The 144,179-nt window shown below is 35.8% G+C and overlaps 3 protein-coding genes and 1 long non-coding RNA gene across 11 annotated transcripts in view; 1 reads left to right on the top strand and 3 right to left on the bottom strand.

Moving 5' to 3' along the window:
* Positions 1-1,438, bottom strand: part of ABCC13 (ATP binding cassette subfamily C member 13) — an 85,532-nt gene extending 84,094 nt beyond the window's left edge. For both annotated transcript variants that reach the window (XM_005670294.4, XM_084991719.1), the window contains exon 1: positions 1,270-1,438. In XM_005670294.4, the coding sequence (XP_005670351.4) occupies positions 1,270-1,341 (72 nt within the window). In that variant the 5' untranslated portion in view covers positions 1,342-1,438. The remainder of the gene's footprint in view (positions 1-1,269) is intronic.
* A 33,486-nt stretch (positions 1,439-34,924) lies between these two features.
* Positions 34,925-46,460, bottom strand: RBM11 (RNA binding motif protein 11). Its single transcript, XM_084991718.1, is given in 7 exon segments — positions 34,925-37,529; positions 39,242-39,338; positions 40,654-40,726; positions 42,067-42,229; positions 46,165-46,202; positions 46,205-46,294; positions 46,297-46,460. Coding segments are annotated over 7 exon segments (870 nt in total). The 5' UTR covers positions 46,421-46,460; the 3' UTR covers positions 34,925-37,244.
* Positions 43,553-97,954, top strand: LIPI (lipase I). Of its 7 annotated transcripts, none has more exons than XM_084991716.1 (10): positions 43,553-43,688; positions 59,291-59,673; positions 62,689-62,797; positions 64,794-64,895; positions 67,631-67,720; positions 68,956-69,123; positions 71,068-71,172; positions 78,305-78,416; positions 82,412-82,588; positions 97,352-97,954. In XM_084991716.1, the coding sequence occupies exons 2-10, from the start codon at positions 59,365-59,367 to the stop codon at positions 97,437-97,439; spliced, it is 1,260 nt and encodes a 419-aa protein (XP_084847842.1). In that variant the 5' UTR covers positions 43,553-43,688; positions 59,291-59,364; the 3' UTR covers positions 97,440-97,954. The 7 variants fall into 7 exon arrangements, with proteins under 7 accessions (XP_084847842.1, XP_084847839.1, XP_084847840.1 ...); XM_084991713.1 differs by lacking the exon at positions 43,553-43,688 and adding an exon at positions 46,282-46,496; XM_084991714.1 differs by lacking the exon at positions 43,553-43,688 and adding an exon at positions 46,282-46,551.
* Positions 97,955-107,057: 9,103 nt separating this feature from the next.
* Positions 107,058-133,622, bottom strand: LOC146397823 (uncharacterized). Its single transcript, XR_014824989.1, has 3 exons — positions 133,299-133,622; positions 125,660-125,764; positions 107,058-110,030 (listed from the first exon to the last, which is right to left on the bottom strand). It is a non-coding gene; the product is annotated as an uncharacterized LOC146397823 (long non-coding RNA).
* Between the last annotated feature and the right edge of the window lie 10,557 nt (positions 133,623-144,179).

Below are 144,179 nucleotides of genomic sequence, written 5' to 3'. Positions count from 1 at the left end.
AAGTAACAAATAGAAAATGTGATTAAAACAAGTGTGTTCAGTCTTGTATCAATAACTTATTCATTCATAAAGCTATCCAGATTGAGTAATAGTCAAGGAAATAAACACTGCTGGAGTCTTGTTGGAAGAGCCCACTGAAATTTTGGGTGAGGGAATTGTTTGGGTTTAGCAATTTCTTACCCTGTAAATTTGTAATTCATTGCCTTTGGCCACCTCTGCAGTTAGACTAATGATGTTAAACCAATTTCCCTGATTAAGTCTACAGTAAAGTGAAAAGGGGACTTATTCAATACTTATATTTTATAGATTTAAAAAAGTGCTTTACATATTATTTGTTTTACCTTGATAGAAATTTATAGTTTCTTTTTTCAATAAATTATTAATGTATAGTTGATTTCGAATATTGTGTCAATTTCTGCTGTACAACAAAGTGACCCAGTCATACATACACATACATTCTTTTTCTCATATAGTGTCATTTTTATATGTAATCAGAAGAATGGCTGTCATATTTATTTGACGCTTGTACTTATTAACAAAAGCCAGGATTTGAAAGGTTCTGTCCCCTGAATGTGAAATCCTTTTTAAAAATTTTTCTTTTTAGAACTACAGAACCCACATGTGCTAAGGGCTATTTCTAAGATCTATTTCTAAGATCCTGTCTTGCATAGTGGTGAGAAATAAAACAAATTGAGTTTTTATTAGGGAAATCACTCCAGATATGCTACACAACTGCAGGGTTCCTTTCCTTAGCACATGACTTCTATCGTGGAGGAAGCACGTGTTGTGGGAGGAGAGGGGAGTGGCAGATCAAGGTACAGATAAGGTCTGCAGTTTCTGGATTTTCCGGAGGCCTCAGTGTCCCTGTACTCTGTCAGTTGACACACTGTTTATTTATCCCGAATCTCTCCTGGGGTTTTAATGGGCTCTACTGATGGTAAATTTCCATTCTGACCTCTACTCCTTCAGTCAAAGTCAAATCCATTCATTCTTTTCTCAAATGTGTGTTTCTGGTAACAGGGGAGTCACCTAATCCCTTCAAAAATGCCTCTTTGCTTAGGCAGCCACCTCCACTGAGATAGTGAAGGTTTAAGTTTCACACCATCCTCCTGAGCGTGTGTGTGTCTGATTTACTAGGAAAACAAAGATCTAAGACATCAATTCACGTTTCCAGATCTCAACAGTTAGCTCTCCCCACTTTCCTTTTTCCCTCAGACCAGCCAGAAAACCGCCCCGCTTTTTCCCACCCTGCTCCACCCCGAGCTTTACCTGCGTCCAGGAGCCTTGGGGGACCCGCTGGTAGGAGCCGCTAGCGCCCCATCTCCACAGGCTGGAAAACATGGCCCGCGGGGATTCTTGGCGACGGCGACAGCGACGGCTAAGGGAAGCGGAGAGAGGTGCCGCGGCTGTCACCTCTCTTGGCAGGGGACCGTCAGTCCCGCCGGAGCCTGGAAGGTGGAAGGAAGGGAGCACTCAGCCGGGCGTGTCAGCTGTCGCCCTGCCCTCTACCAGCACTTCCTGCCAGCGCCCTGAGCTGCGAGTTGGGGCAGGAAGGGAGGAAGGCGGGGGCTGAGAAGAAATGAGACCTTCGGTGGAGTCCAAAGATCTCTGCTTTTTGAGAAGTTTGCACTTGACTCAGTAGCTCCAGATTTCTCAATTTCCAGGGTTACTTTAGAAAACGTACCCCTTGTCTATAGAAGAGCAAACTCTTTTCCCCTTGGGATGTCATTTATTTATTTGCAAACAGAAGGTAAACAGCTGTCCCCTACAGAAAACTGTTAAGGACAACAAGTGTCAGTAGAATTTTACAGAAATTTTATTGCAAGGGGCTTTAAAATTAGAACGTTAATGGAATGCTTCCCTAAGTATTAGAAAACAGTAACAGTATATAGAATCTAAATTTTACTCTCCAAACTAATCATAAAGCTATGTAATAAGTGGAAACACATTGTAGTAACTAAGAGTAGCAAAGAACTAAATAAAATATGTGCCATACAAAGGGGGGTATGAAAATTAAGGATGACATTTTGCCTTTTAATAAATATTGATGGATCATAGACCTTGTATAAAGAAATGTTGGTGTGTGCAAATAATCATTTTCCATGGGATGTGTCATTGGTCTGATGAAGTACTTTGTTTCAATTGACTTAGAAATTGAAATAACAGAAGGAGGAGTAATTGTAAGAATTCTGTGTAGTGGGGATAAGGATAAGTCAACGTGATGATTTTACAAGGATGGGTATTGTGTTTCAGGACCAAGGAACATTCTGTCTGCTTCTTGAAATCAATGCTAGAGGTAGGCAGAAAAAATTAAATATTTAATACAAGGAAAAGCCAGTATCCTAAAGAAAGGGGCTCAAAGATGGTACTTAGGGGGAGTTTTGGTCTGCCCACAGAACAGGTCAAACTGAGAAATCCAAAAATGTCTACACAGGGATTAAACCAAATGATACCTCATGGAATTAAAATACTGGGGAGTGTTTAGAAACACAATTTATTTGACTCTCTTCAAACCATATTTGTCTGGCCCTATGCAAAAAGGAAGTTGTAGTTTTCATTTTAAAGTAAATAAGACTGAAGAACTGAGGTCATAGTTCAAAACTTAGACATTTTGTCTCACTTCTTCCAGAATTTTTCACAAATTCACAGGCCGAAATAGGGACATGATCAATTCAGCAGCCTCTCTTTGAGGGGCCCTTTCCCCATCTGTATTTTTAAACTCTTCCCTCTGGATTCTACACAGAAAAGACAATGTCATCTTATACATTTAGTTCCTGCTTTTTCACATATAAGGAGAGAAGAAACTTGAACCTGTACCATGTGGGGCGGGGGGGGGGGGGGGGGGAACGAGGACCTAAACATAGCTCAGGCTCCAAACTCAAGGAAGTTTTCCTTCCTCCCTCCCTTTGGTTAGTCTCCTCAGGAAAGGGTGGTTCTAGCAACTGGAAACAGATTTCCAAGAACACCCAGCTCTAAAAAGGTGTCATTACCTCCCTGATTGGTGAAGAAAGAGAAATCCCTAAGGTAATGAAATGGGAGAAGTTAGGGAAGGCTATAGATGTGTTGAGAAACAGGAGTGGGGAGGGGTGGAACCCCTCCCCAAGGGGATTGAGGAAAACGTAGCTGGGGCCCCACAAAATTACAACATAATGTCAAGTTTCTCCTGAAGGAGATACAAGATAAGACTGTGCTAAGGAAAAAGAAGACAAGAAAGACACCTAAGTTGTTGTTTTATTTTGTTTTGAAGTAGTTTTTATTGCTTAGTGCTAAATTAAGGAAAGCTCAGTGAAATATTCAGATTACCTAAGGAACAGAAAATATTAAATGACTCTGACAGAAACAAATCCAAATGACAAAATTAGCATTCTGACTCACTGAATTCCCGTACTGGCTGAATTGTGAAATAGCTATTTCCCTTTCTAGCAAAAAGACAATCACAGAGAGGTAGCATAACAGGACTTAGGGATTTAGTAATGAGTGTGGCATATATCCTGTGACGATATTCAATTTTTTAGGTTGCTGAAAGATTCGTTAAGAAGGGTTCTTATCTTTCCAGGGATTCCGCTCTACTTTACAAGTTCTGCAGGCTCTGCACCTCATCCTTTCTGGCTAGCCTCCAAAGTCAGGGCGAGGACCTCTGAGGTTGACTAAAAGTAAAACTGAAAGAAAGAGCTCCCTGTTTCCTACTTTCCTGTAATTATCTGAGCATATGGATGTCACTGTGGCAGAGAGGGGACAATTCTTTTCTTCAAGGTGATTGCAGATTTTGTCTTGATGGAATAGATGCTATTATTTTCTTAGTTCTTGTTAACCTTAGTATTAAAAATTGAAATAACACTATTTGGTTCATGGCATACTATCATCATTTTATGAAGAACCATTTTTTATTTTATTTTGTTTTATTTATAGTTCACCACTTCCTAATCCATGTTCTCCACCTTAAGTTACTTGTCTGGAGTAACAAGTTTCTTTTCAATCAAACATCTACACATTTATTGAAAGACTTGTTTATCCTTGCAAACTCTATGCTGCTGTTGTATGTGTTTTACACATACGTACAAATGGTATTTTCCTATAAAGTTATTGCAATAGACTTCCCTCTCTCCCCGTGTTTTTTTAATAACTTTATTTGTAGAGCATCTACCCATGTAAGTCTGTGCAATACTTACCCATTGTTTCTGACTGCTGCTTGATGCCTTGTTCTGTGTAAATACTGAAATTTCTCAGAACTCAAGAGTGCGGTTGAGCACACAGACTCTAAGGTAAGATTGCAGGTGAAATTCTGGCACCACCACTATTTACCAGCAAATTATTAACATCTCCTGGTTCATTTTCCCTTCTATAAAATGGAGAAGTAATGCCTTCATCATGGGTTTCTTGTAAGGACTGTGATTCAATCATGTAATAAGTAAATCATTTAGAACAGCAAGGTAACATGATACATATTGTGTAAGTTAAGATGATGATTATTACTTAGCTAGTTACCAAGTCAACAATATGTAGGCTAACTCCAACTCTTTGCCCTTGAAGTCAATTATGTAAAAATCAATATTACATCTTTCTTAGATCTAGGGTTTTTTTGGGTTTTTTTGTTTTGTTTTGTTTTTAAGGGCTGCACCTGTGCTGTATCAGAAGGAAGTTCCTGGGCTAGGGGTCAAATCTGAGCTACAGCTGCCAGCCTATGCCATAGCCATGGCAACACCAGATCCAAGCCACATCTGTGACCTATACTGCAGTTTGCAGCAATGCCATATCCTTAACCCACTGATTGAGGCCAGGAATCTTCATGGATACTAGTCGGGTTCTTAACCTACTGAGCCACAGTGGGAACTCCCAATCAAAAGTTTTCAATTTTTTTGGACTCAAGACTTCTTTACAATCTTGAAAATTATTGAGTACTCACATTGTGTGTGTGTATGTGTGTGTGTGTGTGTGTGTGTGTGTGTGTGTGGAGACAGTAGCTCTATTGATATTTGCCATATTAGAAATTAAAATGTTTAATGTAAAAATATTTATTTCTTTATTTAAAGATAACAATAATAAACCCATTACATATATCATAAATTGTAGAAATAAAAATAAAGATTGAAGGCTTCTCAGGGTATAGTCCAAATCCACCACATCACAGAGGAGGTGACCAGATCAGGAGAAAGACTGATGACTTTCCCAACATTAGAGTCATTAGAATTGGAGAAAAAGCATCAGATTTCTTTGAATCCAGGATTCTTCATTTTTTTTCCACTGTACCAATCCTATACTTTTTCATTTTGCCTCAAATAGCTATTGATTTGTAAACATGAGAGAAAGGCTACAAAGTCTGCTCCTTTGTATGCTGATAAAGGGTCAAACAAGTTATTGGTGATCAATTTTGTTGGTGATCAATTTTGTTGCCACTGCAGAGTTGTATTCACTTGACTTAGCAAAAAAAGAATTTCTAAATATCTTCCTAAAAATTTCATCAGTTATCCACTGCATTTTGCTTAATGCTATTCTTTACTTAATTAATGTATTTAACAAGCATTAATTTATTACCTCTGTATGCTGAGCATTCTGGTAGGTGCTAGAGATATAATGAATCATTCCTATCCTCAGTGAATTGTACATGAGTGGGAGAGACCAAGAAGAAGCAAGTACACACAAGCAAACAAACAAAAACACACACCTACAAAATGTACAATGCAATGAAGAAAATAAATGAGATGCAATATTAGAGAATAATTAATCAGGATAAACAGCTCCTTCCGGATTAGTTGATGAAGGTTCACAGATTTTAACATGATGAATACACTGTAGCAAGCAATATATGTAGCTGCAGGCAAACTATCTTGGATAGAGGAATTCCATGGACAGAAGCCTGAATACTTCTCTGTGTTTGATTTTTCATACTTTTTATGATGTAAATTACTTGGAAAATATAATCTTCCCATGACTAGGTGTTGCCATTCCAGCAGCAGGACTGAAGACTTTATTTCTCCACTGTCCTTTCTCCACCATCATCTGACTCATTGTTTGGTTTCTGAGGTAGATATGGGGTAAAGTCCACACTTACCTCACCTCAAGGTGGTGATTATGACACAAGAATATAGTCATCATCTTCCCATTAACATTAACAAGATGAATTTATGGGATAAGGATGAGCTATAGAAGGAAGACTTTTATTAATTAGGCTTTAAAAATGGCACATCAATGAAGAGAGAGAAATCAGAAAAACTTTAGATTCTTCAAAGAGTATAGAAGTGATCTGCCTTAATTATAGTAAATCCTTATAAAAATTTAGACATGGTTTATCCCTCTGTAGTGATTAATTATTAATTGGGGAAAAAAGTAATCTTTAAAGAGAAAAAAATTGTTTGTATTCAAATTTGGAAAAATGGAAGAGAGTGAATATACATATTATTTATTACGTTAAATTTATCCCTTTGTAATGACCTGAAAGTCTAATTAAAGCTCACACTAATTTTAATTTAAATGTCAAATATACTTATGTATATTTGGAATAATAATTATATTTATGGATATATTAAGCAAATTAACTAAATGTATTCTCTCCCAATTTTATGAACAAACATAAAAAATATTAAAAAAAAAGGGAGACTCCATAATCCCAGGTTGGCAACTCTCTATATGATTTTCTATACCCTAGTTTTATCTGTAAGCACCATTATTGTGTTTAATTGCAATTTTACCAGGGTTACATTTGTGTCCTTCCTTTTGCTCCAATGGTTTCCTTTTACTGCAGTATCTACATAATTACCTTTTTAAAATAATTAACCTAATGTTCTATTGTGCTAATGCAGCAAATTTAATTAATGAAGTAGTCAATTTCTCAAATTTTAGATTATTTTCAAATTTTTACTGTCATACAGAAGCTAGTCATATGCTTCTTTGTGCACAAAGTATTTTTATACACTTCTTTTTGTTACTTCCTTGAAACAAATTATAAGACTTGTTAATTAGTTCAGGAAGTTTAAAATTTTTAATGGCTCTTTGTAACTTTTGCCAACATTGTATAAGAGTACACTACTAACGTATTGTTTCCAGGGTCATGTTTATTTCTATATTTACTTATTTATTTCATCAATTCTGCAACTCTTCTCTAGTTCCGTGGAAAATAATGATTGTAATGATTAAGGAACATTAATAATGATAAACTTAACCTAGTTCAGAACATATCAGGCACATTTCTAAGCACTTGATATAGAACTATAATGGAAAGTTATAAATTCTGTATTTAAATATACTTACATTTGATTACTTATCTTTCACTAATTAGCACAGTGACCTTACCTCTCTGAGATAAGCTTTCCCAGTCATGCTATGTAAATAATATGCAAATAATACTAACAATCTTGCAGGATTTTTGAGAGGATTGCTTTTCTTAAGATTTGAATTTTGTATTTAACCCTTTAATCTGATTGCAATTTATTTCTTGACACGTTAAAGTTTGTGTATCTAATTTTTTCTAAACTGTTAATTTATTATAAACTTGCTTATTAAATATTAGCCCTTTTGCCAATATGTAGTAATATGTACTTTCTTACATTTAAATTATTATATACAATCTTATCTATTTTGAACTTTCTATTCTTTTTCACTGATATATTTTCATACCAACACAGTAATACTTTAGTGATTATTTGCATCCAAATGCATTTCATGCTTTAGTAGCTATACTTTGTTTTCTTAAACTCATGGTTTTTCTTGTTTCGTTTGTTTCAAAATATTAATTCATACTTTTGCAAATGTATTTTTACCAGAAAATTTTAGAATTATTTTGTTGAGTTGCAAAAAGGGGTATTAGTAAATGCATATATGAACTTCAGGAGTACGAATATCTTGTCAATACAATCAAAATCAAGTTGTTTTCATTTTGTGGATAGTTGCTCAATGTAACCAGGTATCACCTCTGTAAATGAGATTGTTGGTGAGAGAAGAACCTTCCGATGCTCTCATTAAAGTCGTTTGGAGTTCCCATCATGGCTCAGTGGTTAACTGATCTGACTAGGAACCATGAGGTTGCAGGTTCGATCCCTGGCCTTGCTCGGTGGGTTAAGGATCTGGTGTTGCCGTGAGCTGTGGTGTAGGTTGCAGACACGGCTCGGATCCTGTGTTGCTGTGGCTCTGGTGTAGGCCCGTGGCTACAGCTCCGATTTGACCCCTAGCCTGGGAACCTCCATATGCAGCAGGAGTGGCCCAAGAAATGGTAAAAAGACAAAAAAAATAAAATAAAATAAAATAAAAAGATAAAGTCATTTGGACTTAAGAGTTCCCTTGTGGTACACTAGGTTAAAAACCAGGTGTTGTCATAGCTGTGGTGCAGGTTCAATACCTGGTCCAGGAACTTTTGCAAGACATGGGTCCACCCAAATGAAAAATGAAAAAAGTAGTCACCTTTAAGAAACTTTTTCACTAGACAAAAACCTGTGTTGATTGTATCTACAGAACTAACTGAAATATATTAAATTGGATACCTTATTTGAAATATATAGGATGTGCATTCTAAAATATTTATTATAGTTAAGTATAAAATGTGCAAATATATTTTAAGTATCAAGAATATAAATGTTGGTATATTGAACCAGAATGTGTCAATCATAAAAAATAATAAGGAAATTAATTTGACTAATGAATTAAATCCTGATTTAATTGAAATACATTTCAATTTAATTACATATACCCCAAGTATGATGCTGTTTAAATGGAAGATAATAATATTGCATTTTATGAAGAAAGTTGATTTGCATGAAATATTTCAATAAGAAAAAAGAGTAAACTTACCTTAAGTGAATAGTCTAAATTATACAGCAAAATTTTAATATATTAGACATCTATTCACAAAATTTAAATTTTTAAAAGATAATTATAATTAATATTATTAGCATTTATTTAGTGTTTCCCACATGACAGGCATGTTCTAAATGCTTTCTTTGTACTCATGTTATCTCAGAGTAAATCTATGAGGAAGAATTACTATTATTATTATTATTATTATTATTATTGCTTTTTAGGGCTGCACCAGTGGCATATGAAGGAAGGTTCCCAGGCTAAGGGTTGAACTGAAGCTGTAGCCACTGGCCTACACCACAGCCACAGCAACATGGGATCAGAGCCACATCTACAACCTACACCACAGCTCACAGCAACGTGGGATCCTTAACCCACTGAGCGATGCCAGGGATCGAACCTGTCTTCATGGATGCTGGTTGGGTTGGTTACCACTGAGCCACAATCAGAACCCCTACGAGGAAGAAATTATGATGATCCTTATTTTAGAGTTGAGGAAATTGAAGCACAGAAAAAAAAAATCTAAGAACCTTGTTCCAAATTATTCAGAGCAAGTGTTTAACTGAGGTTGTTCTCCAGAACCTGTATGTTAAACCGTTTTGCCCCAAACAATTAAATCCTTTATATTGTTTAACTTCACCTTTGCTTTGCAATTGCTTTTGATTATCTATAGATTTAAAAATTTGTAGTTCCTGTCGTGGCTCAGTGGTTAACAAATCCGACTAGGACCCGTGAGGTTGCGGGTTCGATCCCTGGCCTTGCTCAGTGGGTTCAGGATCCGGTGTTGCCATGAGCTGTGGTGTAAGTTGCAGACATGGCTCGGATCCCACGTTGCTGTGGCTGTGGTGTACGCTGGTGGCTACAGCTCCAATTAGACCCCTAGCCTGGGAACCTCCATATGCCATGGGTGCAGCCCTAGAAAATGCAAAAAGACAAAAAAAAAAAAAAAGTCGAAATCCTTTGCAATATTTTGACTATTTATTTCAGCTGATAAGGAATTCCTATAAAAGATCAAACAAAGTTTAACAAGTGTTCTTGTTCAGGATTAAAGGCTAAATGTAGAACAAAACGGTGTGCATAGTATGGATTAAAAATACAGCACAACTTTCAAATATGACTTTTCAATTAAAAGTATGATATATGATTGTAAAGTATTGCCCTTATGCCCATAACACTTTCTGATTTAATTTCAAGAATATTTTATGATTCTATAAAAACTCTCTCAGTAAAGGTCTATAAAAGCTATAAAATACTGGTTTGACCTTTACACTTTCTACACCAAAAGTAAAATAAGCAATTACATTCATCTCCTACATAGAAGCAAGAGGCTAGCAAGAGGCTGTCCAGCCCCTAGCACTGACAATTGCAAATTCACCCTTTACTTTGCTCAGGGGAAGGATGTCTGGCTGGGCGCATCCTCAGCCAATAGGAGCTGCCAAGTCAACTATATATGTTGCTTGAGCACCATCTGCTGGGCACATTAAATAATAACCAGTTTGGGAACACTAAGATACAGAACACCTCAATTCCAGATAGACTTCCCTTTATGACCCTTGTGTAGTAGCTAATCCATTTCCTCTAGCTATTTGGAATTAATCGCCCAGGCAGTTCACTTACCTCCTTCTTTGCCTATTGATTTACTGGCATGAGGAACTCCAACTGGCCAAGTGGTAGGCTCAACTTCCAGTTTAATGAAACCACAATACTGGGTGTCCTGGTAGAAGAATTCCTCCCTGGAGAACCAAGATTACTAGCCAGAAGAACCACAAATCCTGAGGTCCCTAAGGTCTCTGACACAAAAATTCAACTCTGCCATTTTAGTGTTAAAGCAGCCATAGACAATGGTGTGATGGCATTATTACAATAAAAGCTTATTAAACAAATAAACAGCAAATCTAATGCAGCCTGTGGTTCATAGTTTACCAATCCCTGATATTTATATATATATGATTTTTTGGCAGACGGACATGATAGAGAAAGAAATAGATTTCTAGTAATTAGGAGAGTCTACTTGGCTGCTGAGACATTTATCTGCTACCATGAACAAATAACCCTTAAAAGCTCTGTGCCAATCTTTTTCTTAATAACTGTGATGTGTATACATGTCTGTGTATATGTGTGTGTGTGTGTACATTACTCTAAAATCTTCTACAATAACTAAACCCACCCGGCTACTTAAGACTGTGAGACTAATTCAAATCCTAAATCCACGTCTTATGAAATATTCAAGGGGCTCCCCAAGAGTTCTCGGAACACTCGGCATTGGTATAGTCATAGTCATCTTTACTTTCAAACTCTTGCTTCTACTAAATTAGTACAAATAATTTATCGGCACTGCTACAGATCTTATTAACTCGGTGAACTCAGAGTTTTCCTTATTTTCAGCACTCTCTATCGCTCTCTTTTTTCTCTCTCTCTTTACAGAAAGCTTTTGCTGGCATAGCTGACTTTACTGATATTCTAGACAGATGACAGGTGACCTAGGTTGCAAAGAAGTGATAATTTGAAATTGAACACTATCTCATGGTGCTTTCTACCAAGAAAGGGTCCAGGATTGCACTGTTTTAATTGGCTCTCTCCCACACCATCCTACTATGACAAATTTTATTTTGTATTTTATATTGTCTATTCTGTATTTTATGTTTAATTTTATATTGACACACTTCTGACACATTTTCCCAATTTCCCGCCACTCATTGCCCTCTAGTGGCTTCTTGAGGTATTTTTTAAAACAGATTTGGCAGAAAAAGAACTCAGGTGTCAGCTGTTGAGTATAATTAATTTTAAAACATTTCACTTGCAATAGACTAAACATTCTGCACAATTTTTATATAAATTTACTTTATAATTTATTTAAGTGCATGAGGAATACTTAGGAAGACATCATGTATTTTCTACATATTTTGCAAAAACCTGGCTTCTCTGAAAATAAGTGATCTGTCAATGAACAATATCAAATGAAGATATCTTCCAGCAGGGTGATTCACTTGGCCACATTTCACAATACTTCATCTTATTTTGAATAACGGAAGAAATAATGAAAATTAGAAGGTTTAGAGGATCCATACTGAATTTTTTGTTGTTGTTATTGTCTTTTCTAGGGCCGCACCCACGGCATTTGGAGTTTCCCAGACTAAAGGTCGAGTAGAAGCTATAGCCTCCAAGCCTACACCACAGCTCACAGCAACGCTGGATCCTTACCCACTAAGCAAGGTCAGGGATTGAACCCGCATCCTCATGGATGCTACTCAGGTTCATTTCTGTTGAGCCACGTTGAGAAATCCTAAAATACCTTTTGAAAAAAACTGTCCATTGTCACGTTGTCCATTGTCCTAGAGGATCAGGAGGATGCCTTGCCTGAGATGGAATCTGGAGAGGCCTCCTCATTTCTTGGAGCAGAGCTATAACTATAGCTTTTCTCCTGCTGATCTCCAAAACAGACAGCTACATCAAATATCTGCAGCTAAGGAACATTATAGGAGCTTGTGAATAAAAGCTTCATATTCAGGAGTGAGCTCAGAGATGAAATATGTACTCAGCTGTGAATCACAGAGATCATGAATGAGATGCTTTTGACAAAGACCACAGTAAAAGAAGAGCAAAGGGTCAAGGACTTTTACTGATGAGTCCTAAGGGGTCAAAGAGATTTACTGATAAGTCCTAAGATACACTGAGTGCCCTTGACTCTGCACCTTTTACAGAAGCTCAATGTTTTAAACTTCTTGAGCTAAGATTGTCAGAGTGAAGTTTGATTTTGCTTAATATGTAGTTGATTACTTATGCCCTACTGGATTTGATAATTCAGAGCCATCCCCCCCAACCTCAAAAAAGAACAAAAAAAAAAAAAAAAAAAAGAAAGAAAAAGAAAAAGAAAAGAAAAGAAAGATCCTCCACATAGGATTAACTGGATTAGCTACCAAACCTTGTCTTTAAGATTATTTACAAAATCCAAGGGAGTGCCAACTGTTGGAACTCAAGATGAAGAGTGCTAGTCTTTGAAAGTAGTTTTTAGTTTGTCCTTAGGACTAATTTGTTCTTAGGACTGAAATGATTTTCTTAACCCTCCTTTGACATCTGCTGGGAAGGATCAATGATTCTGTATAATGATTCTGTATTCAGGACTGTCATCTGTCTTTTCAGAAAGGTGTACCATCATAATATTACAACTCAGCCACGTGTAAGATGTAATTTTTCTCTTTTTTATTTCTCATTGCAAAAATGAATTTTGTAAGTGATTTTAGATATTGTTATATTCATGGTAGCAAAGGAGGTGCTGACTCATTAATGTTTTCTTTGCATAGAGAAAACAATAGAACAAAGTAACGTGGTCTGGTAAACACTTAAATTACCTAGTCTACTCCCTGCATCATCACTGCACCTCCAGGACATCCACATAATTACCTTAGATTATGCTAAACAGAATTTTCATTTATCATTCTTGCTGTCACATTATAACAGTCTGAACATGCTAGTTAGATAACAAATAAACAATTTAAGGAAACGAGTTATATTTCTCTCCTCTTGATCATGTTTTCTAGGATGAAAAATATTAAAATTCATCCTTGCACAGATAACTAGAATTGGAGAATTCTATTAATTATCCATCTTGATATATAAATAGGTGTAGAAATACGGAAAACTGAACATAGCTATAGCAGATCCTTGTATTAATGTTGAAAGCTATTAAACTGTGCTGCTCTGTTGAGTGTTTTCTTTGTTGTGCAACAGAACTTTGCTTGTTCCTTTAAGGACTGAGGAAATATCAGTCTATTTCCATGAACCCCTTTCGTGATTACAAATGGAACTCCTAAATTAAATGTGGCATATTAGATTTTTTTAAAGTCCAGAGGAAAATAATATGCACTATACATTTAGAAGGTGTCTAGGACATACTTAGTTGCTTTATCCATAGTACATTGAAAAGATCATTGTTTTCCACTTGGCGTATGAATAAACTGAGAATGGAAATGGCACAAAGTTTTATTGGTGCATATTTTTGTATTTGATTTGGATTGGGTAGAGATGTCAGATGTTCAGTTTCTGAAGAAATGTTAAAGAATATGTTCTATAGGGACTTTAGGACAACTAGCAAGCATATGTAATTTATGAAAATGTCCTAGGTAACAATGTAAGCCAATTTAAATGTGTGTGATCCTGTAATAAAATTATTTTTCACACCACCCTGACTTAATTATTAAGAATTAGTAAGTAATGTTATCTTCAGGTGAATGGTATTAAGAATCAATACACGGGAGGCTCAGTGGGATCAGCACTGTCTTTGCAGCACTAGGACACAAGTTCAAAGCCCTGGCCCGGTACAGTGGGTTAAGGATCCTGCGTTGCCGCAGCTGTGGCAAAGGTTGCAACTGTGGCTCAGATCTGATCCTTGGCCTAGAAACTACATATGCTATGGGGCGGAAAGAAAGAAAGAGGGAAGAAAGGAAGGAAGGAAGGAAGAAAGAATATATAGTCCATTTGATTCAAGGGTACTCCTCATTTCCCTCAGAAGCTATGATGAAGGAAGACATGAACTTGCTTTCATGATATGACTGCCATTAAGAAAAATGGGTCACCATGCTGCACAGTAGAAAAAAATTAATAATGTATTTGGGAAGTTATAAAAAAATAAAAAAAGAAAAGAAAAGAAAAATGATCAGGAGTTCCCATCATGGTACCGCAGAAACAAATCTTACTAGGAACCATGAGGTTTCGGGTTCAATCCCTGGCCTCGCTCAGTGGGTTAAGGATCCAGCGTTGCTGTGAGCTGTGGTGTAGGTTGCAGACACGGCTGGGACCCTGCATTACTGTGACTGTGGTGTAGGCAGGCAGCTGTAGCTCTGATTAGCCCCTAGCCTGGGGACCTCCATGTGCCCTAGGTGGGGCCCTAAAAAGCAAAAAAAATAAGTAATGAGGACTAATGTGATTTTTATAAGATGTTCACTCTTTCTTTTTAAATAAATTGTGCCCCTAGCATGTATTTAAATGCTTTTCTTAGTAAAAGATAAAGAAAGCAATAGAAAGTATCAGTAGTTTAAATTTTCTTTCAGGGTAATTGAAAACAATTATCAATCTTTTATACCTATTGTTTCCCCCCTGCTCACTTTGGTTGCCTATTTACATCTCATGAATAAAATGCACCTAGTTAATGATCTTATGTCTTTGGAGAAAATGGCTATAATTAATGTGCCTCACTCAGTTTCTGACTCTGATAACCGATTCTAGAAACAGAAGAAAATCAAAACTCACAACCAGCCATGGTAGTAAACTTAACTGAATCTGGGAAAATTTTCTACAAACTGCCAGGAGGATAGAAATTAGCTCAGCAATGAGAAGCAGGAAGCCATTCTCTCTCCATCCTCTGCCATTTTCTTCCTGTTTCAGAACTTGAAGACCTTTATCAAATAGAAAAATTGACAAGTATTTTTCTACTTCTGAGATGCTATACTTTGTGAGGTCAACATCTACATCTCAGTTCAACTTTTTCTACATCTAATTAGAGACCACAATTTCTGTAATACTAGTGGAATAGAACCCAGGGGCCACCCAAAATCAAGACTAGTGGGTGGCAGCTTACTAGCTTCTGCAAGATGTAATGCACAGAAATAAACCATTTGAACAAGAGAGACTTCCAGTCATGGCACACTGAGGGTTCTATAGATCCGCATGCATCATTGGTTCAGAATGTTAAAAACCTGCATTGTGATTGTAGAAAGGGCTTATCTCACTCCTGCAAGACCCAAATAGACAAAAGCCTTCTAAGTAATGAAAGAGCATATGAACTCAGCATATGATCTTGAAAGAGTGTTCTGGATATAGGCCCACTGAAAGAATGGGACTTGCACCCAAGTTGGCTTAATGGACATAATCTCATTTCTCAGTCTATGTAAGGACACTATGCCTGGGTGTCATGAGACATGTTTCTGCAATATTTTCTTAGCCTCTTTGTTGAAAACTCCATCTTGTCCTGCTTTATGTTACCCCATCTTCCTGCTTGAAAAACAGTCGCAGTGCTGGTAAATGACTTAAGCTTAAGAACAAAGACCTAAAGGCATAAGTTGTTCATAGGGTCAGCTGAATGAGGACATAATGCCTTGGTCTAAGCAGGCTGGACCTGTGCAGATAGGCACACCATTTGCACAGCATGGTATGTCCTCTTAAGAATAAGAGAAAGAGGAATCTCATGGCCCCAAGGGGTTTATGAGGGGTGGTTAGCAGGATATGCATTAGCAAGGAGAACTGAGGTGAAAACCTGGGCATTCCTGGTTGCTGCATATATGCATGCTGTCTGCAGAAGCACAATAGTGATTCTCTAGAATGCTATGTATAGATAGCTGACACCAAGCTTCTTCAAGGCTAGTGATTGTTAGATGCCTAAAGGTCAGAATAAAAGCTTAATCAGCAACCGGCTATGTGACTTTTAAAATAACTTAAAAAAACCTATATCCCTCACCTACAACCCCCTCCTCACTTGAGGTAAATCCTCAAGAGCACAATAAAAGCAGTGTGGCTTCTTGAGGTGGCGCTCTTGGTCCCTGAGACCTTGAGTCCCCCGGTTCCCACCTTTACTTAAGATAAATGTCTCTGTGTCTTGTTTTATGTTAACTTCTTTCCTTAAGTTTCACAGCACCCGTTCTTCAGCCCCAACCTGCTGAGCTGGTCTCGGCACCTGGGAAGAGTTCTCCTTATTCAGGAATGAGTAACATTTGAAAGAGGGAAATTAAAATATATAATAAAGCAACAGAAAAGAAGTCTTGATGAAATCCCAGAGAAATAGGAGACTCCAAAAGTTAATTACTTTAAGAAATGTAATGATGAATATGTTAATTCTCCTCAGGACATAAGCTGTTTCCACACTAATTAAATATGGCAGAGGACCTCAAAGAAAGAACAGGTGGGTGCGAAGGTGAATAAGACACCTGGTAAAAAGGAGATGAGTGGTAAAAAGAGAAAATGTATGTACTCCATAGAAAACAGTTGGAAGAAGAGTATAGCATATTCGAGGTAAAATCAATGAGATTAAATTCACACCTTTAAATATACTGTGAATGAAAAATAATTAACACCTTGAATATACCTTCAAATTAAAGAAAAAAAACCCAGAATGTTAAGGAGAAAAATACTAAAAGTATCAAGGCAGAATAACCAAATTGCTTACAAAGAATTTAAAACAATACTTTTACTGCCTCAGAGTTCGTCTTTGCAACTATGTTCCCCCACGTATTCATTGGCAATTTGCTTTTCTTCTTTTGTGAATTGCTCTTTAACATTATTTGCAATTTTGAGAATTAAAGATTTTAGTTTCATAACTGATTCATAAATGTTTTAAATTTTTAAATCCAAACAATATACATGTATAAAGGAAAGAATAAACCTCTCTCATATCTCTCAGTCTCCACTATTAACTCCTTTGAGTAAGGCTAGCCATTTTCAACTAACGTAGCAGGAGCACTAACAGGGCTCATCCTCCTGAATCTATTAATGCCTGGAAATGAGTGCCATTAAATAAAGTCATTCACCATCAGAGGTTTACACAGAGATGTCTAGCATAGCATTATCTTTGATCATGAAATACTTTTCAAATTCCTAACAGTAGAGTAATAGAGCCAAGTTATGAAATGTGAGCTTCTCTAGCTTTCATTAGCTCAGGGTGGAAAATGTGATCATATGAGCTCTAATCTCTGTCTTGCTCTTGCCCACACATGCCAGTGGAAAGATAGGCATGGGTCTGTGAAGAACAGGATTTTTTTCCCCACTGTACAGCAAGGGGGTCAGGTTATCCTTACATGTATACATTACAATTACAGTTTTTCCCCCAAGAACAGAATTTTGAAATTGAAATATGGGGCATTTGAAATTTTTGGTAATGAGTCAAGATCTAAGATATGACCATGGGAGTGAGTGTACGAGGTAGGGCAGAGTTGAGACCCTTAGACAAGAATTTGAGAAATGAAGGGACCCGGACTTTGGAATGATCTGCTAGGTGTAGATTGAAATCACTGAAAATTTTGGCAGGAACTGCATTGGAGAGACAGTGAGCCAGGAGTGAAGTTCAAAGAAGTGAAATAGGGCACGTTAATGGTGCAATGAGGAGGCATGCCTAGTGATGTATTATTGTGATAGAGGGAAGAAGAGAGGGTGACCTTGAAGGGGCAATGTTGAGCAAAGAGACCACTACTTTTCTCCAGGAAGAGCAGTATGAAGCAGGTCTTCCCAAGTGGGCTGCAAAGGAACTCATGTCTTCAGAGGAGAATTTCGTTTTGGTTAGAGCAGGTAGGTGAAGGAAGAGGTTAAGGAGACAGTGGATTTTCCTATTGAATGATTGAGTTCTAAAAGCACTGCAGAAATTTCCAGGAATTAGAAAGGAGTGGAAGGAGTTCCCGTCGTGGCGCAGTGGTTAACGAATCCGACTAGGAACCATGAGGTTGCGGGTTCGGTCCCTGCCCTTGCTGGGTTAAGGATCTGGTGTTGCCGTGAGCTGTGGCGTAGGTTGCAGATGCGGCTTAGATCCCGCGTTGCTGTGGCTCTGGCATAGGCTGGCAGCTACAGCTCCGATTGGAGCCCTAGCCTGGGAACCTCCATATGCCGCAGGAGCGGCCCAAGAAATGGCAAAAAGACAAAAAAAAAAAAAAAAAAAAAAAAAAAAGAAAGGAGTGGAACACAGGTAAGAGGAGGGAGGTTCATATAACTTCTGGTCTCTGTAGTCTTGGAGAGGAGGGATGACTTATTTTTTTTTTTTTTTTATTTTGGATCAACAGAAAGAGATCCAGAATAACACCATAATAAGATTAATCTTAATGGGCTCGAGGGAAATAGGGATGGGGAAGATGTAAGTACCAGGGTTGGGGTTAGGGAGAGCGAGAGTGATGAGGCTCTCCCAGGACATCACAGAGATATGGAACCCTCTTTTTCTCTCACTGAGGAGACCAGAGGAGGAGGCATCTTGTCAGTACAGAGCTGTCCCATTGGATGGAACCCGCAAATAATCCAGTCTAATCAGTTTAGAACACTGATTTAACCACAAAACAGCTATAGATCCTTTTTACAGAATAGAATAGGTTCTTATTTATAGAATACCTTATATCTATACTTTCTTATACCAAGATTCTTATTTACTAGTTTTAGGAAACACTGAGGAGCCTAATACCACTTAGATGTTTGGAGTTAGGAAGCCTGAGAATGACAAGGTTGGATCTCCATAACAGTCACTGTGAATAAACAGGATGAATTTAGAAAGAAGATGGGAAGAGATTATTTTGTCTCCCTGAATAAAATGTAAAGAAATGAAAGGTGTTTAGTGAGATAAACAGCTTTTGTGATCTTACTTGACCTAAGAAGATTAAACTGGGTATGAAGCTTTCTAGGTTGTGTGGCTCTCTGTTAGCCAGAGTTTAGGTGTGTGTGACAAAGGAAGTCCAAGAGATAGCTAAACATATGGCCAGAGAGGAAACCAAAAGCCAAAAATAAGCATAATATGCAAATTCTTAGAATAATTTTAATGCAAGTTATTTCCCAAGATTTTTTAAGACCAGGTTTTAAAATATCTGTTTATGGATACAGCATATGATTAAATGGAATTTTTATGGTTAAAATTAAATGAACAGTAAAAATTTTACAGATTAACTTTCAGGATTACGGCTCTGTAATTTTACTTACTCTCCAACCATAAGGAGGGAGAGATGCCATGTAGCTCTAAACTTCCCGGTTAACAGATACGTTGCAAAAAGATTAAAGGCAGGTTGACTTGCAGAAATGCATTTAAATTGTTCAGTGAGCATATGGAAAGTTATTTGTGTTGGTTAATGGAACATGACAAAAAAAGTCAGTTCTTTCATTTCCATCTCACTGGTATTTAAAAGCAAATAAAACTAATTTGATTGCATTAAAATTCTGAAAGTTAAGCTTGGCAGAAATACTTTAGAGAGGAATGAGAAAACTTCCCCCCATATCTCTGCCTGAAATTCAAAGATGTGTGAAGACAAAGGAGTGGCAGAGGGAGACCAAAATATAACAGCTTTTTTTAATAAAGCTTGGGGGGAAGATGTAATGGCCTATTAGATGCAAAAGATCCCCAATTCTTGGATTCCGAAATTCAAAAACCTTACTAATCCAGTAAGGGTGGTACTAGTAAAATCGAGGGTATAAAGAACAGAGAATTATTACACCTTGAGGACACCTCGCCCCTAAGAAGATCGAGGAAAAGAACAGTGCTTCTCGTTTCCCATTTTTTGTAATTATAGTTGATTTACAATGTCATGACCTGGTTATACATATATATACATATACATATGTATAAACATGTATATTCCTTTTCTTATATTATCTTGCGTCCTGGTCTATCCCAAGAGACTGGATATAGTATCCTATGCTATACAGTATTATCTCATTGCTTATCCATCCTAAAGATAATGGTTTGTATCTACTAACCCCTAAATCCAAGTTCATCCCTTTCCCTCCCCCCTCCTCCTTGGCAACCACAAGTCTGTTCTCTGTGTCTGTGAATCTGTTTTTGTTTTGTAGATAGGTTCATTTGTGCCATATTTTAGATTCCTCATTTAAGTAATATCATATTGTATTTGCCTTTTTCTGTCTAACTTACCTCACTTAGTATGAGAATCTCTAGTTGCATCCATGTTGCTTCAAATGGTATTACTTCATTTTTTTATAGCTGAGTAGTGTTCCATATATATATATGCCTTTGTGTGTGTTATATATATAATCATATACATATAATCATGTACATAATCCTATCTTCTTAAATTATTCTTCTGTTGGTGGACATTTACATTGTGCCATGTCTTGGCTGTTGTGAATAGGGCTGCAATGAACACAGGTGTGCATGTATCTTTTTGAATTATAGTTTTGTCTGGATATATGCCATTCACACCATGCACAAAAATAAACTCAAAATGAATTAAAGACTTAAACATAAGACATGATACTGTAAAATTCCTAGAAGAGAATATAGGCAAAACATTCTTTGACATAAGCCATACAAATATTTTCCAAGGTCAATCTCCCAAGGCAATAGAAATAAAAACAAAAATTTAAAAATGGGACCTAATTAAACTTACGAGCTTTGGCACAGCAAACGAAACCGTTAAACAAACAAATCAACCAACAAGAATAAAAAGACAACCTATGGAATGGGAGAAAATAGTTACAAATAATGCAACTGACAAGGGCTTAATCTTCAAAATTCTTTTCCATTTTAAAATGATATGAATGCTTTTATTTTTTATATCCCAGCAGCTGTAGACTGAGATATAACATATAAGATTTTGAAATGTTGTTCCAGTTATCTATGGCAGTGAAATAAATTATCCTAAAACTAAGTGGCTGAAAACAAAGTATTTTATTGTATTTCAAGATCCTGTGAGTCAGAAATCCAAACAGGGCTCAGTTGTAAAATTTTCCTGCTCCCCATTGTGTTGACTGGGGTCATTTGGGGGTATTCAGCTGATGGGCCAACTCTAAAGCCCAAAATGGATTTCTTCCAGGCCTGGGCTTTGCAACAACGCTTGCAAGTTTGTATTCGACTGTGTTTTCTTTCTCCATGTAGTCTCAGGACCACTCCACATAGTTCCTCCTGCTGCACTTCTTACATGAAGACCCAAGACTCTGAAGATGTGTACTCCAAAATATAGGAAATGGAAATGTTAGTCTCATAAGACTTGAGCTCAGAATCTGGCACCTATTTGCATGTAAGTCAAAAAAGCCATTCAGATTCAAGAGGGGAAAACCCATATGCCATAAGTCCATGGGAGGTGTGCCAACGAACTTAGATCATCTTTATTGTGTGAGAGTTTGCCTGACCTCTGATCACACGGAAAAAAACACTCGGCCCACGCCCATGACCCCCAAGTTCTCAATGCACTACAGCATCTTGCTCAGGCCAGGTTCTAGCAGTGAGCATCCTAATCAGGTCCAGGCATGTATGAGGCCCTTGGCTCTTGCACCTTGGTTCTTTTCTGTTAAGCTTGGAACTAGAGACAAGTGTTCCTGCCACCACACAATGGTGAGACAAAATAAGAGCAGTAGGAAACACAGTTCAAACAGGGAGAGGATTAGAGGCACTGTGGTGACTGAAATCCAGGGTTGGGGACAGATTTGTTCCTGGAAATGATTCACCTCTGATCTTGGCACTGCCTTCTACCCTTGGTTCTGCTTTTTCGGGTCCTTATCTACATGTAATGATCAACTTTTTTTGCAGTCAAGTGAACTTCTTGGCCTGCTTCCTGCCCATAGTAGGTTTGGGGAAATCAAAAACTTCTTTGCATTTTGTACTTTTAAAATCCATGCCAGAGCTTCTACTGTGGCACTGCAGGTTAAGGATCCAGCATTGTCTCTACTGTGGCTCAGGTCACTGTTGTGGTGCAGATTTTTTTTGTTTTTTTTTGCTTTTTAGGGCTGCACATGCAGCATATGGAAGTTCCCAGGCTAAGGGGCAAAATCAGAGCTACAGCTGCTGGCCTACCACAGCAACAGCAACAGAAACTTGAGGCCAGGGATTGAACCTACATCCTTATGGATACTAGTCTGATTTGTTTCTACACCACAACGGCAATTCCTGAGGTGTAAATTTGATCCTCAGCCTGGTGTGTTGGGTTAAGGAGCCACTGTTGCAACAACTGTGGTGTAGATTAAAGCTGTAGCTTTCATTCAATCCCTGGCCCAATAATTTTCATATGCAGCCAAAAAAGAAAAAAAAAAAATCCATGCCTTTAACATAAACTGTTCACATTTTTTTGTTTTGTTTTGTTTTGTTGTTGTTATTTTTGTTTAATTGAGACAGCCCTTTTCTACCTTGGGCAGGGAGTTAAAATGCTGTGGTGCAGGAGTTAAAACGCTGTGGTGCAGCATGTATAAGATCCTTTAGTGTCCTAGAAGTCATGCTCTTACATTATTTTGAGGTCTCAACAAAGGCATTCATAGCAGTGACACACAATCTTTACTGTGAATTTCTTTGAGTGAACTGGATTTCATAATGGCTAAGCCTATTTCTTTATTTGAGATTCTTTTGGAGGAATAACTAGTGATGAAAAACAACTTTATTTCAAGTCCAACAGTCCCTGGATTCTTTGTACTTCCTCTAAACTCTTAAAATCTAAATGAAAGTAGTATAGTTCCTTCTTTAGCTTCTCCCTTTTCCCATCCTCTCTTTCATTTTGTATTTAGTCGCAGGAGGAAACCTGTTGGAAGTCTCCACTTTCTGTCTATACATTTCTCTAGCCAGATCCACAGGTTCATTGAAGACCTTATTTATTTTCCACATTATAATAATCTTTACAGTGACAACTGTTTTTCAAATCCTCACTGTCTTCTTCGGAAGCCTCTTACGACTTCTACCTGCTGCCTTCTCCCTGACATCCTATCCCAAGGCCAAGGTCAGCTGTTTTAAGTGTTTGTTATGGTAGCACCTCTATTTCAGGTGCCAAATTTTGTAGGAAGAAGAACTCCTATGAGCGATAAGGAATAGGGTTTTATTCCAGGGATTAAACCTTACACAGTCATGGTGTTGCAGTAAGGTGGATCACTTTCAGGGTCCAAGAGTGGGCTCTTGTCTAACATTCAGAAATGAATAGTCTGAAGAGACGCATGTGCTGATAAAGCAAAAGACTTTATTGGGAAGGGGCAGAGAGTAGCAGGGTGAATGAACGCTGGAGAACTGCTCCGCCTTGTAGCTCAAAGTCTCAGATTTTATAGGAATGGAGGTAGTTTCCAGGTTGTCTCTGGCCAATTGCCTTGCTGAGCACATACTTGGTCTGGCTCAGGGTCCTTCTTGGGGGTATGTGCACCTCTCAGCCAAGATGGAGTCCAGCACTAAGGATCCTGGGAGGTTGGTCATCTCCTCCCTCGTTTGGCCCCTCCCCCATTCTCCTGGTGAGTCTTCAGGGCAGCACCATGTTCCTTATGGGGACTCCTGCTTTGAGACAAGTCATAGGAGCTGGCTATTATCATGCCTGGCCAAGATGGGCAGTTTCAGTCAATGGTCCCCTAACAATAGAAACTGTGGGAAAGTCTGGAAGAGTGTTACCTCTGCATCTGGTGGGAAGCTTGAAATTTCTATATCAATATGGCCATAAATGGAGAAAAAACATGGATGTGAAAGTGGGGTGATAAAGGACAATCGGGAATCCACATCTATCTCTCAGTATCCCTATCCTCGATGGTGTGGGTGACTGCAGAAGCAGGTGACACCTTCACTACAGAACAGTACACATATCTGTTCCAGGACTCAGAAAAGCTGAACTAGGAGATCCAGGGTATATGGAGGAGCTGTGGGCTTGAATGCTGCCCTGGGCTGATAATGAGAGCCTGTAAATCAGTAATGGTGTTGCAGAGAGCTGACATCCTACATGCAACTTCAAAGCTTAAGGCTGCTGCTTCCATTTCCTTCCAGATATGTTTCAGATGGGCTTAACTTAGAATTACAGAAACAAGAAGTCTGGTAATTGCAGTTTCAGTTCAGCTAGGTGGACACAGTACAAATTCACTGAAAATAGGTCTAATTCTTTCAAGGTGAGTTAGTTTGCCACCAAGTCTCTGATGTACTCAACTTTTAAAGAGCTCAAGAGTTAACTCGATGCTCACAGACAGCCCAGCATTGACTCAATCCCCAGCAAATTTAGAAAAAAGGCAATTCCTAGCCATGAGGGTTGTAATTCCAGAACTCAATATTTAGGATTGCCAAAGTCTATTGTATGAGACTTAAGTGATAAATGAGTAATGACGGGTAGATGGGAAGATGGGTAGAGTATCCTGGTTTCTGTTCGGACAGAATGCTAGTACTATCCATTTAATACCAGAGAGTCCATGCTCACTGTATAGATACATTAATTGTAAACTTCAACTCATTCCTATAGGAGGATTATTTTGGTATAAGCATTTACCATATTTCTGGGAAAAATCCACAAATACTTTCTCTCTCTCTCTTCATTCTGATGTGGCAGTCAAAACATTACTAAAGCTTACAAAGTGTGGACATTTGTAAATTTGGAAGCCTTTCTTTGCAATCTGGAAATCCTCTTCATTTTCAATTCCTGGCCCTTCATTGCTGCGTTAATGGAGAGCTTTGTCAAGTAATGTGGGCTCCACATGTGGGAAGGTAGGCATTTTTAGCCCTGTTGCTCCCACCTTTTGTTACAGAATTGCTTAGAACTACCAAATCTTCCTGCTTTCACATTTGTTTTAGCTAGAGAAAATTTCCCCCACAGATTTCTCAGTTAAAGCTGCTGTTGATTTCCCTTGTCCATGTTCCTACCAGCCTAGAGAGAACAGGTCACTCTGTCAGTGTCTCTTCCACCTCTGAATTCCATAACTTTCATGTAAGTGTTCATTTAAGACATTGTTGATATTTGCATGTCCACCTGCAATAACTACCCCATTCTGACTTTTTCCAATAACCCTATTACTTCCTGCTCTTGAGCTGGAGGTCAGGTTAAGTGAATTCCTGATTAGCTTCTTCCTGGTTTCTGGATGCTAGGGAGCCATGCCACTGGTGGTCTCTCCATGGGGAAACACTTCTCTAACATTGATATAAATGTTCAAGGACTATCGGATCTTTAGTCTTTCTAAGTATTATGTGTCAGTACCACGGGAACTAGCTTAGACATATTTTTTGTTGTTGTTGTCTTTTTGCCATTTCTTGGGCCGCTCCCGCGGCATATGGAGGTTACCAGGCTAGGGGTCCAATCGGAGCTGTAGCTGCCAGCCTATGCCAGAGCCACAGCAATTCGGGATCCAAGCCGAGTCTGCAACCTACACCACAGCTCACAGCAATGCCGGACCCTTAACCCACTGAGCAAGGCCTGGGATTGAACCCGCAACCTCATGATTCCTAGTCGGATTCGTTAACCACTGAGCCACAATGGGAACTCCAACATATTCTTAAAACTAGAAAAAAATTTTTAGAAAACAGTTGCACATTAAAAGAGCTACCAATTGACCAAAGAAAAAAGAAAAAAGAGCCAAAAACCAAAAGAGATTAGATTGTTCATTTTCCCTTATTATTTCTAATGACACATTCAAAAGAATGTTCAAAAATACTGATTCTATTTTACTCTTTTCACCCTGAAGAGAGACTACTTAAAACTGGAATGATTGATAAAATGTAGATTACATAGACACAAGAGGGCAGTCTTCTCATACAGATTTTTGAAATAAACTGTCAGGACTTCAAATAATTCTATAGATATTTTAGTTCACATGAGAAAAGAAGGAAAAGGAATCCTAAGCAAAATTAATTTTTCCAGGTGATTATTTTGCCAGGTTTCCTATTTAATTATTGGTAATTCTTGAACTTAAACTAGCTCTCATTAATAAAATAAAATAAGCAGAAAAACATATTTTAACTGCAATAAAATTGCACTGATTAAATGTTTTATGGAGATACAAAAGACCGTGGCGATAGTATCTTATATTCTGAAGCTAGAGTAATTACAACAATGTAGTCAATGGGACACATCCAGCTTTACAAAAATAAAAATAAAAAGCACAGAAACACAAACAAGTAAGAATTTATTATATGATAGAGGAGTCATTGTAACTAACCATTTGGAGAATAAATAAGGTTAAATCCTTAACATACCACACAATAATATTGATTCTAGGTAGATTATATATTTAAATGGTAAATATGAAATAAAATACCAGAGGTAAAGTTGGAAAAAGTCATATGATTTAAAAGTGAAAAAGCCTTCCTGAAAATGTCACCCAAGGAGGGCACCACAAAAGAGAAAATGGCAAACAATTCTTGAGTAAAATCTAAGTTCTTCAGCTCAAAGATGCCCAAAGAAAACTGAAAGAAAACGACAAACGGCAAAAGTACATTTGCAACAACAGTAAATGCCAATGATTAATATTCCTTTTATATAAGATCTCATTTAAAAATAATTAAGCAAATCCAGAGTTCCCATTGTGGCACAGCAGAAACAAATCCAACTAGTATCCACGAGGATGTGGGTTTGATCCCTGGCCTCACTTAGTGCGTCAGGCATTGCCGAGAGCTGTGGTGTAGATCTCAGCCATGGCTCAGATCTGGCATTGCTATGGCTGTGGCATAGACCAGCAGCTACAGCTCTGATTCGACCTCTAGCCTGGGAACTTCTAAATGCCACAGGTGAGATCCTAAAAAGCAAATTAATTAATTAATTAATTAAAAATTAAGCAAAATATAATCTCCCACTGGAAAAAAATAAAAAACTTAATTCACACACACCAGGAAATGATCAATAATTAAAATAAAAGGTTCACCTGCTTTTTCTCATAAATTTCATTTATAATAAAGTATATGAACATTTAAATAACAACAAAGTAACCCACTTGGTTTATTAGATTAGAGAGTGGTAATTATAAAAGAAATTAAACATCTAGTGAGAGTAAGGTTGTTGCAAAATGAGTTTTCATGTTATTATGGATGAATGTATGCCTTCCTCCAGAATTCATATGTTATGAAACACTGCCCTTCAATGTGATGATAATAGGAGGTGGAACTTGGGAAGTATGAGGATTAATGAGGTCACGAGAGTGGGACCTTCAGGAATGGGATTAGTGCCCTTATAAGAGTCACGAAAGAGCTTGCTTTACCTCTCTGCTCTCAGTCATGGGAGAAGCAGAAAGGAGCTGGTCACTGCGGGCAGCCTGGAAGAGGTTTTTCACTAGCACTTGACCATGCTGGCACCCTGGATGTCCAGCTTCCAGAACTGTGAGAAATACATTTTACTAGTTTATCAGCTACCTAATTTATGGCCCTTTGTTACAGCAGCCAGAATTGACTAATGGTATTGATAGAATACCATTAGCAGAACCAGAATCCTCGTAAAATTTTCTTTCAAATTTCGATACAGTCAATATGCCTCAGCCTCAGGTTTCTTTAAGTGAGTGAGGTAAAAACAAACCAAGAAAAACCAAAATGTAAAGTTTTTAGAAATTATTAAGAATGTGGCATTTTACTGTCACACATCATCCTAGAATGTGGTTTTCTTGCATTTAAAAATTCTTTTAAATTCTGGGGGTTATTTTGTTGTCTGACTTTTCAATACTGATGACTCTTCTCTTAAACATACATACACACAAACACACACACATTCCTCTAGTCCTTTAAACTTGTCTCATGTTTATATTTCCTAAGTGGTGCACATATTATACGGAGAAAAAAGAATGGAACCTTGAGGAAATATGGGAATGATGTAAGATAATTAGCAGATCAAAGAATGAAGCGCAGTTTTGTCATAAAATGGTTCTCCTGGACAAAATATTTGCAGAAACGTCTCCATTTATCAAAAAAACTTGAATAAGTTTGAAATTTATACTAAGTTAAATATACTTTACACAGAACCTCATTTTTCAGTCACACTGACCATTAGATCCATGTTTATATCTAGGAAAATTGACAATGAAATCAATTCTAGCAAGAGGTAATTATAAGACCTGTTAACAAATTTCCATTTAAAACACCATATGGTTATTTTAGATCCTACGCGTAAATCTTTAGTACCAACGACATGATAATATATTTAGGGCGCTGGAATGAGTCCCATGAGACTTATATTTTAGGTTTCCTCTGCTGAAAAAAGCTGTGAATGTTTGGGCAATTGAACTTCAGCTTCCTGATTTATAGGGTGTTTTTTTCAAGACCAATGTCTGGCACACAGCAGTCTAAGTAATAGTTATTCTGATTATTGACCTCTTAACGACTTCAATCCCTTATTTATTCATTCATTCATTTACCCATTCATTCATTCCTACCCCCCAACCCAAATCAAGTAATGAACATCTACAGTAAACCAAGAAACTTTAATTAATGTTCTTTTCTACCATTGCACAAAGATTTAGTTCTTTGAAGCAGTTCAGTGAATTTTTCTTCAGTGTTCTTCAGGAAAGTACATTACGGTATCCTTCACAATTCTTTCATAAGGTTCCCAATTACTTTGTGAGTACAGTGGACCAGAATGATTGTTTTAGTCCTACTTTAATGGGGGACAAGGAGGGAGGAAGTTGCTGCATGGGCAGCTGGATACTCTGTGGGTAGAAGGTGGAGGTGGTACCAATTTGAGATAAAGACAGACCTGAGATTTTCATCAAAGTAATGGCTTGTAACTGCCTCTCTCCCATTTTCATATATAACCCACAGGCTGATAGTTGGAGTTTCTTATTTGTTGTTTTTTTTTTTTTTTCTGAGTATGAAGTTTAATTAAATCATATTTTATCTTTGTGTACAAATTCTGGGTTAGGGCAAGTTGGGGTGAATGGCAGGTCTAATTTGCCATCTAAAATCAGGTCACATGGCCCTGAGCTTGCTACAATCTGGGGATGATGTTTTAACGTCAGGGGATTTTAACTGAATTTTAAAGCAATATAATCACTAATTGAAGAATCTGCGATTCAAGAAGCTGAATTTTCAGACTAAAGTGTTGCACGAATATTTGAACAATTAAAAATGTTCAGACATGCATCAGAGGAATATGCTAGTTGAACCAAAAATGTCTTAGCTCATAATAAATAGAATTTAAGGGTTACCAAATTTTGGCACTTAAGAAAGACAATTTTTTTTTAAGTGTTGTATCAGTTTTATTACATAAATACAAACAAGCGAGTATATTTGTTATTAAAGGGACCAACCACCCACCAGAATGGTATAATGATTACCTTAAGCTAAAAATATCTGACAAACAGCAGCCTCAGAAAGAAAATTTATCTAAACTTCCCTTTACTGACTTAAGCAAAGCCATAATCCCCATTCTGAAGGAGTTTTCTGTTCAGGAGAAGACTGATTCTTAACACTGGCATGTGAGACTTCAGCTGCCATAACCCTCCTTTAGGGGAGCTTCCAGCCCGGAAGGACACTGCCCACAGCGCCTGAATGAAAAATTGTGTGAACAAGCCAGATAGAACCCTCTGTACCTTCCCATTAAAACTCTAAACCACCCCCACCTCCCTTGTTAACCTGGCATATAAACCATGACCCCTGGTCATGAGGAACCCCTCCTTTAGATTGTTCCCAAAAGCTTGTGGATTCAACTTTTCTCTTATGTGATGGTTAGCTCTATGTGCCAACTTGAATGGGCCACAAGGTGCCCAGATTTTTGGTCATACAGTATTCTGGGTATTTCTGTGAGGTTGTTTTTGGATGAGTGTAATATTTAAATGGGTTGAGTAAAGCAGATTGCCCTCCTTAATCTGGGCTGTCCTCATCCAATCTGTTCTGGTCCTGAAGAGAACAAAACGTTGACTTCTCCCTGAATAAGTGGGAATCCCTCCTGCCTGACTGCTTTCATGCTAGGACACTGGTTTTTTAAGTCCTTCAGACTGGAAGCACACCATTGGCTCTCCTGGTCCCCAGGTATTCAAACTTGGACAGGACATACAAAACTAGCTCTGCCTGGTTGCCCGTTTTCCTACTGAATATCTTGGGACTTGTCCGCCTCCATAATCTTGTGAGGCAATTCCTTACACTCCATCAATCATTCAGTCAACCATTCCTACTGATTCTGTTTCTCTAGAAACCCTAATATATCTTGTTAATCTCTGGAGAACTCTAACATATCTTGTTAATCTGTATGTTGTTAATGAATTCACCGTTCTCCACCCCCTTGGACATAAGTTGGTAGAGGAAAAGTTTGTCCCCCAGAAGATTTGATGATGAGAATGAATTGTCTGTGACTCTGAAGGCTGCAATTAAGATTCTGAAACCTCCCACCAATTAAGTGAAGGCAACTTTCACTTGACTTTTTCAAAAGAGAAATGTCCATAATTTAGAATTATGGGAGAAAGCTTTTCAGCTAAAACTAGTTCTCTGGGTATTGTGATTCTTGGTTTGGATCAGTCCTCCCCAGAGATAGTCATGTCCATCTGTTACTGTCTTTTGTGTTACTGTTCTGTATTGGGCTTTCCAAAAAGTGTTTTCTGTAAGAATGAGGATCATAGGGTAGAATACAGGTGTAGGTTCTAGAAATCTGTGCTGTGTTTGTGGTGGTCTCATAGACCAATGAGTTTGTGATTCTCACTGGACTGCCGCTCACTTGGACAAATGCGGCTGGAAGTCATCTATAAAACTGGATAAGGCTCTCCTCCCATCTTGATTTTGTGTTCGGAGAGCTCGGTTTACATCCAGAGAGAGCATTCTCGCTAATTTTATGTTTGCTGGGGGTACAGATTGTAGCGTCTGTACCTGGAAGAGGCCTATTGTCAGGTCAGTGTTCTGAGACATGAAGTACTATTATCAGCTCTCAGCAGATTGTCTAACCTAAAATCTTTCCTAGCTCATTGCCTTTGTGGTGTTGAGAATTCCCTTCTTATTATTGCCCATCTGGAATCATGGATTAGATGGTTCACGATTGGAGGCATCTCACTTTTGTGGGAGACTGAAGCACCATTCTTATTGCCCGTGGTAAATTATTTTCCTTCTTTCCAGCTATCTTCAGGAGTTACTTTGGATTACAGAGGCTGCATTTTCTGTGTCCTCTTCAGGGGCACCTGTCGTGTACATAGTTAAATTGCATTCTAAACCTGGGAGGTTACCTCTGGGTTTTCCCCTAAAAAGACTTACTGGTTTGTGTTACATTTGAACAGTTTCCCAACTGTCAGCTAGGGGATTTATAGAGACCTCTCATCCTAAACAAATGCCCTCTTGGTACTTCTGGGAGGATCAAATTTAAAGACAAACACAAAAAAGTATCATGTCTAAAAGATTCCTTTAGCAAAATTAAAGAGAAGAAGTCAGATTTAGAGCAGAAATTAAAGTTCCCCATGAATTCTCCTCTGCCTCCCTCCTATACTCTCCTTTACTTCCAACTCCCTATTCCTGCCCTCCTCCCTCAAGATCTTTCAGACCTCTGGGCCCCTGTCCTAAATCCAACTCTTCTGAATCCAGGCCCACATCATCAAACAATTCTTTTAATCCTCCCGAATTCTCAGGATTCCCAAGAAAAATCTCTTGATCACCTAACCACCTGCTTTACAACAATTACAGGAGGCTCTAAAACTGACCTCAAAACATGGGGCAGTCAAGTCATTCATATGATTACTGTCAACCCATAAATAGCTCTAGCTGAAGCCTGCGAAATATAAGGCAAGGGTCATTTCACTGTCCTTTTTTTTTTTCTTTTTTTAAATGATTTTTATTTTTTCCGTTATAGTTGGTTTATAGTGTTATGTCTATTTTCTACTGTACAGCAAAGTGACCCAGTCACACACACACATATACATTCTTTTTCTCACAGTATCTTCCATCATGCTCCATCACAAGTGACTAGATATAGTTCCCAGTGCTATACAGTCACTGTCCTTTTGATCCCACCTACTTTCTGTGACTCTGCGATCAGGCACAAAGCAATCAGACTCAACTAGCCTCAAGCCTTCCATGAAATCCCCATAATGTGTGTACCCTTCACCCCCACCACAAGGAACACATGAATCCCGTACAGTAGCTAACTTTCTAAATTACAAAAGTCCTTTACTTCTGTTTTCTGGAGATCCTACCACATTTAGAGAAGAACTAAAAATATGGGTGGCCATCCGCAACCCCACTTGTAGGGATGCCAGGGAATATCCTTCCCACCTCTGATTATATTAGTCCCGTGACAAGCCAGATAGGCCCCTAGAGAAAATCCTCTTCACTGAATACACAGATGGCCGGACCTTGTCCCAGGTTCTCTTCCACATGATCAAGAAGTGGTCCAACTGGAAGCTAATATTCAGGCCACTAGGGAAGCCTTCCTTCCAAAAGTTAACGGGGCTAAAGTAGAACTACGTGCTTGGAAAGGAGCATATTGAGCATATCCCAAAGCCTTTGTGGAAGGCAATGCACACATATTCCAATGACACAACTGAACTAAGTACAGAGGACTCAGAAGATAGAAATATTTTATGTCTTAATACAAAATCCCTATGATAGAGAGAAGCAAATCCAGAATAATGGAATTGAATGGGCAGGCTAGTCTCCCTCCTCCCAGGATTTATTTTCTAGAGGAATAGAGACTCTCATGCACTCCCACTGCACTGTGTATTTACCTCTACTATATTATTATTCTGAAATCTTATTTTTAATAGTTCACATATGCCAGTAGGCCGGGGGTTCCCTGAATGCTGGGACCATACTCTTTCAGTAATGTAACCTTAGCACCAAAACCTATGTTTACAATAATATCCATTCATTATTGATTGGTTTGCTTAATGAAAATGCCAAGCAGGAAATGAAGAAAACTTGGACAAGGTCACAATGAGGAGCTAATAACCACTCAGACAGAGTGAAGGAAATTGTCTAGAGTAACTTCCAGGGTTTTGATTGGCATGCAGGAGAGCCTGTAATGTATTGCTTGTGATTAACTTGGAGGTGGAACAAAATAACGAAGACACTGTCAGCCTGGGGTGGCTGGGGTGAGGGTTATTTTTCTATCCAGGATATTGCCAGGTTTTTCATATAAAAATAGAAGCAAAATCATTAATTATTAAGATTCAACTAGTGTGTTGGAATGATCAACAGTATCCATGTAAATAATGTTTTCATTTATTAAGTTACCTAAGCAAGGTCAAGTAGCTGAGCCAATTATTGTTAGATCTAGGTTCCTTGAAGATGAGATTATGTAGGCTTTCAGGGATCATTCCGTCCCAGAGTTTATAATACAGAAAAATAAATTAGTATCCTTACATACTGGTTATGTTCTAACTACAATGCAAGGAGTTTGTGTGTTTCTTAATCCACATATATCCTGTTGATGATATATTGGAAGCTCAAACAGAAGTTTTATCAGGAACCAGATAGTAGATAATTTGCCTCTCTTGCTAAGGCAGCTTTTTGCATGTACTGAAGTGTTTTTGCAGGTTGGGCCTGACTGGGAATAAAACGACTTAGCTCACAGTTGGGGCAACGTATGACCTCAAAGACTCATTTTCATCAGGCAGAAAAACATCACCACTAACCATCTCAGCAAGTATCCCTCAGTGCAGACTGGAAAGGTCATGTTCATTGAACTTCCCAGGACTTGAGGTGTAAAAGCAGATATCACCTTTGTTAAAAGAATGCTTTTCTGAGGTTTCTGCAGTTGAATATAATGTTTGTAGAGATTTATATGTAAGTGCTCATTTTCACCCATGTGATTTCACCCAAATCACACCCATGCTATCCATTTATTTTTCTTATGGGAAATAAATTAATGACAGACTCAATTCTGATTTAACTAGCTTTACTAGGATGTATAGAAATAGAAAATAGAGGCAGAATATAGAAAATAGAGGTAGAATATGGTCCTGAGCTTTGACTAGACCTGAGTGGTTGCAGTTGGTGTTCCACCAGTTCCTTAGGATGTTATCCTAGGACCAACTCTACTCGTCCAGCCTTCCTTCACTTCCAAGGAAGAGGGAAGATGGGGGAATCAAACAGCCAAGCCATCCTCTGGGAATTGCTACAGAAGCCACACCTGACAGGAGCCACATCCACCCTGAAGGGGAATGTGTCCAGCCCTTAAAGAAATTTAAATGGAGATGAGGCTGAACATCTATCCTTTCATTTTGCTCATAGTCCTGATAAATGGGCCTATTTACATTTCTCTAAGTGCCTGACATCAAGAGTGCTTCCTTGGGATTTCCTGTTGTGGCTCAGTGAATTACCAAATTGACTAGTACCCATGAGAATGCAGGTTTGATCCCTGTCCTTGCTCAGTGGGTTAAGGATCCAGTGCTGCTGCAAGCTAAGGTATAGACCAGATGTGGCTCAGATCTGGTGTTGCTGTGGCTGTGGCATAGGGCAGCACCTACAACTCCAATTTGACCCCTAGTCTGGGAACTTCCATATTCTGCAAGTGCATCCCTAAAAAGGAAAAAAAAAAAAAAAAAAAAAAAAGAGTGCTTCCTTATCACTGAAGCATGCAGGTGGGCTGAGCAACTGAACAATTCTCTGTCAAGTCACTAAAGCAAGGTCAACAATTGTTGAAACCCTCCAGCAACTGGTCCATAGTGGAATACTGGCCCAAACTGATCAAAGAAGAACATATCTGAAGAGGAAAAAAAAACAAAACAATTAGGGTAAAATCAAAAGTGTTGAATTTTCAATGCTAATGAGACACCCAGCTGGGTATAGTCAGTAGGCACAGGAGAGAAAGGTCTGGGAATGCAGGTTTGGAAGTAGTGGCAAGAGAGAGAAATCTCACTCACTAATCACCCATCAGTTTATTATATTTAGCCATACAAAGGAAGAGGTTGACTACATATCAGTGTACTATGTCCCTGCACCTGGGGAGTGCTAAAGAAAGGGTAATAATTCTTAGCTGTTTCTTTTATTAAGCTTAAACAAGTTACTAAAAGCATTACATTGGCAATTTCATAATAATCATGTTACAATAAATTAGTTATTGTTTATCTTATTATAGCTGCATTAAATGCAAGAGTTCAAAGGTGATGTACTTGTGTTAATAGCTATACATTTGAAACGATAGCTCAGGATGTGGCACTTCAGGAAAGATTTCAAGAGTCTGTTTTGCATTCATCTTGTTGACCAACTTTAAATCTAAGTAATTTTCCTCTTTTTTTTTTTTTAAACTGCCTAATATAGCAACTCAATTAAAAACAAATTAGTGAATATAAGAATAAAAAAAAAAGATTGTTCTCAAATTCCTAGCTTCTAGGGTCTGAAGTACAATGTGTACTTAAATAGAGTTTGAGAGTGGAGAATTCAAATTGGGAAGATAATTTAAACATTTTTAAGGCAAATAATTTAAGTACTTTTAAACTCAATGATATAGCATTGGAAAAATCAATAACTTAAAATCATATAGGATTGTAGATGATATTAACATTTTAAGGAATGTTTTATGTTTTCTAATAACAAAAGACTTTGATGTAAATAGGTAAATTTGCCTTCTGGTTAGTTCAAATTGGTTGACTTGCTAAAGCTGATATTCAGATAATTCTTGCCTGTGATGGAAGAAGTTGCAAGAGTTCTTTTCAGTTCTAATATTTTAGTTCATGTAACAACATTTCAAAATAATTTTCTTAAAAACATGCCACTCTTCCTTGCTAAGATATTTCTTACATATATAGTTCCTATAATGCCAATCACAATGAAATAATTAATTTAGTGCTAAGGAAAACTGTAAGGCATAAGAATTGAAAAGGCTGAGATGAAGTTAATGTGTTTAAATATATATTTATACATTTTCTATTTATGTAGAAGTATTTTCCCTTTGGCATGATTCTAAATTGCAAAAGCGTGAAATTAAAAAGAAAAATATTTTAAATTTGAATATTCAGAAATATGAAGTTATATAGATCAAGCTACATCAAGCAGAATTTGGTTTCTCATGTTGATCAGATGGAAATAGACTAATATTTACATTTAAAATGCTACTGCATTACATATTTAAAACCAGAAGTTAAGTTCACTTATTCATTTTGCTAAAAACACTTTTATTACAAATATCTGTAAAGTGCTATGCAACATGCAAAAGAAATATCAAAATATGGCTTTTCCCACTGAATTGAGTGGTTAACTACCAATGAAGTTGTATGATCCTTTCAATAAGCTTTAATAAATAAATATTTCCATCATTCTAGTTTATGATGAGTTACAAAGCTAACAAAAATATCTGAATAAACCATTCATTTTACATGTAGTGTATTTATCTTCTGAAAATAAATGATCCAGAATAGGAGACTTGATCTGATGATAAACAATACATATTAAACATTAATGAATTATCATTCTATTCATTGTTACTTATCAAGATTTAAATGTGTCAAATACACTCACTCAAACCTAGTTGGCAATAGAAGTGGATAATATATACCAACATAGCCAACTAATTTTCATAAAATACAGTTAAATCATGGGAAGTAAAGAGGCAGGTATTCCTATTTATATACAATCACATGAAAAGGGAAGGAACCAAGAACTAGCCATGTGATAGTCCTCATTCCTTTGGTATCACAGTCGTACATCCTCACTTTATGTAATAAACCTGTATGAGAGTAAGGCTCTGAGATAACACATTCGGACATAAAAAATAAAGTATTAGTAATAAAGGAAATTAACTCTGCTAATTATGTCTTCATTATGGAAAACATGCAAGTCTTAAATATTTGTATCAGTTTCTTTCAGAAAATTCACTACCCACTTCTAATCTCAGCTGGTTTGCAGCTGAGGGCTAGAGGTGGCAATCTCGGAGAGCATGGTGCCTTATCCAGAAGCACTCAGGAAGTGATTTTTGATTAACAGTTTAGTGCAAATTTATCATCAGTACTAAAATATAGCAACTCAAAGTGCATTTCTTGTTAGTAACACCATTATAAACACAAACACATTTTTTTGTCATTCAAGACAAAAACTGAATAGCAAGTCAGATGTCTTATTTTTATATACTTCAGAGAAGACCAGAAAGCCATGAAATCGGTCGCTTAGTAGAATACAGATTCTTTTTCTTTTAAGAGAACTAAGACCAGTGTAGACAAATTTCATTTGAATGTAAATACTAGTATCTTTTTTTCTTACTCTTTGGGAACTTTTGGCTATAGTCATTTCCTCTATTGTTTTCTGTGCTACTATCACTATCACTAGTCTGTTTTTGCCTCTTTCGTTTATTCATCTGGTAAGGGTCAGAGTCACTCGGTTGTTGGTGAGTCCATTCGTAAGAGCTGGGTCCAGTCTCCAGATCTGGAACACAATTCCGTGAGGAAGACAGCGACGTGCTGTTAGGAAGCGGTGCTGTAACCTCATAGTAAGGAAGCTGCAGTGCTGGATTGTAAGCATGCCACTGCTGTGGAAAAAAGCCCACAAACATTCATCTACCAAAACGAGCCCAAGAATTACAAATAATAAAGTTAACAGTTTGCAGCTGTTATACAAATAACTACAAACAAATAAAACCATGTGTCAGTTCAGGAGGACAGTGACATTTCCAAGTAAGGATGTGGTAGTTTCCTTAAATGGTATTAACATAAAGATTCAAGGCAGTATATAGTTTACCACAGAGAGATTAATGCTGTTCTACAAAAATACAAAGCAAACTGCATATGTAGGTTTAAATCTTCTAGTTGCAATATGAAAATAAAAATGAAACAATATGAAAATAAAAATGAAACAAGTGCAATTAAAGAGTGTATGTTATTTATCCCCAAATATCCAAACTACTGTAATTTCAACATAATGTAACCAATATAAAATTTATTAGTGAGATATTTTCCTTTTTTTGTACTAAGTCTTTGATATCTGATGTGTCATACTTACAGCAAATGTCAATTTGGATACTAAATTTTCATTGAAAATACTTCATATTTAGATCACATAAAATTTAGTTGGAAAGTAGATACTTCATATTTAGATCACATAAAATTTAGTTGGAAAGTAGATATGCAAACCTAGGTTCTTTCAAATGTACTTAAAAGTTTTGCAATAAGCGAACCAAGTTTTTGTTTTTAAATTTAAATTTTAATTAAAAGTAAATAAAATAAAAAACTCAGCTCCTCATGGATGGCTAATGGCTAACATATTGTATAGCACAGATGACAATTGTTGAGATAGACACTTCCTTGTTTTAAACTCAAATTTCTAATTATTCAAATTAGATTTAAGATTAATAGAGATAACATGAGCTTGTGTGTATGTGTCTTTCTCACCTCATCAAAGGTGAAAAAATGCCACAAAGAAAATATTGACAGCTTTAGATAAGAACTAGCTGTTTACTAATTATCTCACTGAGAAAAGTTTTTCCAAAAGTTAAATTATCACTTTTGCTTTTGGTTATAAAGTGAAAGTGGTTATATGAAAAATGTGAGGCTTACATATATACTGGAGGTTTGAAAAAAATCACACCCTGTGAATCAGAATACCTGTATTCTGGTCTCAACAACTGTCCCTAATAAGTTATATAATCTTGGGCTTGTTGGTTAATATCCCTGAACCTCAATTTTATTATGTATAAAATGGGTAGTTAGAAGAAAGAAAAAAAATCTCCTATGTTCCCCTTTAACAAGAAAGGTCATTGTTATGATATAAATTCCAGAACCATATTTCTGAGTCTTTGAAAATAATGTAGTTTACTCTACCAAGAGAGAATCTTTGCCTTTAGTTAAGAGAGGAAATTCATTTTTTTAAAAAATCATGTCCAAAAGCAATGAATTTGTAATGGATGATTATATTATATAAAATGCTTCATTAAATGAAATTATTCAATTGTAAAAAATCTTGTAAAACAGTTATTTCAATGAGAACTCTATACTCCCATTCTACCTGGGCCGCAGTGCATCAACATGACCATCTGAGCCCTTTCTGTTGATACGCTGGCTGTGTGCCAAGGAACTAGGTGTGGGATTTCAGATGATGGTGTCAGAGCAGACCACCCCTGGGGCACAGTGCTCAGGGCAGCTTCTGCCTTCGGTCTAGGTCTAGATTTGAGCAACGTGGTTTCTACGAAGTTTTCATATTCTTTGTATCATGTTATATATTGAATCAAAGGCATATGAAACTTACCATATGCTGAAAGAAAAAATATTCTTGAGGTAAAGCTGCACTATTAGTTGGAAATAACTGCATGGGAAAGGAAGATCTGCCCATAACTTCTTCATTTCTTGGGAGAGGTAAAAGAAGTAATACAAAGTTAAAATTCCCAGGCACATATGTCTTTTATTCTTTACAAATAGGATAGCTCTTCATATTTAAAAATAAAAACAGCTTTTCTATGAGAGCTCAATAAGATAAATTTAAACATGCAGTTATTACATATGTTACTGTATGTGTGGTATATACATATTATATATAGCATACATTACATTACACTGATAACGTAGTAACCTAGCAGTATCTCAAGTCTTATTAATGACTACATACTAAAATCTCAGTATTTAGAGTCACCTTTGGCTCTCTGACAGGAAAATATTCATTAATGTTATGGTTGTATAAAGACAAAGAACACAGACATAAAGAAAGCCAAGCAAGTCATATGAATATTAGTGTAATCAGAACCCAGCTAGTATGGTCCTTCTGCCCACTTGTGCCCTATCCTATGTAAGCTAATCTAGCCAGTCTCTTTCTTTTTGGTTTTCACTAGCCAATATCTTTCCTTTTGCTTTTCACTGTTATCTTTTAAATTGGTTTAATAAATGGTATAATTTGAGCATCTTAATTTGGTGTGGGAGACTTTCTGCTCCATGACCTCTGGGGATAGCTGAACTGACAGTGTCCTTGGAGGCACTGTTGTACCAAATCAGCCTACACAAAATTTGAAAATATTTTGAAAGTTACCATAGAGAAATTCTAAAAAAAAAACAAAAAATAAAAAACAACAAACAACAAAGCAGTAAGATAAATAGTAGAGTGGCTTAATGTCAGAAGGCTTAATTTCAAGCCTAGCGACTATCATTTTTTCTCTTAGTAACCTTGGAAATTAGTTCACTTTTGCATCTCTGTATTTATTCAAGTATAAAATATGATATGGATAATAGTATCTCTATGAACCACACAATGAGAATTTAGATGCTTTAAGATTTAACAGTTATGAAAAGTACATATTAAAGAACACTACAAATATAAATCTCTCCCACCTATTGCTGAAAATATCGACTAGATTTTTTTTTTTTTTTTTTTTGCCACACTTGTGGCATACAGAAATTCCCAGGCCAGGGATCAGATCTAAGCCCCATAGCTGCAACCTACACTACAGCTGCAGTGACTCGGGATCCTTAATGTACTATGCCGCAGAGGGAACTCCTGACTGAACTTTAAATGAAAATATTTTCTATCACTTTTCACAGTTCCAGGAAAAAAAAAAATTCCTTAATTTTATGCTATGTCTAAACAGCATGGTTTTACAATAGTTTAAAATACATCAAAAAATGTCCCTGGCATAATTTGTTTTACCTTTATGAAAAAATACCTTTAATTACCTGTAGCTGTGTGAATTTATCTTAACACAGCTTTCAAAACTTTGGTTGGCTGGTTCGCAAGAGCGAGAACTCCCTTCAAAAGAAACAGAATTATTAGGTTACTTCATGGTACCATTTTTTAGAGTTCTAACACTAAATCATTTTCTAAAACTCCATATAAGATACATGAAGATGTCTTTAATATCCCAAGTAAAATTTACAGGTTGTTTATGTAACTATAAATGAGTGAATTATAACTAGACTTTGTCCAAAGCAATGGCTGTAGAGAAGAATTATATTGACATGGGACCATGTAAGATACATGATACTGTTTGGTTCTACACACCTGTAAACTAAAAAAAGTCAGAGACACACCTGAAACTAAAACTGGCAAATAATCAGTATTATTTACCTCCTATGTAGAAGGCATGCATTCTCTAAATTGTACTGACAAAAGTGAATGCAACCTGACAAAGGATGCTCAGCAGCTGGTTTGGGGACATGTCAGAACATGATACGGTCTGTCCCATTTTACCAGACTGTATGCATTAATCGGACAATACTTGAGAGCACCATGCAGCCAATTATCTTTGCAAAGATAAAATAAAATGAACACAAAGTTGCATTTTTCCTTTGCAATAAAGCATTGTTTTCTTATTCTAATTCTTATTTATTTATTAGTAAGAGGAATGAGAACAAAATAAACAAGGGATACATCATTAGGCCTAAATCATTTGGGAAGGGAGGCAACATAAACACTGGAGGCACTGCAACATAAGCATAAGCACTGCCTCTATCAGTCCCTGAAACTATGAAAGGGCTAGAATAATAGTACAAAGTTCTCTGAGCATCTAATCAAAGATGATCAGTTCTTGACATGTATGCAGGAGGAGGCTTTTGAGGTCAATCATGTCAGGAGAGTTTCCTCCATGGTTACTGAGGGCCAGCCTTTGGCCAGCTGCTTTTACAGGGGATCAGATCCAGGGCAATATAAACAGCATGAAAACCTAGAAGAAGGACTAAGGTACCCATCCTATCTTCCAAACAGTAGATATGTGATACCATGCATTAGCATTGACAAGAAGATCAGCAAATAGGCTTGTTGGATAAAAGCTAGAGTTGTGTGTCTCCAGTTCATTTGAATTGGTTTAATTTTTTATAGCCAATAGCAATTACATAGCTATTTGCTGGATGATAATAAGATAGAACATTTTAAATTTTAATATAGAAAAGGGGCTATAGAGTTGGCAACGTAATTGGTAATATTAATCAATTACATAACATTATAATATCTACCTGTGTTCTGAGAAAATTTAAGAGAACACTGGGGCACATTTTTGGTCTTAGGCTACACAGAAAACAAAGTATTTACACCTCTGGAAACACTGCCACCAATAAAACCCACTTGGAAGATTCATCAGTGACAGAACCTACCAAATCGATACTGCACATTAATTGGTCTTCCATATAAACGAATTCCGTTCAGCAAAGCTATGGCATAAGATACCGATTCTGGGTGTTTAAAGCAGACAAATCCAAAAGACTTTGGATTTCCATCTCTGTCTTTGCATATAGTCACTTTGGTTAATGGTCCAGCCTGTAAGAAACTTAAACATTATTTTCTCATAAATCTAGAGATTTTTTTCACTCAAAAAATCAAGTATATTCAACTTCAGACTAAAATAAATCTGTTAGCAATAACAGTGTTATGCAGTTCTGTTAATGATATATTTTCCTAACAATAAATATCATATTTCATTACACTTTCTTGGTATTTTCTAGCTCACAAAAAAACATTTATGATGTTAAGATCGTGAAATTTTAGGAGTTCCTGTCATGGCTCAGCGGAAACGAATTGACTAGCATCTATGAGGATGCTGGTTCAATCCCTGGCCTGGTTCAGTGGGTTAAGGATCCAGTGTTGCTGTGAGCTACGGTATAGGCTGCAGATGTGGCTCGGATCAGGCGTTGTTGTGGCTGTGGTATAAGCCAGTGGCTATAGCTCCAATTTGACCCCTAGCCTGGGAACATCCATATGCTGAGGGTACGCCCTAGAAAGACAAAAAAGAAAAAGAAAAAAAAAAAAAAAAAGGAAATTTTAGGTAATGGTTCCAAACCTTAAAAAGAAAGATGTTACCCTTATGTTAGGCTTAACAAAATAATTTAGACAGCATTTAAATCTAAGATTAAAGTACTACTTTGTCTACATACATATTAACAGTGCACAACTCACAAATAAATTGAAATGACAAACCCACTGTTTGTTATCATAAACTGGTAACATCACATCAAAGCCTATTTTTTTTCTGACAAGATTAAAATTTTTTACATGAGAAACTAAATTTTTGATCTATACAGAAACTGTATTTTGATTTGGTAATTCTATTTGGTCAATATTCCCTAAAGGAACAACTTTTTAAAAATGTTTAAAGCTTTTAAGTAGGTACATGAATGAAAAATTAAATCCAACAATGGGAGAAAATTATTCCATGGTGTAATATTAAAATAGAATAAAATAAATTGAAAATATTCAGATTTTATTGGTAGTAAAACCTATACTTACCAATATAGAGTAAAAAAGCAGAGCCAAATATTATAAAAAAAGTGTTAATTACAATTAAAGAAAGTTACATCTCCACGATGATAATGATAAGAGGAAGTACTCAACAAGACTTATAAACAGCTAAGATTTAATGGCAAATAGCTCATACTTTTTCATTGTGCTTTTCTCTGTTTTGTTTTTTTCTTTTTAGAGCTGTACCTGTGACATATGTAACTCCCGTCTAGGGGTTGAATCAGAGCTGCAGCTGAAGGCCTATGCCACAGCCACAGCAACTTGGGATCCAAGCTGCATCTGCAACCTATCCCTCAGCTTGCAGCAACACCAGATCCTTAACCCACTGAGTGAAGTTAGGGCCACACCCTCAGGGACACTACTGGGTTCTTAAACTGCTGAGCCTCAAAGGGAACTCCCAGGCCAGCAGGTTAAAGGATTCAATGCTGTTGCAGCTGTGCTCAGATTCAATCCCTGGCCCAGGATCTTCCATATGCTTCAGGTATGGCCATTAAAAAAAAAAAAAATGCTTTTAATCTAAAGAAAAATGTTAGTTTTCATCTTTAAAATGATGCTCTATTTTAAGATTCAATCTTTCATTTTTATTCTCTGCTTTGCCAGGGAGTAGCTCATCCTCCCTTCTGGCTTCAAGAATACCTCATCAACAAATCTATTTTTCCCACTCATGCCTCTTTCATGGAGACAGTATCCTAGAGACCTCCATGTGGCTGTACTTCAAACTCAATAGACTGAAACTGAATTCATTATCTTTCCCCTTGAAATCTCTACTTCAGTATTTCTTGGTTAAAAGTACAAAGATATTAAACCTGATTTTCGCTCTTCAAAGGATCATCAGAAATTTGAAAGAAATCAGTAAGAGGATAAATATGCAGTAACAAAACAAGCTGCCTTTAATCAGTACTTTTCTTCTTTTTTTAAATCTTTTTGTTTTTTGGCCACATAGAAGTTCCCAGGCCAGGGACTAAACTCATGCCACAGTAGTGACCCAAGCCACAGCAGTGGCAATGCCAGATACTTAACCTGCTGAGCAACCAGGGAACTCCTCATTACCACTTTTCCACTACTGATATTAAATATGTGAAATGGATAGAATATGCTTATATGCTTTGAATTTTAAAAATTGAAAGATATGCCTGAGCATTTTTAAAGATAAAGTTCAACAAGGATTATTGTCCGTAGCAATAATTGCATCATAATTGTTTAGTCTCTTTAAACCAGAATGAAACACACAAACAGTGTTGTCAGTTGTCTAGATTTGCTAAATTCTGTTGAGTTGAAGCCATTCTAATAGATAACTCGGTTTGGCAAATCCTTCCAGAAAACAAAGAACTTGGGCAAAAATAAAGACATATGTTTGGTTGCCTGATCTGTTAGAAGAGATGAACATTTTGTTTAGGTATAAATTATATATACATATATATATATATATATGTATTAGATCCATAAAACTGCCATAGATCCAGTCCCTACTGAGGAGAAATAATATATGTGCATGTGGAACTTCATGCTTATCCCACTGCCCCCTCACCAGTCCCCACCCCTTTTTTTTTTGGTTTTTGTTGACTCAACATAAAAGAAACTTTCTGGAGAAAAAGAACTGTAAAGTTTTCTTTCTCTCTCCCTTTTTCCCTCCTTCCCTCCCTTCCTTCTTTCTTTCTTTTCTTTCTCTTTTTATTTTTTTTTTAGAGAATTGAGTTTCAAATGGTACTGAGAGAAAAAAATAACTATAGAAAAAGACAAGTATTAGGGTATATTTAAAAGGGCAAGTTTAAAACGATGGCATGTTAGAAGAATAAGCATAAAAGCTTTAAATGTTTTGTGTTTCTGCAGGAAATTCTATCAAACTGTGTGTCTATAATTAATAGACCAGTGCTTTAGTTCAGAGACAAAGATAGAGCCTTTCAAAAACTACATAAAGAAGCCCTTTCACCTCTAGTACTCAAACTTAGCCTCTGAGATATAATTTTGCTATTGTCTCCCTCGGAACTTGCCCTCATTCTGATAATGGGAAGTCACTCTTGATTTCTGTTAGTGTTAGTGTTAGAAGTATTATTAATAGTAATTGTAGTACTTTTAGTAGCAGCTGAAGTAAGTTTCACTTCAGCTTCAGGTTCAGTTCTAACTGGACTAATTTATTCAATCATCACACCACATCATATTGTAGATACTATTACCCTCATTGACTTCTAAGGGAACTGAAGCACTGAGCAATTCCCTTACCTGGCTAAAGTCACATTGCTGACATCAGAGTTCCCACTCTAAACAACCCTGCTATACTATTTGTTCCTCTTTTGTGCAGATTATCTTAAATCATGATAATTAATTTTAAATGTTTCCTTTTAGAAAGACCAAAGGCTATCTCTTAAATTTGTATGCCGAGCACCTGTTTGTCATGTAATTCTGGATCATAAAACGATTAAATGAAAGGCTGGATGAGGATTTCTTTAGCAAGTGAGACTTATGAGCATACAGTAGGTGAGTGCTTATAGGAAACAGGAGGCTTAATCCTGGAGATACCAAGTCTCAAAAAGTTTTCAGAAGTTCATCTTGGTATGAAATACAGGAAATTGGCCAGGGCATCAATCGGTCACAGTCACGACTTGGCTGCCTAAATCGTCTCAAATCTCATTTACTATTCAGGAGTAAAAACACCCTCTGTATAAAAGAGCTTGAGGGAATAAGTAATGTATATGGAAACGTGTTATTAAATCTTTTGCTCTCATTTCCCAATATATAAGGTATGAGGGTTCTTATTACCTCAAGGAAGGCAGTGACAGGGCTGTTTTCTGTTTTGCCTGAGCACACCCAAGGGCCCAGACAGCCTCTGTGAAGCTCTTACTCAGGGCTGGGAGGTTGGGGGGGAACCCAGCCACTGCTCACCGAGGACTCTGCAGTGGCAATGAAATGGGGATGGGGATGCGGAGCACTCTTTGTCACTTCAGCATTCAGCTGCTAACCTGGAGACAGGTGCGCCAAAGCGGAACTAAATTAAAACAGGGGCACAGGATGGGGAGGGAGGGGGCCGGGTTCGGGCGTGCAGGTGCTCCCCGCCCCTCCGGCTGAGCTTCCGGCTCGACATGCCCCGCCCCTCCACCACCCCATCCAGACCGACAGTACCTGAAGGAACAGCTCGTACAGAATCTCTTCCCGCACTCGAGCCTCTAAGTTTCCCACAAACACCGTCCTGTCGGCTTCCTCCTGAGCAGAGAACATCCCTTCGTCTCGGCCCAAGGATGGAGGAGGCCCCGAGACCACGCCCCCTCTCCTTGCCAGCTGGGCCGGCGACCGAGTAAGCGCGCCCCGAGCGGAGCGTGGCTGCGGCGCCACGCCCCCAGCACCCCGCGGTAACCGTCCTCCGCGCCCCCGCCACGCCCCGAATCCGGCTGGGACTTGGGAGAGTGAGTGCGAACGAGATTAGTGTGCAGGGGACCTGTACGTCTTGCCTGTGGAGGGTTCTTCATTTTCCCGGGCACAATATTATTAATTGATTTGGGGCGTATTCAATCAACAGTTTAAATAAAATTACTCTAAGAGATGATTTAAGACGTACTACAACTTACACAACTTCACGGTGAATAGCAGAAGACAATTTGTTCCTAAAGAGTAAATGAATAAATCACTAGGGTTTACAAATTATATTCTTCATAAAATACATTTTGAAAGAATGAATGTATTCATGCATGAATGCGGATTCAGTAGAGCGCTAAAATTAAAGTTCATTTACCCAGGAAGAGCTCCCTAGTTATCCTTGAAAATGGACCCAGAGGTTTTAGGTGGCTTACAGAAGGCTTTTGAACTTGAAAAGACATCCTATACCAAGGAATACTGGAAAAAATATAGCAAATTTTGTTGCTGTAGCCAGAATCCTTGAGGATGGCTGCTGGGTGATTGTAGTAGGATCTGATGTTTGTATTTTGTATCAGTTTAAACTGTGGACCAGGGTGAAGAATTAGTTCTTACTTAAGAAGGATGTAAAAAAAAAAAATACTCAAAACAATAAATGTAATTAAAAGAAAAGAGGAAGAAAATTTAGACTCTCAACACGTTGATAAATTGTCAACTATTAATTTGGCTTTCTTTCTGATACCACAAGTCTATTTTAGAACCGTGAAATCATCCTGTAAATACCATGCAAGCAATCAGGACTGTTTGGCCTTTACTTAGATGTGGTGGTAATCCATTTTGAATTGAAAAGCCATGCTTTTACATGGTTACTGGACCACAGAAATCATCTTTTCTAATGAAAAGGGATGTATCTTTGGAATCCTGGTTTCTAACTGAACTCTGACATTACTTAATTTTATGACTTTAAATCAGTAGTTTCATTTTTTTGGAATTCTTAAGGAATAGATTGGTCTAATATGATTAGTTCAGTTCATAGATATTTTCTGAGTGTCTGGCGCGGTTTCTAATCCTTGGGAAACAAAGGTAAACATAAAGATCTGCTCTCCTAAATCTTAGCGCATAATGGTAGGAACAGACTTTTTCAACATATAAATACAAAACCATGTGCCTGTATCTTCAGTGGCCACCTTCAGTTATATATAATTTGTCTATAAGTCCTGTCTCCATTTTTTTCTCTTTCCTCTGCCATCAACATTGTCATAGTAGGGCAGGAAGGAGTTGAGAAAACTTGCACATTATAGGCATATAATGATCAAATGGTAAATGATAATGATGAAATGATATGATGATTAAATGAATAGATACTTGCAGATCTCTATTATGTGTAGATGTATTGAATTTTTAAAAATTCATTTGCCCCATAAATCTTATTCAAACCAAGATATTTTCTCTTTAACTTTCCCTCAGACACTGTTTATTTGGGAGCTGTAACTTTAGGTTTCACTTTAAAATAGGCAGTGCAAATATGCCATGATCATTTTTTCTTGCTGCACTGAAGTTTGCATCATTCTTTTTCTACAAAGTGTATGATTTTGGTGTTCTTGTCACATTCTCTTTTCTTTTGGTAGTATACAAGTTTATGGTACATGTAAATCTAGAGTAATGTTTTAGTATTGTAAGCTCTGCAAGTCTGCTCATGCAACTGGCTATTTGTTCAGAATTTGATCTCTTGCTCTCTATATATTTTTTCCAATGTAAGCTTAGTGTATTTCCTAATTCAAATTAAGTGAATGCATAGTGATAAACCTAAACATTTTATAAATGAGCCTATACCTAGCTAAAAAAGAGATCACTCTACTCCCGGAATTTCCTGGGCTATTAGTCATGTAAAAGGTTTAACAGGTTAAATGCATGGAAAACTATAAGAAATTAGCCTTTCTACAAACATATCAGTATGTCTTATACCCCTAACTATATGAAGACATCAAAAATGAAAATGTCTCTGTATAGATAGATAGATAGATATAAAACTAGCAGTCCAGAGTTCCTTTCTCTCATTCTTTGCCCAGGTGGCTTATTCTCTTCTGTAATTTAGCCCAGGCAGTATCTTCTGGACAGCTTCCCCAAATTCTGCACTGTAGATTAGCTGGCTGCCCCACCTGTGTGGTTCCATAGTTTCCTAGTTACATCTTTTCCAAACCCTTCTCATTGTGAAGCACTATAAGGGTAAATATTCTTTGGTACTTAGAACAATCCTTGACATTCTTATAGATATATCACTAATAGTTGTTGAATTAATACAGTTTGACTAGATGAAGGTCTCTACTTTGTATGTCCAGCAATTAAGTTATGCGTGGAAATCAGTAGATGTTTAATGAAAGTGCATAAATGAATGAACACATAAATGAATGAATGAATGAAGAAACTTGGGAAATTAATGGTAAGGGAATGTGATGGATACTTTTTAAAAATTGATCTCACTTTTGTCTTCATTTTTTTCCTTACCCTCATTTTGTCTTTATTCTTATTTTCCTATCTGTATGTCTCAAGTATGGGTTGTTTTACTAATATTAGATATTTATTATAAAGAAATGTAATATTTAAAGAGATAACTAAGAGTGTGAAAATCACCAATGAGTCTACCATGTGGAGATAAATATTTTGGAGGAAAACCTTCTTAATTTTGATTTATGCATATATACATAAAAGATATTTTAGGAAAATAAACTTCACTATACATATTTTCTTTTTAGCTTGCCTTTTATCCCCTAAAACCATGTAGTGGAGGTTTTCTACACCAATAAACATTAATTCACAGTATGTATGTAACTAGACAAATCTCCCACTGTTAGACATTTACATTGTTTCCATAGTTGGCTGTTAGGAAAATTCTGAGATGAGTGTCCTTGCTCATATACCTCTGTGCACGTGTTACTATTTCAGTAGAAAAGTATCTTACATTTTTAGTTGCAGAACCAAAGAATAAGATCACTAAACATTTTGACACGTATTGCTTCATTATGCAAAAAGAGTGTGCCAAAATACATTCAGACCAAAAATGACTCCCCCATCTTAATAAACACTACTTAACTATCTACTATAATTACTTGAAGGAGCCTAGAAGCATGCCTAGTACAGAGGCTCCATCAATTTTGTATCTTCATCATCATCATCCTCATTTTCACTTTTCTAATGTGGTTTATACTGTATGCATATCTGTAAAGATTCTTAAAATCATTTTTATATCCATGAACTAAATAGTACCTAAATATTGTCTTGCTAAACTCTAAGCATTTTAGATAATATTTCATCATTCCTCAGTATTTTGCTATTTAATTCAATGAACATTAACAATCTCAACTTTCTCACTATTGACAGTAATTTTAAAATGTGAAAATGAAATATAATTTTATATTTTGAAACGGGCATATATTGCATTGTCTTAAATGCCAGCCTGATATTTTCAATATGAGCTCTTTAGAATGGTAGATTCATATTGCAGTGCCACATCAAAAGCAAAAGGAAAGTTACATATTAAATAGAAAAGACATCTTTTAATTTGATTATAAACTTAAGAATTTCTCTTAAGATGAATGACAATTAAACTACCTTCTTCCTGCATTCTGAAATAATGTGGTTTATGTATATCTTTGTTAGAAAAGTGCAGTTGTTACAGCGAAATGGTGTGAAAGGACCTAGGTTATTTGTTGGTCTCCAGTCAAATTATAGTGGTGGCACCCTTTTAAAACTGAAGTCTCATGTAAAATTTCCAGAGATTAAACAGGTCAAACTAATGATGAGGTCTCATGAGGAGTTAAATTTTTCATGATTTTTAAAGGAATACTGCATTTTGTTTGCAGTTCCTCTGAAACACCTCCTCAGACCTCAGAATAATTTCTATTGATTAATGATGTAAATTAAACATGTCCATGCTTAAAGTATCTCTGGAAATTTACAGAGACTTGATTTTCCCAAAAAACCCAAGTTTAATGTTTAAACATGATGCATGTACATAGGGAATAGAAATTCTCTATTTTCCTCGCCTACTAAAGTCTACTGCTGGGAGGAAAATAAGGGAGAAATTAAATAAACATGTGAAAAGAAATCCTGTAATAATTTTACATTTGTTATATTAAAAACATATATATTATTTTTATTTTCAAGTTGTAGATCTCAAGAGACAGGCTAGCATTTTGAATTTTAAAATAGCCACTAAATTTAGGTTGCAAAATGACAAATATAAAAAGGTCATATTTTATATTTGGCAACTTGATAGATATGGATTTTTATTATTCATTTTAGGGTATAAAAAGGTAACTTAGTTTGTAATCAAAATGAACATATACCACAACTTTTTCTGACTCTTGTCATTTTTAGCATTTTCTAACATCACATTTGCTTTAGGCTTTCAACAAACATATTCTTCCTGACCACTTCTAAAACCCTGAGGTTAAGAGGAATAAAGAAAGATATAATTAGCTTTTCCTTTCCCTTAAATCCAACTGTGTAGCTGAATGTTTTGACTTATTACAGTCTTTAACTTAAAAATCCTTCTCACAACCACAAGTTGAATGGGAGAAAACAGACAACCTCACCTTTTCATAAACAGGGAGGAGCAAAAAAGCCAGGGATATTTTCCATTAAAACCTAGCAGTCTGTGACAATTTTACCAAAGAGAAACCCTAATGAATTTCAGAATTTCTTTTGTTGTGAATCTGAGTGTTTCTTTTACTTTTATCAGATTCCAAATGAGAATATACATTTTTCTCTCTTTGATGTGCTGGGCGGGATCTGGTAAGAACTAATAATTTGATTTATCTTAAAAAATTGTGTATAATCAGTATGGTCTGTATTCTGTAATAAGGAATGCTATGATATGATATAAAAATACTATGACTGGGTACTAACTATATCAGATTATTATAAAGTTTGTGTGTATTGTATTTGTGTGTTTGGTAAATTACATATTCTGTATTTTATTTTACTTTCCAGATGATTAGTAAATAGAAAATCTTTTACAAGGAGATATAAATACAAAACAAATGTAAATATTCAAGATAAAATTAAAATAATTTAGTAATCAAGAAATTAGTTCAGTATTTTAAAATCATGATTTAATAAACATCTTATTTTAATTTCACTTGTTTAAATAACACTACTTCTGAGAAAAATTTTTATGTAGGTAAATTGTCAATTGCAAAACAAAAAATGTGAACGTATACTACGACTTTCTCTTTTTGTGTGTCCTATTATGCTAAAGCGAAAGAAAAGCCAAAACAAGTTTATGTTAATGAAGTAGAACTTTATAATCCTGGTGTACTGGTTTATGGTAATAAAGTTTACTAATTTTAGTAATAAATTTATTACTTTATGGTAATAAAGTAGAACTACTTGTCCTATTTTATGGTAGTAAGAAGAGCAGCAAATTTGAAATTCACAATGAGTAGTTTGCTGTAGAGATTTTGCAAAAGCAGGTCATTTTCTTCATTTTAAATTTCCTTTAAAAAATTTTTGAATATGTACTTGAATAACCTGAAAATATCAGCTAGAAATTCAAATTATTTCTTGTTTCTTTCCAATTGGATATGTGAGCTAAAAATAAATTCTGGAAATGTTTGGGTTTTGAATTAAAATACATAACCTAAATGGTACTAATATACAGTTATCATTTATATTTTACTCACTTGGAATTCTCTTGATAGGCATGTTATTTTTTTTTTTGATGTATAGTATTGGTACCTTAACTCGAAAGTCAAAGAAATCTGAAGTCTAGGGCCCTAATCTTTATGTCATATCATAGTTGACATCATTTTACTTCATTTCAATGTCATAGTTTAGACTATAAATTTATATGGTAGATTTTCTTAGATTATTGTTCTGATTAGTAGTTAGGAAGTTACCTACATTTCAACTGGGAAAAAACTCAGATATAATTGCTAAGTATGCTTCTGACTTTGTTGACCAAATTAAAATATCAGACCTTTAGATATTAATAACAGTAATTATAAAATAAGAAAATTAAAGATTTTGTGAGTATTAAAATCATTCTCACCCCATGCAAACTCTTACATTTTCTCTCATTTTGCACAAATTCCTACCTGCCTGGGATATTTTGTTGAAATTTCAGTAATTTATTTCACACAAGTGTGTCTTATTCAAAGTATATATGCCCTTACTTTCTCCACTACAGGTTCTGAAGTACACCTTTTGGAGGGCAGATCTCGCACTCCTCAACATGAGACTCATTATAATTACATCTGCTTTTGAAAAAGGAAAAATTCTTTGAAAAACTGGGATTACACGGATGGATTCAAAACTTTTTTTTTTTTCTTTTTAGGGTCTCACCCAGGGCATATGGAAGTTCCCAGGCTGGGGATCGAATGCCAGCCACAGCCACAGCAACGTGGGATCCAAGCCACATCTGTGACCTATACCACAGCTCAAGGCAACAATGGATTCTTAACCCACTGAGCAAGGCCAGGGATTGAACCTGTGTCCTCATGAATACTTGCCAGATTTGTTAGCCATGAGCCACAACAGGAACTCCCAAAACTTTTAAATAGGCTCAAATGGGAATGGAGAGCATAATAGGACACACACAAAAATAGAAAGCTGTAGAATATGTTTACGTTTTTTGTCTTGCTTTTTTAAAATGATTTTTATTTTTTCCATCATAGCTGGTTTACAGTGTTCTCTCAGTTTTCTACTATATAGCAAGGTGACCCAGTCACACATACATATATATATTCTTTTTCTCACATTATCATGCTCCATCATAAATGACTAGATATAGTTCCCAGTGCTATACGCAGTCAATGTAAAATTTTCCTCAAAAGTGTTAAACAAATGAAATTGAAATAAGATGTTTACTAAATCATGGTTTAAAAATACTGAACTAATTTCTCTTAAATTATTCTTTTTCTTGAATGTTTGTATTTGTTTTCTATTTATATCACCTTGTAAAATATTTTCTAGTTATTAATCATCTGGAAAGTAAAATAAAATACAGAATACATAATTTACCAAACACACACAACACACACAAATGTTCTTCATAATCATCTGTTTAATATAGTTAGTACCCATAATCATTCAAGTATATATCTATATGCATGTATATTCATTGTATAGATATTCTGCGTACATTTTCAAATTGCATAGATGTTCTGAGTACATTTTCTGATTCCCAGTAACTGCTTTAATGTTAGTGTGGTTTTTACCATTATTATTATAGCAATTGTCAGCAAACATTTCTGTGAAGGGCCTGATAGTCAATATTTTAGGCTTTGAGGGCTTCAAGTCTCTGTTGTGTCCCTTCAGCTCTGCTATCACAGCACTAAAATAGTCAGAGCCAGTTTGTAAAGCAATGTGTGGCTGTGTGTCTAACTAAAATTTGGTAGTGGACACCAAAATTTGGAGTTATTGTAATTTTCACGTCACAGAGTATTTTTTTTTACATCCATTTAAAATGTAAAAACGGGAGTTCCCGTCGTGGCGCAGTGGTTAACGAATCCGACTAGGAACCATGAGGTTGCGGGTTCGGTCCCTGCCCTTGCTCAATGGGTTAACGATCCGGCATTGCTGTGAGCTGTGGTGTAGGTTGCAGACGCGGCTCGGATCCCGCGTTGCTGTGGCTCTGGCATAGGCCAGCAGCTCCAGCTCCAGCTCCAATTCGACCCCTAGCCTGGGAACCTCCATATGCCGCGGGAGCGGCCCAAGAAAAAAAAAGCCGAAAAAAAAAAAAAGTAAAAACCCTGGGAGTTTGGGGTTAGTAGATGCAAACCATTATACTTAGAATGGTTAAGCAATGAGGTCCTGCTGTATAGCACAAGCAACTATATGCAATCATTTGTGATAGAGTATGAGGAAAAATGCTTTAGACTTCAGTCAATTTAAAAATAACAAATATTATCAGCAGAAAGAAAAAGATATTTAGATATTTATTTTTTCTATTATAGTTTATTTACATTGTTCTGTCAATTTCTGCTGTATAGCAAAGTGACCCAGTCATACATATATATATATATATATACGTTCTTATGTCCCATCATAAGTGACTAGATATAGTCTGCTGTGCTATACAGCAGGATCTCATTGCTTATCCACTCCAAATTTAATCCACTCCAAATGTAATAGTTTGCATCTACTAACCCCAAACGCCCAGTGCATCCCACGCCCTCCTCCTCCCCCGACTATACACACACACACACAAACTTTTTATTTTTTTGCATTTTAGGGCTGCACCTGCGGCATATGGAAGTTCCCAGGCTAGGGGTTGAATTGGACCTGTAGCTGCAGGCCTACACCACAGCAATGTAGGTTCCCATCCATATCTGTGACTTACACCACAGCTCACAGCAATGCTGGATCCTTAACCCAGTTAGCAAGGCCAGGGATTGAACCCACATGCTCATGGATACTAGTTGGGTGCATAACCTGCTAAGCCACAACAGGAACTCCCCAAATTTCAATAATACTGATTTTTACATTTGTTCATCATTTGTCTTCAGCAGAAAACTTTATATTTTTCATTTCAACTTGTAGGGCTTCCATTAGTACTTTATATAGAGCAGTGATAGTGATAATGAATGAATGAACTTCAGCTTTTGCTTGTCAGGATGTCTTAATTTTGCTCTCATTTCTGAGGAACAATTCTGCCAGACATAAAATTCTAGGTTAAAGCTTTTCCTCTTTAACCACTCTAACTATATTCTCTTACTGCCATCTGGCCTCCAAAGTTTCTGCTGAGGATCCTGCTGATAATTTTATTGAGGATTCTCATAAGTTTTTTTATGCCTAAAATTTTATTTTTCTTTCTCTTTCTAAAATGTACCAGAGTTGAGTCAGCTTGATATTCTTTAAGAGTTTCACAGTACATTAGTTTAATTTTTTTGTGTCATATGATGTTTTGTTGGTTTTTTTACCTGATATTAATATTGCCAACAAAACTGATTATGATGCCACAATAAAGCTAAATAAAACAAAGCTAAAAACTCAGATCCTCAGTAGCAATTGATATAATGCAGTTATTCATCACATTTATTGAGTTAGGTGGGAATTGGTTAGGCACTGGTCTTTGTTGGGTAAATAGGCACATTTGGCCGTTGACTGGCTGTCAGTCAGTGGGGAGATTAACACAACTTGGCTTTTACACCTGTCTTTCCTTTTCTAGCAGGCCCTATCTGGGATATTCTCATGGTGATTGCAGAAGTGTGGAAGGCCCAGCCATAAAGTGCAAGCCCAGTTCAGCATCTGCTTGCATTGCATCTACCAAGGTCCTATTTTCCAGGTCAAGCTGTAATATTTGTGCCCATATCACAAAGTGGGGCAAATCATTCCCCTTTTAGGGGAGAATACCTCAGAGTTACAAGGCAGATGGCATGGATTCAGGAAAGGGCTCTCACTCAGAGGCACCATTGCAATCTAGTATATCGACCTAGTTTCCTTTCATTTTATCTGTATAGAATATACCTATATCTCCATTTATTTAAAATTTCCAATGTACTACTTTTAACTATTTTATAGCTAAATTTCTTTTTTTAAATGAAAGCTGAATTTTTTTAATAAGCAGACTTTATACAACTATGTAACTGTTTTTGTTTTTTCTCATATAATTTTATCATTTTAGGCTTTCTACTTTGTATATTGACTTTTTCATTTTCTTTATATCTTTTGTTTTATACACTGTTTGCTCTACTTTTATATTTTTTAGTGTGTAGAAAGTTATGTGTACTGTTTTACATAGTGTAGTGGTTAACAGTTAAAGTTTCAATAATCTCTTAAAGCCCATACTTATCTATTTATTCAATTTTTAAAAATTGACATCTTTTGAATCCCCCAGTTAAGGAATTTTGACACAAAACTTACTTTTTTCTATCCTTCTTTTAATCTACATTTCCATCTTAATAGTATATTGGTTTATACTCATATTTAAATATTCTTATTAAATATTTGAACAAGAATAACTTCTGATATTGATTTATGTCTTACTTTTATAATATTTACACTTATATTGGTGTCCAATTTGTTTCTATGCTCACTTTAGATCTTTTTATACTGTGACTTTCTATGGATCAAGTCATCAATAAAATTCTCACTTATTTAACAATGACGATGTCAGGAACTGTACTTAGTTATGAGTGGTGTACTTTAGGAGAATATAAAAATTTTAGGTCACAAACTTTTGCACTTAAAATCTTCATTTGCTACACATTTATCTGTCTGATGTATTGTTTCGGAAGATAAAAATGCAGCCATCCTAACTTCATTGTTCTATTTGTAATCTGAAATTTCTGCCTTGATATTTTTAGAATATTTTTCTCTTTTACTGAAAACCAAACCAGGTTCTGGAAGGTTTTTTTGGTGAGTCTGATTAACTTATTTTATCTGGATCTGGGTGAGCCTTTTTCAGTTTGCATACCCTGGTATGCAGGTATTTCCTTAACTGTTCTAACTGTTGTCCTATCCCTCCCCAGTTCCTCTTCCAACTGCCAGGGGAACATCAGTGATTTTTAATCTGAATCATTATTTCCTGTCCTATATCTCTATTCACCGTCATAATTTCAATCTCTTTCTTCCTTCATTTCTTACTATAAAGTGAGTTTCCATGTTTTAGCATCTATAATGTGAATTTTTATTCTGCAGTTGCATTTTTACTTTTCCTGAATTGGAATAGCTTGTTATTCCATTTTTAACTTTATCCTATTGCTTTTTACCTCAACGAATTTCCTCTAATGGCCTCTTGTTTTTGAAATGTCATTTTTCTTGCATTCCAATGAGGGTGCTAAAGAGTTTTTTTGCAATTATTTTTACATCTGGTAATAGACAACAGATTTTGCTGTTGATTGATTGTTTTAGGTGGTTTATTTCCCTTATTTTATCACAGGGAGTCTATTGTTTATTTCAGGGCCAGGTAAGATATACCTTAGTTTGGAGTGGACAGCAATTTGTATGAATCAGTTGCATTTGGACTTCTCAGAGTTCTAACTCATAGGAAGGTGGATATACACAATTCCCTACACAATTGGTACAATGTAGTAAGTACTGATACTGCACTGAGATTTAATTTCCCCTCCTCTCCACTTCCCCATTCCCTAGTACTTAGGACAAATGAAGTAACAAAGTTTTCCTTCTGTCCAAGTATCTTTCAGCTGTTAACCTGGGAATTGAATACCAGTCTTGCTTCTTCTTTACTGCCTTTCTCCTCTTCTAAATAATTATAACAATATTACATATATATTTAGGGTTAGGGTTAGGGTTAGAATAATTGTAACTAATGCATATATTATGGATTTACCAAATATATACTATATATATGTTGTTTTAATATATATTTGTATGCTAAAACATAAACCTGTGAAATACATATACATGTATTTTACTTAAACATGTCATTATTTGGGGGCATTTAAATCCCTTCTATTTCTCCAGTATTAAAGTAATGTATATTAGTTCATTTTTACATGTTTTTTGGACTATTTTCTTGGGCTAAATTCCTAGAAGTGTAATTACTGGCATAAACTTTACTAATACTTTTGTGAATTCATGATAAATGTTGACAAATTGTTTTCCCAAATCTTATTATCAAGTTAAATTTCCAGAAGCAGTATAAGCATATGCTCTGAAATTATATTCCTCTTTTGAAAAAAAATTATAATTCTTGAAATCTTGAAGAGAAAATAAAAAGCAGCCATGTTTCACTGCCTAGTAATGATTCTTGCTGTTGTTTTGGCTTTGTTATTTCATTTTATGCCCTACTTCCTTCTAGAATGAATGGATGGATAGATATATGTAGGTAGATAGATAGAAAGACAAGATTCACACATTGATGAAATTTGATGATAATTAAGGTATTTTAAGTTTTTGTGTGATCATGTATAAACCTTTAATGCATGAATAAGTATTTACTAATAAAGATTAATATCTTTACATTTAATACAAATTGTTTATTTCATTAATACAAATCCTAGAAAGAAAAGCAGAAAGAGTAAATATTTTTAAAACTATGTGTAGTAGTCACACACATATATGTAAAATTTCAAAAGGATATATCAAATTATGCTCTCAGTATCGACATAGATGAATATTTGTTGTATTTACCATTATGCATATATGTGTTAAAAGGATTTTTATCTTTTAATTTGACAGGAAGAAAATTATTTATTTTTGTTTTGATTTATGTTTGATCATTAGTCAGGTAAAATATGTATTTTATAGTGCTTATTATCCATATCTAAGTATTCTGCAAAATTTTCTTAAGGTTCATAATTTTATGGACTTTTATTGGTGTATGTATATATATATGAGTTTATTAACGATATTAACGATTTTAGTCAAACCATTGCTATTTTGTACAGATAAAAATTAATTCTTATTTTTTAACCAACCACATTGATTTCTATACTTCATCATAGATTTCAAGTATATATACCTCAAAAATCTTTTTAAGGAATTCTCTGGTGGCTCAGTGGATTAAGGATCTGACTTTGTGACACAGGTTCAATCCCTGGCCCATGAACTTTCCTATTCTGTGGGCATCGCTAAAAAAACTAAGCATATTTAAGCAGTCAGAGGATTACTTTAAACATTGTGCTTGCTAAATAAATTATGCTAATGTGATAATAAATACAGTCTTACTCATCCTCCAAGTTCAATAATTTTTTGCAACAACAAGAATCAAATCAAATACTATCCTAGTACTCAGCATAACTGACTTTTTTTTTTTTTTTTTAATTTCAGAGAATAAAGGACCATGCCTTGAATTCTCTCAGCTAAGCGTAAAGGATTCCTTCAGAGATCTGTTTAACCCGCAAATGGAGATATTTCTGATATTGTATACAAGGAAAAACCCGAGCTGTGCTGAGCCCCTGTTTGAGCAGGATAACTCACTTAGTGCTAATTTCAACACAAGCAAGAAAACAGTCTGGCTTATTCATGGATACAGACCAATGGGCTCTACTCCATCATGGCTTCGGAACTTTGTAAGGATTTTGTTGAACCAAGATATGAATATAATTATAGTAGACTGGAACCGAGGTGCTACAACTTTTCTTTACAGTAGAGCAGTAAAAAATACCAGAAAAGTTGCTGTGAGTTTAAGTAGGTATATTCAGAATCTTTTGGTAAGTCTGATATTTTATGTTATATATGTTATATGATATACAGTATGTAATATCATAAAATAAATACTGTTTTCCCATAAGCATTAAGAATTACTGCATTGATATGTTAACATATCGACCATCTTTTCTTTGTGTAAGTGGATAAATCCATACCAAGACATGACCTATTTTTTAAAAAATTATCTTAAAGACCCAGTTACTGTGTTTTATCTTAAAATCATTTAAGATTTCTGTTTTTTGTTTTAACTTTACCTATACTGACTTCAGGATAAGCTAGTGATTCCATGTGCACAGAGGGGATAAACTATAGTCGTTAAATTTCAGAGAAATCTTTTCAAAGGTATGTCTAATATATTTATAATTAGTCAAGTGTGCATTGATAAAACTGAGGGGAAAAACAGCTTGAAAAGTAGCATACTTTTGCCCACCTTGGAGGCAGGTCTCCTTTCCATTTAGGTCCAGGGTTGGTTGAGATGGGTGAAATAAATTCAGGCCAGTTGTAGGTCATTTGTAGTTTGAATGATCTTTGGTTACTAAGTTGATACATATGGAGACCCACGTCTGTTCTAAAGAGAGGTGGTGGTGATGGGCAATGGAGAGTGAAAAGGGTGGGGTCTAATAATGGGGACATTCTTGAGCTTGAAATCTGCCTTTGAGTTGTGTTGTGTTGAACTTCCCAGCCTCTGATGAAATTGAGCAAGCATCACAGATCCAAGAAGCAGTTGCACATAGCGGTTAGAAGTCAGAATGGAGGGCTTCTAAGACCAATCCATCTCTTATCTGTGTGACTTGAAGCAATGGCTTAACCTTTCTGCCTCCTTTACTTGTCTTTACATTTAGAATAACAAAAATTTATAGTAATATTTAAATATTAAATAAAATTAATTCTTGACGAGTGTTTGGCATATAATAATCATGGAATAAAGTCAGCCATAATTATTTATTTTATATCCCCAAATTTGGACAAGATCAAACCTCCCTCTGTGGAGATTGAAGGGGATCTCATTCTCGGGAGTTCCCCTCATGGCTTAGCAGTAACAGAGAGGAAATCGATTCACCTGTTCTTACTGATAGTCTATAAATTGATTTTTCCTTTTAGCAGTGGTATTCTCTCTAATAAATATGTACCTCACATTGTGGAACATATGAATGTTAAGTAGAATAAATGTGTAGTATTCTATAAATTTCTAACAGTGTTTTTACTTGCAGAGGCTTCACATTAAAGAGAAGGGATGAAAAATTCAGTAGCACTAAAGTAGAGAGCAACACTCCCTTGGGGTTCTGGGCATTGGTCTGAAAAATTTGAAGAAAATTATCAGCCTGTGTCTGGAAAACCTGAATCTAGTTTCTCATTAGAATCATTAGAATAAATGTTTCCTATTTTTTTTTTTTTTTTTTTTTTTTTTAGGGCCACACTCACAGCATGTGGAATTTCCCAGGGGTTGAACTGGAGCTGCACCTGCCAGCCTACACCACAGCTCATGGCAATGCTAGATCCTTTAACCTACTGAGTGGGGCCAGGGATCGAACCCACATCCTCATGGATACTAGTTGGGTTTGTTACCACTGAGCCAAAACAAGAACTCCACTTCCTATCTTTCTATAAGCCATCAAATATGTCACTCTGTAGACTGAACCATGAGCTGCTTCCTGAGAGTGTGGTAGAAGAAATTCTCCCTCATTCAAGGTCTCAATGCCACAAACCTTCCTCCCTAGCCTGGGATTCTAAGATGTGTTCAGAACTTGGCCTTGGAAGATCAGACCTCATCACTCTCCAGCTTTAAGTGATCTGGGGGAATCACTTAAAATCTGTGAATCTCATTTTATCATCTCTGACATAAAGATAACTATTCAGGAGTTCCCGTCGTGGCGCAGTGGTTGACGAATCCGACTAGGAACCATGAGGTTGCGGGTTCCGTCCCTGCCCTTGCTCAGTGGGTTAAGGACCCGGCGTTGCTGTGAGCTGTGGTGTAGGCTGCAGACGTGGCTCGGATCCCGCGTTGCTGTGGCTCAGGCATAGGCTGGCGGCTACAGCTCCGATTCGACCCCTAGCCTGGGAACCTACATGTGCCGCGGGAGCGGCCCAAGAAATGGCAGAAAGACAAAAAAAAAAAAAAAAAAAAGATAATTATTCACACTGTTCAGTCTTCCTAAAGTTTTTGACACAGTCTACAGATAAAACAGGGAGTTCAATTAGTTTATATTTTGGAGTTAAACAGATCTTGACCTGAAGACCATCTTTTTCCCATATAGTAATAAGTGTATATGGCTTTGGTTTTGGGCAACTCATTATCAAACCATATTTAATAAGCATTTAATAGGTGCCAGGGAAAGTTTCAGGCAATAGAATAAAAAGATATGTCATAACACTATTGTGAATGTTAACTAAGAGGTTTCTAAAGCACTCATCAAGGTAGATAGCACAAAGTGCCTATATATGTTTAAATATTATTATTATGAAATGCTTTATTCATTATTATTTTGCACATGCTATTTTAGTTAAAAATGATAAAAGTTTTTTTAATATTTAAGTAAAACTTTAATGGTATTAAAATGTGTAAAGAAAAGCCAGATATTTTTATGGGAAAAGTTGAACAAAGATATAGTTGTTTTGAAATTATAAAATCGCATTCTTGGGAGTTCTCCTCGTGGCTTTGTGGTAATGAACCCAACTGATGTTCATGAGGACATGAGTTCTATCCCTTGCCTCTCTCAGTGGGTTAAGGATCTGGTGTTGCCCTGAGCTATGGTGTAGATCACAGACGTGGCTCAGATCCAGTGTTGCTGTGGCTGTGGCATAGGCAAGCAGCTGTAGCTCCAATTCGACCCCTAGGCTGGAACTTCCATGTACTGTGAGTGTGGCCCTTAAAGGAGAAAAAAAAAAAAATCCCATTCCCTGTGTTCCAGGAATAGATTAAATCAGAAAAAAATAATGAATTTTAGAATATTGATTCAACAAGACATAATTTGTGATTTTCTGAAACGAAAATTATAACACTGCATTTTGAATTGCAGAAACATGGAGCATCTCTTGATAGTTTTCATTTCATAGGTGTGAGCTTAGGAGCTCATATTAGTGGATTTGTTGGAAAGATATTTCAAGGTCAAGTTGGAAGAATAACAGGTAAAATATTTTTGACAATATTAAACAGTGTTTTTGTTTTAGTTAGACTCTAAAGTCTTGTTTAGTTCTTAACTGAAGTTTTATATATATAAATATATAAATGGGAGGGGAATGATTAATTTCTGCAGCCTCATGTGAATTTTAAGGACATATTATTATAACAATCCAGAAGAAAGTTTGGCCAATTAAATGTAATTTTTTTTTCATGTATTAACTAAGAATATAACTTACTACCATGTACTTTTACAAATTTTGATTTATTTTAATCATTTTATAAAAATTTTACTTGAACACTAGAAGAGAGAATCAGGAGTTGGTATCCATGTTCTGGACCTGATTCCTCTTATATTTCCTTACCACGGTTACTGCTTCCAGAAAGCTTAGTAACCAAATAATGCTAACATGGATTTTCAGGCTTCTCTCTAGGAATGGTAGTGATTTTAAACTAGGAGGATAGTAGCCCTCCCCAGTTAATTTATCTTTTTAAGAATTATTGAGATCTATTCCCACTGAAGATTTATAATAACTTCAAATGTTAGCACTAGAGTCTTTAGTTAAACAAAGGGGGAGGGGAGAGGTGCATCACTTGTTTAGATATTTAGGATCCTTACAAATCTTACGTATACCTTACCTACTTTGATTAGTTTTAACTTCATCCCCATTATACAGATGTGAAAACTGAGGTTCCGAAATGAATGCAGGAAAATCAATAAGTTAGTAACAGCTAAGGCAGGATTTATACAAAGCTCTAGAATCCAAAGCCCATTCTCTTTCAAGCACCACACTAGCTCAGTTTGATCTAGTGGTAATCCTACCTTATTTTAAAGTGTATTTACTCACATATTAGTCTAGTTCCAATGGCTCCACATGCCAAGTAATTATCAGGGTTTAAAAAGCCAGCAAATTTGGTAGTTCTACATCAGAGAAATTTATAGGGAAAGAGGAGTTTCTGCCTCATTCAGTCATGTGGGCCAAATTAATGAGGGATAACAGAAGGTCCTGAGATGAGCAATATTACATTTTATCTTTTAAAATATCTCTTTAAGGAGTTCCCACTGTGCCTCAGTGGTAACAAACCTGACTAGTATTCATGAGGACGTGGGTTCCATCCCTGGCCTTGCTTAGTGGGTTAAGGATCTGGTGTTGCTATGAGCTGTGGTGTGATGTCTTGTATTCAGCGTTGTTGTGGCTGTGGCGTTGGCCAGCAGCTACAGCTCTGATTCGACCCCTAGCCTGGGAACTTCCACATGCCGTGGGTGCAGCCCTAAAAAGACAAAAGAAAAAAACCTCTTTAGGATGCTTGTTTACCCATTGCATTGATGTTCTCAAGGCATTACATTTCATCTCTTCTGCACCTTTTTACACTCTTCAGGAGGTCATGAGCCTAGAGTTTTTTATTTAGAATTTTCAATAACGCTAGACATAATATCCATACTTTATGAAAATTTTAATATATTTTTCTTTTCTTGTGTATGTGGGAAACTTTTGTGAGGAAGGAATGATGAGCTAATAATAAATATGTTTTATTCCACAGCTCAAATTGCATCTAACGCTTAAAATCATTTTAGACCCACAGATAGATCCAGGATGAGCTAGTACAGCATGAGGTTCAAGACAGGACCGGGATGGTATTTATTATTTTATCCCCTCGGGAGTAGTAGTAATTATATTTTTAATTAAATGTAAAGTTGCAACCAGTATATTCCTAAGTACTTTATAAAAATGCTAAAAAAATCCCACAATATTTTACTGAGGCATCTGTTGTGTGGCTTAACACTACATTGTTGGTAAACTCTGAAGACTGGTAAAAAAAAATTCAAATAAAGATGATACTTGCTATTCATTTAGTTTTATTAATCCTGAGGTTTATTTTTGGACAGGTTTAAGCTAAAACTATATAGGCTTGCTATGTTTATAATGTAATAATGCAAACATATGATCTAATGAACCCTGTGATACAACTTGATTAATAGATAATTTCATTCTTGAATTTCAGGCCTTGACCCTGCTGGACCACAATTCTCTGGAAAACCATCAAATGGCAGATTAGATTACACTGATGCAAATTTTGTGGATGTCATCCATACTGACACCAATGGTAAAAATGTGGGATTTATTCCTTAATTATTTGAAATTGAAAAGGAGACATAGACACTGGGGAAGAGGAGAACATAGGGAAAGAGTAGTGGAGGAAGCATGATAAGACTATAATTATATAATGATTATATTTCCCACAAGCAACATTTCTTGGAGCTAGTGATTTCCTGTGGTGTCAAATGTCACTCTTTGCCTTTAGCTTTCCTCCTTCAGTTTTCAAGAACTGCCATATCCTCCTAAAAAACTGAGATTTTATTAAAATAAAAAAAATATATACTTCATCCTGTTCATGCTATTGACAGTTCTATTGACTTGATCACAATTTCCCCCATGCTTAATTTTCCTGATATATTTAGGTTACCATTCTCTCTACTCATTTTCTCACTTTGTTATGAGAACAGATGGAGATGCTTTTCTTAAAGGCTTTCAATTATTTTCCTAAAATGTCTGACTATTGACAGTTTTGGCCAGAGAGCACCTACTAGACATTTCAGATAATATTTTAGATGCCCTGACCCCCTTCCTTACTTGAAATCCATGATACTATTATTATTTCCTATACATCAGGGACTTTTTCTTTATGTGTATGTTATGTATGTTCATTCAGTGAAATACTATATAGCAATGAATGATTACAAACTAGTAACTACATTTACACTTGACAATGTGGTTTAACATCACAAGCACAAATATACTGGAAATTGAAAGAAGCCAGACACAAAAGCATGCATAAAGTATGAGTCAATTTATGTGTTTTTTTTCCCCAAAATTTGCTAATCTAGAATCTAAAATATATTGTTATGGAGGTATCCTTAGCAGGTAAAGAATAGCAATGGTAAAAATACATATTTAAAAAGAAAACAGTTTTTTTTTAATATAAAAGAGAAAAGCTGGTGATTGGGTTAAGGCACACAGGGAGTTTCTAGGTTCTGTTTCCTGATATGGGTGTGGTAGCTAAGTGGCTATTTGCTTTATATCCTTTAATTAATTTTTAGTTTTATATTTTATATTTTCTGCATGTTATATTTTACAATAAAAAGAAAATTAAAAAGCCATATCTGCTCTCCCCACCCTCCTTGAAACCAAGAGAATGAATGACCTAAACAGACCAAACAAGCTGCCCTGCCCCTTCCATCTGATTAAAGAGAAATGACATGCTTGAATCAAGGGCTGCTTGTAAGTTAATTATAAATATCTTTTGCTTCTTCCTGATTTCTAAGCAGTCTTCTTGGTCTGATTTGATTCTACCTCAGAGGCAGATTGGAGAAAATGTTGGCTAGCATACCCTTACCATACAATCACATCATACATGTGCTTCCCTGGATTGCAGGGAGTTCTAATGAAGTCCTCTAAGTTGTCCTTGGTCTTTCCTTTTATGCTGAAACCCCTCCCCTGTAATGCACATGCTCAGTGCTCTCTTGCCCTGCTAATACCTCACTGTCATGTTCTGATACATAAGAGAACTAATCAAGGAGCTACATTTTTTTTAGAATTATTTTATAGATATTTAATGGATTCACAGCTGCATTTTAATCCTTATTGCCAGAACCAAGTATTTATCTTGTGTTTTACTGAATCTATTGCTGACCTCGCTCAAGAGTTCCTTATGTTGTAGGAAATTTCTTTTATCCCAAACTAAAGTTTGCAGTCTTACTCGGCAGCCGTATTTTATATCTAATCACAGTCCTGGCTATTCTGAGCTTGCTAACCTCTTTCATTCTTAGGGCTTCCCTGAGTTATGGACCCCATATTGGTAATGCACCCAGAATTTGCACCTTCCTCAGTGCCCCAAGGCTCTACAGAATGGCTATCAGTATTTGCAGATGTGGAACTCAATAGTACAGAGAGATGTCTGTAATGTGACATTTTATATAAGCAACTTGGGTACCCTCAGATTTTGGTATCTTTGGAGTTAGGGGTAGGTGTGGCGAGGCCTGGAACCAATACTCTATGGATACCAGTGGACGAGTATGTACTGAAGCTCTTAAGTCATAGCTATGTGTTTCATGTCACTCTGGCCCAACTTGTTCCAGCTGTGATGCAGCATCTTTCAATTTTTCCAGTTAGTGAATTTTAGCATCAAATCCTTCATATTATTATCAAGAAAGAGAATGAATCATCACACTCACCTAAAAGGTCGTAAATGACTTGGTTTCATTTCCTCTAATGCTCTGTCTCACATATTTCACCAACTTCTTTGAATACCCCATGCGCAAGCAGATATCAGCTTGACTTACTACTTCCATCACATTCTTCACTGACCCTTTGCTCTATTCTCAACTCCTCATGGGAGATTTTCCAAACAAGCTAATTAAAACTGCAACCTACCACCCTCACTAGGCATTTGTTGACCTTTATTCTGCTTAATTTTTCTCCGTTGCACTTACTATTATCTTAAATACTGTATTTTTGCTTACTTATTACATCTTTCTCTACTAGGAAATACTTTCCACTACAATAAGAAATTTTGCTCTTTTCCTTTTTCACTTACGTATTCACAGCACAAAGAACTGTGATGGGCCCATAATAAACTGATCATAGGTAAATGTGTTAAATTAATGAAACATAATTTGCATGAGGAATTAAATTGAGGAGTTAAGACTAGAAAAACTCATCTTTTAAAAAATAGCATTTATTTTCTGATTCAAGTTTTTAGTCACTTTCAGTGGATTTTATAGGATATGTGGCTGACCTGATTATATTTACTTTGTGATTCTTGAGTACTTTTCTTCTCAGGTTTAGGCATTAAAGAACCCTTGGGACACATAGATTTTTATCCAAATGGAGGGAAAAAACAACCTGGCTGTCCTAAATCAATCTTTGCAGGTATACCAATAGTATTTTAGAATAAATTGTTCATGACTCAAAATAATGAAAGAAAATCAGTTTACCTTTTCCCTGCTTAATCTGTGGGCAAGATTTTTATCACTCTTGCTCAGGATTCGGGAGTTATTGGTGGAAAATAGTTTAATTTTATCTTTCTCAGTTCATAAGTGTTACCGTAAACATCTCATTTGGTTATGGGTGAAACTGATTATAATACAGTCTCAACAGTTTTAGTTCATCATTTTAAACATTAGGAGAAATTTACAAGTCAAATGAAGTAGCAAATGTAGCCAAAGTATCATATAACACAAGTTTGGTTTCAGGATTTAATTTTTCTGTTGTTATAGTATTGTAAAAACATAGGTTTATGAACTTCTGCACTTGGTTATTCTGTACATACATAGCTGAGCAACTGTTTCAGGTGTGGAATTTGGCTCAAATCAGAGCCATAGTAAGAAATATTCTGAGGTCTGCAGTGGCAGCTGGTCAAGCATCACATCATTAATAGCTGCTACAACTAGAGAAGTTTGGCCAAGAGGATAATGATGTGAGCAGTTGGGAAAGGAAAGGGACATGATAAAGTGTTAATGTCACCAGGTTTCTTAGTCATGTCCAACACTGGATAGAAATGTTAGGGGATAGAGTTCCCATGTGGCTCAGGATCCATGAGGATGTGGGTGTGATCCCTGGCCTCGCTCAATGAGTGAGGACTGGGCGTTGCTATGAGCTGTGGTGTAGGTCATAGATGTGGCTCAGATCTGGCATTGCTATGGCTATGGTGTAGGCTGACAGCTGTAGCTCTGATTGGACCCCTAGCTTGGAAACCTCCATATGCCACAGGCGCGACCCTAAAAAGCAAATAAATAAAAATAAATAAATAAATAAATAAAAATAAAATAGAAATGTTAGTGGTGAGAGTTAAAAGAGAGCTATGTGTACACTAGTTACAAAATATGGTGACACTATGTGTCTAGGGTTTGTTGAAGTATTGAAATGAAATATATTTTGCTGTTTTAATTATTACTTTAGAAAAATTTGCTATAAATCTCACATAAAAGGCATTGTATCCTTAAGTTTTCAATTGTACCATTTGTTTAGTTGCCTGAGATAAAACACTGCATTTTAATCAATACTTTAATGTTCATAAAGTTCACAACATTATGTAGAACTTAATCTTTATTTTTTTCTAACATATGAACTTAATATATCTAACTGCCTGATTTTTAACACTAAAGGAATTGAATTTATTAAATGCGACCACCAGAGAGCAGTTTACTTGTTTATGGCAGCTTTGGAAACAAGCTGCAATTTTATTTCGTTTCCTTGTCATTCTTACAAAGATTACAAGTCTGGCTCATGTGTGGATTGTGACAACTTTAAGGAAAAATCATGTCCTAAACTAGGTAAGAGAGATTGTTCTAATTACTATAATTGTTTGTGGGAAATGGACAACATAATTGTGTTAGTATTTTCTACTGGAAACTTTCACATTCACTTGTGAATATGTTAATGCTTTATGGGAACTTTTTTTATGGAACAGAGAAAATAGTTTATTTCGTACTAAATATTTTTTTCAGATACTTAGTGAGAGAACTTGGTGAACTGCTTTTCTGTGCTCAGTGTAGTGGGTGCATTTGGTGCTCTCATGATCATCCTTGTTCTTGATACATGAAAAGATCTTTTTAAACTTTTTTGTCTTTTTTTGGGGGGGGGCTGCACCTGTGGCATATGGAGGTTCCTGGGCTAGGGGTGGAATTAGAGCTGCAGCTGCCGGCCTATGCCACAGCCACAGCAATATAAGATCTGAGCCGCTTTTGCGACCCTACACTAAGCTCATGGCAACACCAGATCCTTAACCCACTGAGCGAGGCCAGGGATCGAATCTGCGTACTCATGGATGCTAGTTAGATTCGATTCCACTGAACCATGACAGGAATTCTGATATACAAAAAAATCTTACTATTTATTATCTATATTTCCACTAAAGAAAGAGACTTGTACATTCTTCTTAGCAGTACTGAGTTTTGTTTTGTTTTTTAATGGGGAGACTTATGAGCAAGTAAAGAGGTGTGAACCATGGTTAGCTTTTCATTTGCTATTGGCAAGTAGTACGAATCGTACATGGTTTCACAACTCATAAATCAGTAAACTTGATAAGAGTAGTTAACTGTTGCAACTTGCGATTACTAAAGGCTGCTGGTGGGAAATTATAGAGAAAAAAGAATCCATGTAAAAACCGAATGTTAGAAGAGGTGGAAAGAATTTCAGAGGCTGTTTGTTCAGGATTTGCCAAAAACAATACCAGACCCCAGGCATGTCATGAACATCTAAACATCTGATCAGTATCATGTAGTCTCTCCTAGAAATGTTTCCAAAACCAAAGTGCCTCAGTGAAATGTGTTGCAATTATCAAGTCTGAATTAAACAGCCTCCTGCACTTTTCTTTCACAGGAACTTTATATTAACATACTCGGAGAATTGCTAGGAGAGGCAAGCAATATGCAGGCTTTGCCAGACTTTTTTCCTTATAGACCCCTTCTATCCACAAAATGTCTTGTGGGATTAGTTTTCTTCAGACCTCATTTTGGGGATTGCTTTTCTGGTCCTATTGCTTTTCCATATAAAGGAAAATTGTAACCTAGTGTGAACATATGGATTGCTTAAGGGCACAGTGAGAACGAGAGTTAAACCTCTAAATTTTCAATTCAGTATTCTTTCTACTACATTCAAATCTAAAATTTAGAGGTAGCAATGTGGAAATAGACACATCCATGAAACAGGAAGCATCTTATAGTGTGTATATTGCATATTCTCAATGTACAAATAATGTTTGTTTCTGAAGTATTTATTATACACACAAAATATAGTGTATATAGGTGCTATCTCTATTTTGTATTGTCTATATAACATGTACATAAGCATATCGTATCTGTATGAATGTGTAAATAGGCAAATTGGTGGCTGTGCTCATGAACTAATTTTCATGTTTAAGTTTTATCTAATCAATTTATTCTGCTGATTTACTAAAAAGAATTTCAAGTAGAATTCCGAATTTACAATATAGTAGTAAAAACTTCTACAAATGGGCTTTAACCATATGGAGTATGCTAAACTCTAATAAGATTTCCAGGTGGTAGATTTATTTATGAATCTCAAATTTAAGAGTTGTTATCATAATTAAAAATAAATAGAATGTGAAATTATTTTGAAAAATGATATTACGTTAGAAAAATCCTCAAATTAAATTATTATTATAATTTTATCCTTTATTTTTTTTAGTGATTTGATATTTTTGTATGCTGTTTGATGGAAGTCAAATTACTAATGTTCTATTTCTCAATTCTCAGGTTATCAAACTGAGCTATGGAAAGATATCTTAAAAGAAAGAATAGAAAACAGATCTCTCAGGACCACGGTGTTTTTGGATACTGTTCAAACAAATCCATTCTGTAGTAAGTTAACATTTTTAACAAATGAGCCAATAATTAGTTTTATATACTAATTTATATTTTTATCCAAAACAAATTTTACCAGGCACTTTCATGGGATTTTAAATTTATTAGAACCAGTTGTACAAATTCAAATAAGGATTCTTAAATAAATTGAGCATATGCTTTGTGTAATATTTTCCAAAAAAAATCAAGGTCTTTTGTTTTATACCCCCAGTTTCCTACATTTAGAGTTATGTCAGTGTATAACAGGTTACAGAGTTTAAGTCATCTATCTACACTTTTTATGATTATCTTTTTGGAAACTGAAACTAAATTCTATAAATACAAAAAGTGCAAATAAATAGTAATTTTCCCAATATATTTAGAGTTGGATAAGAGGAGAATATTTGAAGAACAGGAGATAATCTCTTATAAATATATTAAATAATTAGACTTATGAGAAGCTATTTAAAAAGTGAAATTATCCTCTTTAGAGATCAAATCTTGAAGTGGTTTATAAATAAAATCCCTATTATACAAGAATATCATGAAATAAATTTCCAGTCACTGCCATTGATCTTGGCTACTGTGGAATAAATACTTAAAATAGCTTCTTATATTTCAAAATATTTTAGGCTAGGTAGTATTACCATTTTGCAGGCACAGTTACCATCAATTTTAAGATAGTCTTTAAACATTTGTGGTGTGTCCTGTCATTCATTTGTGATGGATCCTGTCATCCATTTTTTTGGGGGAGGGCAATCCATTTTGAAATTAAAATTTTAATTGAATTAAATTTAGATTCACATGTAGATATAAGAAATAATGCAGAGGAGAGCCTGTGTACAATTAATTCATTTTTATTCAATGGTAAAATTTTTTCATTAATATAGAATAAATAAAATGTCACTACCACAATATTTATCTTGCTAAAATCCATCCATCTTATTTATATTTCATCACTTGTGTGTGTTTAGCTTTGTACAATTCAATCATTTAATCATTCTGTAGGGCTTTATATTTATCATGACAGCAAAGCTATTGAACAGTTCCATCACCACAAGATCACTTGGGTGTCACTTTTATACTATATATACAATTTTCTTAACCTGACCTTTCTAATCTGTGACATCCATGAACATATTCCTAAAATTCTGTCAATTTAAAAATTTTGTATAAAGGGAATCATTAACTATGTAACCTTTTAATTTGGCCTTTTAAGCATAATTCTCTGGAGCTTCACCTGTGTTGCAGCATGTATCAATAATTCATTCCTTTTTATTGCTGAGTAATATTCCATTGTATGTGTGTAGTGCAGTTTGTTTAATTATTCATTTATTGTAGGGTATCATGGATATGGTTAGATTTGGCTATCATGAATAAAGCTGCTATGACTATTTGCATAAATATTTTTGTGTAAATTTAAGTTCTCATTTCTCTGTTATAAATGCCCAGGAATACAAATGCTGGATCAGAAATTAACTGTACGTTTAGCCTTATAAGAAAATGACAGTGTTGGAGTTCCCACTGGGGCACAGTGGAAATGAATCCGACTAGGGAACCATGAGGTTGCGGGTTCAATCCCTGGCCTCGCTCAGTGGGTTGAGGATCCCACATTGCCATGAGCTGTGGACTTAGGTCAGATGGGGCTCAGGTCTGGCATTGATGTGGCTGTGGTGTAGGCCAGCAGCTACAGCTCCTATTCGACCCCTAGCCTGGGAAACTCCATATGCCGTGGGTGTGGCCCTAAACACACACATACACACACACACACACACACACACACACACACACAAAGAGAGAAAGAAAATGACAGTTTTTCAGTGTGGCTAACCGTTTTTTATTCCCCACAGTAAAGTATGAGTGATTTAATATCTCTGATTTCTTACTAGCATTTGGTGTTGTCATTATTGTTAAAATTTATCTATTTTTTTTTTTTTTTTTTGTCCTACCCATGGCATACAAAAGTTCCCAGGCCAGGGATCAAATGTAAGCCACAGACATGACCCAAGTCGCTATAGAGACCATGCTGGATCCTTAACCCACTGCACCACAGTGGGAACTTCAAAGATTTATCCATTCTGATAGGTGTATAGTGATGCATTGTTGAGAGTTTAATTTTTTTGCTCTAATAACATGATATTGCATATATTTTCTAGTATCTTCTTTGGTCAAATGTGTGTTTCAGTCTTCTGCTCATTTTCCAACTGGATTTTTTTTAACTATTGAGTTTTGAGGGTTCTTCATATATTTTTGATAGAAGTCCACTTTTACTTGTTGAAGATTTTGTCTGCAAAAATTTTTTTCCCAGCCTATAACTTGATTGTTTTTTAATCTTCTTCATGAGAAGAAGGTGCCATTCCCTTTTTATGAGGCCTAATTTATTACTTTCTCCTTTCACGGAACATAGTTTTGGTGTCTGAGAACTCTTTGCTGAGCCCTAGGTCCTGAAGATTTTCTCTGGAGATTTTTTTCTAACAGTATTATACTTTTATGTGTTACTTCAAACATAGACAATCTTATTTAAATATATATTGAAAGGCACATAGTGCAGAATATCTAAAATAATCATTAAGATTAAGAATAAAGAAATAAACACTTTGACTTTCCTTCTGCATCATGTCTCTTTTTCTGATTCTCCTCTTCCACTTTTAAGGCTTTGTGATTATAATCCTTGGGATTATTTTGGGTCCACTTGGATAATTCAAAATAATTTCTTTACTTTAAGGGCAGCTGATTAGCAACCCCAATTCCCTTTGAGATTTTAATTATCCTTTGCCATTTTAAGGTAATATATTCACAGCTTCCATAGATTAGGACATGGGCATATTTGGGGAGGCCTGCCACCGATATAAAATACATATTTGAGTTTTCAAAGTCTACTGGCATTAACATTTACCACTTCAAGTGAAATGTGAGGACTTTATTTCCATTTAGGTTATTTTACATTCTCCACTTTTAAATATTATTATCTCGAGTATCAGATTGTGTGATAATTTTTATTTCAAGTAACAAATATGATTTATAAACTCATAAGGAAAACAATAATTTATTGTATGTATCCATATTTCTTTTTTTCCATTTCCCCTTTTTGTTTCTGATACTCTAAGATTATTAATTTCATCAATTCCTTTGTGTACCTTTCTATAATATTTAAGAATGGGTCTGCTAATGAGAAATTCTTTAAGTTTTTTTTTTTGGTCTGAGAATGTCTTTATTTCTCCCATATTCTCAAATAATGCTTTGGATAGAAAATTAATAGTTGAGGTCTTTCTTTTAGCACTTAATAAATGTTCCTTTTGGCCTCTGTGGTTTCAGATGAGAAATCTACTGTAACCCACTTGGTGTTATCCTGTAGATAACGTTTTCATCATTCTACTTTGACTGCTTTCAAGATTCTTTTCTTTTTTTTTCAGTTTTCTGAAGTTTAATTATAATTCTTTTGTTATAGTTTCACAGGTCTGTGGAGCTCTGTTCATTTTTTTTCTCGTAGTCTATTTTCTCTCTGTTTCAGACTGAGTAACAGCTTGATCTGTCTTCAAGTTCACTTGTTTCTATCCTCTACCACTTCTACTCTATTATTGAGACTATCTAGTAGGTTTTTTTTGTCCATTATGGTATATATATATTTTTGTCTTTTTAGGGCCACACCTACAGCATATGGACGGAGCCGAAGCCACCTGCCTATGCCACAGCCACAGCATCATGGGATCCAAGCTGCATTTGTGACCTACCTCACAGCTCATAGCATTGCCAGATTCTTAACCCACTGAGCAAGGCCAGGGATTGAACCTTCGTACTCATGGATACTAGTTGGGTTCATTAGCCGCTGAGCCATGACAGGAACTCTGGTATTTTTCACGTATGTAATTTCCACTTTATTTTCCTTTTTCTTTTAAGAGCTGCACCCAGGGCAAATGGAGGTTCCCAGGCTAGAAGTCAGATCGGAGCTACAGCTGCTGGCCTACATACACCATAGCCACAGCAACATCAGATCCAAGCTGCGTTTGTGACCTATACTACAGCTCATGGCAACACCAGATCCTTAACACACCAAGCAAGGCCAGGGATCAAACCCGAAACCTCATGGTTCCTAGTCAGATTTGTTTCTGCTGTGCCATGATGGGAACTACCACTTTATTTTCTTTTATAGCTTCTATTTCTTGGCTGAGACTTTTCTATTCATATTTTGAAAAAGACTCTGACTTTGAAGCATTTTTTTATGATGGTTTCTTTAAAATTCTTGTTAGTTAATCCCAGCATCTGATTCGTGTCGGTGCTGGCATTAGTTGATTGTCTTTTCTCACCAAAATTGTGATTTTCTCTGTTCTTTGTATAACACGTAATTTTCAACCACCTACTGGACAATTTCTCTATGTTACAATTTGAGTTCTGTTTAAACCTTCTATTTTAGCAGACAGTTACACTGTCTAGATTTTGGCTTTATGTATTGTGAGACTGTGAGTTTATGCTATATAAAGTTTCAGGATTGTCATATTTTCCTGTTGACTTGCTTTGCTTTTTTTTTCTGTTTTAGGGTTGTTTTTGCCTTGCAAGCTATTCTATCAGATGCTCTCACAACAACAATTTGTCTCATAAAGCTTGGAATCTTGTGTCTTCTTTTCTATCATCAATATTATGTTCTGTAATATTTTATTTCACTTCTTATGTAACAATAAACAGTTATTATCAATATTATCATAACATAAAATGCTCATTTATAAGTTTCAGATTTCTACATTTTATATTCTTCTTTCCTCCCTCCACAAATCCTTCCTTTTGAATTTAATTTCTATCTTATTTAAATAGACCCTTAGTGACTTTTCACTAAGTAATGCCTCTTAGTTCATTTGTTTGTTTCCTTGAAAATGTCCTTATTTTTTTTTTTTCCTTACGCTGGAATGTAAATTTAGTCTCGGATAGAATTTTACATTGAGGGTTGTGTTTTTGTTGTTGTTGTTGTTGTTGTTGTTATTGTTTGTTATTTGTCACAGCCTGCAATGGGTTGATGTGGGCTCTCAGTTCCCAGACCAGGGATTGAACCCAGGATGCAGCAGTAAAAGTGCTGAATCCTAACCACTAGACCACCACTAGAAAATAACTCTCTGAGAGTTATTTTCATTGAGTACTTTGAAGGTATTAAGTTTTGTATTTTAAAATAAATTTCTTTTTTTCATTTATTAGCAATATTATTCCTTGAATATAATCTATAGTTTTCTTCTGGTTAAACTTTTGTTACATATAAACTTTTATTTATCTCTCTTAATTTATGCATGATTTATTGTTGTCATTTTCTGAAAATTCATGCATTCCATGTTCTGTTTATATACTTTGTCTTTTAAGAGTTGCTGCACAGTACTCAGAAAAACTCACAGAGAGTAAGTCTCTACTAAAATTAAAGAAAATATTTGTTTTATTTCAAAACAAAGGTTCATGAAAACTCTCAGCCATCTGACCTTCTTCATAATCTCCCTTCAGAACAAGTTGGATTTTGTTTTTTTCAGAATTTATGTACCATAAACCTGGAGCGTTTTTCATGTAAATTTTGGGACACCCTTAACCAGCTGATGCCTGTTACCTGGGGTTTTATTTAGTCTCATGGAAAAAGATTTTTTCCACCTGCGTCCCATACAGAACCAGTTGGAAGACATTTCCAAGTTTCCCTTTCAATGACAAAGATTCCCTGACTGTGCATGAATTTTCATCTTAGCTCCATCACTTTGTATTGTCTCTTGTTGCAGCATGGATGTTGACACTTCTGCCTCTGTCTCCATGCTACACTCAGTTCTCAAGTCCTGCGGAGATCCAGGGCTTTAGTTCTTCTAAAGCCTGGCCTTTAATTTCTCTTAATCTCTGCCTCCTGATATTTTCTCTTACTTCATATGAGCTTGGTTGCATATTTAATTTATGAATTGAACACCCAGAATTTCTAGATACCTGTAGCAGAGGTCAGCTTATTATTAACATCTCAGTATATCATATTGCCAGAAATCATCTGAGCAAGTCCGAACACTCACTTTTTTGGGTGAAGGGAACAAAGTATTTTATCTAAAGCTGGGCAGTTGATTTAAAGTAAGAAGTGTTCCCTTATGTCTTTTGAGTTAGCAATTGATGAAGGCCAATTATAAATTCATTACTTTATTTGAGGTGGTACTAAACATCAGGCATAAGGCAAGAAGTTACTCCAGTTGTTCAGTAGCAACATTAAACAGCTACCATGCACAATTTTAGTAAGTGTGGTGAATCGCACAAGAAAATTCATGCATTCCATGTTCTGTTTATATACTTTGTCTTTTAAGAGTTGCTGCACAGTACTCAGAAAAACTCACAGAGAGTAAGAACTTTTGGCGTAGCCCAGATGATACTGAGTATAGGGATGAGTTCAGCATCTTTGCCTCTGAAAGATAAACCACTGTTTTGTATGGGCATTTTGAAAAAGAACTATTATGAGCTCACTCTATATAGGACTGATTTTACAGTCATTCCTAAACAACCAGTGAAGTTGTAAATTATATTTGTCAAGCAAATTTAGCTAGGTCTATTAATCAGATAATTAAGGAACCTAATCATAGTTACCTTAGATATGCTATAGATAAAGAAAAAAATGTTGGGAGTTCCCGTCGTGGTGCAGTGGAAATGAATCCGACTAGGAACCACGAGGTTTCGGGTTTGATCCCTGGTCTCACTCAGGGTTAAGGATCCGGCGTTACCCTGAGCTGTGGTGTAGGCCAGCAGCTACAGCTCTGATTTGACCCTTAGCCTGGGAACCTCCATAGGCTGCGGATGCGGCCCTAAAAAAGACAAAAGACAAAAAAGGAAAAAGAAAAAATGTTTGATTGACCTAAAATCTCATGTTTTGGGGTTTACAGAACTGTTAGCATTTACTAATTATTTGACCAACTTTTTACCATACCCATCACTGTCTGGAAAGCTTTTCATTACTCATTTTCAAAACTAGTTAAAAAATAATAAGAAATAAAATGTATTACTTATGTACTAAATGTGTGCCACTCATTATTATTTGCAGATATACATTCCTAGATTACATAAATATATGTTCATATGCATATCTGTAGCAAAACAATTAAAAAAAATAACATGAAAAAAATTTTTTTAAATAACATGAATTGCATTCTATATTTTTGTTTTGTAGCCTATTATTTTGTTCTCAGTGTAATTGTTCTGGATAAGACTATGAAGGATGGCTATATTACATTTAAATTATTAAATCAGCTTGGAATGGTTGAAGAGCCAAGGCTCTATGAGTAAGTATAATTTAGTACTATTTTCTTTTGTAAAATATATTTTCTTGAGCACCCAAGAAAACATTTGGAAGATAATCCAAGTAGTGTAAATACTCTATGCAATGAGTCTTAAACTTTTAAGTATTAAATGGATCTCTGGTGTCATATTCTAATTCATTTATTCTATGAAGGGAGCTAACTGAATATGAAAAAGACTAAATAACTTGTTTGTTATACATTTATCTACCACAAAGGTTAGAAGAAGAGAGGAAACCTTCCACTTAATTTTGAGCATCGATAGAATGTGTTATAATGAATAAAAATACTATTCCATTATAGTTTATTACTTTAAATTGCTTAACATTGTATATATAATGTATATCCAATGCATACATTTATGTATGATTCATTACTTATTCTATCAGATACATGCTTTGTTAGCTTTTGAATTCAATTATCCAACAAACAATCAGCAGTAATCAAATGTATTCAGGCCTTTCAAAAAATAATGGGGATCCAAACTGACATAGCAATATTACCACTCTCAAAGAGGTCACAGAATACTAGAGGAGACTAATGCATAATTACAGGTCTGAGTAATAAGTTTTATACTAGCAGAACACTTTTGTGCTATGGGAGTACAGAGGAAGAGGCAAAGAAACATTTGAAAGAGGGCTATTGCAGTTAGGGGATAGAAGAGAGTCTTTAAAAGGCAGGGAGATAGGAAAGTACGAGACGTCAGTAACACAGACTGCAGTTCTGGGGTAGTTGCTTTAAACTTGTTCAGAAGGCACTCAAATTATGAGTCTTAATTTCCTTTACCAGCATCATGTTCTGTGCAGAACATGGTGAGGTATTGAAACGTTTCATTCAAACACTTGATTAGTCCATTTTTTTATGAAAATATAAAATATGAAACCCATACACAGGGTAAATCTGTCTATCTAAGCCTGACCAATGGCTTTATTGTTTTTCTATTAATAATTATTTGCTGATAAGTTTAGTCATGTTTTAGGATTTTAACTGTTTTAGTTGCCAGGAAAGTCAGAGACTTTTAAATGATATTTTATTTCCCTTTTCAAAGTTAAAATAGGAATGCTTGCTTGCTGTAAAAAAAAATGTGTTATATTATACAGTAGAAAATGAGAATCATCTATAATTACATAGTCCAGGGATATTCAAATTTTTTCATTTGATTTATACCCGTTCCTCTTCCTCCTTCCCTCATCTTCCTTCTGCTTCCCTTCCATCTCCACCTCCTAATTTTTCTCCTTTCTTCCTCTTGTAATGCCCTGGGGCATGCACACATTTTTTTATTTGGCAAAATTAAGATTCTTTTTGTAGATATGCTCTGCATTCTGATTTTTATATGGGATGCTATAATGAGGTCATTTGTCCTATGTCCCTAAAAATCACTTACACATCATAAAATGATACCAAATGTATTAATATGGCTATTGTAATAATTTATGTGAAAGATAATGAGGACCTGGGTAAAGTCAGTGGAAGTGGGTTTTAAAAATTTAGAATAGATTTTTTTTTGGCTGTGCCCGTAGCATGTCTGTCCCTAGGCCAGGCATTGAACCTGCACCACAGAAGTGATCCCAGACACAGCAGAGATAGCACTGGATCCTTAATCCACTGAGCCACCAGGGAACTCCAAAATAGATTTATTTTCATGATTAATTAAAGATATGAAAGTGAAGTGGAAAAAAACTGGAGTGACTTTGCATTTTAAGCTTGGCAACTATTTAAATTATGGTGCCATTCACTGAGGTGGGAGATACATGGAGAGAAGCCAATTTAATCATTCAATAAAATTTCTTGAACTGTACTACAAATTAAGGACACAATTTAGGACAAACTAGATTCCTGTCCTTCCATAATTTTTGTCTAGTAAGCAGATAAACTTTATAAATAAAATGATGATGTTCATCATTACTGTATTCAAACAACTTTCAGTGAATATCTATATTAAGCTAGGTACTGTGCTAAGGGCTGAATATACTCTGTACTCTGATGAGAAAAACAGACATGGTCCTACCCTTATTAATTTTACAGTCTAATAAATGATACACAAGTAAACAAATCATTTTAAAATATGTTAATAAAATCTGTGAAAAATATCTTGAGGTAAATTTTGGTGTGTTTGGGAACATAAAATAGGGGATGTGAAATCGTGGGTTCACTAATACTTTCTCTATGGACATTTTATATTAGTTGATACCAAAATGAGCAGCAGCAGTTGGTCTGCTCTATTGCATTACAGGCAGAGTGTCCAATAAAGGCCAGACTCCTGAAGGAGGAGGGAGCATAGCCCATGTCAGGTGCTGAAGGAAGTTTATTATGTATGAGACTAGAGGCAGGGAAAGGACAAGAATGATGAGAGAGGTAGAGAGGACCTGGATTTTGTAGGAATTAGAACTTATAGGACATACTCAAGGATTTTTATTGTATTCACTGGGCAAATGAAAACCAATGAAGTGTTTTAGCTGGGGAGGTCCTGTTGGGGCTAGGATTGGATTTTTATTTTGGAAAAATGATTTGACCATAATGAGCTAGAGCAAGAAAAGACAATATACTGATGCAAGAATGAAGGCAAGGAACAATGGTGCCATGAAATAAAGGGTGGTGAAGATGGAAAAATGAGGATGGATTCAAAGCAGATTCAGAATATTTCGTCTATAAGGTCAGTAGGCATTTAGGATCAATTAGATATAGGGGTTGAAAGAGACGATGATCTCAAAAATTTAGCCTCATTGTCTGGCTTGGAAAAAAGGTGTTGGCACCATTTAAGAAGATGAGGATATTTCTAAGTTTTAGGGGTATTTTTTGTTTGTTTTGTTTTGTTTTGATGAGAGGTAGGTGTTGGGAAAGATGTCATTAAATTTGAACTTACTGAGCTTCAGGCATCTTTGAGATATTCAAGTAGGCAGGGGGAATAACAGTGGATATATGTGAATGGATCTCAGCAGACATGGCTGAGCTAGAGGCAGACACTTAGTGTTCAGGAGCAAACAGTTGGTGTTTGGAGCCAATGGAGTAGATATGAATTTGTAAAGAGAGACAACATGTTTCCATCTGGAAATGTTGACTTTGAAGTATCTCTGAGAAATCTAGATAAGCTCTTAGATGGAAATTAGAGATCTGATCAACCATGTTATATTCGGTGAAAGAGGAGGTAGTCACTCTTCCAGGAAGGACCGGGGATGGGTTTTGAGGGAAGTAATAGCAACTGTTGTTGGACCTAGCTGGTGTAGAGAATCAAAAGGAGAAAGGAGCAGGGACAAATATAAGATTGCATGCATTTTGGGTATCCCACGGGTTGTTTTTCAGCTATTTTATATGTGATTATTGCCTTTGCTCAAGTAAATCATTGTTGCTTCAAAAGAAGAAATTTTTTCAATAGATTTTTAAAAAACATTTCCTTTCCTCTTCTTTCCCTTCCCTTCTCTCCTTTCCTCTCCTTCATGCTTTTCCTTCCTTCCATCAGATCTCCCAACCTTCCTCCCTCCCTTCTTTTTTCCTTCCTTCTCCTCTTCCTTCCCTTTCTCCTCCTTCTTACACTCCTTTCTTGTTTCTTTTGGAGTTAGGCAGACCCACGAAATGATACAGTGGCGGAGAATAACAAAGGATTATTATTTGAGGACATAGCCTATTCAAAGAACAGTCATAGTTGTTCAGATTTCTATAAACAGAAGCAGAATATGACTTCTCCAATCTTAGATAACTAACTGTACAATCTAGACACCTAGTCAGAAAGATAAGATGTACCACTTTTTCTCAAAAAAAGTTTTTCCACAAAATTTGAGTGTGGGGATACATATATTATTATTAATTTATTTTGTTTTTAATTACTGTTTAAATTATTTTAACACTTTTTCGCACATATTTTTTGTTTGGCCTTGTTCCTGTAAGATTGGTTTTTCTATCTAACATTGATAAGATTATATTGATTTTAAAGTTGTATTCTATTGCAAATTACTCATATGCCGTGTATCAAATTTTCTGTTTAGGAAGAACAAATTATTTTATAAACTTCAAGAAGTCAAGATTCTTGCTCAGTTTTTAAATGATGTTGTAAATATTTCAAGCATTAGTTTGGCATATTTTCAGAGCTCAAATCAGCAATGTTCCAAATGCAAATACACTATCCGGCGTCTCATGTTAAAATCACTTACATATCCAGAAAGGTAAGAAAACTAAATTTTGATTTTAATGTTATCTTTTACACTTGAAAATATTGCTTTGATAAGGAGTTGTTTGAAAATTCACATAGTTAAATAACTGTTTATCATGTGCTTTAGATTATATTTTATAAATATTAGAATATCTAGAAGGTACAAATTTTATTTGGCTTGGATGAGATCTGGAATCAATGTTACCCAAGTGAAGAAAAAAACACATACAATCATTTCATGAGACGTAAGAAACACGAAAAAAGTGAGACAAATCATTTCAGTGGATTTCTGGGTGGCTAGGAATCACTTTGGTTGACTGCAAAATTTTCTCTTTATTTCTCTTTAATGTACCTGTATTTATATATTTGATGTCCTAATTACCTTTTTGTGATTATCAAACATAGTAAATAGTAATATTTGGAGAATAAAATAATAAACAAAATAAGTGATAAAATATGCATTTAGATGAAGTCTATATCAACAGAGGAGAGCTGGGAAAATTCTTTAAAGTATAAGATATTTTGTAAGCTTTTGGTATGAGAATATTTAGTCATTCAAAAGTCAATGAGTGAGATGTCACTGTAAAGGAAAAAAAAAGGCACTTTTACTTTGCATTTGATTGAGATACTTACAAAAATACCAAAATATATGGATGTTTTCAGTTAGGAATATTAGCAACACCCATTCCTTAGGAAAGAATAGCAAAGAAAGGAAGAGAAAGTTTGGGAGGTCATGTTTAAAGGACTAGAGCTGCAGGATTTTTAATCTTCAACTGACCTCTGTTGAAGTATTGTTGTACTTGTTATTGTTGTTGTTAATTAATTAATTAACTAACTTACATTGCTTTTTTAGGGCCACACTTAGTTCCCAGGCTAGAGGTCAAATAGAAGCTGCAGCTGCTGGCCTACATCACAGCCATAGCAACACGGAATCCGAGCCACATCTGTGATCTATACCGCAGCTTGCAGCAATGCCAGAGACTTAACCCACTGAGCAAGGTCAGAGATCAAACCTGCATCCTCATGTATACTAATTGGGTTATTAACCCACTGAGCCACAATGGGAACTCTCTGTATCTATTAATTTAACAATGCAAAGCATCTACTAAATATAAGAGCAGAAACTACATTCGTAGCCCCCAAAAATAGTTTTTAAAGAGGTCAAGGTTGTTCACCATTTATATTCCATAGTCTCCTCCATTCATACCTCTCTGAACAGCAGGATGGTGAGTATGAATGAAGAAGTCTAATAGATTTCCATATGGCTCAGCAGGTTAAGGATATGACATTCACAATTGCTGTGTCTCTGGTCGCTGCTGTGGTGTGGGTTTGATCCCCTGACTGGGAACTTCCGCATGCTGTGGGAGCAGACAAAAAAAAAAAAAAAAAAAAGGATTCTAGTTGTTTCAGTTTACTGACATCCTCTGTTTCTGGCACTTGAATGTAAAGGATTTATGCTGTCCTGGAATCAAGTATCCTCTCTATATATCATAACTGGAAAGAGAAGCAAAAGAGTTTCTTCCTCAGTTTTGAAGAACCATATGTTGTAAGTCTTGGCCAGATGCCAGAAATTTTAGCTAGAATCTTTGTACATAAAACAGCCCACAAGCTCACTATGAGAAAGAGGGATTTAGTTCCATACATATGTGCAGTAAAAAGGACCAAGGATGCTCTGTATATGGGCAAGTGCCAGGGCTAGACTCTCATCTCTCATTGTTCAAGCAGAGGTGAAGATGAAAAACACAACAACAACAAAATGGTACTTTGACTTCATCAGCAGCAACATAAAGATCCAATAATCAACTTTAGAAATAAGTTTGACTTTTTAAAAGATTCATGACAAGAAGTAGGAAATTACATAAAGCATTGGTTGGTGTTCTCAATAATATTTAAGAAAACAGTAATCCATGAAGGAGCAAGTGAAGAGCAATGATGAAGCAACTGCCTGAGATGAAAAGGAAACAGAGTGAAGAAACTAAAGTCAACATCAAATTTAGTATCGACATTAGAAAGAGTAGAATTGATCAAAAATGTAGAAAACATTTTAGTAACCTACAGAATGAGGTGATATAAATAATAGAGAAGACTGGGAAATTTATTGGGGAAAATAATTAAAACACAAAAATATAGATACCTAGTGTTGCTGGAGGAGACACAACAGAAGAACTAATTACAGATATGATGAAAGAAAACACTCCTCAACTGAACAGAAGATACAAATCTCGAATTGATAGAATAAACTAAGAACCAGGAAACTAAGAGAGCAAAATTTAGACCCACTCATATATTTCATTTTTTAAATTTGGTGATGAGTATAAAATTCTGCAGTGTAATCAAAGAAATCTTCATGGAATGGAAGATTTAATGTTGCAGCAATGGCCATTCTTATTAAACACACATACGTTTTACATGACTCCAATCAAAATCTGCAGAAAAGGAAAACAATCTGGAGTTCCCTCGTGGCTCAGTGGGTTAAGGATCTGCTGTTGTTACTTCTGTGGCTCTAATTACAATTGTGGCATGCAGGCTTGATCCCTGTCCTAGAAATTTCTACAAGCCACAGGCATAACAACAACAACAACAAAAACAACAATAAACTACAGAAGAGATGGCTCTTCATAATTAACATGAAGTAACAAATTATTGACATGGGCCAAGAAAATGTGAATAATGAGAGTAATGTTTATAACTTTAACTATAAAACAGTAAAGCAAACTCCAAAATATTTAAAAAGTTTGATACTGGCAGAAGAATATAAATGCATTTAAGAGAGTAAAAGGAAAACTCCAAAACATGGTTTTGCAGATGATGTCAGAAACTTTTCAAGTGGTGACACAAGAATAAATGATTGACAACTGAAAATGCCTGATATCTTAATTATAACATAGCCAAAATTAGTTATAGATAGAGTAAAAAATTAAATATAAAATGGTAAGCAGGAAACATAGGCAAATTTTTGTTTGAAGAATAATGAAAACCAAGACAGAGCAACTCAACAGAAAATGTTGCTCAGTTTACCTCCATACAGATAAAAAAATTGCATGTCACAAACATTATTAACAAAAGAAAACTTTTGTAATACATGAAATATAGAAGGACTAAATTATTTACATATTAATAATTTTTACAAAATATATAAAAGGACACATCCCAGCTGAAACAGAGAAATACTTTTTTGGTTAAGACAAAAAACCTGGGTTAATTATAGATTAGCGTTTTCCTCTCACACTCCACATCCAGTCATAAAAACTGTTGTCCCTACCTTCTAAACATTATCCAGAATTTAACCAGAATCTCAACAAAAGCCGAAGACCTCACAATGGTTTAGAAGATCCCACCTGACTTGGGAACTGCACCTCTACTATCCTATACCCTTCCACCCCAGCTCTTCCTTCACTGAACTGGTTCTTTGGCTCTAGGCTTGGAGGCCTGCTTGCTGTTCCTTGAACATACCAGGCAGGATCTTTTTTAGAACCTTTCCACTGGCTCTTTCCTCTTCTTGGAAATTTCCTTCCCTAGAGGGCTAACTTGTTCATCTCCCAAGATTTTCCTCAGATGTCATCTTTTCAATGAAGCCTTTCTACCACTCCCGATCTCCCTTACCCTGCTTAAGTTTTACTTTGTTTTTACTCATAGGACTTACGGGTAATATACTATATTCTTATTTATTACACCTTTTGTTTATTGTTTGGCTATCCTCATGTAAAATTTAAGTACCTGGAGGACATTGATGTTATCCATTTTGTTCACAGGAGTACTTCAAGTGCCTAAAACTGTGCTTGGTACACAGTAGGTACCAAGTGAATAGTTGTTGAATGAAGAACCACAGAAACAAATAAATTGACAAAGGACAATTTAAAAAATTAAAGGGATAAAGATTTAATAGTCATATTTTTAAATATGTAACCCCAAGAGTATTCAAATAAATTAAAATTAAGTCAATGAGATATATCTCTTCCCAAATTGGAAAAAAAAAAGTCTTTTGTTGCTAAAGTTATACAGAAATTGCCACTGTGCTTCACTGCTGGTAGGTGTATACACAGGTAAACATATTCTGGAAAGGATTTAGGAAAATATGTCAAGAACCCTCAGATGTTAATACTTTGGGCCCATTATTTCTTCTAGAATTTTTACCTTAGAGACTAGGTAGCATAGGGTAATGTTCAGAGTGCCTCAGCTTGAATTGAATATAAATTCAATTCCTTACTAGCTCTGTGACTCTGGCAAACTGATTAATCTTTTTGTGTCTCAGTTATTTTTTTATCTATAAAATTAGAATAGTGATAGTCTACTTCATAAACTGATCAAGAAGTTTAAACATTGTAACATTTATAAAGGATATAAAATATTTTCTGACATACAATAAGTATTATACAAATGTTTGTTAAATAAATACAAGGAAATAGAAATGCACATAAGTATTTCTATGGAAGACAATTTTTTCAGTCTGATTTGCAATGCTGAAAATTAGAAATAAATTAACTGCTCAGTGAGGCACTTGATACATTTAATATGGAATATCCATAACATGAAACATTAGGCAGTCATTACAATGGCAAAATTACCATAACATTTGGTTAATGACTCATTTTTTAATGTAACAAATACATGTGTATACCATAATTATGAAAACCTTAATGAAATTATTTTTTCTCATAAAGGGATATTGATAAATTGAATTTATACTGATATTAAATGAAGGACTTTCTTAAGTTGTAATTTGCTATATACATTAACAGTTATTGCTTTTCTTGGTTGATATATGAAAAAATTAACATATACTAAAATTGGTATTTACAGAATGTGAAATTATTGAATATTTTTATATTTAGGCAAGACATTTTTTTGGATTTTGAAGTTTATTATGTGCTTAAAAAATTATTTCCATATCTACCTCTTAAATTTAAAAAATTGCAGACTCTTTAAAAATGATGAGGCAAATAATAGTTTTTGGTAATTATCAGAATTGAGATCTTTAGTTCCTCTAAAAATAAAAACAGTGAGGGTTTGCTGTTTTATTATTAGTAAGTACTGTTATCTAATTTATAGCTCAAAAGGGAATGGATAAATTAAATAATGCCATATGGATTGTCTTCATCATATGCCAGCTGGAGAATAAAACAGATATCAGGGAGTTCCCATTGTGGCTCAGTGGTAACAAACTCAACTGGTATCCATGAGGATACGGGTTTGATCCCTGGCCTTGCTCAGTGGGTTAAAGATCTGCTGTGAGCTGTGGTGTAGGTCACAGACACTTGGATCCTGTGTTGCTGTGGCTGTGGCATAGACTGGCACCTATAGCTCCAATTTGACCCCTAGCCTAGGAACTTCCATATGCCATGGGTGGAGCCCTAAAAAGCCAAAAAAAAAAAAAATTAAATAAAAGACATCAGTAGTAATTAGGAATGTAAATCAAAACTAAAAAGAAGTATTGCTTCCCCCCTATTAGAATGGCTATCATCAAAGAGACAAGAAATTGAGTTGGCTAGAATGTGGAAAAAAGGAATCCTTATGAACCACTGGTAGGAATGTAAATTGTTGCAATCATTATGGAAAACATTTGCAGATTCCTCAAAAAATTAAAAATAGAACTACCATATGATCCATCACTTCTACTTCTGGGTATATATGCAAGGGAAGTGAGTACAGGATATGGAAGATTGAAGAGATATCTGTACTCCTATGGTTATTGCAGCATTGTACAATAGCCAAGATATGGAAGCCACCTAAAGATCCATCAAAGGGATGAATGGATGAAGAAAATGTGGTGTGTGTGGGTGTAATGGAATATTACTCAACCACAAGAAAGAGGGATATCCAGCAGTTTGTGACAACATGGTAAGGTCCTGAGGGCATTAGGGCAGGTGATGTAAATCAGACAGAGAAAGATAAATATTGTATGCTGTCACCTGTGGAAGCTTAAAAAAGCTGAGCTCATAGAAACAGAGACCAGAATGGTGGTTAATGATGCAGGTTGGCTAACACTATGGTGGTAATCATTTTATAATGTGTAAGTGTATTTAATCAATACCACATTGTATACCTTAAACTAACACAATGGTATGTAGCAATTATATCTCAATAAAACAAAATAAATAAAAAGTAAACAAGCGAATACAGGGATGAACATGCAAGGATGCACAAAAAGTTACAAACTATAGAAGTGATCTTCTGATAGCTTTTAATTTTATCTTTTATTTTTTGTCACATAAATAATGTGTAATGTTGGAGATGTAAACAAAATATACTTCCTAATAGCTGTGGACAGTCTGGTAAATACCAGTGCACCCCATAATTTATTTCAGTGTCATGGAGGACTTATGTATAAATTCATCCTTTTCCAAATTAATTAAATATTAAAATTAGCTTTGGCCTCTATGCCTTACTTCATGTTAACTTCTGCAGTTATTTAATATTGTATTTCATTAAATAGTTTCAAAATTCTTTGAAGATATTATACATGAAACTTAGATTTAATGAGGGTATTTGGTTTAAAACAGCTAAAGAACTGTCTTTAGGTCTTTAGAGAGTAACCTCAGAAAACCAATTTACAGTTATGCTATTTGTGCTGAAGTCTTTATCATTTCATTTTTGTCTTTTAAACTGCCTGGTTAAAAGATCAAGGGTACTTTGGGAGAATGTGGGAATTGGGACTCTAGAATTCTTAAGGCTGTATAAATGTAATGATTTTGTCAAAATGATTTAATGTTTTTATAAATTTTGTTCATTTATTCTGAAAACTGTCCCCCAGCTTTACCATTCACACCCCATTTTCTCCTGGGTCCTCAAATGATGCTCTAGCTCCTTGTAATGTTGACAGGTGATACAGAAAAAGAACTCCAAACTATGTGAACAGTGGGAGCAGCCACTGTGTGTTTCTTTTTGTCTTTCTGTCTTTTTAGGGCCTCACCTGCATCATATGGACGCTCCCAGGCTAGGGGTTGAATTGGAGCTGCAGTTACTGGCCTATGCCACAGCCACAGCAATAAGGTATCCAAGCAACATCTGCAACCTACACCACAGCTCACAGCAACGCCAGATCCCTAACCCACTGAGAAAGGCCAGGGATCAAACCAGCATCCTCATGGATCCTAGTCGGATTTGTTAACACTGAGCCACGATGGGAACTCCATGTGTTTCTACATGTAATGTAAGGTACACCTCATAGAAGAATTAAGTGGTTTTAGTGTATTTGGAAATGAGTTTTCATATAAAATTTGAGTTTTTAATGAACAAAAGGTTATTATACCTAAATATTTTTAGAAATTCAATGTTAATTATCATATGAAGGGGCAAGATATTTTATTCATATTCTACTTCTAAAATTATTTGTTTGGATTAAAATTTTTTGCAACTATATGAAAATTTTTAAAATATTTTATAATTAAGATATCTTTCTAATTTGCCTAAAAATTATGACACAATTTTAACTGGTAATTTTGTAATTGGGCAATGTAATCAGAAAGTTTCAGGTTATAATCCTAAAAACTCAGCACATATCCTTTTATTATGCTGTAAGATAAAATTATAGGTAAAGGCAGACAGGCATGTTCACTATTATATGACTCACTGTCTTAATCATGTTTTAATAGACAAATGTTATTATATACACCTCCTTCATTGGTTAAATAAGAAAATAGGGTAAAGTCATTGGGATATACTACAGAGAAAAATATAGTCATGCATGTAATTTTAATTTTTATGTAAAATTTAAACAGTGGACAGACTATGAAAATTTACTAAATTTATAAAATGTAGAAGCATTATTTCTACTCAGGGAAAAAAAACCAAAAATACATTTTGTGGGTGGTTAGCAAAACTCTTAACATTCCCTGCTGGCTGGGGATGGTAACAGATGCTTGAATGAAATAGATGATTTAGGTTTAATTATCTAGGTAATTACCATCACCATTTAGTTGCCTTTTCTATTTAGATCTACCCATACAGATAATGTGCCAATTAATGAGAATCAACACTGCCAGATTATTGAGAATGTGAGTTATAAAAATGTTATGCCGTACGATCCAGATTCAAACAGTAATTAGCTGTCTGTAACAAACTATGAGAGAGACTACACAAACAACATAGTTCTCCTGGGTATTCCCAGTAGACTAGTAAATTTAGGGACTGAGAGAAATATTCATATTGGAGGCACCCAGATGATTTCCTGAGAAACGTTAAGCTAAAGCTACTTTTAAGAACTTTACTTAAAATATAGTCTTTTTGGAATACAGTTCTATGAGTTTTAATAAATGCATAGTCATGTAACCACCATGCAATTAAGATATAGAACACTTCCATCACAAAAAACTGCCTTGCGCTGCCCTTTTATTTTCAATTTCCCATTCCTACTCTCTGGCAACCTCTGTACCTAGATTTACCTTTTTCCAGAACATTATATAGATGGAATTGTATAGTATGTGGCTTTTTAGGTTTGGCTTCTTTCACTGAGCCTTTATATCTTTATAATTCATCATGTTGTTGTCTATATCAATGGAATGTTAGTAATGAATAAGATTTCATTGTATGGATATACCACAGTTCCTTTATCCATTCACCCATGGGAGGGAATGTAATTTGTTCATATTTTTTGACATCTATCAATATTTATCCAAAATAAATATCTGCCTGAAGGTTTTTATGTGAACATAAGTTTTCATTTCTTTTGGATGAAAGAGAAAGAAGAGAGATTGCTGGGTCATAGTGTGAGGGTAAATTTAACTTTATAAGAAACTGCCAGATTATTTTCCAAAGTGACTCTACATTTTGCATTCTCAGTGACACTTATCGAATTCCATTGTTTTCTTGCACCACAAACTGCACTTTCACCAGATTTTTTGTTGTTTTTTTTATTTTTACTATTCTAATACTTGTGTAGAGGTAGTTCACTGTGTTTTAAATTTGAACTTTTCAAATGACAGATGATGTTGATGACCTCTGCCATTTAATTGAGGGTATTTGCATCTTTAAATTTAGTGTAATATTAGATACAGTTGATTTTAAATCTGTTCTCTTGCCATTTTGTTTTGTTTGTCCCATCTGTTCTTTGTTCTGATTTTCTCATTGTCTGCCTTCTTTTGGATATATTGAGGTCTTATGGTTCCATTAGATATCCTTTGTGGGTTTATTATCTATAACATTTGATTATGTTTGTGGTTTCTTTGGGGTTTACAGTATATTATTACATTACATTATCTTTATTTCATCACAGTCTACCTTCAAGTTAATTTTACCACTTCAAATATGAGAGCCTTACAGTAGTGTAATTCCATTTCTCTCTCATGCTATTGGTGGCATACATTTTACTTGCACATATGCCAAAAACAACAATACAATGTATCATTTTTTTAAAGAGATATGCCTATTAAAGATACAAAGACTTAAGAAAAGTCATATATATTTTTTGACATAGTTATCATTTCTGGTGCACTTCTAACCCTTATGTAGATGCACATTTTCATCTGGTATAACTTACCTTGTGGCTAAAGATGTTGCTTTAAGATTTTTTTTTTTATAGGGCCTAATAGTTGTGAATTCTTTAAACTTTTGTGTGTCTGAAAAAGTCTTATGCTTATGATGTACAAGTGATGTCCTTATTTTGAAAGATAATTTTTCTGGGTACAGAATTTTGGTTTGATAGTTGTTTGTTCTGTTTGTTTGCTTGTTCTACCTCTTTAAAGAGGTTGCTGTACTATCTTTTACCATGTAATGATATTAATGAGAAATCTATTACTATCTTTCCTTTTTCCATGAAGAAAATTAGCATTTTTTTTCTCTGGCTGGTTTTAAGATTTTTCTCCTTTATCAATGATTTTAAGCAGTTTGATTATGATGTGGTTTCTGGAATTTTTTCCATACCTCTTGTGTTTAGTATTTGTTGACCTTCTTGGATCTATGAGTTTAAAGATTTCATCAAATTTTATCTAAATTTTTAACTTTTGCGATTCTTTTTTTCTGTGTCCCTTCTCTCTCCTCTCCCTTATTAGGCTGATTGAAGTTTCACTGATGCTCTGTGAATTTTTTTGTTATTATTATTAAAGTATAGTTGATTAGAATGTTTCCTCAAGTTATGTTTAACAGCAAAGGGACCCAATCACACACATTTCCCTGTGCTGTACAGTAGGGGCCCATTGCCCATCCATCCCAAATATAACAATTTGCAACCAAAAATCTCCAAAAGGCCCATCCATCCCACTCCCTCCCTCCCCCTGGAAACCCTAAATCTGCTGTCCTTGGCCATGATCTATTTTTGTTTTTTTAGGTAGGATCATCTGTTACATATTTTATATTCCAGAAATAAGTGATATCTTATGGTGTTTGTCTTTTTATTTCTGGCTTACTTCACTTAGTATGAGAATCTCTAGTTCCATCCATGTTGCTAGAAATGGTGTTAGTTTATCTTTTTTTTATGGCATATACCAAGATATACCACATCTTCTTTGTCCATTAATCTGTCGATGGGCATTTAGGTTTTTTCCATGTCTTGGCTATTGTGAATAGTGCTGCAATGAACACAGGGGTGCATGTATCTTTTTCTTTTTTCTTACTTTTTTTTTTTTTTTGGTCTTTTTTTGCTATTTCCTGGGCCGCTCCGCGGCATATGGAGGTTCCCAGGCTAGGGGTCGAATCAGAGCTGTAGCTACCGGCCTACGCCATAGACACAGCAACCCGAGCCGCGTCTGCAACCTACACCACAGCTCACAGTGATGCCAGATCGTTAACCCACTGAGCAAGGGCAGGGACCGAACCCGCAACCTCATGGTTCCTAGTCGGATTCGTTAACCACTGTGCCACGACGGGAACTCCATGTATCTTTTTCAATGGAAGTTTTTTCCAGATATATGCTCAGCAGTGAGACTGCTGGATCATATGTTAGTTCTATATTTTGTTTTCTGAAGTATCTCCATACTGTTTGTACTAATTTACATTCCCACCTATAGTGAAGGAGGGTACCTTTTTCTCCATACCCTCTCCAGCATTTGTTATTTGTTGAATTGTTAATGATGGCCATTCTGACATGTGTGAGGTGGTGCCTCACTGAAGTTTTGATTTGCATATATCTAATAATTAATAATGTTGAGCATTTTTTTCATATGCCTGTTGGCCATCTATATATTTTCTTTGGAGAAATATCTATTCAGATATTCTGCCCATTTTTCAATTGGGTTGTTTGTTTTTTTGTTGTTGAGTGTCATGAGTTGTTTGTACATTTTGGAGATTAGATCCTTGTCTGTTGCATCATTGGCAAAGATTTTCTCCTATTCTGTAGACTGTCTTTTTTTTTTTTTGTCTTTTGTCCTTTTAGGGCCTCACCCACAGCATATGGAGGTTCTCAGGCTAGGGGTCTAATCGGAGCCCCTGCCCCGGCCTACACCAGAGCCACAGCAGTGCTAGGTGTGAGCCACATCTGTGAACTATACCACAGCTCACAGCAACGCTGGATCCTTAACCCACTGAGCGAGGCCAGGGATCGAACCTGCAACCTCATAGTTCCTAGTCAGATTTGTTTCTGCTGCGCCATGACGGTAACTCCAATTGTCATTATTCTTCAAGTTTACTTTTCTTCTGTAATGTCTAAGCTGATATTTATCCTATCCAGGGTATTTTTAATTTCAGATATTGTAGTTTTCACCTATGCAAGTTTTATTTTAATCTCTTAATATCTCTCATGTCTCCACCTAACTATTTGAACACGTGAATGAATTGTAGTTATAACTCTTTCAATATCTTTGTCTATTGATTCTCACCTCTGTTCTGGGTGTCTCTTGGTTTTGATTGGTTGACCTTCACATGGGTCCATTTTCCTGCTTCTTTTCATGCTTGGTACTAGATGCCAGACATTGTGTATTTTGTCACATTAGGTGCTCCATATTTTTGAACACTTATAAATATTCTTCAAGTTTATTTTCAAGATGCTGTTAAGTTACTTATGAACAGGTTAATTCTTTCAGGTCCTGCTTTCAAGGTTTTTAAGGCAGGCTTGGAATAGTGCTAAATTTAGGGTTAATTATCCCCACTTCTGAGGCAAGACCATTCTATTCTCTTTACTCAGTGATCATATGGCAGGTGGGAAGAGGCACCTTTGTTAGTGCTGGGAACCTTATCCTAGCTAACTTTTTAAAAGAATACTATATGCATAAATATGGTGGTATGTTATACAAAAGCCCTAGGGAGCTTTTTCAAATAAAGAGACATGTATTTTGTGTAATTTGGTAAAATATATATAGATTAAAATGAAAACTAATGGTATTTGAATTCTAGAGAGATTATTTTTTGATTTCTTCTATTTTTATTAAAGTTTATACTTTATAAATGTACTGCACTCATTTCTGCTAACTCATGGTGAAAAAAGCATTGGAAATGCAATAGTCAGTGCTCTTTAAGTTAAAAAAAACACTAAATATTGTTCTTCTCAGGATAGTTGAACATACGTCACATCTTTTCTAAATTATAAAGTTTAACTTTTTTTATTATGAGGAGAAGGAACTATTAATGACATAGGATAAGTAATCTCAAAGTAAGAGACCTAGCAGTGGAACTAGATAGGCTTTTTACAATGCAAACAAAAAAAGAAAAAAGAAAGAAAGAAAATCTTTCTCACATGTTTTGGTAATATTCAACTTTGGTAGGCATGATGATCTTACCTAAACTGTTTTGTAATGCTTGCAGAGGACTTGTAAAATATGGAATATTTAATAAAAATATACATTTACTACATTGAACATATTTCAGTGGTAACAGGGTTGCAAGATTTTATTGTAGAAAATAAATAAAAACACATTTGCCTTAATATATTATAAATATATGAACAGGACAACTAATGACTAAGGTAATTTATTAATAAGTTTAATGACACTCTTTTTCTAGTATGAAAAGTTAAAAATGAGGTGGATCAGGGAGAATCCAGAGCATTGAAGACTCAGTGAATAAGAGTCATAGCATGACAGATGAAAAATTTACATAAGTATATATACATTTGTTAGTGGAAGTGGTAAAGTCATTCTTCTGCTTCTTCCTTCCTCTCTCCCTCCCTACAGTTCTTCTTTCTTTCCTTCCTTCCATCTTTTTAGGGCCACACTTGCGGCATATGGAACTTCCCAGGCTAGGGGTCGAATCACATGGGATCCAAGCTGCATCTGCAACCTACACCACAGCTCATGGCAATGCCAGATCCTTTAGCCCACTACGTGAGGCCAGGGATCAAACCCACGTCCTCATGGATGCTATTCAGGTTTGTTACCACTAAGCCACAATGGAAACTCCCCCACTTATTTCTTAATAATGGAGAAAGGATGATGTCTGATTTTCAATTATATTCTGATCTCTGGTAATTTAACATAAAGCTATTTTTGTTAACATCTAAAAATCTTATAAGATTGAGGTACTGTCATTTCACATTTATTTCTATACTATTAAACTTCCTAGATGACTTTATTATTTCAAATGGAAAATAATATAGTATCCTGTATTAGCTTTTATCATTAAAGATGAATATGTCTGTATTTTATTACTTTTCAAATATTAGATATAGGAAATTGATTTAAAATTGAATAATTTAACCTAACAATAATGTTAAATATTTTAAAAATGTATTTAATGATGTCTTAATCAAGCTAGGAGACAAGGCTCAATCTATCTCTTAAACTAGAGCAAGTTCATTTGTCAAATAAAGGTGAGCCACCAGCCCCCGTGCAATTGAATTGGTCTCTTTCCTTCACTAAGTTAGTATGACTGATGCAGGAAATTTCCGTTTATTACTACCATTTTTTCTTTAGCTCTTTCTCTGAACTTTGACCCATCTTTGCTTATTCATTGATTACTTTTTTGAAGGTTTTTGAGGTATTAACAGGGAAAAAAAAATATGACTAGAAGAGATAGCTGATTTACCACAGCGACTTGACTTTTCAGAAATCTTCAGATACTACATACACAATCTCTCCAAGATACAGAATACTTTAAATTTTATGTCCATTTTAGTAGGTGGCAGAGGACTGATTAAATCATTTGGCAAAAAATTGCCTGTGCAACTCAGCCCAACTCTTGGTGGCTGATGGTTTGGTGGCTATCACAGTAGAAGAAGTGGCCTAGATACTAAGAGTTGAGTTCACTTTTCAGCTATTTCAGTATCCAAAATATTTTTTTTATTAATGTATGGTTGATTTACAATATTTCTTCAACTTCTGTTGTCCAGCAGAGTGACCCAATCACACACAGTTCTCTGTGCTGTACAGTAGGAGCCTATTCCCTATCCATTCCAAATGTTACAGTTTGAATCTATCAACCCCAAATTCCCTGTCCATCCCACTCCCTCCCCACTCCCCTTGGCAACCACAAGTCTGCTCTCCATGTCCACAACCTGTTTCTGTTTTGTAGATAGGATCACCTGTGCCATATTTTAGATTCCACATATAATTTATATCATGATATTTGTCTTTCTCTTTCTGACTTACTTCACTTAGTATGAGAATCTCTAGTTCCACCCATGTTGCTGCAAATGACATTAAGCCAAAATATTTTGCATTCAATGTAAGTATTCCAATGAAGCAGCTATGAGAGGGGTTGTTGAAGCACAGAGAACTTTTTCTTTCTAACAAATATTGTATCTGTTCATCCCTATGTAGTCAAATGAGACAGAGTAGAAATGATCCTGTAGGTTTGTTTCAACTCCCTGCATTTTAAGAAGTAGTTAGAGGCATAGAATATTCTAATATTTATGAGAAGAAAATAAACTTTACTGTTTTACTAATAGTTTTTTTTTCTTTTTTTTCCTTCATAGACCACCACTTTGCATCTATAATTTTGTACTTGAAGAAAGCAGAGAAATAGTTCTGAGTCCTAACATATGCACACTAACTGAAATATAAGATGCCTTTTTCCATCAAATGTAACAACTTGTTTGTGAACTAAGAACTTGTAAGTAGGAGTAATGCAATTCATATTTCTTTTAGAATGTATTGCTCAATCTGAAATTCAGATATTTCTACTTCTTGAATATGTTTTTAAGAACCAAACATATAGGATATTTTAAAATGCATATGGCAAAACATTCTGAAAATATTTGAAAGCTGTTTATTTCTGTTTACCTTCATTAAATGTTTTTCATTGAGTGTTCCCCTTAGTTACTTATTATTAATAGATAATATGTCTTTAGAAAAAAAAGAGAAGCTTATTACTTCCACATACTGTCTAAATAGTATTGTTTTCCACTCAGACTGCAATAATAAATAATTGAATTTTTTAATTTATAAATTTATCATTTAGAGAAATCATTTGGATTAATGTATATCTTGTTAACATAAATGCACCTTCTTTTTAGTGATCTATTTGGTATTTTGTAGTGCTTTGTAAATAAAGTCTTTGTTTCTGTGGAGCACAATAATCTATGGGCCTGTTATCCTTAATGTCAGATCCTGGGTCTGCCACTTACTAATGGTGTAATCTTGAGTAACTAAATTTACCTCACCATGTTTCAGTTAGCTAAGAAACTTAGCTGCAAACTAAAGTTTGCAGATGCAAACTATTACATTTAGAATGGATAAGCAATGAGGTTCTGCTGTATAGCACAGGGAATTATATCACTCGTGATAGAACATATGGAAGATAATAAGAGAAAAAGAAATACATATATGTATGACTGGGTCACTTTGCAGTACAGCAGAAATTGACACAACACTGTTAATCAACTATTCCCTAATTTTTAAAAAAAAGCTGAAAAATGTTTTTTGCAGAAAATTTTTTTGTGAAGATTGATTCAACTTTTTGATTGGAATCTGCCTGTAGTGATAATAAAAATAACAACAGCTAACACATATAACACTGTTTTCCTGGAACATTTTAATTCTTTATATGTATATTAATTTATTTAATACCTACAAAAATCCTATGAGATTGGCCTTGTTATCTCCACTGATGAATAACTGAGACACAGGAATGTTAACCAGCTCATCCAGGATTATGTACAATATCAGAATTGAAATCTAAGAAGCCTCTCTCTTCAATCTGTAGTTTTATTTATTTATTTATAATCATTTATTTATTTTTGCTTTTTAGGGCTGCATCCATGGCGTATAGACGTTCCCAGGCTAGGGGCGGAATCCGAGCTACAGCTGCCAACTTGCACCACAGCCACAGCAATGTGGGATCCAAGCCATGCTTTCAACCTACACCACAGCTCATGGCATCACCACATCCCCGACCCACTGAGCTTAGCCAGGAATGAACCCACATCTTCATGAATACCAGTCAGATTCGTTTCCATGACACCAGAATGGGAAACCCAGAGTCTGTAGTTTTAATCCTTATGTTAATGCTTCTCTAAGGATCAACATGTTAACTGCTATATTTATAAATGATCACATTCAAAATAAAGTCATCCCTGATTATCCTTGGCAGATTGGTTGCAGGACCCACCACAAATAGCAAAATCCACAGATGCTCATGTCCCATAGTTGGCTTTTCATATCCATGTTTCCACATGCATGGATTCAACCAACTGCAGATTACACAGTATTAGTATTTATTGAAAAAAATCCCTGCACAAGGACCCATGCAATTCAAACCTGTAGTGCTCAAGGGTCAACTATAATAATCTAAATGTCCTTAGTGTTCTTCCATTTACACATTTAGCCCAGGAATATCCTGGGCCTCACTTATATCTGAATGCTCCCAGGGTTGGTTTGTTTCTAAACCAATCTGTCAACTACAGTCAGTCTCTATGCTTTTGATTTCCTGCTGTATTAGTTTGCTGGGGCTGCCATAAAAATATCACTGACAGGGTGGCTTAAACAGCATAAATTTATTTTCTCAGAGTTTTGGGCTAGAAGTCTAAGATCGAGGTGTTAGCAGGTTTAGTTTCTTCTGAGGCCTCTGTCTTTGCCTTGCAGAGGGCAACCTTCTGTCTCTGTCCTCACATGGTCTTCCTCTGTGCACTGTGTCTCTTTCCTGTGTCTGAATTTCCTGTCATAAGGAGACAAATCAGAATGGGTTATGGCCCACCCTAATTGACTCATCTTAATTTAATCACCTCTTTAAAGACCCTATCTCTAAATATAGTCACATTCTGAGGTACTGGGAGTTAGGCCATTAGCGTATGAACTTTGTGGAGAAACAGTTCATCTCACAATAACGTCCATCACTCAGTATCTCTAAATTGATGACCTCTGCTACTAAGACATTTGCAAGTGAATTGGGGCCACTGTTGGTGCCTATCTAGAAGCCACTAATATGTTAAGACTCTTGATGTATTAGATGTATGCTCCAGGCAGAAACTAGTAGAAGGCTCTTCATATTTTGCTTAGGGGTTTAAGCAGTGCTTCCTGTACCTCTACTGTCTTCCAGTCCTTGAAAACAACTCCTTCAGTTTCTGCTGCAGCCCTTCACTCCATAGGCCTCTGATGCCAGATACTGTCTCTCTCCTGTCACTAAGGCATTTGCTTGCAAACTTCTCACATTCTTAAAATCACGAACACAATATAATTTCACTCAATTAGTTTGCCAGATAGCCTCAGAAATTGTGAATCTCAGTTTGTGACATTAATGACATTTAAAATTAAATAAAATGCATTAGAGATATGTTACTAGGTGCAGAAATCCTGCTCCAGTATTCCTGATTGCTTAGTGCCTCGGGATAACAAAAGAAACAGTAACTAAATTGTCTCATAGCTTATCGAAGGACCTTGTAACCCTCATAACAAAAACTTCTTGTCATAGGTGATAGAATCTTTCAGGGATAAGATATAAACTTAAGAAATGTTCATAGGTTTTCATATTTCAATATCTTCACCAGTATCCTAATCCCCTCCAGTTTTGTTTTTTTTGGTTTTTTTTTTTTGTTTTTTTTCCAAGATGAACAATGACAGGAAGACTTCGGAGCTTGTCTTGGGGGTGAGGGAGGGAAACTCCTCTGATCCACAATGTGTTCATAGCCTTCAAGCAATATTTTAGTCATATTTTTTCCCAAATTTGTAGAAATCATAGATCAAAAATAGTATTAAGAGGGAAAATGCACTTTTCAGAGGACCATAATGAGGCACAGGTATTTTATAGCATTTATCTAGGACAACAGAGGGAATAGATAGCCATCACATGCAAAATGCTTTACACCAGGCTGCTTTGATCAGATGTGGAAAGCTGCAAAGAGGTGAGCTGTTTTAATACTTTATCCTTCAGGATGTCTACCTAGGACCAGTCACAGACTGGGACTCAACATTCTTGTTCAATGTCCTTTCAACAATGTAGTATTTTTAAGTTAATATGAGGACTTACCTAATTAAGTAATATGTTCCTTATTTTATTAAATATGCTTTGTTTGTTCCTCCATTGAATAATAAGCTTCATATTTAAAAAAATATCACCAACAAAGCAACAAATCATACTTTGTTACCCACAATGGTTGCTGAAATGACGAGTGGATATAATCAAAGGGCAACGAGATTTCATTTAACAAATTACAATTTTAAAAAGTTACATCATTCAGATAAATTATAGTACCATTTCGATTTATCAGATGATTTTGTGTGTGTGTGTGTGTGTGTGTAGTACAGAGAAGGAACAATTATATAAGAATACTTACAATCTGTTATGTTCATAAAAGTGTTGTACATTATAACATTTATGCATTTAGCTCTGTTTTTCACATCATTATCATAGTAAATACGTAATGATTACTATGTGCAAGTCTGTATTTTAAGTCTTTGACTTGCAATATTCCATTTAGTCCTTACAAATGCCCTACAAGTTTTGTAGCTTTATTACCTTCAGTGACTGAGGGGATATAAATAGAAAAAAACAATCCTTCAGACTATTACTTCAATACTGAAAGATATATTTGTTGCGCTTTGATAATGATTCTATTGGGTATATATTAGGCATTATGTAAATATTTGCGAATGAATCTATGGATGAATGGGTGAACAGAAAGCCAGATCCTCTGGATAAAAGGCACAGGATAAAAGAGGGAACCTGGCCCTGAGAAATTTGGATGTGGCTGGTCAGTGTCTGCCAACAACCATGGAGCTTGCTGCATACAAACATCCTGGCAAGTCACCAAACACATGTGCTGGTTTTCTGTCTGTGCTTTTAGGATCTTAGGATGAAAACACTGCTAAAATTTACCTAATACCTGAATCCTGCGTCAAGGCAATACAACCTACCTCTCCAAGTGGCATAAACAACATTGCCGGAGAACACTGGAGACAAAAGCATTATGAGATGCAGGACTTCAATGCAGAGATAACATTTTCATTGATAATTTCTTTTATCCTATGAACATGTGGACATGAAAAAAGAAGGAAAAAAGAGAGGGGAACAGCTGGTTATGCAGATGGTGTTGATGAGTTGAATTTGGATTTCTGTACCATGGCTTAAGTTTCTGGAATGTGAGGCCCTTGGCTAGGGGTAGAATTATATATCTTACGAGGACATGGAAGAATGTGTTTGCGTGTAGGCTAGCAGTCATGATTAAAGTGTCTTAAGTGGAACATAATATTGCAGAAACAGAATATTATAGAAGATTCAAAGCAAGAGATCATTCACCCAGAGTCATTAGGACCTACTGAATAGTCTTCCAGCTTTCCTGTGGGTTCCTATCAGCACCTGCCGGTTCTTAACTCGGATTTGCCCTTACACTTTCCTTCCCGCTGGGACCCTTTCTTGGCCTTTGCAATGGTTAACTTGTTATCTCTGTCAATTTAGTCCTTCCTTTGCTTTTGCCTCATCCTCTTTTTTTCCCCAAACATGCTATTTCATGTATCTGTTACAGCATGGGGTATTATAACTCTTTCTTTACTTGTTCATATCCATCACTAGAATGTGATCTTCCTGAGAGTAAGGAATTTCGTGTTATATACACATCTTTGTATTTTCAGGGTCTTGATGAATGCCTGGCTTGTTTCAGGGGCTCCATAAATATTTGATGGGAGACTAAATGCAAAACTAAATAAATGAAGCAGAAAGTTTATTTCTGACTTAGTTGGGGAAGAGTGGGCAGATATTAGCAACTGCTGGCTATTTAGAAGAACAAAATGTTTCAAGTGGTTGTGGTTAGAGAGCAGAGGGCTTTCAGTACAGCAAATTTAAAATTATCTGTACTTGATATTTTTTTCTAAGAGTGTAGTAAAACCAGATTTGATTTTAATACTAGATGACATTTGTCAAGACAAATAGAGTATTTAGGAATAATTTACATTTATTTATTTATTTAATTTATTTTTATTTCTCCAATTTTATTTTTTAATTATTTCCCCAATACAATTTTTTTTTCTACTGTACAGCACGATGACCCAGTTACACATACATGTACATATTCCATTTTCACACATTATCATGTGCCATCATAAGTGACTAGACATAGTTCCCAGTGCAACACAGCAGAATCTCATTGCTAATCCATTCCAAAGGCAATAGTTTTTTAGAACTGAATTCCAGAATTCTTTTACATATATTGTTACAGTATTAAAACATTAATGCTCCAAACATACAGATGAACAATATATTTCAAGTATACCCTTAATAATTCTCTGGGAAAAGAAAACAATTTGTTGAGTTCCCATTGTGGTGCAACAGAAACAAATCCAACTAGTATCCATGAGGATATGGGTTCGATCCCTGGCTCCACTCAGTGGGTTAAGGATCTGGCATTTCTGTGAGCTGTGGTGTAGGGTGCAGATGTGGCTTGGATCCCACATTGCCGTGGCCATGGTGTGGGCTGGCAACTGTAGCTCCGATTCAATCCCTAGCCTGGGAACTTCCATATGCCACAGGTGTGGCCCTAAAAAGCAAAGCAAAAAAACCCCCAAAAACAGAAAACCAACCAACCAAACAAACAAACAAAAAACTCCAACAACAACAATTTGAGGGTTAAAAAAATAAAATTTCCTGCAGGCATGGATTCTGAAATCATTGGAGCTTTGTCAGGGGAACTCATTATAAGTTTTCAAAGGATTTTTCACTTTCTCATATTTGTCAATGTTGTGATTTGTCTTTAATACAAAATTAATTAACAAAAAGTTAACCTCAAAATTAATCACAATATTAATCACAATATTCTAAACTTCAGGAGAAGATGCTAATACGCAAACACAAACAGGACATTGAGGCAGATAGCTGAGCTGAGAATAAGGGAGAAAAGTGACCCACAGCTCTGTGATTCCATTTCACTTTTCATCTGGAGGTATATGGTCATTTATCTACTGGAAAATAATTACTTCTGAGAGCAAGAAATTTTCCAACCTCAACTACACTCTCCCCATTATTTCACTTTCCAGTAATCAGGAGCCCACAAGTCCAGGAAAATTACATTACTGGAAACAAATATAGACAGTCAACTATGGTTTGGCACCTGTGGAAGATTGTTTTGGTAAGGGCCCCGAGTTTGTTCAAATCTCCCTGTAACCATTCCTGCAGATAAACCCCTCAAAGCCTGACTTTGGGTTTGAACATGTGTCTTATCTTGGATATTAGCACAAAACCAAAATATGATACAAGCGCTTGAGTCCTAAAAGGTACCTGATGGCCTTGGATCCTAGACACATCATGTTAAAATGTCCAAGGTAGGCTCCTGGAAGGATGAGACACTGAATGGAGGACAACTAAGACAGCCCAGCCAAAAGCTGCCATCCAGAGAACTGACCACAGACACCGAGGCGGGCAGAGCTGTCCCAGAACTGAAGATGCACAAAATCACGAACTCAATAAAGACACTGTTTGGGGTCTGTTTTAAGACACTTTTTTGGGATGGTTTGTTATACAGCAAAAGTAAAGCAATGTATTTTCTGAAACTTGAAATAGGTAGAGCAAGGATGATACAATAAGTTGTGTGATATATAAAAAACTGATAGATACCAAAGAAAATATAATATATATCTTATAAAGTATGGTATCTAAGATTATATATATATATATATAAAACTCTACCATCTGCAAACAAGGCTGTGAGTCTTCCCTTCCAAAGTTATTAGTAATAATAATACTATCAACCAACAAAACACAATGGAATACACTGCCCTTATGACAAATAAGAATGCAGTAGAGTGGGAGGATATAAAAACATACACAGAAACGAATAACTTCCCTATATTATTAGCTAGAAAGCACTGAAAATGCAATTGTAAAAAAGATCTAATTGACTTTTGCAATGAAGAATATACCTTGTACATTATTTTTATAAAACATTGATTTTTATGTTTATAAATCTATTGATTACAGAAAATGGAAAAATAAAATTAAAATTCAAAATCATAAAACCTCATCATTATGAGTACTTTTCTGAGATTTCTCTTTCTCTCCACTTCACTGATTCACTCCAAATCTGTTATCTTTGTATAAAAAGGTACCTTAAATTTTTTTAGATCATATTTGTCAAAAACATAGAAAGTTCTGAGACACTACCCAACGTGCAAACTAACGAGTTTTTCTGCCAAGTTTTATGGGTGCTGGCTAAAGATTTCTGGTTCAGAGAAAATATAACCTCACATTAGCATAGCCAGAGTCTCCAGGTTTGACAGCTCCAGGTCTCACAGGGCAATGCAAAGAGGGCCAAGTGATTCCTGAGTATCAGAGTGCAGGACAGAATCCCCAGGCTTAGGAACTCAAGTCTTGAATTAAGGCACTTCACTTGCAGAACTTTCTCCCAGAGGGAAACATTATATTATCTGTATCATACTGAACAGTAAACAAGTCTTTCCTTTACTCCAGAAAGAGACACTGTCTTATATTCCATAGCTGTTTCCTTATAGACATCCTCCAAAAGATATTCAAGAACTAGGAGGTCAGTGCTTACAAATTGTACAGAATTGAAAGAGACCCAATAATTGTATCTACCCTCCCCCATGTTGCCTACAAAATTCTATTAAAAAAAAAAACGGTTAGGGTGTTCCTGTCGTGGCTCAGTGGTTAACAAATCTGACTATGAACCATGAAGTTGCGGGTTTAATCCCTGGCCTTGCTCAGTGGGTTAGGGATCTGGCGTTGCCATGAGCTGTGGTGTAGGTTGCAGATGCAGCTCGGGTCCCGCATTGCTGTGGCTCTGGTGAAGGCCGACAGCTACAGCTCTGATTAGACCCCTAGCCTGGGAACTTCCATATGTCGAGGGTGTGGCCCAAGAAATGGCAAAAAGACAAAAAACAAACAAACAAACAGTTAAAAAAATATACAACAATATACCTTTAATGTGCTGTCATATTCTGGAGTTATATTAAAAATTACTCTAAATTCTGAGTCTAGAAGGATAACAGGGATTTAATTTTATTTAGTATCGCTCTAAAGAGTAATAATTATAACTATGAGTTATTAAATTTATAATATTAAGAAAGAAACAATAATGTTGTAAGCTGATATACAAATAATGCCAGCCACCATCCTTAGCTGTAATAGTGAGCGCGATGATTATTTTCTGTGGTAAAATGGAATGTAGCTTGGCACAATTGTGGTAAGATTAGAATGTATGAATTAAATGGTAAATTTTCACACATAAGTGGGGCAAGTGGAGTTGGTTTCTGAGAAAAAAAGAATCTTGACAGAAATGCCCATGAAGCATACCCCTTCATAGTAAGAACTGCCAGGACATCAGAACACCTACATCAGTCAGAACTCTGTAGAGTCCCCTATGTACCAACTGCTATGGTATGAGGAGCAATCAAAGCTAAACTCAACATGCAACACCCACATTCAAAGCTACCAAGTAAGGAGTCTTAGTCCATGGTAGCTCTGCATCAGCCTGAGAAGGGGATTATTTTTGAAACATTTTATCAAGATTGTAAATATACTCTGCTCACTTCCTCTGGGGTTGACCATATTGAGTGCATTTATTTATAAGTGTGGAATAAACATATAAACTACGTGTTTAGGCGTAAAATGTCGTGATGAACAAATGCACAGTAGAAAACAATGCAATGCCTCTATCACTGTCATTATTTTTCCCCTGCAATCTCATCTTACAAAATAAGCTACAGAAGGAAATTGGTCATCCCTCAAGATTTCATGTCCTAAGCATTTCTGAATGCACCTCACAGAACCGGAGTGCCTGGGTTCTGACTCTATTGGAGGATGGCTCCTGTCTAGTGATGTGGTGCTGGAAAAGGGTTTCAAGTCCAAGCCTGGGCATCAGTCCTGAGTTCAAATCTTGGCTCTGCCACTTACCTCCTGGGTACTTTTTATCTGACTACCTAAGTCCCCCCGGCCCCAGTCTCCTCAGCTGAAAAATGGTGAGATTAATTACACTTTCTTAACAGGGTTGGTATGAAGATTAAATAACTATACTGTCTAAAACATAATGACAGAATTAACAGAGATTTAGTAATTATCATAATTACTACCTCTATGCTTGGAAGAGACCAGAAGCAGGACATCGGTAATTTGTGTCAGCTAGTTCAGGAATTAAAGTGTAGCCATGCCGCACGGACAATCATATGTCAGAGCAATATGTGTTCTAATGTCATTAAAAGCTGGTTATTTGGATTGATTGTAAACCAGATGGTCTCCAATTGAATACCTCCTGAATTTTTTATTTCATTAAAAATTTCTTCAGGGGAGTTTAAGCTTCATTGCAAAATTGAAATGAAACTATAGACCTTCCATACACACCTCCTGCTTACACACTTGCAGAGCTTTCTGCATTACCAACATCCCCCACCAGAGCAGTACATTTGCTACAGTTGATGAATATACATTGACACATCATAATCACCCAAAGCCTGTAGCTTACATTGTGGTTCACTCTTAGTGTTATACATTCTATGGGTTTGGACAAATTCCACAGTTTTACTTTTTTCCAGAATGCCACGCAGTTGGAATCATACAGTATGTAGCCTTTTCAGATTGGCTTTTTCACTTAGTAATATGCATTTAAGGTTCCTCCATGTGTTTTTATAGCTTGGTAGTTCATTTCTTTCCAGTGCTGAAGAAATGTACCATTGTCTGGATATATCACAATTTACCATTCACCTACTGAAGGACATCTTGGTTGCTTCCAAGTTTTGACAATTAGGAATAAAACTGTTATAAACATCCATGTGTAGGTTTTTGTCTAGACATAAGATTTCAGTTCCTTTGAATAAATATCAAAGAGCACACTTGCTGGATCATATGGTAAGAGTGTGTACAGTCTTGAAGGAAACCAAGAAAGCTGTCTTCCAAAGTGGCTGTACAATTTGCATCGCTACCAGCAATGAGTGAGAGTTCCTGTTGCTGTGCATCATCATCACCATTGGGTGTTGTCAGTGTTCTGGATTTGGGCCATTCTACTAGATATGTGGTGGAATCTCGTTGTTTTAATTTACATTTTCCCTATAAGATATGATGTTGGGCATGTTTTAACATGCTTGTCATCCTTATATCTTCTTTGGTGAGGTGTCTCTTAAGATTTTTTCCCTATTTTTTCAACTGAGTTGTTTACTTTCTTGTTGAGTTTTAAGAATTCTTTGTATATTTTGGATAAGTCCTTTATCAGATGTGTTTTTTGCAAATGTTTTCTCCCAGTCTGTGGCTTCTCATTATCTTGCCATTGTCTTTTGAAGAGCAGAGTTTTTAATTTCAATAAAGTCCAGCTTAACAATTACTATTTCATGGATTTAGAGTTTATAAAGAAGTATACACACACACACATATATATACAAAGTAATGGCCATGACAAAGGTCATTAAAGTTTTCTTCTATGTTATCTCTTAGGAGTTTAATAGCTTTTCACTTTTCATCTAGGTCCCTGATCCATTGAGTTAATTTTTAAGGGTAAGTTCTTTGTCTGGATTATTTTGTACATTGATGTCCATTTGTTCCAGTTCCACTGTTGAAAAGATGACCTTTGCTCTCTGAATTGCCTTTGCTCCTTTGTAAAAGATCAGTTGAGTATATTTATGTGGGTCTGTTTCTGGGCTGTCTGTTCTGTTCCACCAATCTAGTTGCCTATTCTTTTGATGAACCATCATGACTATTGTAGCTTTATAGCAAGTTTTAAAGTTTGGTAGTATCAGTCCTCCAACTTTGCTCATCTATTTCAATCTTGTGCTAGTTATTCCTTAAAACATTTTTTAGAGAGTGCATATCTGAAGACTTACTTTTGAAGCTTTAAAATATCTGTAAACACTCAAGTGTTCTTCATGCATCTTGAAAAATGTGAGGTTGCAGTGAGCCTTCCTCAAGCATAATAGTATTTGGAATATTAAAAGGGAAACATTTGAATTCCTAGATACAAGGAAGTTATGTTCTATTAGGAAGGCTACCTGGTTGAAAATATGTTGCCATACCCTGTGATGATTGCAAAGATAATGATCACTCCAAGGTCTGGTGTGAGCAGAGGCTGAATATCAGGGACACAGAGGTTAGGGAAGACCTGACTGATAACAGAGATGATTAAACCAGCTCCTGATAGATGTTTAGGGATTATCTCATGCAAAGAAAAAGGTATAGAAGAGAATATAGTTTGGTACAATTGTAGAGGAGGAACCAAGAAGGGAGAACAGATGTAATACAGACAGGTCAGATTATATGAAGTTTGTATATCATAGAAAAGGAGTTATTCTAGACACGGCCTTTTTAAGATTGTCTGTTAAGAATAGGGCATGAGCATACTTGTGATTTTAAAAAAATGTATCTCTCATATGCCTTATTGGAGAGGTTGTTACCAACCTTTCTGCCAGAGTCCTCAACATACTGAGATATGATAATAAAGGGAGTTGTCAGGTAAGCAGGGGAAATAAAAGATGGAGCATAGTGATACACTGGAGTTTTGCCACAACAGCCTGGTAAGAACAAAAGAAACATTCACGTGTTGTGTAGATGTGGCCCTGAATGTGGCATAATCTTTTTCATTCCTTTTCTAATACATGTTGAGACTCCCTTTTGAGCTCCAAAGGGAAAACCTGTTCTGTTTAAAGTTCTGTTAAGTGCCCTCAAATGCAGTGAGTGACAACACAAAAGAAACAATTAAGGATTACTGGTAGTTCCACTTGAAAATTGTGTGGGTTTTATTTTGAAAGAACATATTATAGCCTTTCTTTCTGGCAAAAGCAGAGACATGAAGAATACAACAGATTGAGTTGACCTACATAATAGAGATAAAATCTGGATGGTACCTGCTACTTGAAGGGCTACCAGTAGTGGTGATCTGAAAATCCACGTCTGGCAAACACAAAGATCTTAAATGAGTTAGATCAATAGTGTCCAGGTCCAAATTGCTTCACATCTCTGTAATTCTGTCTCCAAAATAAGATTACTTTTTGTTTGCTCATTTTTTTTTTTAAAGGAGATCATGAAGAGTTCCTATTGTAGCACAGCAGGTTAAGAACCCAACTAATATCCATGAAGATGTAGTTTCGATCCCTGGCTTCGCTCAGTGGGGTTAAGGATCCAGCATTGCCACGAGCTGTGGTATAGGCTGAAGATGTGGCTTGGATTGGCATTACTGTGGCTGTGGCGTAGGCCAGCAGCTGAAGCTTTCCTTTGACCCCTAGCCTGGAAAGGCCCTAAAAAGGAAAAAACAAAAAAACAAAAAACACATGATGAGGGTCTTAAATGTTATTTTTATTTTCTCTTTCTTTCTAGGAAAAATCACTATATATATTTACTTATGCCCCCAGGTGGGGGAAGGGAGGGAGTTAGTGAATTTCCAAATTTTCCCATTGAGAAGATCCAGCTTTTCATGTGAGCAAAACTGAATATATAAATTATTTATAGATGTTATGTTGTGGATAAAAGTGAAATATCTACTTATAAGATTTATTTATTTATTTATTTTTGTCTTTTTAGGGCTGTACATGCAGCATATGGAGGTTCCGAGGCTAGGTGTTGAACTGTATAGCTGCAGCTGCTGACCTATGCCACATTACCAAAATGTTACAGTCACCATATTTGTAGTATAAGATTGTGATGAAATAAAAAGAAAGGGAAAGAGTCAAAGGGTACAAAGGAAAGAAAATCCACAAAACATTATAACCCTTATCACACTGCATTCAAATTATTTGTAGTGTGGTTCTCCATTGCATCCTAGCTCCTTAGAAATAAGGATTAAATATTTTCAATAATATATCTCCAGTATCTAGAAGGCACTTAGCATGTAATCAAATCTTGTGTGTCTTATTTAAAATTTGGGCATAGCAGGAACCTACCTCAACATAATAAAGACCATATATGACAAACCCACAGCAAACATCATTCTCAATGGTGAAAAGCTGAAAGAATTCCTGCTGAGATCAGGAACAAGACAAGGATGTGCACTCTCGCCACTACTCTTCAACATAGTTTTGGAAGTCCTAGCCACGGCAATCAGAGAAGTAAAAGAAATAAAAGGAATCCAAACTGGAAAGGAAGAAGTAAAACTATCACTATTTGCAAATGACATGATACTATACCTAGAGAATCCTAAAGTCTCTACCAGAAAACTGTCAGAGCTCATCCACGAATTTGGCAGAGTTGCAGGATACAAAATTAATACCCAGAAATCAATGGTATTTTATATACTAACAATGAAAGAGTAGAAAGAGAAATTAGGGAAGCAATCCCATTTACCATCGCATCCAAAAGAATAAAATACCTAGGAGTAAACCTACCTAAAGAGACAAAAGACCTGTACTCTGAAAACTATAAGCCACTGATGAAAGAAATAAAAGATGACACAAACAGATGGAAAGATATACCATGCTCGTGGATTGGAAGAGTTAATATTATCAAAATGACTATACTACCTAAGGCAATATACAGATTCAATGCCCTATCAAATTACCAAGGACATTTTTCACAGAACTCAAACAAAATATTTTAAAGTTTGTCTGGAAGCACAAAAGACCCAGACTAGCCAAAGACATCTTGAAAAAGAAACATGGAGCTGGAGGAATCAGGCTCCCAGACTTCAGACTATACTACAAAGCAACAATCATGAAAACTGTATGGTACTGGCACAAAGACAGAAATATAGATCAGTGGAACAGGAAAGAGAGCCCAGAATTAAACCCATGCACCTACAGCCAACTCATCTATGACAAAGGAGGCAAGAATATACAATGGAGAGGAGTTCCCATCGTGGCTCAGTGGTTAACGAATCCAACTAGGAACCATGAGGTTCAGGTTCGATCCCTGGCCTTGCTCAGTGGGTTAAGGATCCGGCATTGCCATGAACTGTGGTATATAGGTTGCAGATGCAGCTCGGATCCCACGTTGCTGTGGTGTAGGCCAGTGGCTACAGCTCTGATTGGACCCCTGGGAACCTCCATATGCCACAGGAGCAGCCCAAGAAAATGGCAAAAGGACAAATACATATATATATATATACATATATATATATGTATATATATATACACACAATGGAGAAAGGACAGCTTGTTCAATAAGTGGTGCTGGGAAAACTGGACAGCCACATGGAAAAGAATGAAATGAGAACACTCCCTAACACCATACACAAAAATAAACTCAAAATGGATTAAAGACCTAGATATAAGACCAGACACTATAAAACTCTTAGAGGAAAACATAGGCCAAACACTCTCTGACATAAGCGACAGCAACATCTTCTCAGATCCACCTCTCAGAGTATTGACAACAAAAACAAAAACAAAGAAATGGGACCTACTCAAAAGTTTCTGCATAGCAAAGGAAACCCTAAATAACAAAAAGACAACCCACAGAATGGGAGAAAATCTTTGCAAGTGAATTGACTGACAAGGGATTAATCTCCAAAATTTACAAACACCTTCTGTAGCTCCATATCAAAAAAACAAACAACCCCATCAAAAAATGGGCAGAAGATCTAAACAGACAGTTCTCCAAAGAAGACACATGGATGGCCAAAAGACACATGAAAAGATGTTCAACATCACTCATTATTAGAGAAACGCAAATCAAAACCACGATGAGGTACCATCTTACACCAGCCAGACTGGCCATCATCCAAAAGTCTACAAACAATAAGTGCTAGAGAAGGTTTGGAGAAAAAAGAACCCTATTACACTGTTGGTGGAAATGTAAATTGATGCAGCCTCTCTGGAAAACAGTATGGAGATTACTCAGAAAACTAAAAATAGAACTACCATTTGATCCAGCAATCCCACTCCTGGGCATCTACGCAGAGAAAACCATGACTCGCAAAGACACTTGTACTCCAATGTTCATTGCAGCACTATTTGCAATAGCCAAGACATGGAAACAACCCAAATGTCCATTGACAGAGGAGTGGATCAAGAAGGTGTAGTACATATACACAATGGAATATTACTCATCCATTAAAAGGAATGAAATACCGGCATTTTTAGCAACATGGATGGACCTAGAAACTATCATGCTAAGTGAAGTCAGCCATACAATGAGACACCAACATCAAATGCTTTCACTGATATGTGGCATCTGAAAAAAGGAGAGACTGAACTTCTTTGCAGAACAGATACTGACTCACAGACACTGAAAAACTTATGGTCTCTGGAGGAGACAGTTTGGGGGGTGGGGGATGTCCTTGGGTTATGGGATGGAAATCCTGTGAAATTGGATTGTTATGATTGTTATACACATACAGATGTGATAAATTCATCTGAGTAATTAAAAAAATAAAAATTTAAAAAAGAAACCAAAAAATAAAAAAATAAAATAAAATTTGAAAGTATCTCCAGTATTAGTTTATCCTACTCAATTTCTTTGTTTTTTTTTTTTTTTTTTTTAAAGCAAATTACATTCCCTTGCATTCTTCCAGGTAGAGTATATACACCTGTGCTTTGGTGTTTGTGATTTTTTTTTTTTTGCAATTGTTTATTTGCACCATCTATCTCCTACATTAGAGCAATAATTCTTCAAAGCCAGAAGATATGTACTATTCATCTTACCATAGTGATGTTTACTACTTAAATGATTCTTCAGTCTGGAGGGACATTCATAGTTTCAATAACACAGATGACAACCTAAGTTTTTGTTTGTTTGTTTGTTTTTGTTTTTTGCTTTTTAGGGCCATACCCAGAGTATATGGAAGTTCCCAGGCTAAGGTAAGAATCAGAACTACAGCTGCCAGCCTATGCCACAGCCACAGCAACTCGGGAGCCGAGCTGTGTCTGCGACCTACACCACAGCTCATAGCAACACCGGATCCTCGACCCACTTAGGAAGGACAGAGATCGAACTTGCATCCTCATGGATTCTAGGCAGATTCGTTTCCACTGACCTACAACAGGAAGATCACAACTTAATTTATTAAATTCTATGATGCATGCCACTGACACCTCAAGCTATAGCGAAATTTAATTTTTTTCAAGAAACAGAAAAGTGGGTTGTATATATTAGAAATACATCCACTAAATTAGGTAAATAATGAGAGATGCTTAAACCTTCAGTTCCCTAGAACATCTACCTAATCAGAACAATACATTATCCAAAATCAGCATATAAAAAAATTTTTAAAATACTCCAAACTACATTCAGGTTTCATTTCTTTTTAATACTATTATGAGTTAGATTATAAAAAGCATAAGGTCAAATTTTTCCAGTAAAACATACAACATAATTGTCACAAGAGGGCAGCCTTTTAACATGAATTGTTCAAGGAATTTCAACTATTCCTTGAAATTTTAAGACAGTTACTTTAATCCACATAATAACAATAACACAATACAAAACATTCAAATTGATATTTTGTGCAATGTGTTTTTTCATTACTACTAATGAAAAATATTTAAGATCCATAAGTAAAACAAGAGCTGAATTATCTCATGTAGAAAGATGCATTTATAGCGGTTATGTCTTTTAAACAGGTCAGTGGCTGAGTTAAGCGCACCCAAATTTCATGTGATCGAATGCGAAATTCTCCTCTGAGCTACCTCAAATTCTAACCAAGCAAAGACAAGCTGGAAGCATCCAGAGTGATACAGTGCCCAAGGGCAAGTGAATGTCCTTAGATGCATGTTTCTAATTTTTAAACTCTTAAAGTGTCTAAAGACACAATACTACTTGGATATATTGATAAAGAGTAAGTTAAGACGTCTTTGTGTATGGCTTGTCTTGCATGTAAGACACACAGAGGGGACTCTCAGATCAGCAGCATCAGCATCTCTCCCTGCTGGGGAATTCCCCCTGGTTGCCTCTCTAAAAGTCCATATTCTTTCCAGGAATAGCCCATAGTGCTATAATTGCCTGGCTCCACCTTGCCTGAGCTTGCTCCAGTCTGTTTCTTTACTTAGAGAACTGGAAGCTCTCCCAACCAACTGAAGTTGCACAAGCCCTCCAGGTAATTCTGATTGAAAACTTCTGGCAGGTGCCGGCAGAGAACAACAAAGGCCAAATCCCTCTGTGTGAATGAACGACTGCATTGAGTGTTCAGCCTTAATACTTCACTCCTATCTGCAGTCTCATCCCCAGTAACAACACATACTTATCTGTAGGCTATGCCCCCCACCCCCATCCTTGTTTCTAGGACCAATCCTGACCTATGGCAGAGGGACTGAAAAAGCTCACACTGCTTTTTTATCCAATCTGCCACTCTGTGTCTTTTGATTGGAGCATTTAGTCCATTGGCATTTAACGTGATTATTGATAGATATGTATTTATTGCCGTTTTAAACCTTCTTTTCCAGTTGATTCTATGTTTCTCTTTTCTTTTTTGGGTTGGATGGTTTTCATTTATTTTATGCTTGAGTACTTTTCAGTTTTTGTGAATGTAATGTTTGGTTTTGACTTGTGGTTGCCCTGTTTTTTAAGCACATTAAGCCCTTCCTATATCTGCTTGCTTTTGTCTGGTAGTCATATAGACTCAGACACATCATTAAAATAAAAAAATCTATATTTTCTTACTTTCCTTCCCTACTTTGTATGATTTTGATGTCTTTTTTTTTTTTTTAACATCTTCATGTTTAGATCTGTATGCTGGCTTTACTTAAGTGATTGTTTCCCCCATCCTAATTCTTCCTTTTTTCTTTTCTGTCTCTCTTTCTTTTTTAATTTAGAGAAGCCCTTTCAGTATTTCTTTTAGAATGGGTTTAGTATTGCTGGATGGAATTAGAGACTCTCATACTGAGTAAAGCCAGTCAGAAAGAGAAAGACAAATACCGTATAATACCACTTATATCTGGAATCAAATACAAGGCACAAATGAATCTTTCCATAGAAAAGAAAATCATGGACTTGGAGAATAGACTGGTGGTTGCCAAGGCGGAGAGGGAAGGAGTGGGGTGGTTGGGGAGCTTGGGGTTAATAGATACAAACTATTGCCTTTGGAATGGATTAGCAAAGAGATTCTGCTAATCAGGGAAGCCCTGGGAACTATGTCTAGTCACTTATGATGGAACATGATAATGTGAGAAAATAGAATGTGTACATGTATGTGTAACTGGGTCACCATGCTGTACAGTATAAAAAAATGTATTGGGGAAACAACAATTAAAAAATAACAAAAAAAAGAAAGAAAGAAAAAGCTCACACTGAAAGTTTTATTTCTGCATCACGTCTAACAGTTATGGATTATTCTCACTGTGATCTCAGGTTACACCATTTATTTTCAGTCCCACGTCGCTCCTCTCTACCACTGTCTACCTCATAATTGTCTAAATAATCTGGTAAGTTTCTATCCCCAAAGAATCTATATTCCTGAGTTCCTGTTTTGGTAACTGATTCAGTAGTTCAGTTATTCTTACTGCCTGGAAGCCCCAGCAGACAGCCTTCTGCCTTGGCTTCTTTTAAAATTTTGAATTACAAGATTTCCTAGGGCCTCATTTTATTCTTAAATTGGATTTTTGCTTTTCTCTTGCCAATTTTACTCAACCTAAAGGCCTAATCTCTAATTTCAAGTACTGACTATTCTAAATGTTCTATTGTGGGTGATATACTCTTTCATCCTAGACAGTATTGCCAATCCATTTATCTTGAATGTAACTGAATTAATCTGTATTACTTTTCAGTAGCAAAGATCTTCTTTACTAGACTCTGAAGGGGGGTCAGTAACAGCATGGGATGCACTCCTTTCCCTCTACCCAGCTTGGTTCTCAGTAACTATATCTGCTCCACAGAGCTCCAAGATAATGCTCATGAGTCAGTGTAGTTTCAGAGGCTGATACAAACTGTAAAATAAACTTGTCTTAAATATGGAATTATAGTGTAAAGGGGTAGGAAAGAACTGTTTTTTCTTTGTTAGATATTTAATTGTTCAACTATACCCACTGGTTTATGGGTTTGTTTGTTCATTCATTCATGGAACTCTTGGGCAAGGGATCAGATCCAAGTTGCAGCTGTGGAAACACTGGATCCTTTTAACCCACTGTGCCAGACCAGGGACTGAGTCTGCATACTGGCATTGCAGAGACACCACTGATCCCACTACACCACAGAGGGAACTCCTGATTTGTGAATCTTAAAAGTGTTTTTTTGTTGCTGCTTTTTGCTTTTGTTTTTAAATTAGTGAAGAACAATTCTTCCCCTTAAAAATTTGCCTTTTTTTGGGGGGGGGGTTGCAAGTGGAAATTGTAGCTGATCTTTAGACTTTTGATACTAAGCATTCTTGAAAGAATTTGGGGACTGCTCTAGGACTCTAGATAAAGCATTTATTCCTTAAAAGAAAACTAAATTATATCAGTGTTTGTACTCTTTAAAAATTTATCATAGGAAAGAGGCATGATATATTTCCAAAATTAGAGACATAATACACAACAGAGACCAACTGTTGTGATATGGCATGATTATAAATTTGTATATATTTTATTTAGATATGGATGACATTACATAGGGCACAAAAATATTGTCAGGCTCTTTCCATTTTAAAACCTAGGTCAGGATCCAAACATTTTGGAACTACAGCTATAGAGAAGTGCTCTCCTAGATTCCTTAGGTCAGGGTGTAGGTGGGGAAGAGGAAAAAAAACAAAACAAAACAGAGGGAAAGCAGCTTAGATATCAATTTTCAATTTCTAAGATGGCTTAGAAATTGATGGTGAGAATCTCTCCTCACTTCAGATTGAGTCTGGTACTGGGGAGTGGTTGTTGGAAATAGATTTGGAGAATCCAAGAAGAATAAAAAGCAAGATCCCAGTGTCACCTCATACCAGCTCCTACAGAAGCAGAAATGTCTGCAATATGGTGGAATCAGTTTGTCCTGAGCAGCCTCTCTGTGACTCTGTCCTGGACATTGCTTTCAAGAAAAAGTGAGGCAGAGTTCCTGCTGTGGCTCAGTGGTTAATGACCCCAAGTAGCACCCATGAGGATGCAGGTTTGATCTGTGGCCTTGTTCAGTGGGTTAAGGATCCAGCCTTGCCATGAGATGTGGTATAGGTCACAGACATGGCTTGGATCCCACATGGCCAGCGGCTACAGTTATGATTCAGCGACCCTTAGCTTGGGAACTTCCATATGCTACGAGTGCTGCACCTAAAAAAAGACCAAAATAAAAAAAATAAAAAAAAAAGAGTGAGTCACTTAGTCATATTAGTGCACTTTCTGCAGTAGGTGGAGTGACAAGGGAGTTTCATTATATCCTCTGGACCTGATATCAGGAATATGTGTTCCACAGACCTGGCAGGTCTGAAGTGGCCTTGTGGTTATGCTTAGAATGAAGTGGACACAGCAGTGATCTTCAGGGACTAATGACTAAAGATCTAATAAGAGTAAGTTTGTCTCCATGGTTAACTTTTGGTGCTACTACCCCGCCACTGCAAAAGCTCAACAGTATAGAAAAGCACCCCTTGGTCCTCAGAATCTAGATGCAATTCGAGGGACAAGATGAAGGCAAATGTGAGTGAACAATTAAGTTTTGCCATCTGGTGTTCATGTGTGTGACATGTACACATATCAGCCACCTTCATACATTCAGTGGCAATTTACAGCAACTTTCAGCCTTGTAACTAGGAGAAAATAACTTTTTCTTTATAAAGTGATCCTTGCCTTTATAAATGTGTAAAATGATAGGTAACATTACACACCCGTCAAGCCAGATGTAAACATAGAGCACATTATGTTCTTTACCCTTGAAGGTGGATACAGCCAAACTTTGTTTGAGATAGAGTTGAGTTTATTTAAACTAGTAGGATACAAAATCTTCATTTTTACCTTCTGATGGTAAAAATCACAGTAACTCATCAATTTTCAATCTAAAATATAAATATTTCAAGGCATTTTAAGCTTCATTTAACTTCTTTTATATCAGGAGAGAAATTCATTAAATCCTTCAGAAGAGCCAAAAGCAAAAGTTTAAAATATAAACTATAAGGGAATTTGGATGGTATATCAGTGAAATATCATGTAAATTTGCACTGAAAATTTTTTATCTGCACATAGTAAAGCACTGGAGCTAATCATTATGGTCCATTTTGGTCTCAAACTAGAAGAAATATGATTACAGTTGAAGAGAATTATTAATGAAAATAATTTAAAATATATACATTAAGTATGTTATGAATTTGGCTAGCTTTTTGTAGCATTAAATTTATCTTTATAATTTAAAGTCTGGCGCCCCATTAATCATTTTATGAATTGAATGTAATTAGATAAACTTACTTATCAATTTATGACTGAAGGATTTTTAGACAAGCAAACTGCCAAAGAAGTACCTATAAATTAAATACTTTTAAAAGGCAATGATAGTAAGTGTTTAATGTGTAAAGATTATGAATCTAAAAATTAAACCATTTCTATGTGATGGTATAGTTGTTTCCTGTATATTAGCAGCATTTCAGCCTAAATGATAAATGCAGTTGGGAATTTCATGGAATAAGGTAACTCTATTCTTGAGACTTCACATTTCTTTTTTCTTTTTCTTTTTGTCTTTTCTAGGGCCGCTCCTGTGGTATATGGAGGTTCCAGGGCTAGGGGTCTAATCGGAGCTGTAGCCCCACAGCAACGTGGGATCCAAGCCGCGTCTGCAACCTATACCACAGCTCACGGCAACGCCGGATCCTTAACACACTGAGCAAGGCCAGGGATCGAACCCGCAACCTCATGGTTCCTAGTTGGATTTGTTAACCACTGCGCCACCGATGGGAACGCTTACATTTCTTTTTGATTCTAAACTGAGAGTATTTCACTTTCTGTCTTTAAGTAAACAACAAAATTACCTGGGTAATTTTCAGCTACATTCCTAGGACTAACATATAACTGGAAATATAGTCAGTTGTCCATAAGTATTTGTTGAATAAATGGATATTATACTTGCAAAATAACTAAATGGTCAAGTTTATAGTCAAAACTGGCTTTTACATAGGAAAGAAAACTAACTTTGGAGAAAATTAATGAGGCACATGTGGTTGAATAAGGCAGAGTCAGACTGCACAGTGGAATCACTGGGAAATTACTAACAGAGACAAACAGACAAAAAAAAAAATAGAAGTTTGGGTGTCATCCCTTATGAAAATAATTCAGTTCTTACAGATATTTTTAAATTTTCAAGGAAATCTACTGTGGTTTGAAAATCACTGGATTAAGTGATGAAAAAGACAAATGATGTGACAACTTTTCCAGTCAATTTAGAGAAATTACATTCCATTGTTTAGAAAGAACAGAATTTAGAATGGAATAGAATTTAATCAGTATTTTTTCCTCCTTATTCTTCATATTGGAAATTTCCTCTTGATCTGTCTTAAAAGTTTACTGATTTTTCTTCTGCCATCTCTGGTAAACAATCAAGTAAATACAAGGAATCTAATAATATCATATTCCTTGTACTGCTCAACTTTAGAATTTCTATTTCCTTATTTCTGTATAGTTTTTATTTCTTACTTGAGATTCCCCATATATTAATATGTATGACATGCATTAATTTAATCTTGAACTTGTTGTAATAGCTAATTTAAATTTCTTCTGATTTCAATATGTAGGCCTTCTCAATGTCTCTTTGCATTGTCTGCTTGTTTTAATGTGTTATATTTTCCTGTTTCTTTATGTTTATATTTAATTATATACTAGATTTTGTGACTGATATATTGCAGAGACTCTTGAGTTCTGTTATTTTCCTTTGAAAGGGGTGCTCTTCTAATATTATGTATGTATATACTCAAACGTCATTCCTTCATGGTGGGGAGTGATTGAACTCTCTGATCTAATTCCCCAACTATCATTTTCTGCTGGGGTCTAATGCATCCCCAAGGGGTCTATGCATGTGTCCCTTGGGGATCACCCATAATATGAATGGCATTTATATGCATATTTCAGAGCTTCACTATCTGTGACATTTTCCTTTGTGATTTTCACTTGTATGAGACTCTCTCCTATCACACTCAATTTCCCATCTCTTCTGTTCTTTTAGCCTGGAACTCTGCATTCTTATTCAAGTTAGAAAAACATTACTGCTTGAGTTGTAGTCATCTAAGTGTTCACAGATTGCAGAGTGTCATCAGATTTATATAAAACTGTATTAATGCAAACTTAACCAATGCAGTTATCATTTTCATACTCTGATATTTCTGCCTATTTTCTTTTTCATGTTATGACATCGAATGTGTTTTTTAAAATGTTTTAAAATATTTGTAAAAATGTTTTTATTAGAGTTTATAATTTTTCCTCTGCAATTGGGTTGGTCATGTATGATTTACTACAATATCATTGTAATTTAAAGCTTTGTACATCATGTTTTGAAAATCCTTTCTACAATTAAAGAATTTTCCAAGTTGTAAATCCTTCTGTAAACAGAAGCAAGTCTTCAGTTCTTAATATCCCTTGTAGGCAGATATGTGTATGAAACTTAGGCCTGGCTAATCTGATATACCCATACATTTGAATGTAAGAAAATTGATAAAATGATACCATTTTAGTTGGTGCAGGGAAGGACAGCAATAATCAAATTTCACAAAATAACTCTGTCTTTAGTTATTATTTTCCTGTGGATAAGTCATTAACTTCATGGCACAGAAGCAGAATTGGTGTTGTGGTAATGGTTGATTCCTGATAATATTCTAGCTTTGTTCTTTTTTTTCCTTCTTAAATGCTATCTTTTTCTTATTTCTGGTTCTACTACTTATTATATAATCAATCCCTCATATACACTTTGATTCCAGCCTTTTTTTTCTAGGTTAAGCTGGATTTTTGTGGGCAAAATTCTCACTTTTAAATGAAGGGAATAGTTTTGGTTGACATTAGAAATAACAAAAGAAAATAAGGAACTATCACATCTTATGATATTAGTGAATCATTGAAAATTCAACAATCTTTTCTGAAAGAGGGAAGTTTCTAATGTTTCCTATCAAGCTCAAATCCATATCATTAAATTACATTTATACTTCATGAAGGATTTATAGAAATATGCAATACTTAATAGCATCCACATTATTGTGGGGCAGGAGGAGATGAATAGAAGACTGAAAGAGGTAGCCCTGTGCAGTAATCCTAGTGGGGACACAGGTGTGTGCATGAAGCGTTAATACTTTCTATCGTTACATTTATAAAATAAAAGTTAGGTTCCTGTAAACTTGCTAATTAATATGATTCTCACAGACATGTCATTAACCTAAACAGTTTAGGTTTCCTGTAGATAGACTGCATGTATTCTCATCTTTAACCTTTTTGCAACATTCCCTAATTACAGATTTCATTGATTCTTAATAGCAGAGGAACAGCAGTGGTTTATAAAGTTATGTTCTAATTTGTTTTTTACTAATATGTGAAGTGATTTTGTCTTTTATTTCACCTCTGGAGCTAATTACACATTCTAGGTTAACAAAAATTCCTGATCATGCTATCATTGATTTAAACTTTACAATGAACTCATTATTTCCATGCATTACTAGCCTGCATTATGGTGAGATGTGGCTAATGAGTTCTCAAAATGTTGTCTGAGAGGTTAAATAGTACCTCAAATAAATGCCAACGTTAATTTATTTGTGTGAATTTTCAAAAAAAAAGTTTTCTTTTTCACCCCAAAGGGCACTAATGAATTAGGACATAAGCACTCTCTGGCTAATGAAATTTCAAAAGTTAAAGTAGAGGATTTCATTTTTTTTCCCTCATACTCTGATGGTTATATGTTTGTTTTAAAAAAAATAAAACACTGAAAAAAATTTTCAATAGCTGTCTAGTGTCTATTTTATTCAAAGCGGTAAGCTACTCAGTTTAGCTGGTTTTTGAAATTTGAGCAAACTGTCTACCTTTTGTTTACTTACTAGTCCAGGCCTCCAGAGTTACTGGTATATATGAAATCATATAAACAGTCATTAGATACATATAGAAAGCAGACAGCATTCTGTAGTAACCTTTGTGCTTATAAATTCTATGCAACTGGACACTGATTTCTTCAGTTTATAAACTGTGAAATACAAGAGGTAACAATAATCTATAATTTAAATTATGTAAAATTTTTGATTGTGAAGAAAATTTTTCCCAACTGCATATAAATAGAAAATGGAACCTATGAATAGCTGTCTATAGGTGAGTAGGTGAAGACACCATGACTAAAACAAAATTTGGTAAAGTTTCCAAAAAATACTGAGTGCTATAGTACCCTGATCACGAGGTACAGGCAGGAGACAAAAGACGAGGTAGGGGTGAAAAGGAGAAAAAATAGAAGCAATAGAAGTAGTCCTTTAAGCGGACATGTTTTTGTAAGAAAATCATCAGATGGAAGATTATTTCAAAACCTGACTTTACCAGGTAGAATTTTAGAATGTAACACAGAAGATGGATCATCTGTTGATGTAGATCATGCCAGTACAACAAGCAATAAAGGCTATTTATTGGAGTCTTAAAAGTGGATGAATTGTTTTTAATCTATGTTAAGAGCAATAGAAACTTGATTTTTAGGGGGTGTGATGACTTCCTGAAAATATCCCCCAACAGATTTTCAAGTTGGCAAAAGCTCAACTCTAAACAACTATCTCCATCAATGTGTACAGGATATTTACAGTTGGATTTTCAGCAAGTTTCAAGTTCTTCTATTCTGACATGTCTAGAATAGGAATGCCTACCAGGATAAAATATTAAATGGTAAATTTAATTGGATCTTACAAGTGAAATACTAGGCTACCATCATTCTTCCTTCTTAATGATTGATTTTCATTCTTCATTCATGACTTTGTAGGTGGAGCAACACTCTTGAGACCTTCTTGTGAGACCCATGGTCACAAATATAACAGTGATGTATAACTGATTAGCCCACTTTCAGGGGACTGGCAAATCTAATTAAAAATAATATCCTAATTGGCATATCTTAATATGCCGGAAAAAATCTAATAGTATTTGGAAGAGTATAAGCTTGAAAAACATTTCTATCAAATTTTACAAAACACAAAGTATACATTTTGGTTTCTTGAAGTTTGGGTACTGTGTATAATGCAGTGAATGTACCAGTGTACAACATTTGCTTATTAAATGAATTTATGCAAAAGCTTTGGGACAGCTGTCCAGCTCTATATAAAGTTGATGTCTGTGTTCAGAGTCTCTCCCTTAGAGGTAACCCACATGTCAAAAGATGTATGGGCTGTGGGTAAAGCATCCCAAAACTGCTGGTCGGAAATGTGCCATGAATAAGTAAACCTCAGTAGCCTGCATTTTCCATCAGTCTTGCAGACAGCAAACACAACATTGCAGGTCAATATCTCTACACATTTCTGTATATGGCAAGACCAAGGAACATGCCTGGTTAAGATATGCGCAAGCTACAGGACATGTCTGTTACCAAGAAATTTATTATTATATTAAATTCAGTAAATAAAATAATGGTATAACAATAATCAAGACATAAGCAGGGTCTTAACAACTTTACCTTATCAAGGCAAGTGAAGTTTAGGGTCTAACCCGAAGTTAGATCACTGGAACAAACACCACTAGATAAGGCTACCCAAGGCACAAAATGAAGTTATCAATATTCAGTAGTATTTTCTCTTTCCCTTTCTTTCTTTCTGTTTCAGTTTGGTGAGAACACTTAAGATCTACTCTTAGCAGATTTCAATATAGAAACAAAGTCTTGTTTATGCTAAGAATCCAATAAAACACAGTTTACACAAAGTATAGTTAAGTATATAAACCATCACCATGCTATTTATTATAGTTCCAGAAATGACTTCTCTTTTTCTTTTTGTTTGTGTTTTTGGCCATGCCCATGCCATGTAGAAAACTCCTGGGATTGAACCCACCCATGCCACATCAGTGACAACGTTGAATCTCTTAACACACTGAGCCATCAGGGAACTACTTATAACTAAAAGTTCATAATCATTCACAAACCAACAACTCTCCATTCCCTCCCATCTTCAGCCCTTGGTGACTACTATTCCACTCTCTGGTTGTTTGAGTTAGACCTTTTTAGATTCCACATATAAGAGGAACAGTATTTGTTTTGTCTAGTTTATTCCACCTAGCCTAATGTATTCCAGATATATCCATGTTGTACCAAATGGCAGCAGTTCCTTCTTTTTTTATGACTGTTATATTTCAGTGCATATGTGTGATGTGTGTGTGTGTATAATTTATAAATATATAATTGTTTATATTATATATATAATTTCATTTCCTCCAGCTATATATCCAGAATGATTGCAGGGTTCTATGATAGCTGTATTTTTTTTTTAATTTTGGGAGTAATCTTTATATTGTTGTCCTATTTAGAAATTTTAGCAGTCAAGGTATAACCCAGAAAAAAGCAATAGATTTGGTTTGGAACTGTTGAAGAGGCATTTAGCACTTTAAATCTATTCAGATTCAGATTAAGCAGGAGGTAAGGTAGCCTATTCATTCTGCACCAACCCTTTATTACTGCCAATTTATCTATGGATTCTTCCATTTCAGTGTTCTCTAGATGGCTGTGGGCATGGCTGCCCTCGGTGTTGGTAGAAAATGGTGCCATATATAAGCAACACTTCACTTGCCAGGTCTATATCATCTCATTGACTGAGTTTATTTTGTTGTTGTTGTTGTTGCTCTAGAGGACAAGGTGACATTATACAAAACAGTAGTTGGGAAGTTAATGTAAGATGCTTCTGTAACAATGACAGAATGGAGGAATCAAATGTAAATAAGTGAAATATCTGAGAGCTGTTGTGACCCTGAAACTGTATTTTATGGGATTCTTATCATAAACAAGACTTTGTTTCTATTTTTGATAGAGCTACAATGTCCATTTCCCATGATGTTCACATAGTATCATCTAACAGTGAATTAATGATAGTATCAAAGTACCCATTGCAACTTTAACAAAGGAAGTATGTTTGCTAAATTCTCAATACCTGAAGTGACAGTTGACTTCCTTCCTTCTCTCATGGATGTCCCCTTGGAATAAACTGGAATCTTATAAATCCTAGAATCCTCTAATGGTACATAATGAAGACCACCTGTCAACAAATCAGATTAAAAAGTTACATTATAAGAACAAGTATTTTCTTGTTAATCTTTAAGCAGAGAAGATATAGGTCTGTAGTGAATATTTCTGTAGTTATTACAGACTACATAACAGTCATGGGTCATGATTTTCTGGCTATTTATCGTTAAAGACAGTATTTAGTTTGGGAAATGTTACTTGATATGTGATGTGAATAGTAAGCACCATTTATGAGACTCTTTCAGTCATTTTTTGGTCAAATCTGGTGTATCCAAGAGGCATTGTTAGTGGTCTTCATTGTCAACACTAAAATACAGGGATATCTCTCTATGATTAGGTAGGATTTTGGCTTTCTCCTATATTTCTGGATTGGGGAGCTGGGGATATACATTTCTTTTCCACATCCTTCCAAATAATCCTTATGTATGCTTTTCATGGGCTTGCATTTGGAAACAACTGACAAAGGAAGAATCCTCCATTTCTTTGCTCTGGAAAAATCCTCCATTTGTGTGTGTGTGTGTGTGTGCGTATGCAGTGATAATTTTCCTAGACCAATGTTCTATTTTTGAAATTGTAAATTTTGGATAGTGACTGAAAAGTGTAATTCCCTAAAGTAATAAAATTTGACTCAGGTGAACTGTGTTTTATGCTAGAGTTGTATAGATTCTGAACCATCACTCACTCCTCCAGGGTCCTTGCTAAGTTTCAGGGCAATATTAATGTTTCCTCTCTAAAGACAGTCATGAATCGGGTAGTTTCTATTTATTAGAAACATGTACTCCAAACTCAGCATCTAGGTTGTGATAGCTATTGAAATGCACCATAAATTTAATTTTCATAGAATCTACAACTCAATTTACACTCATGTTAAGTTTACATAGCAATCATCAACACTTTCAAGAAGTTTTCTTTGGTATTTCCAATCTGAATTGGGTATGTCTCATCAGCTTTTGTAAGACTTACCAGTCTGCATTTTACTTGTTTGTCAGCACCTTAGGCTGGAAACTAGTTCCATGTAGGCAGAGACCATTATTTTTTCTTATTTTTATAATGCCTAGTATAGGGTCAATTGCCATAAGTAGATGGTAGGGCCATAATTTCTGAGGAAATATATACACATTGTAGGGACACAATATTCAAAGAAGATGTTCTGAGCAAGAATAAGCAATGTCTGGAATGTAATAAAAGGTAAATAGTTACATTGTAACATGATCTGATAACTCATTAAAAGTAAGGGTGTTGATAGTAATCTCTACTTTGCTCACCAACAATAGATTTTTAAATCTTAACGGTTGCACTGAAAGACAGTAGATTTCACCCTAGATGTAAAGGATCACTCGATTGTAGACACACATTGCTGATACCTCTGATTGGATGTTATTGGTATTTCTGAGGAATGAAAATTGATTTCACATGGCCAAGTCATGTAGGTGTAGTTTTATTAGTCAGGAAATAATGATATTATAATCAAAATAATTTACATATAACAGATTTTTACATCTGTCACTCTTTAGAAAGAACTTCAAGTATGTTATTACTTATATTCTTTCCCTTTACTGCATTTGTCTCTTGTTATTGAACTGTCATATCTGCTGACTTCAGAAAATGTCTTTTTCCCAACACTATTCAATCATCTTTTTTCCTTTGTCAAAACTTTTAAGTCTCAGGGTCTCCAAGAGAGTATCTCAGACAAACCTCATTAGTTTCCAGTCACTGATTCACCATTGTGATCTCATCCTTAGAGGCTTTCCCTTCCCCTTCTCAATTTAACATGGCTTTCAAATATGCTTTCCAGTAAAGTGGAGTTGTTTATATGGTTTTATGTTTCTTCCTGTTGCTTTTATAAGCATTTATCCATATTGACATTGATTTCTATCAGGCCATGAACTATTCAAGGTAAAGAAAAGGGTACAAGATGGCCAGCTACTCTTTATCTAAAGCCAGGCACCATTCTAAGGGTCCTATAAGCATAAGCTAGTCTAATACCAGCTTATAAAAGAGGACAGATTGATGCACATGTAAAATTAAGACACAGAGAGGTAAGGGGACTTTCCTCCAAATCACACAGCTACTAAGGGAGATGAGTTAGAATTTGAATCCAGAGCCCGTGCATTTAACCATCATTTGTACTCCTTTCCTAAATTAAACTCTACTTACTAGTTGATGACTTCAGGTCTCAACTATACCACTCATTGATTATCTGGATGTCATTACAATTTACTCCATATAACTCCTTCTCTGTAAAATGACAAAGTCAGGAAGTTTCCATTGTGGCTCAGTAGTTAACCAACCAACTAGTATCCACAAGGATGTGGGTTCCATCCCTGGCCTCACTCAGTGGGTTAAGGATCCAGCATTGCTGTGAGCTGTGGTGTAGGTCACAGATGCGGCTCACATCTGGTGTGGCTGTGGCTGTGGCTCCTATTTGACCCCCTAGCCTGGGAACCTCCATGTCCTGTGGGTGTGGTCCCAAAAATAATAATAATAATAATAATAAAATGATAAAGTCAGTATATACCTCATAGTTACTATAATGATTGCATGCAATAACACATAAAGGCTTGAGAAGAAATAGGCAGATGGTAGGCTTTTATTTTCTCAGTAGTATATCAATGCCATAGGGTTGATGTTAAGTATGTTCTGGCTCAATGAATAAAATGTTAATGCTTAGTAGTGTTCGAGATATTTTTAATATAAAGTTAACAAATGTAGTTATTTATTTAACTAATATTAATTTTGCTTTTCTTTTTTTTTTTTTTTTTTTGGTCAGTGTATGCACTTCTTATGTTTGGTAGAATAATTCTTAAAGGCATCTTATTTTACACTTGCCTTGGTAAATGCTAAATTCTATCATGCAGGAAAAAGTTTTGTTATTGTTTGTACACTGGTTTAATATTCACTTTTATTCCCTGTGTGGTAGTTTAATTGGTGTTTAGAATAAAGCTTGCCACTTATTATATGCTTTCATAATTGAAAATTTGTTTTAATACCTTCTATACACTATATACATATATTGTGCTTTCCTTTATTTGCTTAATTTTTTACTGTTTCATAATCATGGCATTAAAATCTCATAAAATGTTATTTGGGGGATGGCTGGAAATGTCATCTACATAGTAATGGCTCAAGTTTGTAGCATCTTTATAGCATAATAGGCAATGGAATTCATAGCAGAGTAATAAACATCTCTCTTTAGGGTATGTATTTGTGATTGGTATGAATTTGCTCCCAGAGGGCAGTTGGCAAAACAGCATTATGACTGTGTGCAGGAGAATAAAACAAGAAAAAATATCCTTTGAACGGCGCAGAATTATTTTTTTTTGTCAGAATCTGAAGTCTATGAATGCTACCCTTGTGACCTCTTAGTTTAGATTTCTGAATGTCATAAATGGACAGGATTTTCAGGGCACACCTGGGTGCATAATATGAATTCAGAAGAATACTGTCTGAACACATCTTTAGAAACTTGCTCTAACTTAGCTGTATCAAGCAAAGAATCCCTGTTGGATGTAGCACTCTCCATCTCTTCCTATGGAAGTAGCTCTGGATATACAGCTGGAAAGTTTTACACATGACCTGATGAGGGAGAAAGTTTAAAAGAAAGTGCTAAATTTAATTCAGAGGAATGCCAAATCAAAAAACAATTAGCTTTCCATATGTTCTTTTCTCCATAGGTGCTATTCTCAAGACGGCTTAAATGCATTCAAATTCTGTGAATAATTACAAAAGTCTTCATTAGCGACATCCAAGCATGCTAAACTTCTTGCTCTGTGAGCCCAAGCACATGGATGCAGTGTTTCCTTTGGATATCATGAAGGCAAGTTCAAGTAATCAACTGATTTTCCCCATCATGTTTACATGCCAGTACTATAATTTAGAAACTAGAACTACAGAGCCAACTTGTGTCAAGTTTCTCAGAATCTCAGAGACTGAATGTTTGCATCTGCTATTTTTGCATGATTAATCAGGATCTTTGCCTAGTTATGAAAAAAAAAAAACACATTCCCATTCCCCAATTACTCAGAAAATTGGACAGTTTACAGTCTTCAATATATTATGTAATTCTGGTAATAGCATAATATACATAAAGGGAACTTCTAACTAGAAGCTAGAAGTTATTCCTAAGGCTAAAATATATTAAGAAGAGATCCTTGGTATTAAGGATAAGACCCTCAGTATTGATCCAAAATATGTAATTGCAAGTTTAGATTGGGAAGGGTTCAAGTGTTAGATAAATACACTATCAAAAAAAGTCTTCTAGGAATCCTAGTGGAAAAAATTGTTGGTGATTTTGAGAGACTCATGGAGAGGGTTTGAGATGCTAGAACCCTAAAGATAGATAACTATCCCAGGTTTAATAAAGCAAATGGTGAATTCCAAAAATGCTCTCTCAATGAGCTTCATATTGATCCTGAGCACAATTTCAGGAAGGTCCATTAAATGGGTGTTTTGAGAGCACTTAGGAAAAAAAGCTGGCAGCAGAAATTCACTAAGAATGAGTCATGCCAAGCTTATCTCAGTGACATCGCTACCTGACCAAAAAAAATGTAGGTTTTAGACATTGACTTTGGATATTTTCAGGGTAAAGATACTGTGGGGCTACAACTGCCCTTTGCTTCAGCCCACAGCTTCTCCTCAGGCAGATTTCTGAGGAAAATATGGTTAACTTTTGATCTAGAAATTTATATTGTTTGGCATTTAAACTATCCTTCATCTAATCATTCTATGCTCAAGTTATTAGATCATATGAATGTACCCTTAACAGGAAGCCCAGAGAAAGCTCACACTGCAGTCTTATAGAGAAGACTTTCTTATATGTTCTTTTCTGTTTAATGTTCTTTTAAAAGACCTATTATTTTGCTTCAGCAGACTACCAATTACTTGAAAACAGGGGCCATATCTTTTATCTTAAAGTACTTATCAAATGTTTTTCACATGGGCCTTTAACTTTTAATTACTTGATTATTAGACAGTGCATAAGCCATAGAAGATATATTTGTTGCTTCCATCAGAGACATTCTCTATTCCTCTAGTTAACAGAACTCCCACTTTACACAGAAATTGGACATCATGTACTTCGATGAGTCCTCCTCAGCCCTAGAATGAATAGTGATAAATCTAAGACAATGATTTCAGCTCTATCTGACCCAAAATCTCTTATTCATAACAAATTCTTAAGTGGCCCATTCACTGGTATAAAATGTTAGTGAAGACATATGTATTCAAGTCATTAACAAAAATGATGTCCCAACTAATGTAAAGAAGAAATAATTTGAAATAAACTTATAATTAAAAATGTGCATTGTTGTGCTTTAGCTTTTGCATATTTAAGTACAATGGAAGGTAAAAAATGTTCACGTCTGCACCCAGATCACTGCAAATGCAAAACAATACATACGGGAGTTTCACTGGAGAACTTAAATACTGAAACAGCCATCTCCCTTATTGACGTGATTGATTTGGACTGGCACATGTGATATGCTCTGTTTGCATATCTGTCACTGAGTTGTACTCCACACTCTACCCCACTTCTATTCTAGGAGGATGAACTGTATTGAAAATATCAGTAGGCTCCCTTGTTCTTTGGCTTTGGTTTGTGTTTAAGAGATTAGAGAGCAGAGGAGAGAGGGTCAGATCTTATTCCATAAGCTCCCTCCCTACTTGGTCTCCTTGGCCAATCTGTGTTTCTTGAAAAAGTCATGCTTCCTTCTTGTCTCAAGGTGGCTTCTTCCCCATGATTCTCTGCTGCTATTAACTCAGAGTTACGTGCAGCTCACTGTGGTGCCTCTCCTATCTCCCCACACATTTGTAAGTAGTCTCTTTGTAAATAAATCTTTGTTATCTTAATTTGAGAATGCTCTTTTTTTTGGATGGGAGTACAAATATTTCTTTGAGATCATTATTTTGCTAAGGATTGAGCAATTGAACAGACATTTTGCCTAAACCCATGATGCCATTTCTTTCTTTTCACCCTCAAAATTACCAGGATAATTTCTTTAATGATCAATTTGCATGTTTAAAAGGCATTTTGTGCCATGTCATATGATACATTCAATATTATGCTATATTAATTTAACTGTTATATTATTTCAATTATGTAAGTACTGTTTAAATCCATGATGTTTTTCAGTATCATATGTGAAGCAAAACACATTTATTTATAATAGGCTCCTGTTGATTTTTAATTTTACAAAGATTATGTATTTATGCAAACCTCCTCTGAATTTTCAGCTTCTGATACTAAGATTATGGAGTATAAAAGAGGAAAATGAATCAGTGTCTTATTCTAGTCTGAGAATCATCATTTGGCTACCCATCCAACAATGTGTGTGAACTTTTATCTACACTGTGTGTGTGTGTGTGTATATATATATATATAAAACACCACACTGACTAATGTTGGGAAAGGTGAATCTTCTGTAATGTCTTCATGCAGCTATCCATCTCACTATTCCTTGGTATTTTCTTTTTAAACCTTTTTTTTTTTTATTTTCTGCTGTCAATAATTATCTTTTAAGAGATGAACAAGTACAAAAAGTTCAAAAAGAAACAATCTAAGTAACTAGCTCCCCTACCTCAAGAATTTTTCATTTTCAAATAATTCGTTTTCCTTCTTTTCAAGATTTTTCTTTACACTTTAAACACCAGACTTTCCTATTTTGTTTTCTATACCTTTTTTAAAAAGGCACCTACAGTAAAGAAAAAATAAACTGACATTTCCAATGCAGTTGCAAATTTTGCATTGCTATGGAAAAGTATTATCAGCTTACAAAGGAAAAAACAAACAAAAATACGAACCAAGGAAGCACAGAAGGTAGTAATCACATTTAGTTGTTTATCATGGGATCATCTTTATAATCCATCTGTTTTGATTCCACAGAGCAAATTGCAAGTAATTAGGAAGTTTTTCCTCATTTTATAGATTTGGGCTCGAAAACTTGCAAGGCCAGTGCCACACAATTTTATTTACTTTTTTTTTTGGTATTTTAATTTCAACTTGAGTAAATGGCCACCAGGTGAATGATGGAGGCTTATGGAACATACTGAGAGCCTTCCTACTGCTTTGATGATGTAAATGCTACAGTATACTTTCTAAAGAAGCATACTTTTATTTTTTTTCTGTTTTTGGGGCACACGTGGCATATGTTAGTTCCCAGGCTAGGGGTCTAATCAGAGCTGCAGTTGCTGGCTTACACCATAGCCTCAGCAATGCAGATTCGAACCTGGTCAGCAACCTACACCTCAGTTCCCCGCAACTGTGGAACCTTAACCCACTGAGTGAGGCCAGGTATCAAATCCACATCCTCATGGATAGGAGAGCTGGGTTCGTTACTGATGAGCCACAATGGAACTCCAAGTACACTTCATTTTAAAAAGACAGCATCATATCAACAAATCATAAAATTTAAAGGGCAAATGTGTTATGGAACCAGTTCATTCTGCCTGACTCACAGCAAGCCAAACAGCCGAGCTATTGAGATTTGCAGCAGAGATAAGCCTATTCGCAAAGCAGCCAAGTCAGGAAATAGAACAAATCCCAAACCCACCTTCCAGAAAGTAAGGGGCTCCAGGTTTTCAGGAGATAATTGGAAAGAAGCCATTCGTCTGAGGCAGGGAAAGCGTGGGAAACATGACCAGAAAAAAGTGCCGTAGTCTCCTCTGCGCAGGCGTAACTAGGCTACAGGCCTCTGCATGTCCTATGCGTGAGGTTTTCACCCTCTTAGGTCAAAAGGTCGCTGAGGGGACGCTCGCGTGTGCCCAGCATAAGGGTTGGTCTGCCAGTCTGGTCTTAACCAGCAATTGAGCTAGACGCAGATGAGGCCAAGTTCCTGAAAAATAACTCAGACAAACATCTTATTGTTTAAGCTACTTAAGGCTTGGAGAATGTGCAAGTCTTAAACGACCTTGATCATTGAAAGCAGGTGAAATGGATTTAACCGAGGGTTTCACGTGGTTGGCGATGTTAAAAATTAAGTTCCTGTGTAAAATTAGTTGCCATTGTTATCTTCAAATATTTTTAGCCTCTTTAAAAGTAAGTCTGGTTTTATCCCAGGTGTGTGGACCTAATGATTTTATACATTTGAAACTTAAAAATATTTTTATGTTGCCAAGGGGGAGGAGGCGGGAGTGGGGTGGTTGGAGAGCTTGGGGTTAATAGGTGCAAACTGTTGCCTTTAGAATAGGTTAGCAGTGAGATCCTGCTGTGTAGCACTGGGAACTGTGTCTGGTCATTTATGATGGAACATGATAATGTGAGAAAATAGAATGCATACATGTATGTGTAACTAGGTCACCATGCTGTACAGTAGAAAAAAAAATTGTATTGGGGAAATAACTATTTAAAAATAATAAAAAAGAAAAAAATACATATGTATATTGGGCATTACCTGCATATCAGCTTTTCTAGGTGCCAGATTCCTGTTTTTAGCCATTGTGATGGTAGCAAATCAGGTATCAGGAACTCTAGCTTCTGGAATGGTCTTGATTGGTCATAAGTGAAGTTGGCTGTGAAGTGGATTCAGCCGAGATACGTGATTGTTTGGCTGGGTTTTAAATTGACCCAATGAGACGCTGCCTGGAGTCTAGTAAGTCAAGAGGAGAAGGTTGGGCAAAGTTACTGGTAGTTTATGACGCGCCGCTCTGAGCTGGAGAAGAGAAGGATGGTGAGTTGAGTATTTGATTTTGTTTTCTTGATAGTTAAGGAAGTTTGGGTAAATCATTCCCCATTCCTTATTCCTTTAACTCAGGGCCAATTTGGGACATGGGCTCCACTGAAAACAGCATTGAGATACAGCATAAATATTTGAGCTTCTGAGACAGTTGTTCTGGCACCAAAGATGCTTCTTTTCCTTTTATCATCTGGAGTGTGTTTTTTTTTCTTGCTGTTTGTTCCCTGTGAATGAATGTTGGATGAAATAGAAAGTGGCTACGCTGGAGAATGGAAAGAGCTTCTAGCAGTGGTACAAATGAACCAAGAGCAGCAAAAGTAACCTTTTGTGGACCAGGGGAGAGGGCCAAGAGAACCACACTGCTTTCTATACTTTGTGAGAGTGAAATTGTCAGCAATATATATCAATAATTAATTAGAGCCTTTTTAGAAAGTAAGACTTCTAATAGATAAATAGCTGAAGTCCCTCCTCAATACTACACATGACCTGTGGACAGATTTTAGTCATCATTAATTATTCATTTATTCAACAAATAGATATTAAGTTCAAAGTCCTAAACTACGTAGGGAATTAAAAAAAAAAAAAAAATGAAGGGCACTCTTGGAGTTCCCGTCGTGGCTCAGTGGTTTATGAACCCGACTAGCATCCCTTAGGACATGGGTTCAATCCCTGGCCTTGCTCAATGGGTTAAGGGTCCCGTGTTGGTCTGAGCTGTGTTGTAAGTCACAGATGCAGCTCGGATCCTGCATTAATGTGGCTGTGGGTAGGCCTGCAGCTACAGCTCTAAATTCGATCGCCTAGCCTCGGAACCACCATATGCTGTAGGTGTGGCCCTAAAAAGACCAAAAAAAAAAAAAAAAAAAAAACAAACAAAACAAGGGACTCTCTCTGCCTCATAAGACATTAAAATCCTAGCTGCTAACAGTAAAGTGAGGATTTCATAACATACACCTGGGCTGTAATTATAACTGAGATTCTGATGGATCTGTTCTGTTCTTGTAAACTTCCTATCATTCCATTCTCTCTCTATCCCCTCCTTCACCATAATTACCTACTTAGATGTTTGTTTTTAACTATCTGGTTAACCTTAAGCAGCAATAGTTTATAGTTTGGAACGTGAGACTTGATGTTAAGCAATGGCTGACGTTCTCTTGATTCAAAGACCTCTGGAAAAAAGAAGTTAGTAGCCAAAATTCTTTGGAAATTTTCTTTCACACATCTGGAGTTGAAAAATTATTTACCGTCTACTCCAGTGATTTTTTTTAACAGGCATTCATGCAAGTCAATTCTGGTGGGAGTTTAGTCTCCTCCATTAACAAGTAGTACATTCCTTACTTAAATTCAGTATAAGTATAAATCCCATATATATAGACTATTTTTTTTAAATTACTGCTATGGCATATACCAGACTGTAGGTTTTAGGACAGTCCAGGTAATATTTATGCTTTTTAACATTTTCACGAGTGTTCCTTTCATTACAGTTTATATAACTTTAAAGTTTGTAAGTTATTACCTGCTAATTGGATCACTAACTTAAATCAGCATGACTAAACTTATTTTCCTATTTATCAAATTGTCTAGATGCTTTCTTAGAGCCCTCTTACAGCTTTTTGAAAATAAAATAAGAATGCTGTTTAAAATTAGAATTTTATAGTGAGAGAGGTTATATATATACATATATTTTTCTAGGTGTTCACAATGGATACATTACTTTTTCATGTGTCAGCTTATCATTAAAAAATAAGTCACTCAACTCTGACTTTGAATTGTGCCTTGTAAAGTGAATCTAGGCAGTGAGAGGGCATGTTCCACCATCTATAGTTTACTAGAAAGTACCGATCATCAAACTTAAATGCATATTCTTAACCATGGAATGTTTCTTCAGCTGCCAGGAGTTACCTCAAATGTTGAGCTTGGAACAAGAGCTAATTAGGTATGCATTCACCCATAGTGATAAACTCCTTGGCATTGGAATGTATTATATATAATCTAGAATAGTGCAAGGATAGTTGGACAGTTTCTGCTCACTCCAGAATGTGTCTCATTTCCAAGAGATTAAGACAGAATTACCTTAAAACCCAGAGTAGTAAATGCCGTGGTGGCCTTAGAACTGCTATCTCAGTGGAAGCTGCTCCACAAGGAGGACAAATCTTTTGTCTCTAGATGGTATCTTCCCAGTTGGTTTTAAGGGATAATAGTAAATCTCTGGTTTGAATACACAGGAGATTCCACATTAATCTCTATCTCTACTCCTGCCTTTGTGAAGTCAAACTTGATGGCAGCAGTGATGGCTTCATGGGGGAAGTGGTTAATCAGACTTTTAGTGTTAAAGTTCTTTTGTTACTAGATCATCAGAGTAGTCTTATAATAATACCCATAATCTACTGTACACTTGTATATTTTGATTCCTTTTTTTAAAAGATGATTTTAAATGTAGAGGTTTCATGCTCTTGATTGGTACATATGGCTCATTTATAAAATACTTGTGCTCTACTGCACTGTTGATGGGAATGTAAGCTGGTACAACCACTATGGAGATACCTTAGAAATCTATACATAGAACTACCATATGACCTAGCAGTCCCACTCTTGGGCATATATCCGGACAAAACTTTCCTTAAAAGACACATGTACAAGCATGTTCATTGCAGCTCAATTCAAAATAGTCAAGACATGGAAACAACCCACATGTCCATTGACAGGTGACTGGATTAGGAAGATGTGGTATATATAGACAATGGAATACTACTCAGCCGTAAAAAGAATGAAATAATGCCATTTGCAGCAACATGGATGGAACTAGAGACTCTCATCCTGAGAGAAGTCAGAAAGAGAAAGACAGATACCATATAATATCACTTATATCTGGAATATAACATAGGGCACAAATGAACTTTTCCACAGAAAAGAAGATCATGGACTTGGAGAATAGACTTGTGGTTGCCAAGGCAGAGAGGGAGGGAGTGGGGTGGCTGGGAAGCTTGGGGTTAAAAGACATAAACTATTGCCTTTGGAATGGTTTAGCAATGAGATCCTGCTGTGTAGCACTGGGAACTATGTCTAGTCACTTATGATGGAACATGATAATGTGAGAAAATAGAATGCATACATGTATGTGTAACTGGGTCACCATGCTGTACAGTAGAAAAAAATTGTATGAGGAAATATTAAAAATAATGAAAAAAATTAAAATACCTGTGCTTGTGAATATATTTTCATAATATTTAACTAGCTATCTAAGCTATCTGTGCTTTTGTCAGAAAATCACTAGATTAAGAAATGTCTGATATAACATTTATTCTTGTGACACTTGAAAATTTTTTTCAGTTTGCATGTTTAATTTATTTTCAAATAACTGTACATAACTTTAACCATTCTCCATACTAGTCAGAAACATTTGTGTGGTTAACATGTATGAAAATGCATTGTAGAGAGAGTTCCTGTTGTTGTGGCTCAGTGGTTATGTGAGGATGGGGTTTAGATCCTTGGCGTTGCTTAGTGGGTTAAGGATCTGGCATTGCCACAAGATGTGGTGTAGTTCGTAGATGCTGTCGGACCTGGTGTTTCCATAGCTGTGGCATAGGCTGGCAGCTATAACTCCGATTAGACCCCTTCCCCAGGAACTTCTGTATGCTGGAGGTGTGGCCGAAAAAAATGCATTGTAAATGAAACTATGCTTGAATATAAATAGTGTTGAGCAAATATTGTCCTAATTAAAACTGCTGATTTTCCCAAGGATTGAAAGTCCCTAGGTCTGTCTTTATCTTTCATCCTTGAATCACAAAGTCATCTCATTATAATGAGCCAAGAGGCTATTTGATAATTAATAACTTTAATGTTCTGAATAACTGCTTAGGACACAGCCAATTTGTCATAGGAGTGCAAATTATATATTTCTCTTTAAATAGGGTAAAACATGGACACTGTCAATTTACACTCTATGTATACAGCTAACTTCAATTTGTCCCTGGAGGAAAATTTTAATTTTGCTGGTCCAAATCACAACACAAGGTGCTAATAAGCTACATCTTTATTCTCATTTTAAAGTTACTTCTTTTAATTGTAGTGCAACTTCAGTTTGATGGAAATGAAAACATATTTTATGGTCAAGTTCCTTAAGGGGATCATTTACCTTCAGTCATACTCAGGATGTATTCACTTTCACAGCGGGGACAGGAATTCATTAAGCATTTGTTAAATTATGCAGCCTTCCTTAAAGATGTCTCTAAATTACATTTCCCTTGTTATATAGCTAGTTTTCATGTATTCACAAATGAAATACATTATAATTATTGACGTAAAAGCATAGCATAAAGTTTAGAACAGAAGTAGTTTCACTTGGAAAGAACACAGTTAATGAATTATCAAAGCAATTTTATTGGTTCTCAGATTTACCATAGAAGAAATAAAGCACTCATTAAAATTTCCCAGCACTTAAGTCCATTTAAGGTCTATTTCATATGCCCTTAAGTTCTTCAGTTGTTATTACCAGTAAAAGAAGAGCACCTGATAATAAAACCATTCTTCTCTCATTATCTTCTTATGAGTACACAGAATACTGTCTCCATTCTGGTAGGAACACTGTCTCTCTCTTTCAATTGGTGTGGATGTGAAGAGAAAATGTTAATTTTGCTTCCTGTAAATTTAGGTCTCAATGGTTGAAAGTCAGTCAACAAACTTACCTCCATGTCTTGTAATTCCCACTTGGCTTCTATATAGATGCTGTGATATTGTGACTTATTTATTTATTTATTTATTTAATTTTATTTTTTTTGCATTTTCTTTTCTTTTTTTTTAAATTTTTTTATTTTCCCACTGTACAGCAAGGGGATCAAGTTATCCTTACATGTATACATTACAATTACATTTTTTCCCCCACCCTTTGTTCTGTTGCAACATGAGTATCTAGACAAAGTTCTCAATGCTATTCAGCAGGATCTCCTTGTATATCTATTCTAAGTTGTGTCTGATAAGTCCAAGCTCCCGATCCCTCCCACTCCCTCCCCCTCCCATCAGGCAGCCACAAGTCTCTTCTCCAAGTCCATGATATTGTGATTTATAATAGATGTATATTTAGGAATTTGTCCATCGTTCCTGGCTCACAGGTCCCTAAACCCTTGTAATTTCCTGAGTAATAAGAGCATCTTTTATATTTGGTCTCGTCTTCAGCTGCTAAAATTGCTTCAGACTGATAAAGGTGAAATGTGTGTCTTGTTATTCATAACAAGAACCTTTCAACCACACTTGAATTTGTTAATGAAATGACTTCTGGAAATCTCCTTAAAGATGGTTGTGATTTCCAGGGGAACCAACCAGAAATGGTTCCACATCCTGATTTCCAGGAGGTCAATTCAGTCACCAGTGGCCATTAGAATGCCTGTGTAATGAAGCCTTATAAAAAAATCAATAAAGGAAAGAGTTCAGAGAGCTTCTGAATTGGCAAACTCTTGGAGATTTGGGAGAGGAGTGCACTCAGAGCATGGAAGCTCTGAGCCCTTTCCCATAACTTACCCTCTGTACTTCCTTATCTGGCTGTTGATTCATGTTCTTTGATATTCTTTGTGATAAACTCATAATCTAATGAGTAGATTGGTTTCCTGAGTTCTGTGAGCTTTTCTGGCAAGTTAATTAAAGGAAGGGGTTATGGGAATCTTTGACTTACAGCTTTTTAGTTGTGAAACATGGGTGACAGTGTACTTGCAGTTGGCATCTCAAGTTAGGGGACAGTTTTGTGGGACTGAGGACTTAACTGGTGGGATCTGTGCTGTCTTTGGGAAGGTGGAGTCAGATGTGAGTTGAATTCTGGGACACCAAGCTGGCGTTGGGGAATTGCTTGGTGTGGGGGGAAGCATCACCCATTGGAATTGAGTGCAGAATCATTAGATGTTGAAACATAAAGGAAGACAGCTAACCTTTATAAAGACAGACATACATTCTAAATATTACTTTTTTTTTTAATTGCCACACTCATTTTTCTAATGGTTCACTAGATGGCTAGGATTTCAGTTCACAAGAGGAGGTGATTGCCGTGGAACTCAGATTTATCAGACTCTAAAAGTCACATGCTTTTGTATCTCTATACTGAACAGAGAAGAGAAACTGGACTCTTCTGCAAGCAGAGAACCAAAAGTTTTCAGTCAGAAAAAATGAATTATCTTTAAACTTTGAAGATAAAATAAGTGGCAAAATATTGACTAGATTTAAAAGTAGTGACATGGGTAGCTAGGACATATGTCTGGTGACATAGTAACTTAAGCCTACTATGAATACCTGATTGAAGATCTCACTCCTAAGTCCCAAATCATATGTACAGCTGTGTTTAATGTTACATGAATCACTAATATCAGCCTCTGAAAACTGAATTATCAAAGGAAGATGAAGATTTTCAACAACAAAGATCTTGTCTGAATAGTAAGAAAAAGAGGGCTCTATTCCCCAGGCAATCTGGTTAATAATTTACTTTGCTCAATGTTATAAATATGACAACTGAAAAAATCATGAAAAGTCTTCTGTGTGATCAATGTAGTTGGACTTAGCTCTACTTGGGCATCAAAAGGGCAGATTTTCTGTCAAAATGGTTTGCTGTTCTCTTCTAATTTCTACTTCTAGGTAGATCTAGAATGAGGATGACTTAGGTAAAATAACCAGGGATAAAAATTCCAAGCCTCTAATCATGGCTTGGTCTTTCTGGTGACCAGCAGCCATCCTGAAACTGTCTGTGGATCCCTTCCCACACTAGTCATCTCATTAGATATAAACTTACCTGCAGTTGAAATGCTCCTCTTACTCCTGTCACTCAGGAAACTATATGGTTTTAGGATCTCTGTGCCATGATCAAGAGACAGAAACCAGATACATACTAATGATATCACAATGTCACACCATCCTATCATATTCACTTTCTCCTACAGGACCTACCCTAGACCTATGGTCTTTATGACTATGTATGTGTGTCCTTGAAATTGTGTTAAAACAGAGACTACTGGGCCCTACCCTTGGACTCTCTTGAGTCAGTAGATCTGAAGGGGAGCCTGAGAATATGCAATTCTAACAAGTTCCCAGGTGGTGCTGATGCTGCAGGTGCAGAGAATTTACTCTTCAGAATGACTGGCTGAGACATTGTCTAAACAGCAACTCCCATGCTCACAATTGTTATGTACCCTATTCTCTAAACTCTTCCTTCAGTCGTTTAGTTTTACAATCTTTCAGTCTCTCTGGGACCTCCAAATTGCTGACTTAACACATTAGCATCAACCCTCACTCCTCTGATGTCCTCTCCTCTTTTCCTGCCTAAGTTTCATGGTCAATCTCTCCCTTGCATATACCTTCAACTTCTTGTTTCTCCTTCACTTTGTTGAACCAGCTTGGAAAATGATCAAACCTAGTTCCAAATTTCCATCTAATCTTCATGTATCCCTGAGAAACTGGATGTATGGAGTAAATCACAAAACATGCCATTTTATTCAGTTTAAATTTATAACCAAACTTCAGAATTACCTGTTAATCCATCATCTATATATGCTCCAATCCACTCTCTAATTCACGTAGGTAATGGTTTTACCTCTTCTCCTGCGTCTTACACCTCCCCAGAGATCATTCATTTTGGTACCTACTTCCCTGAGAACACTGAATCAAGACAAAGAGAACTTTCATGGACTCCTACAACCATTTATACCTACTTTACTATATCTGCACCCATATAAATTACCTTCTCTGTTATTACATGTGAACTACCTGGCTCCTACCTATGCATTCTCTGATCCTTATTTTACAAATGAATATAATAAGAATGAAGTTAATGTTCTTTATTTTACAAATGAATGTAAATAGAATGAAGCCAACGTTATTTTCTCATAACATAGTTTAGATTCAGACCCATGTAGTCTGTTTTTAGAGCTGGAGATCAAAATCAGTGCATTTGGAAGGGAAGGATCTATTAGAAAACAAGTGCTGGAAAAATTCTCGATGAATGTGCTGACTGAGAAGACACTTTTACTACAATGAGCCTTTTGAAACAGACCTTCAGCATTCTCATCTGGACCAAATTCAGTCACTTCAGAGCTGACTAGGGTTAGAGATGTCTAAGAGATTTCTAAGATCTGTGAGAAAATAACAATCAGGAGGTAGAGTTAAGAGGCTTACCAGGCACATTGTCTTAAAGACATTTCATTTAAAACATACTTCTTTGGTCAAAAGTAACTTTAGTAACTGTCTGCCACCTGATCACTTCTAAGCTATGACAGGGAGAAGGGTGGAGAGAAGCAGAGCTTTGATACCTGAAGCTGGGGTAAATTTTATATCCATGGAAGAAAAGACCTCAGAAAGGGAAGGTTCAGGACATAGCAAATGAACCTAAAATTTTATCTTTTTGAGAAAATGTTGATTCTATGCAAGAACAACTGATGGTTTTGGAAAAATAACTTTGTCATTCATCTATGTCAGTATATTCAGCAATAATTTATGTAGTCATATATGCTGTTTTTAATAGTACTTTAAGAAAAAGCTTTATTTCTAAGAAATTTATATATTAAAATCTCTAAGTCATACTTAAAATTCAAAACCTGTCAATTATTTAGACAATTCTACATATAAATAACTTTTATACAAATGCACACACTCCATGAAAATAATGACACTGGTGTCTGGTGGATTGAGTTTTCTTTCATTTTATAATGACAAATCTGGTTAAAGCCCAGCTTCTGCACAGAATTGCAGAATAAGTATCTTGGAGATTGATATATATGTAATCTACTTTTTAAAAATCTTCTCTAGTTTCTTAAAATATTATATATTCTCTGACTTTGGTTATACCCTTAAGAATCTAGATTTATGTTCAGCTGCTGCAAAGTAAACACTTTGTCTACTCTGTTTTGGGGGTCCTTTTAATTACTATAAAATTTTTAATAAAAATGGTGGATAATAGACTTGTGGTTGCCAAGAAGGAGAAGGGAGTGGGATGGATTGTGAGCTTGGGGTTGATAGATGCAAACTATTGCCTTTGGATGGATTTGCAATGGTATCCTGCTGTGTAGCACTGGGAGCTGTGTTTAGTCACTTATGATGGAGCAAGATATTCTGAGAAAAAAGAATGTATACATGTATGTGTAACTGGGTCACCAAACTGTACAGTAAAAAAAAAAAATGGAAAAAAATAAATGGATAAATGGAAAGTTTGAACTTGTATACTAAACTTTCACTTTGCATTTCAACTCTTAAAATAGGTGTCTATACTCGACATTCACTTTACATTCGTTTCATGATGTATTTCAGGATTTATATCTTGAGCTATAGAATTCCCCCATCCTTTTAATTATGTTAACAGCCTTTAGTCATTCAGTGTTGCCCATCCCCCTCCATTAATTCATATCTCGATTTTTCCAGAGGATGCATTTCCATAGTTCTGCCTTGTTATAAAGTTTATTTTTTTCCTTCTAGTTTTTTTTTTTTCCTTGACTGCCATCCAATTTTTTTTGGCTTTATCAGGATTTTTCATTTTATTGTTTGCAACTTCCTTTTTTTCCCTTGCTTTTCATAACTTACTGTGGTTATATCTGCCTAGGCTTTTAGTTCCCTTACAGATTTGTTTTTAAGACTTCAAACTTTTTCATTTTATTTTTAGCTCATGAAACTTGCAAAAGTCTGTACCCTTTTGATTTTCACTTGCTTCATCGACACATTCTTGTGTTTTGTTTTCATTTTAAAATGCCAGAAAAGTAAAATGTCTCAGCAGCTTGGTGAGTGGAATAGTTTATTTATAAT

Source organism: Sus scrofa, chromosome 13 (genome assembly GCF_054392235.1).
Source record: "Sus scrofa isolate SSC_HxYL_T2T_F1_AM1 chromosome 13, Sscrofa_HxYL_maternal_Yorkshire_Landrace_v2.0, whole genome shotgun sequence".
In the NCBI taxonomy this organism is placed as follows: Eukaryota; Metazoa; Chordata; class Mammalia; order Artiodactyla; family Suidae; genus Sus; species Sus scrofa.
The sequence above is the reverse complement of the archived record's forward strand: the minus strand, read 5'-3'. Positions and strand labels throughout refer to the sequence as shown.

Bases quoted from the DNA above. Each gene is read 5' to 3' on its own strand.
- LIPI (XM_084991711.1), top strand. From the start codon at position 51,238: ATGAATTTCAGAATTTCTTTTGTTGTGAATCTGAGTGTTTCTTTTACT. The intron at 51,347-59,290 runs GTAAGAACTAAT...TTTTAATTTCAG, and splicing joins GATGTGCTGGGCGGGATCTG to AGAATAAAGGACCATGCCTT. The intron at 71,173-78,304 runs GTAAGTTAACAT...TTTGTTTTGTAG, and splicing joins TCAAACAAATCCATTCTGTA to CCTATTATTTTGTTCTCAGT.